This window comes from Drosophila miranda (genome assembly GCF_003369915.1).
Source record: "Drosophila miranda strain MSH22 chromosome Y unlocalized genomic scaffold, D.miranda_PacBio2.1 Contig_Y2_pilon, whole genome shotgun sequence".
NCBI lineage: Eukaryota > Metazoa > Arthropoda > Insecta > Diptera > Drosophilidae > Drosophila > Drosophila miranda.
This window is the reverse complement of record NW_022881614.1, coordinates 36,204,092-36,348,270: the sequence shown is the minus strand read 5'-3', so window position 1 is coordinate 36,348,270 and position 144,179 is coordinate 36,204,092. Positions and strand designations below refer to the sequence as shown.

General features: G+C 49.9%; 2 protein-coding genes across 2 annotated transcripts; both read right to left on the bottom strand.

Annotated features, from left to right (window-relative positions):
- Positions 1 to 56,928: 56,928 nt before the first annotated feature.
- Positions 56,929 to 125,389, bottom strand: LOC117193979. Its single transcript, XM_033398626.1, has 3 exons — positions 125,357 to 125,389; positions 57,327 to 57,533; positions 56,929 to 57,261 (listed from the first exon to the last, which is right to left on the bottom strand). The coding sequence occupies exons 1-3, from the start codon at positions 125,387 to 125,389 to the stop codon at positions 56,944 to 56,946; spliced, it is 558 nt and encodes a 185-aa protein (XP_033254517.1). The 3' UTR covers positions 56,929 to 56,943.
- A 1,604-nt stretch (positions 125,390 to 126,993) lies between these two features.
- LOC117193978 lies at positions 126,994 to 127,728 on the bottom strand. Its single transcript, XM_033398625.1, has one exon. It carries the CDS (start codon positions 127,726 to 127,728, stop codon positions 126,994 to 126,996), a length of 735 nt encoding a protein of 244 aa, XP_033254516.1.
- Between the last annotated feature and the right edge of the window lie 16,451 nt (positions 127,729 to 144,179).

Sequence of the window (144,179 nt, the reverse complement as noted above, 5' to 3'; positions counted from 1 at the left end):
GTGAGTAGTGTTATCAAACAAGCCCATGATTCTCCTAGCGCATCACATGGCGGGATGGGTAAAACCGTTGAAAAACTTAAGAGATACCTGTTCTGGCCCAAGATGTTGGTTCAAATCCGAGAGTATGTGAATAATTGTGTCATTTGTAAACAGACCAAAAGTCCCAATATAGTATTACGACCACCATTGGGAAAGCCAATGCAATCAGAGAGACCGTTTCAACGACTCTACATGGATCTGTTAGGTCCATACCCTCGTTCAAAGGCAGGGAATATCGGATAATTAATAATCGTGGATCATTGTACAAAATTCCATTTCCTCTGTCCATTGAAACGATTCACTTCCGGAAAGATTTGCGAGTACTTAGAAAATTCCATTTTCTTTACGTTTGGAGTGCCGGAATCCGTCTTAACGGACAATGGTTCTCAATTTCGATCAGGATTCTTTGAGGCTTTTCTAACTCGATTTTCAATTAAACATATTTGAACCGCTTTTTATTCGCCTCAAGCGAATGCAAGCGAGCGCTTAAACCGATCGGTTTTGGCGTACGTGGGGAAAGATCACACTACCTGGGATCAACGACTGAATGAGATTAACGGTGCTATTCGATCTAGTCTACATACAACCACCGGATATTCTCCTTACTTCCTTACGTTTGGGCAAAACATGATTTTGAATGGCAAGGATTACGAATTGCTCAGGAAACTTAACTTGCTATCAGATGATTCTAGAGTTAATTACCCCGATGCTCTGCAGCTGGCAAGGTATGCAGCAAAGGTCAACAATGCAAGGGCTCATGCAACCAACGCGAGGGTATACAATTTGAGGAGTAGAAACATACAATTCAACGTCGGAGATCAGGTTTACGTTCGCAATTTCTCCCAAAGCAACGCGTCTAAACAATTCAGCCAATTCAAGCAGATTCAAATCACGCGCCAACTTGATTAGTTCGAACACCAAGGCTTTAAAAACAGCTACTTCGAATATGGAGCTTTAATTGCTCGAATGTTCTTTTTCGTCTCTCGAGACCGAATTCCATGGAAGGGTCCCGTTAAACCTCGTCCAGGCCGCTTAAGCCGACAGCGACGGTGAACACGCGGATCAATTCCATTTTTTCTCCCAAAACACTTCGGTTGTGCCTGTGCCAATAGTGCCAAACTCTAGTGGAAGTTCACGTGTCCCTGTATTACATAATACATACCAAATTACATAACTGCAAGTCGGCGGAGAATCGACTAAAAAGCAAGATCAAGCTATATTGTGTGGTGAAAGTGCAAAGTGCTACGTAGAGAAAAAGAAGGTGATTATAGAGGAAAGCAGGTTTGGTAAATTCACTGAATTCCGAATCTATTACAGAATCTCTTGGTCACTGGAGGTCTGCCGTGCTTTGGCGCTCTCACGCCTAACCCCCCCCCCCCCTCCCCTGAAACCACCAGTGTCTTATTTTTGGCCGCGTCGAATTACCAGCGTTTCCGTTGTACGGACGATCTGTATCGACTTTTGAATGCCCTCTAATCGTATCTTGCGAGATGCAACTCAACATCCGTGATGCGGAATCGACAACGCTTAGGAATTAAAGTGGAAATTTATGTCAGCTAAAATTGTGCAGAAGATGTGAATACAAGATCAGGAATCGGAATCTAGGGTGACCTGTGTCGTGGACAACATGTGATCATCGATTCGTGAGTACGAACATACCCGCGAAATGGCAGGGTATAGCAGCGGTGCAGCGTAATGAAAGGGAGAGCGTGATAGCTCACACGCCAAGAGCGAGCTTTCGTTCGAAGAGAATTCGGACATATGCGTGCGTATGCACACACATATAAACGTGCATTAATTTGATCATCGACATTCTCTTTGCTTTGTCTTGTTCTTTTCTTTTGCTTGCATTCTTGTGTTTGCACTGCAATTAAATTTGACTTTAAATGTAAAATCATATAAACATATACAGTTATATTAAGGAATATCTTTCCTATAGAATTAATTTCTTTATCATATGTCTTAATTCCTTTCCTAATCCACTCAATGTTAAGCCTTGATTCACTCTGGCAATGTCGGCCAAAATGTCATTCTTTAATTCTTTACTATTTTTATATAATTAATATTGTTCCACAGCTACCGAAGCAGTTCATTGGGCCCAACGAGCTCGTCAAGGAAAGTGTTTGAATTTGGTAATGATCAGTAATTTCGTATTGAATGGAAATGTTGACCTTCGTGAGTAAAAAGGCTCAGTTTTGCTATGAATTGTATTTTATATTCTTAAGTTAATGAACCTTTTGTTATATATGAATCTTTTGAATCTTGATTAATAGAACTATTTTGAATTAACATGAATTTGGAATAAATAACAACCATTCTGTCTAAGTACATAATGCCAATGATGCATCGAGTGTAATAATGCAGCGGTAGTTACGTTAGGGGCCATGCCAACATCGTTCCACGCATTGCCGAAGGTAGGGAGGGTATAGAGGAACTAGTGATCTCCTACACCTAGGATCACTAAATTCTTGCCATCTATGCCGACCAGGGATTGATTACATTTGTTTTTTTTTTGTTTTGATCAAAGTAGATTCTGTGTAAGTGCACTTAAATTTTTATAATATGGCGAGAACCAGGAAGTATAGGGATAGGAAAGACCCCGACCCCATCCGGCTAGTTGAGCCCAGAGCGCAGTATAGTGCACTAACCCCGATTCCCTTTCCTGCTGAGGCTGCATTGCCAACAAGATCTAACCAGCCCGTAGCCGTAACATTATACCACGCACCAGGGAGATCTACGAGAAGGCTACGAGACCCAGGGCGGGGCCAAGGGCAAGGAAAATACAGTCGTCAATCCGGATGAGATTGATATTGGCGACAGCGAGGATGACGACGACGATGAGGAGTAGGACCCGCAGCAGCCGAGTGGAGACCAGGCCGAGGCAGGCCAGGCCACAACCAAAACCGTTGACGAGGGCCTCATCATGAAAAAACTGCGCTTCGAACAAAAGGCCATACCGGCCAAGGTTTTTGGCAGCCTCAAGCCGACAAATCAATCCGATTCCGATGAGGGATAAATCTTTTGTTTCTTTTGATTACGCGAAATATGAATGTATGTCTGTGGAATACTTCCCTCGATTTGAGACCTATTCTTCGTTTTGTTCGGAAATTCATAAATTCCTCGCATCTCAGCAGGCAATGTTTCCCTGCCAGAGTTTGAGCCTTGGGATATCTCATTCCTTTCGAATCAGCTGCTGGAAGCACATCTATTCTCTCTATTTTTTAGATTTACATTTTTTTTATTCGGAAAAAAAGCAAAATTTGTCTGGAACTGTCTGAAAAATAAGAGAACTTTCGTAACCTGTCGCGAGGGACTGTCACTATCATTAAGCGATGAAGTCTGTACGCTTGATGCACGCCCTGTGCAGTAGTGTTGGGTTGTTCATGAACGAACGAACAAAAATTAACTATTCATGGAAGTGAACGAACTGAATAGGTTCATCTTATTCGTTCTTTTTCGTTCATCGTTCTTTTTTGTTCATCGTTCTTTTCCGTTCGTTCTTTTTTGTTCATCGTTATTTTTTGTTCATCTGTCGTTCTTTTTTGTTCATCGTTCGTTTTTGTTCGTTTTTGTTCCTCATGTTCGCTATGTTTGAGCTGGTATGGCAGCTCTTTTTGTTTTGCTCATTTCGTTTTGTTCGCTATTTTTGAGTTGGTATGGCAGCTCTTTTCACATTTTGTTGTGGCGGACTCTGGCAAAAAAGTTGAAAAGAAATTTAAACTGTTTTGAAATGTCGCTTAAACGTAAATTTAGTGCTTTATGGAATCACTTCGATGCCATAGATGACAAAAAGGCAAAGTGCATGTACTGCAAGTCGGATTTGAGTATAGCCGGAGGTTCACAGAGCAATTTAACACGGCATTTGAAGTTGAAACACCCAGCTTCTCGATGAAATTGAACGACAAGGAAGTAATGAAGCCAGTTATTCTGCCGCCACAACATCGCAGCAAGAAATAACTGCATTTGTTCAGAAGCCACCGACAGCGCGTAAAAGTGAGCAATTAGACAAACAGTTAGTGCGAATGATTTCCAAAGGCCATCATGCTCTCCGGATCGTGGAGGAGCCGGATTTTAAGAAGCTGATAGAGGACGTTTCAAATTGCCCTGGATATAAGTTGCCCACACGTAAAACGCTGTCTAATGTGCTACTTCCAAATATACACTGTGAGTTAATTGCCAATGTGAAAGAGAAGATAGCATCTGCATCTGGAGTTTGTCTCACAACTGATGGATGGACATCGCTCACCAATGAGAGTTACATAGCTGTAACCGCACACTTCATAGACAAGACGAATATGGAACTATCTTCGCATATGCTAGCTTGTGAAGCGTTCGGTGAGAGGCACACAAGCCTCAATCTTTGCTCTTTTCTTCAGAGCGTTGCAGCTGATTGGAAAATTTTAGATAAAATAACTGCAATTGCATCAGACAATGCTGCCAATATCGTATCAGCGATAAAATTGGGAAATTGGCGCCATATTCCATGCTTTGCCCACACTTTGAACATCATTGTACAGAAAGCACTGGGACCAATTGACCTTGTAAGGGTCAAAGCAAAGGCAATTGTAGAATTTTTCAATCGCAGCTCATCCGGATTCAAGAAGCTCAAAGAAATTAATAGCCAATTAAATCTTCCCGACCTTAAGCTGACACAAGATGTGCCTACACGTTGGAACTCAACATGTTTCAGCGCTTGTCTATTTTAAAAGATGGAGTTATGGTGGTCATTTCCCTTCTACGCCCTTAACTACTACTGACCCAGGCAGAATGGGAAATTATTGCCAGTGCTGAAGCCATTTTCTGAAATAACAACTGAAATTTCAGCAGAGAAAAATGTCACCTTATAAATTGTTATTATAATGGCCACATTGCTGCATCAATCCATAGCCTAAGCTATTCCAAAAGATGATTTTCTACGGGCAGTCGTAGAAAAACTCAAAGAGCAGTTGACCGTACGTTTTGGAAAATAATATTTTGTATGCAGAGAGCACCATACTAGACCCAAGACTTAAAAAACGGGGTTTTAGGTCCGATGAATGCTATGAAAAAACAGTTGCAGCTCTACAATGTAAGATCGCTCAAACGGGATTGGTTGATAATGTTGCTGATGATCTGTCTTCACAAATCGAAACCGTCAAAACGTCGCCAACCAAAAGTGGCATTTGGGACGAGTATGACAAGCAGTATAACCTAATAACAAAGCCAAGCTGTAACACGGCTGCTGCCATTAGAGAGGTAGATAAATACCTAGCAGAAGAGGACAGCAATAGAAAGCAGGACCCTTTGATCTGGTGGACGCAGCGAAAAAATGTATATCCACGACTATACGAATATGCGTTAAAACGTCTTTGTTTGGTGGCCACGTCGGTGCCATAAGAGCGCCTATTTTCTGCAGCAGGAGAAATAGTCCGCAAAAGACGAACGCTTTTGACGCCCAATAAGGTTGAAAGCCTTATGTTTTTACATAATAATATGTGAAATACTTAAAAATGGTGTGTATTTTATAGGTTTTAAAATTATAATGGACAACATAAGTAAAATTGATTATTGTTTTTCAGCCCCGACTTCTAAAACATAAAAAATGGAAAACGAGATACTTAATTGAAACTGTTGGTTGTGTCCTAACGATATCAAGTACTAAGTACGAATTAAAATAAATTTAAGAAGTTAAAACGTCAATGAATTGTAGTGCATTATTTACATATAAGCTTAAAACTAGATATGAGACTTTAAAATTGAACTAAGAACAAAAAGACTGTTCGGGCCAGCCGCTGAAGAATAACCGTAACTTTAACATTATTATTGTATGAGCAGAGAGAGCCGCCTATGTTGTAAAACGTTGACGTTGTGCAGAGCTGCTGCGCTCTCCCGCTAAAGGGGCTCTCTGCCGCCGCCACTTCGGCAACTACTTTGATCTGCTGCCGCCACTTCGGCAATCACTTTGATCTAACGCCGTCGTCTATAGTTTAGTTCTATGCTAACCCCTCTGCGCATTGGTTGCATATCGATCTCGCATAAGGTTTATCTGGCAATAGCAAGCAATCGGCTTCCGCTAAGCCACCAAGATTAAATACGAATTATAAAGTTTAACCCGAAATCTCTTTTTATTTTTGAAACACATAGGTGCCAAAAAAGCTTGGCATCTCAAACATTGGTGACCCCGACGTGATATAAAACCATTGCTTAATCGCGTTCCGTTAAAACACTTATTATTTATACAATATTTTGTTGTTGCGTAGTTTAACTACCAACAAATACATTTGGGTGCACGTTGAAAAAAAGTTTAAAGTGCAAATTCAGTGAGAGTGCGGCTGGAATATTTATAGACAAATTCCGGTACTTTAAGCGTCGAATCTCTCATTCTCTGCGCAGCTGCAGCCGCGGTTCTTGACTTTTCGTGTCTTGCATTCTCGCTCTCGCGTCTATACATCGTCGCTTAAGCGGTATTTCATTTTCCGTTGTTGTGTCGAATTGCACAACGGTTAACATGGACAACGATCCGAATACAGGCGCGGGCGGAAATATTGTGGTGGCTGATTCCAGACTGAGTCAGTCATTATATGATCGATTGCACAGGCTTGGCGAATCCTTCGCGGGGAATAAAATCGATAAGCTGACCGCCGCGGAAGTCGAGGTGCGCCTTGATATGTTGGCAGAAATTCGAGAGGAATTTAATAAGGCCCATAATGAGTTGGAGGCTCTCGATCAAAACGAGATTGGGAGTGAGCTGCGCGAAATCTTCGATACTCTTTTCATATCGTTGAAAGCTGAGTTGCTGGCTGCTGTTGAAGTAAGCCAGTCACACGCCGCTGCCCATTCTACGACTCTGCCAAGCCATTCCGGACATAGCGCCATCATCATGGCTCACAAGCAGCGACTTCCTGAGCTGAAGGTGCCTAAATTTTCTGGTGGATACGTCGAGTTCTCGGATTTTATGGCAATGTTCAAATCGGTGATTGAAGCGGATGCGGATCTCAGTGACATCGAGAAATTCCAGCACCTTCGCTCTTGCCTCGCTGATGCGGCTTTGGATTCGGTTCGATCGTTAGAGCTCTCCAGTGCCAATTATCGTGCGGCTCTGGATATACTTAATAAACGCTTTAATAACAAAAGACTTGTTTTCCAGGCACACATCAAGAAGATTCTTGGGCTAAAGAGGGTAGACTCGCCTTCTGCTAAAAGGCTTCGGGAGTTTTCGGATGCAGTCAATTTACACATGCGAGCGTTGCAGACATTGGGAGCTGCTGAGGAGATTTCAGGATTCATGGTCATCAACATGCTGCTGCAGAAGTTTGATTCGAAGACGCAAACCAAATGGGAGGAGCACACATCGTCGGATGCTATACCTACCGCAGAGGAATTCTTCGAATTCTTGCAGCAACGCTGCCAGAAAATGGAGCGGTTGGAATACGCTACAGCGACACACGCTAGTAGCGATCAGGTGGGAAAAAACCATTCCTATACGCAGGTTAAGAAAACGTTTGTAGCTTCCAACTCTTCCGCCGACCCGTCTGTATGCGTCTTTTGCCACTCAGCGGGCCATGGAATATACTCGTGCAAGATATTCGGAAATCTCTCACCGTTGCTGCGCCACAAAGAAGTGAAGAAGCTTTCCCTATGCTTCAATTGCCTAAAGCCGGGGCACCGGACCCGCGCATGCAATAGTGGAAAATGTCGAGTATGCGGCGGTAGGCATCATAGTTTGTTGCACTTCGATAGTATACAGCCCACAACACAAGGCTGCCCAGGTATTACTCCTCCCGATCTGGCCGTTCAACCGGACACTCTTTCCGTTGCTCAAAATTCTGCTAGCAGCTCGTCTCTACCTTCGTCTACCTCTCTTGCTGCCCAAGGTCTTCACTCTGATGTCGTGCTTCTGGCTACAGCCGTGGTTCTCGTAAAGAATCGGTCTGGCGTTTTAGTTCCTTGTCGTGCCATCTTAGATTCAGGATCGCAGCTGCATCTCGTCACATCCAGGTTCGCCCAGCAGCTTCAGCTTAGGAGAACTCAATCGTCTGAACTTGTGTCTGGGCTAGGCGATACCAGCGTTTCTACTGAGGGATCCACCATAAGCATTTGTATGCATTCTCGCACCTCTGCTTACACAACTACACTTACTGCTCTCATCGCCCCCACGATTACCGATTCTCAACCAAGTATGACAGTAAATGTATCCGATTGGCGTATTCCATCTAACATTCAGCTCGCTGATCCTGCATTTTTCAATCCTCAACGGGTTGATCTTCTCATTGGTGCGAGCGTTTTTTATGATCTCCTCTGCGTAGGGCAAATCAAACTCACCGATGGACTGCCTCTTCTGCAGAAGACCCGGCTTGGGTGGATCGTATCTGGCGGTGGACAGAAGGTATGAGATGGAAGCAAGGTTGGATAAAACTCTTCGTATGTTTTGGGAAGTCGAGAATTGTGTGGAGGCTGGGTTGAATACCAAAGAAGAAGACGATTGTGAAGCACATTTCGTAAGCCACCTTTCACGGTTGCCATCCGGGGAGTATGCAGTTCGTCTGCCGCTAAATAACAATACTGATCGTTTAGGAGAATCTTATGCTCAGGCTTATCGACGGTTCAAGCTACATCAACTGGATATTCTCTAAATGATGTGATGATGACAGGCCCTGTTATTCAGCCTGCATTGTTTAACATATTGATTCGCTTTCGAACATATCCAGTCGCTCTCACTGGGGACATTTGTAAAATGTACCGCTGCGTACGAGTGTCTCCACCCGACAATTTGTATCAGTGCATCCTATGGCGAGATTCCATCGAGTCCGAGGTTCAAGTCTACACATTAGACACCGTCACCTACGGGATGAGGGCTGCATCATTTTTAGCGGTCCGCGCAATGCACCAGCTGGCCATCGACGAGGGTGAGTCCTACCCTCTTGGCTCAGCTGCTCTGCGGCAGGAGTTTTACGTGGATGACCTTATTTCGGGCGGTAATTCGGTCGCACAGGTCATGGACAAGATGCACCAAACATCAGCTTTACTGTCCCGTGGTAATTTTAGACTTAGGAAATGGTGCTCCAGTCACCAGGTAGTACTTGAGGGAACCCCTGAAGATGACATAGAGAAGTTCCTAAAGTTTAATGATGGAAGCGACATTGCCAAAACTCTCGGCTTAGCGTGGGACCCTGCTTCGGATCAGCTGCTTTTTGCCTTGTCCGCACTGGACACAAACTCAAAGCCATCAAAGCGGTCGGTTTTATCTACGATTGCGCGGTTCTACGACCCTCTTGGATTGATAAATCCAGTCATTGTCCGGTGCAAAATCTTTCTTCAGCAGCTTTGGAGAGAAAATTTGGATTGGGATGAAAGCCTACCCTCAGCGTTGCATTCAACTTGGATGGACTTGAGAAATACTTTGGCAAGCATTTCTCGGATCTCATTTCCTCGCTTGGTTCTTCGTTCTAGTGTGGCTACAGAAGTTCACGAATTCTGTGATGCCAGCTTAGAAGCATATGGCGCTTGCGTGTATGTCGTGTCCAGGGAAGCCCAGTCTTCGAGCCACGTTTTGTGCTCAAAGTCGCGAGTGGCGCCGCTAAAGACTATATCGATTCCTAAGCTGGAATTAAGTGGAGCCCATTTGCTTGCGAAAATCATGCAGAATGTAAAGGACATGGGAATCTTTACAGGTCGGTTCTATTGCTGGTCGGATTCGTCAACAGCATTATCTTGGATTAGGGACGAGCCAGCTAAATTTCAAGTTTTCGTGGCAAATCGAGTAGCATCAAGTCAGGAGTTGACGGCAGCCATGGAATGGCGCTATGTTCCCCCATCTTTAAATCCTGCTGATATTCTCTCGAGAGGCTCGCTTCCCAACCATCTTATCCAGTCAGAGCTATGGTTTCACGGCCCATCCTTTTTGCTAGGCTCCAAGGATAAGTGGCCTGTATCTCCATCTAACAACATAGCAACTTTGGAGCTTCGCAAGAGAGGATTGCTAATCACGTCTCCACATGCCGATCTCACATTCGGATGCAAATTTGCGAATTCATTCTTTCGCATGCAGCGCACATTCGCCTACATGCATAAATTTATACATCGTCTTAGGCATCCAGGACTCACCGTTTCTGATATTCGGCAAGGAACGCATCGACACATTCAGCTGGCAAATTTGTGGATGGACATAAAGGAGATTCGGCGCAATGGTCAAGTCATGAAATCCAGTTCTATTAGTTCGCTCAACCCGTTCTTCGATCATTCTGGACTACTTAGAGTTGGAGGTCGTCTTGGCAACTCATCGCTAGGATTTGACGCTCAGCACCCGCTCATTCTGCCAAAGGGACATTCCATTACCTTTGCGCTGATAAGATATTATCATGAAAGAAACATCCATGCCGGACCTCGCGTCTTGCTCTCCAAAATTCGGCTGGAATATTGGCCCATTGGAGGTGTTAAGGCAGTGTCAAGGATCGTCAGCAGATGTGTGAGATGCTTCAGGACTAGGCCGCGCATGGTCGAACACATCATGGGAGACCTACCTAAGGAACGTTTGGAAGGATCTCGAGCTTTTGAAGTCACTGGAGTAGATTACTGTGGACCTTTTATCTACCGATCAGAAATCCGCACGAGGCCTCCGATCAAGTGCTACATTAGCGTATTCATCTGTTTCACTTCTAAGGCTATACACATGGAGCTCGTAAAGGATTTGACCACCGCATCGTTTCTAGGCGCACTAAAGCGTTTTACTTCCACTCGAGGAAGGCCAAGTCAAATTTGGTCGGACAATGCGACAAACTTCGTTGGGGCCAAGAACGAGCTTCTGGAGCTAAAGAAGCTTTGTCTGAGCGAACCGCATATGAAGGAGGTCCACGAATCCTGCTTGGCTGACTCGATCGACTGGCGTTTCATCCCACCTCGCTCTCCGCATTTTGGCGGGTTGTGGGAAGCGGCCGTGAAGACCGCAAAATATCACCTGTACCGCTCAGTTGGTACTGTCCACTCTGATCTGTCAGATCACTGCAATTGTTAACTCTCGCCCTTTGCTCTCGCTTTCAGAAAATCCTGATGATTTAGACGTTTTGACTCCTGCTCATCTGCTTTTAGGCGGCCCCCATGAGCAAATCCTCGAGCCTGACCTAACGAAGCTGAACTACAATCGTCTGGATGGCTGGCAGCGGGTCACCCAACTACAGAAAATATTTTGGAGCCGTTGGCGCGAAGAGTATCTCACTCTTTTGCAAGAGCGCGCGAAGTGGCGTACCCCGCGCAAAACATCTGCAAGATCGACCTCGTTCTGGTGAAGGACGAAAATCTTCCTCCAATGCGTTGGCCACTGGCTAGAGTGGTCGATGTCGTTGTGGGCAAGGACGGAGGGTGTCGCGTCGCTGACCTGGAGACATCCTCAGGAAACATCAGGAGGGCCGTCACTCGGCTATGTTTGCTGCCCCTTAAGGAATCTGTTGAGAGACTAGCTCCCAACGGGGGGAGTATGTTCGGGCCCGCCGCTGAAGAATAACCGTAACTTTAACATTATTATTGTATGAGCAGAGAGAGCCGCCTATGTTGTAAAACGTTGACGTTCTGCAGAGCTGCTGCGCTCTCCCGCTAAAGGGGCTCTCTCCCGCCGCCACTTCGGCAACTACTTTGATCTGCTGCCGCCACTTCGGCAATCACTTTGATCTAACGCCGTCGTCTATAGTTTAGTTCTATGCTAACCCCTCTGCGCATTGGTTGCATATCGATCTCGCATAAGGTTTATCTGGCAATAGCAAGCAATCGGCTTCCGCTAAGCCACCAAGATTAAATACGAATTATAAAGTTTAACCCGAAATCTCTTTTCATTTTTGAAACACATAGGTGCCAAAAAAGCTTGGCATCTCAAACAATTGGCTTAATGTTAGTTTTGGTTTTCTTTTCGTATCGGGTCGTAAAAGTCCACAGATTTTGTGTCACATAAAAATCGCATGCGATGAAAACTGAACTAAAACTGTGCCAGGCCATTCCAGAATCTGTATCTGTATCTGTATCTATAGCCAGCAATTTAACGTTGAGATACAATTTACATTTTTCAAGCGAAAGGAAGCTCCAGCAGGTGGACAGGGTGCAGGGGGCGGGAGGGACAAAACGAAATTGGTTTTCGCTAGTCGCTGGTCCCCTGGCATCCCTTTGGGATATCGGGGAGTAAAAGATACAAGCTGCAGCCTTAGCTTGATTATCCACCAAGATAGTAAATCTCCATGGCTGGTTTTCCCCTACTAATGGGTATCCTTTAGTCGATACACCTGGCTTTCTGTTGTGCTGTCTCGGTACGCCTCTGGGCATATTCAATTTTCTTTAATATACATATTTCTCTTTTCGTTTTCCCCACCATGTTTTTTTTTGTTGTTTTCTGCCCTGCGAAGGGGGAGATATACTCCAGGCGAGCTTTCAATTTTTATGACTTCTGGGGGTTCATTTTTACTGCGTTGTGGGGACCTGCGCGTTCTGTAGCTCTGATAAACGCTTGCCAGCCGGCCCTCCCCCTCTGTTTTGCTGCCCTGTGCCATGCGTTTTTTGTTGCGTCTTCAATGAAATGTTTATTGCCTGTGCTGCTGGGCGACCCGTCCCCGTCATTCATGGATAGGAGCTGCCTTTGCCTTGGCCCTTTCCCCTTCCCAGTTGGCCCTCAACTACTGCCTACTAGGCTCCCGGGTTACCTGGGTTCAGAGGTAATGGCAGCTCTTTTTTTGTGTGAAATTCTCAATACATTTGAGGGGTTTTTCCATAGCTTATTAGAGTGCCAATGGTAATCGCTTGTCCTTGCCCCTTTTTTCCTTTTGGAAAACCTTTAATGCCCTGCTGAAATCCAGGGCCTCTACATATGATTCGTTCTCTCTCTGTTGTCTTAAGAGGGTTTCCCTCCCACTCGATGAGAAACTTATTCTTATCCTCTTTACATTCCGCTCTCCATCTCTAAAGTGGCATCAATATTTTTCCTCTACGGATGATGTATTTTTCTTTTTATTGTTTATTTTTTGTTGTTGCATGAGTAGAGCAATTTCCTGCACAGGAAATTTAATTATATTAACAACACTGTGAAAACCAATCAAAAAGATGGCAGAAAACGGGTCTATTGTCTGGGATGTTCCATTTGGCATCAGAGAACTGACTCCCCCTGAGATCGAGCCTCCCACCATCGAGATCGATGAATGGCCGAAGAGCATGAATATGGAGACAATATGGGGCTTGAAGGATGGTAATTTATCGCTTTTATTTACCCCAGAACGGATCTAACTCTATCCTTTGATGGGTACATAATAAGTCCTGTAATAACACACTGTAAAATGTCCTAGAAGACTTCATTCTTGCATCCGGCTTGCTCGGACCACATCTTCAGTTCTTTTTCTCTGAATTTCCGAATAAATACAGTGCTTTAATATTTTCTCTTAACTAAATTCAAGCTCTCTCAAGCGGAAAATAGAGAAAGAATAAGAGTGTTTTGCCCACTTAATCCAATTTAAGAATGCAGCCACTTGAGAACATACACACACACACACACACACACATGTGTGCCTTGGTATTTGTGTATCTATGATGCACTGCTGCTGCGCTGCTTTTTCCCCCCAAAAGTATGCTCCTTCCTGCCTCTCGCTAAGCCATAAAATAATGTTTTTTTTGTGCCTATTTATGGACCCCACAAAAACCCAAAAAAATGGCTCTTTTAAAATATTAGCAGCTACTGAAAATTGGGCTATCTATTTGCCAGAGAATGTAGGAGCGTGTGTGGGGGATTTACCTCTCATAAATTAGAGGCAATTTCTTTATTTTTGTTGTATTTGTGTCCCTGCGACCCAGATAATGCGCTACGCAATGAGGAAGATATTTTACATGTTCCATGGTTCGCCCGAGCACTCCTACCCATCCGTACCGCCCTCCTCCCCTGAATATCCTTATCAGCAAGGGATGTGCCTGTGCCTGAAATTTATATATTGGGTCATTAGGTCTGTAATAATTTGTTTGGGCCACATGTAAACTGTTCTTGTTCTGGCTGCTGTTTTGCTTATTGGCATCATTATTATGTGGAGGGGGGCCCAAGTGGCCTATTTGTGGGAAATTCCATTATAATTGAGTTTCGAAATCCACAACCGACCGCCAGGGGAGCAGGTGGCATGAATTTTTAATGCTCCTCTTTGGCTCAATTAGCAATTTGGCCTGAAGCACACCGCTTTCGGCCAAGTAGTTCTCAACTAAACAATTTTCTAATTAAATCAAGCCCCGGCGCCTGAAAGTATGCCCAACTATTTCCAGACAAACATTCAATAGTGTAGTAGCCAGCACAAAAATATAGGGAATTGGTTATCTTCTTTCGTCTCGTGAGACCCCCTAGTGATCTTTCAAATGATCAAGCTTTAGCCGCTCTTAAGGTTGGATCAAAGCTTTAGCCGCTCTTAAGTCCGAACGCCCACGCACACATGCAAGCGACGGACAGTGGGAAGCATAGACGGCAATCGTACGATTGCACAGTTAAACTATGCTGTGCATCATACGTAGATCATACGATTGCACAGTTAGTAAAAAGCTCAAAAGCTCTGCTGCACAGGCTACTCAGTCCATCGTCTATTACTGCTTTGAACAAAAGAAGAAAGTTGATCGATCTGTAAAGACGTGATAATTCCCGAGTGCGAGCAACATACACAGTGCACACATATATATATAGTGCTGTCCGGAAAATATATATATTTCCACATATATATGCTGGAAGCATATAATTACAAGTGCCGTACAGTCCAGTGGTCAGTGAATAAGAAGAATTTAGTGCAGATATATTTGGGGAAAAAGGTATGTTTTCATATTAATGCCGTGCACGTGCTGACATAACCTATGTTGCAGGGAAGTGTACCTAAACTGCTCCACCGCGGTATAGTCTCGAGAGGACTACCCTGGGAGCTGGCTTAGGCGTACAGTTGTCGAGGTCTCTCCAACTCCAACCATAATTCATCTTTTCTGGATCTTATATTACCACCGAGTTCGGAATCTCCAAAGATCCAAGTGAACCAGATCAGCCTCAATCGCCAAGAATATTTAGTGCTGCTCAGTCATAAAAAAACTAAATATAGGCTTGGCGGAAGATTCGTCAGTACGGCCAGGAACCATATACATCGCACCTGTTGACCTCTAACCAACTTCAGGCGGGCAAGAGTCTACAAAGCAGCCGCACGGGATCGAGTTTTGTCCAATTTACATTTAATTCATTATCAAGTTCCAACGCATAAACATCAGCAGTTTAACGTAATGTAACTGAAACTTTATTAACACCCCTCTTTGATGTTACGCGCGTACATATCTACATACATATGTGCATATGCACACTAAATTGTCTTTCGTTGTTACTTTTTGGTTCAATTTTCGCGATAGAGCATAACAATTAAATTTCTGTCTGTATTATGAAAACCAAAACAACTGGCTGATGACTATGCGACGGTGTTTGTAGCGTAATTGTATTGTATGCATTATATATTTATGATTTTACATTTTTTTAACAGCTGCGGTCAACATCTACGACATCATTGGGCCCAACGATCAGCGTAAGACAATAACGCCGGAGTGAGTAATTATGTACAGCGAAAAGTAGTTTGGTCAAAAGAGCCATTGGCTTGAAGTGAAGATATGCATACAACGTATAGTGATTCAAACCCGTCTGCTCAGTGTGTATAATGCACCCCAGTCTGATCTAGCTTTTGTTTACGATTTCGATTCTTATTCTCTCGTTTTTTATATATATATATATATCTATACCCTAATAATTTTCATGCTTTAAAATAATGAATTTATAACTAAACTTATATGATAATTAGGATTAAGGGAATATTACCCACAAATTAGAACCTAAGTCAATTGTTGTGTTTCTACAACTGCAACGTAATGAATATTGAAATTGAAGTCTCCCATTATATTAAAATATGAATCGTTTTGAATTGAAATGAATCTTTAAAATCATAAAAATGGTCTGTCGAGTATCCGTGCCAGGATCTTATAAAATGTGGTAAATCTTAGTAAAGGATTCATCAAGGGACAATGCAAGAACTCGAACGCATTGTCATGGTAGGGTGGGTACAGAAGAGAGGGGCAATCAACTCCTAGGTTCTCTCTAAATAGAAATGGTTCAGTAGGGCTTTTATTTGGCGTGTCGGCGCTATCAGTATTTCAGTTTAGTTTGTTTTTGTATAATCACTTATAGTTTCCCGTAAAGTGCACTTTTTGATTTACAATTTTATATTGCCAAATCGCGATAGTTGTCCAATGATTCAGTGCACGAGGTCATTAACCTATAAATAGTCCATATTAACGAAAATAGAAAAGCCTACTGAAACCAAATAGATATTTTGTAAGTATTCTGGCATGTGGGAAAGACAGACCTTATTATTACAATTAATACCTTCTTATATAATTTTTTTTTATTAGTTTTTCTTTAATTCCTTAAATATTGTCTGATATACAATGGCTTTAAGGCGAAGTACAGATGATATAACAACTGCTTTGCAGGAAGCAGAACCATTTTGTGGAATTTGCAACGAAGTATTGGGAACTAGTGAGATTATAGCCAACACCCCGTGTAGACACAAATTCCATAAACTTTGTATTTTGGAACAGATTAGGACAAACCCAAAATGTCCCACCTGTTCATTAGATTGTTCTTCTCTGGCACTAACATTCTCTAACAACACGTTGTTCGCCGAGCTTAACGCCGAAGGAACACGTCCAACTAGTGCTAACGAATCTTTTAGCACAATAGACGGAACGTCTAATCGACCTAAAAAGGGCCAAAAGTTTATTAGAAGGGGTATGAATACGAGATCAACTCAACGATCCCGGTTAGATCGCTCACCAACAGAAACTGAAACCACCAACACAACCCTTCCAATAACCACTCAAGTGGAAATCGCTAACTACGTCCAGTCTGCTGTAAGCATTCAACAGGCTCAGTTAATGGAACAACTAACTTAATTTTTAAGCAAAACAATTGAATCTTCGATTCAAAATCAATTAGCGTCACTCCAGTTGACACAACCAGAACATATCACACCCGATGTTTCCGGTGACAATAACATTAACCAAACAAATAACGTGGGTATCGGTCAAGCACGAGATAGTCACGCAGAAGTTCTTTTAGATTTTTCAAGAGCGAGTGCAAATCGAAGTAATTCGAGCTCACACGTAGCACCAGCAAAAGTTTCCAGTATAATGCAGAATTGGCGCATTAAATTCGATGGTTCAAAAACATGCATGAGGATGGATGAGTTCATTTATCGAGTACGTTCTCTAACGCAACAAAATCTTTATAACAAATATCAATTGCTTTGTGATCACTTGTATCTTTTATTCGCGGGAAAAGCTAGTGATTGGTACTGGAAATTCCATCGAACCTACCCAAACTTTAATTGGGATACGTTTTGTATAGAGTTTAGACGAAGATTTGAAGATGTTGAGACCGACTATAATATCTGGGAAAAGATTAGGAAACGTCGTCAGGGCGAAAACGAATCCTTCGATGACTTTCAATATGCTATCGAAGATCTCGGGGCTAGGCTTCAAAATTCGGTTACAGAAGAAGATGTTGTGAATCTACTTATTAGAAATTCCAAGCCCACTCTTCACCACGAGCTTCTTCACTTAAAGATTGCCAACAGATCGCTATTACGACGAGAGGTACGTAAGCACGAGCAGTTTTATAACGATATAAAATCGGTCAAGCAAAGGCCTCTTCGCTCATACGTATTGGAATTGTCAGGTCCAGACGATAGCGAGCAGCTATTCGATGACTTGGTCGAGCATAATGAAGTGTGTCAAATACAACGTCGTACTTCACAGACAGTTCCAACTTGCTGGAACTGTGACAACAAAGGTCATAAATTTGACGATTGTGTAGGTCCTCGTAAGATCTTTTACTACGGGTGTGGAACAAAAGATACTTACAAGCGGTATGTCCCGAATGTAACCCTCCGGGAAACCTGCAGAAGGATGTGTTAAGCAACAACAAGCAGACACATCCTTAGAAAAAAGTTTGCAAGAATCACCTACTAGTTTAACGAACGACCAAAGTTTAAGGAAGCTTAAGATCAGCTCACAAACAGTAGAGGAAACCTTGCCTACGGCATATCATTATTCATTTACTCCTTTACCTGAAAGGGAAGCAAATTATAGAACAACGCGTAAGAAAATTTTTGATAAGAAAAATAGTTTTAAATTTGTAAGAAAGCCCAAACGTTCAACTAAACGTTTAAGACAATTTTGGAAGATGGTTCGCAAGAATAAGAACAAGTTTGTTTCAGCTATATTTCTTAGTTCGGATAACAGGCTGTATACCAATGTCACCATTGAAGGCAGTGATTACGTAGCTTTGTTGGATTCGGGGGCCACAATCAGTTGTATTGGCGCATTGCAAGATTAAAAAGTGTTCAGGAGCAATACGAACGGCTAACGATACTGAAAGTAAGGTTATAGGCAAGCTGGTAACACAAACTAATTACCGTGGATGCACGGCAGACCTAGAAATGTTTCTTATTCCTGAACTCAAGCAAGACGTCTATTTGGGGATAGACTTCTGGCAAAAATTTGGATTTTTAGATAAAATCACACACACTGCAGAGGTATCTGAATTAGATGTTGGAGGTACGGATGACGTCGAAGAACCACCGAACCTACATAAATTGACAGCAGACGAGAGAATTCGCTTAGATAAAGTGATAGGTTATTTTCCATCTTTCGCTACTGAAAGATTAGGCCGTACCAGTTTAGTCACACACTCTATAGATGTTGGAGCAGCTATTCCCGTAAGGCAACGACATTGGCCGGTATCACCAGCCATTGAGAAATTGATGTTTGCCGAGGTGGACAATATGCTTGCGCTCGATGTTATAGGTGAGTCGACTAGTCCCTGGAGCAGTAATTGCGTTTTTGTAAAGAAAGGCGAAAAATATAGACTGTGTCTCGATTCAAGAGAGGTGAACAAGGTTACAAGACGGGATGCATATCCGTTACCACATATTGATGGTATTCTAAGTCGGTTACCACCCGCTCGTTACATCACTGGATTAGACATGAAACACGCATTTTGGCAAATCCCGTTGGATGAACAATCGCGACAGTACACTGCATTTACAGTGCCTAACCGACCGTTATATCAATATAAAATGATGCCTTTTGGTCTTTGCAATGCCGCTCAAACTCTCTGTAGACTAATGGATCGAGTTATTCCAGCTCATCTTCGTACACGTGTGTTTGTATATTTAGATGATCTACTTGTTTTATCAGAGGACTTCGAGTCGCATTTACTGTTGTTACAGGAGATAGCGTTGTGTCTACGCAAAGCAAATCTAACCATTAACATAGGGAAATCGAACTTTTGCATAAAAGAAATCACGTATTTGGGTTTTATTATTGGTAATGGTCAGATAAAGACAAATCCAGACAAAATCAAGGCCATCTCGAAGTTCCCTGTGCCAGTTACCGTTAAGCAACTGCGCCGATTTTTCGGGGTTATCCGGTTGGTACCGACGTTTCGTTGAAAATTATGCTACCGTTAGTTTTCCCCTAACCGAGTTGCTTAAGAAGAAAAAAGATTTACAGTGGAGTGAGGATGCTCAACAGTCGTTTGAGACCTTAAAGTCCTGTTTAACCGCATCACCCATTTTGATAACTCCTGACTCAAAACCTTTTATTTTGCTCTGTGATGCTAGCACTTACGGAATCGGCTGTGTTTTAGCGCAAGACCGCGACGGCGCTGAATTGCCAATTGCTTACATGTCAGAAAAATTATCCAAGGCACAACGTAATTATTCGGTTACCGAACTAGAGTGCTTAGCAGTCATAAAGGGGATACAAAAATTCCGCTCTTATATTGAGGGACAGGACTTCGTAGTCATAACCGATCACGCAGCACTTAAATGGTTAATGCAACAAAAAGATTTATCGGGTAGATTAGCCAGATGGTCTATGAAATTGCGTAGTTGCACATTTAATATCCTACATACAAAGGGGACACTGAATGTTGTCGCTGACACTCTATCGCGTCAGGATGAACCTGCTATAGAGGAGCTCACGTAAATAAACGCCATGGTTGATCTAGACTCAGATCAATTCAAATCAGCTGAGTATCTGAGTTTAATAGAAAGCATTCAACAGAATCAGAGTAAGTTCCCAGACTTGAAAGTGATAGACGGTCAAGTTTTCAAAAGGACAGTATTCGCTTCGGGAGATGAGTCTCAAGAGAACGCATCATGGAAACTTTGGGTTCCGTCAGGGTTAATTACGAACGTATTATATCAAGCTCATGACGCCCCTAGCTCCGCACATTGTGGGATGAGTAAAACCATAGAGAAGCTTAAAAGATATTTATTCTGGCCTCGCATGGTTAGCCAGACGCGCAAGTACATATCTGAATGCACCGTTTGTCGCACGACCAAGAGTCCGAATATGATTCTTAGACCTCCTATGGGTAAACCATTCACTTCGGATAGGCCGTTTCAGAAATTATACATAGATCTCTTGGGACCATACCCACGCACGAAAAAGGGAAACATAGGATTGCTCATAGTTGTCGATCACAATACCAAGTTCCATTTTCTGTGTCCCCTGAAGAAATTTACAGCCCCAAAGATCTGTGAATATCTGGAAGGGTCTCTCTTTTATACATTTGGGGTGCCAGAAGTCATCTTGTCAGACAATGGATCCCAATTTATATCTAGCTACTTTCAGGCATTTTTAAATAGCTTCGGTATAACCCAAAAATGCACAGCTATTTATTCACCGCAAGCGAATGCCAGCGAGCGACTGAACAGATCCGTGATAGCTGCGATACGAGCTTATATCGGTAACGAACATTCCAATTGGGACTGTAACCTGAATGCCATTAGTGGTTCATTGAGATCTACCTTACATAGGAGTACAGGGTATTCTCCATATTTTCTAGCATTTGGTCAAAACATGATGTTGAATGGGAAGGATTACGCGCTCTTGCGTAAACTAGACCTTTTGAACGACGATACTAGAATAGAGAACCCAGATTCCTTGCAGCTAATCCGGCAACAGGCTAGAAGAATGTCAAAAAGGCACACGAAGAAAATTCGCGTAGATACAATTTACGCTGCCGTGATACACAATTAAAGATTGGAGATTTGGTATATGCTAGAAATTTCACACAAAGTAGTGCTGTAAAAAAGTTTAGCTCTAAACTAGCCCCTATGTTCATTCCCGCTCAGGTAATTAAAAAGCGAAGTCCGTACTATTACGAATTGGTCGATGAGAACAAGAAATATCTCGGCGTGTATCATCTGAAAGACATTCAGATCAGGAAATAATCTCTCCTAATCAGGTTCTTCAGATAATTATTCGTCGAGCAGGTCTTGTATAAATATCTGTGGTGTAGTAGCCAGCACAAAAATATAGGGAATTGGTTATCTTCTTTCGTCTCGTGAGACCCCCTAGTGATCTTTCAAATGATCAAGCTTTAGCCGCTCTTAAGGTTGGATCAAAGCTTTAGCCGCTCTTAAGTCCGAACGCCCACGCACACATGCAAGCGACGGACAGTGGGAAGCATAGACGGCAATCGTACGATTGCACAGTTAAACTATGCTGTGCATTAGACGATCGTCTAATGCTGCTCGAATGTTCTAGATCAGTTAGTAAAAAGCTCAAAAGCTCTGCTGCACAGGCTACTCAGTCCATCGTCTATTACTGCTTTGAACAAAAGAAGAAAGTTGATCGATCTGTAAAGACGTGATAATTCCCGAGTGCGAGCAACATACACAGTGCACACATATATATATAGTGCTGTCCGGAAAATATATATATTTCCACATATATATGCTGGAAGCATATAATTACAAGTGCCGTACAGTCCAGTGGTCAGTGAATAAGAAGAATTTAGTGCAGATATATTTGGGGAAAAAGGTATGTTTTCATATTAATGCCGTGCACGTGCTGACATAACCTATGTTGCAGGGAAGTGTACCTAAGCTGCCCCATCGCGGTATAGTCTCGAGAAGACTACCCTGGGAGCTGGCTTAGGCGTACAGTTGTCGAGGTCTCTCCAACTCCAACCATAATTCATCTTTTCTGGATCTTATATTACCACCGAGTTCGGAATCTCCAAAGATCAAAGTGAACCAGATCAGCCTCAATCGCCAAGAATATTTAGTGCTGCTCAGTCATAAAAAAACTAAATATAGGCTTTGCGGAAGATTCGTCAGTACGGCCAGGAACCATATACATCGCACCTGTTGACCTCTAACCAACTTCAGGCGGACAAGAGTCTACAAAGCAGCCGCACGGAATCGAGTTTTGTCCAATTTACATTTAATTCATTATCAAGTTCCAACGCATAAACATCAGCAGTTTAACGTAATGTAACTGAAACTTTATTAACACCCCTCTTTGATGTTACGCGCGTACATATCTACATACATATTGTGCATATGCACACTAAATTGTCTTTCGTTTGTTACTTTTTGGTTCAATTTTCGCGATAGAGCATAACAATTAAATTTCTGTCTGTATTATGAAAACCAAAACAACTGGCTGATGACTAGGCGACGGTGTTTGTAGCGTAATTGTATTGTATGCATTATATATTTATGATTTTCCATATTTTAAACAGCTGCGGTCAACATCTACGACATCATTGGGCCCAACGATCAGCGTAAGACAATAACGCCGGAGTGAGTAATTATGTACAGCGAAAAGTAGTTTGGTCAAAAGAGCCATTGGCTTGAAAGTGTAGATATGCAAACAACGTTTAATGATTCAAACCCGTCTGCTCAGTGTGTATAATGCACCCCAGTCTGATCTAGCTTTTGTTTACGATTTCCATTCTTATTCTCTCGTTTTTATATATATATATATATCTATACCCTAATAATTTTCATGCTTTAAATAATGAATTTATAACTAAACTTATATGATAATTAGGATTAAGGAAATATTACCCACAAATTAGAACCTGAGTCAATTGTTGTGTTTCTACAACTGCAACGTAATGAATATTGAAATTGAAGTCTCCCATTATATTAAAATATGAATCGTTTTGAATTGAAATGAATCTTTAAAATCATAAAAATGGTCTGTCGAGTATCCGTGCCAGGATCTTATAAAATGTGGTAAATCTTAGTAAAGGATTCATCAAGGGACAATGCAAGAACTCGAACGCATTGTCATGGTAGGGTGGGTACAGAAGAGAGGGGCAATCAACACCTAGGTTCTCTCTAAATAGAAATGGTTCAGTAGGGCTTTTATTTGGCGTGTCGACGCTATCAGTATTTCAGTTTAGTTTGTTTTTGTATAATCACTTATAGTTTCCCGTAAAGTGCACTATTTAAATGTAGTGGAGTACGATAGTACAATTAGGTGAGGAAGAACCCCGACCATCCGGCGAGCTAGACCCGAGCTTAGCAAGAGTGCACACGACCAACCCTATTTGTACGCCGTCCTTAAGTTCAGTCATAGTCATCTGCTGATATCAAGGGCCTATATATCTGTTTACATATATATATATTTAATCTCTGGTACACTACAATAGTTTTCCGTTCCTTTCGCCGAACTTTTGCTGCGGAATTTTCAACTCTTGACTCTTGAGGCCCCCGGAAAAGTGGGCCCAATCTCTCTACGATCCGTTCCGATCCGGATTCCCATGCGGTACGGTTTCGGTTCTGTTTAGCTCTATTCTGTTTTCAATCTTTCGACATTTCTCTGTTTCGTGTCCTTCTTCATGTCTCTGTGTTCTCTGTTGTGCTTTTCGCTCTTTATTTGTGGGTTCTTCGTATACCCTGCCATAAAAAGAAAGTCTTCTTTTCTCCCTCAAAACTATGCCGCGCTTTCCAACACTTTATTTCTTGCTGCCGCACTTTCCAACACTGTTTTATTACATGTCTTTAATCAACGCAAGATAATACCCTAGAGATATTCCCTCTCCTTCGATTTGTACTCTTTTTTTCTTAGTACTGCTTCTTTTCCAACACAGTGCCTGATTGTCCAACACTACCTTCTCTTTTGGGGGATGAAAAGAGCATTCAAGGAGCATCCATACCTTTTGGCATTTCTGTGCTCTCCTTTCAACCCCGGGCCTTGCCTCCTGCGTCCTTTTTTGCTGCTTTCCTTTTGCTTTTAGCCAAACAAATGATAACAATAAATTACACTCTCGAGATTTGGACGAGCTTAAGCATGAAGTGCAGCCCCAGTCGATGTCGATGCGCCTGGTCCGCAAATAATGAAGGCAGAATGGGGACCAGCAGGGTGGACGGGGGAGTAGGGAGGAGCAGCCTCGGGTTTCGCTAGATGCCACATCAAGTGGCAAACGCACTTGGGGGAATTTTTTCTATTTTCTGCCTTCGGTAGGGTGTCTTTTTCCTCCTCTCTTTCTTCCAGGGCCAAGAATAAATGTTCTAATTTAGCGACTCAATTTGTGTAGTAAATTTATCAAAGGGCGTCGTCCAGCCACGCCCCTCACTTAAGTATATATATGTACGTGTCTGGTGTGTTTTTTTTTTTTTTTTTTATTCATATACTTATTTATTTGTTCTATAATATATACTGTACAATTTATATTTAACTTAATTTAACGGACAAGAGTATGTTGGGACTAGGGGCCCCGCGGACTGCGGTACTGCCGCAAAGCATTGCTTCGCAGTGGCGTGGACACCTACTCCGTCTGCTCCTTCCGCCTTCTCTCCAAGGACCTAAGCGTTCGCATCACGCTAGAGGCGAACTCCGCGGCCGCTTCCCACACCTTCGGGTCTGCCAGCATCAGCGGCACCAGAGTCTCGGTGCTGACCCTAGACCCTGCTGCTGTCTCCAATGTCTGACGCTCGAGGTCAAACCTGTGGCAGTCGAAGAGGACGTGGCGAGCGTCCTCCTCTATGCCTGTGCCACACTCGGGGCACCAGTCCTCTGTCTCGTGGCCGAAGCGCTTGAGGTAGCCGCGGAAGCAGCCATGTCCGCTCAGTGCCTGGGTAAGGTTGAAATCCACCTGGCCGTGCTTCCTTTCAACCCAGCATGCTATGCTTGGGATGAGGGTGTGGCTCCATCGGCCTTTGGGTGAGTGGTTCCATCGAGTCTGCCATCTGTCTATGCTGGTCCTTCTGGCGGCGTCCTTAATTTCTGCTTTGGAGCGTACCTCGGCTGCACTGTCCATCATGGCATCATGGATCTCCTTCCTCTCCCTTATCAGCTCCCTGAGCGGAACTTGCCCGGCAATAACTAACGCAGCTTCGTCTGAGATAGTCCGGAACGAGCACGCGATCCTAATGGCGCACAGTCTGTACGTTGCCTCCACTCCTCGCATGTAGCTCCTCACCTTCGCGGCTTCTGCCCACACCGGTGCGGCGTAGAGCATCTGCGACGTCACGACGCTCGTCAGCAGTTTCCTCGTTGCCTGCTTTGGCCCTCTGGTGTTTAGCAGCATCCTGAATAGCGCTCCGCGGTCCCACCGGCCTTCGTGTGGACGTATTCCAGATGCTCTTTGAAGGACAGGCGCGTGTCGATGAGGACTCCAAGGTACTTGATGGACCTCTGCGATTCGATCGCGGTCCCACCGACCTGCACTCTGGCGGACTCGACCACTTTACGGCTGGACAGCAGGACCGCCTCCGTTTTTTGGGCGACGTTGGCAAGCTCCTCCACTGCGGCAAGTTCCTTCGCTACCGCCACTATTGCGACGTCGTCAGCGAAACCCACCAGGTTAGTGTTGGCTGGCATCGGGAGCCGTAGGACCCCGTCGTACATGGCGTTCCAGAGCAGAGGTCCCAAAACGGAGCCCTGCGGGACTCCGGCTGAGACTTCGTATGCCCTAGAGCCCTGACATGTGTCCATTGTCAGCACCCTATTGCTGAAATAGCTGCGCGCTATATTCAGTAGGTAGCCCGAGATGTTGAAGGACCTCAGTGCCTCCAGGGTCCGGGTCCAGTCGGCCGAGTTGAAGGCGTTCCTAATGTCCAGTGTCACCACCAGACAGAAGGACTTGGTTCCGCTTGGAACAAAAAAAAAACAGACCACGAAAAAAACGCGACCAGACGCTGTAGTGATAGCGAGCGTAGGAAACATCACTTACGCGGAATTATTAAAATCGGTGAAAGGAGATGCAACGCTGAGCCATGTGAGCGGTGATGTGGAAAGCATCAGGAAGACAGCTAAGGGAGATCTGCTGCTGCGCCTCATAAAAGCCCCGAGTCACAGCGCGGAGGAGGTCAAATCGGCGGTCGGAAATGCACTGGGGGCCAAGGCAGTGGTACGGGCCCTGACCGAACAAACAAGGCTCGAGTTAATGGATCTAGACGAGATAACAACGAAGGCAGAGATATTGGAAGCATTGAAGCGTGCCACAGGGGAAACCGAAATCCCCGAGGAAGCGGTAAGGTCCTTAAGAGCCACCAGAAGCGGGATGCAGATAGCCACCCTATCCCTCCATGCAGTCGCCGCCAACAAACTCGCTGCAATGGGGAAGATAAGGGTCGGCTGGGTAAACTGCCGTATCAAACAAATGGTGTCGCCAAAACGATGCTACAAGTGTTTGGAGTTCGGGCACATCTCGGTAAACTGCACCGAAAAAAAAGGACCACAGAGGAGCGTGCTTTAGATGTGGAGGCAGAGACCATGAGGCCAGAAATTGCAGCAAGGACCAACACTGCATACTCTGCGCTCAAAAAACGGGTAGCCCCACGTACAATGCCTCAGGAAGTTTTAAGTGTCCAGCGTACCGCGAGGCAGTTAGAAAACTCAAATGTTAAGGATCATCCAACTGAACCTTAACCATTGCAGGGTGGCCCAAGACCTTCTCACCCAATCCGTTACAGAGCTCAACACGGACCTGGCACTGCTGAGCGAGCCCTACAAGACCGTGAGATCCAACACGTGGGTCATGGATCAATCGGGGAAAGCGGCAATCTGGATGTGCGGCAAACCGGCACAGCATCTAGACGAAGTAAAAAGATCCAAAGGATACGTACGAGGGAGGCTGAAAGACCAATGGGTATACAGCTGTTACCTACCACCCAGCTGGTCACTCGAAGAGTTCAGCGGCACTATCGACAACTTGGCAGATGACATCAGAGCACACTCGCCGTCGCTAGTAGCTGGGGACTTCAACGCCTGGGCAACGGAATGGGAGTCAGCAACAACGAATGCTAGGGGCCGTGTCCTAGTGGAGGCTTTTGCCTCCCTGGACATAGTCCTAAAAAACGCTGGTTCCAACTCAACATTCAGCAGAGCAGGTACCACATCCATCATTGACCTCACCTACATAAGTACTCGACTTGCAGCGAGCACGTTATGGCAGATCAGCGAACAGTACACCGCGAGCGACCACAACGCTATCCTCTGCAGTATCCAGACCAAAAGAGCCACCCAGAGTATCGCTACGAGGGGGCACTACAAAGAAGACACGCTGAACACACCAGCCTTCAGGGCAGCCCTAGCAGGACTAGCCGACGTGGAAGGCGAAGACGATCTAGTGGCACAAGTCATGGGACAACTCGAAAGGGCGTGCAAAGCTAGCATGAAGCGCAGCAAACCATTTAAAGGCCATAGGCCGGTATACTGGTGAAACCGGGCAATTGAGGAGGCCCGCCACGCATGCATAGGCGCCAGAAGAGCATACCACAGATCCCGCGGATCAGCAGACTTTCAGGCTCTCAAGGAAATCTACACCCGAAGAAGGAAGGCACTGAAGAAGGAAATCAAAAAAATAGTAAAAAACGAAGTTTCCTAGATCTCTGTGACGAAGCCGAAAACGATCTCTGGGGTAAAGCCTACAAGGTGGTCATGAAGAAGACCGGCGCATTCAAGCACGCGGCACCAACGGGAGCGGAAAAAATGGAGGCAATCGTCAAGCACCTATTCCCAGCGCAGGACACGCAGGTAGACAGGATCACGAGTACGGGACACCAAGTACCCCCAGTGACCCCGCATGAGTTGGCAGAACTAGTAAAGAGAGTGCCAAACTGCAAGGCACCAGGACCAGACGGCATCCCAAATCGGGCCCTCAAGCTGGCTATTAGCCTGCACCCGACGATCTTTGCGCAGACCTATACCAAATGCCTCACCGATGGGTGCTTTCCTGGAAGATGGAAGAAGCAAAAGCTGGTGCTGATACCAAAACCTGGGAAAGACACGGAGAACCCATCGGCATAAAGGCCTATCTGCCTCCTGGACGGCGCAGGTAAGATGCTGGAAAGCGTAATCAGCGCAAGGTTAACGGAGGCAATCGAGGCCGCTGGTGGACTCTCCGACAGCCAGTACGGCTTTAGGAAGGCTCGCTCTACCTTGGATGCGCTAGACAAGGTGTGCGGCACTGCCAGAAAGGCCTTGGAAGGCACACGTTGGCTCGGCGGGGCCAAAAAATACTGTCTGGTGGCAACACTGGACGTGAAAAATGCATTTAACTCGGCATCCTGGAGCAGGATAATGTCCTCCCTGCGCACACTCGAAATCCCCGGATATCTACAGGCGATGGTCAGTGACTACCTGGATAACAGATGGATGATTTACGACACGGAAGATGGCCCTCGGTCATACTCCATCACGGGAGGGGTCCCACAAGGATCTGTACTGGGACCTCTACTGTGGAATACCATGTATGATGGAATTCTTCGCCTCAGCTTCCAACAAGGAGTCGAAATCGTGGGATTCGCTGACGATGTCGCGGTGACGGTCACGAAGAAAACCCTGGCGGAGACCGAGAGCTGTATGAACGAGGCAATCGGAACCATAAGCGACTGGCTAGACCTGGCAGGGCTCAAGCTAGCCGAGCACAAGACGGAAGCGGTTCTCATCAGCAGCAGGAAACAGGTGGAGACGGCGAGGATAACCGTAGGAGGAGCCTCAATTACCTCAAAACGAGCGATTAGATACCTGGGAGTTATGCTGGACACCAGGCTGTCGTTTAGAGAGCACCTGCAGCAGACACATTAGAAGGCACGCGGCCTAGTCATAGCGGTTTCACGCATGATGCTGAACCACAGAGGCCCAAAGTCAACGAGTAGGAGACTGTTATTTAACGTGGCCAAATCATCCATACTATACGCAGCGCCAATATGGGCCCAGGCCACGAAGACCAGGAGCTACACTAAGGGCATTGAGTCGGACTTCAGACTCGGAGCCCTGCGGGTGAGCTCGGCGTTCCGTACTGTCTCCACAGAGGCAATAATGGTAATAAGCGGCATACCACCAGTAGAGCTCGCAGCGAGGGAAGCCAGCGAAATCCACAAGGGAAGAAAGGCCGCCAACACACAGGCAGACGCTAGAACGGTTAAGACCAGGGCGAGGGCTGAATGTCTTGAGAGCTGGCAACTCAGATGGGATAATGCTGAAACCGGCCGTTGGACCCACCGACTAATCCCCAACATTGCAGCATGGATGAATCGGCGGCATGGAGAACTTACGTTCTCGCTGACACAAGTTCTCAGCGGCCACGGGTGCTTTAAAGAGTACCTCCACCGCTTTGGCCACGAGGAAGATGGGCTGTGCAGCTGCTGCGGAATAATAGAAAACGCTGAGCATGTCCTGACCGCATGCGCCAGATTCTCAGAGGCCCGCAGGCGAGCAGAAGGCACCCTAGGGGTGCCCATTACAGTGGAAAGTTTGGTACCTAGGATGCTGGAAAACTAAGCAAATTGGACGGCGATATGCAGTCTTGCATCAGAAATCGCTTCGGAATTGAGGCGGCTTGAACGCACACGAAACGAGCGGCCGTAATAGGCTAGCCAGCCTTGCGAAGCAATGCTTCACGGCAGTCCCTCAAGTCTGGTCCATATATATGTATATGCTATATATTTTTATTTTTAACTTTTATATTCTTATATTTTATATATATATATCCTATTTTTACTATGAATAAAAAAAAAACAAAAAAAAAACACTCACACACACAGACATTCGCCCCTTATCAGCTTAATATTGTGAGGAACCGCGGTGCCCACAGGCTGAATTCGACCAAAGCACAGCCGGATAAAGGCGGTGGGACGGTCGGATAAAGGCTGATGGCTGGCCGGATAAGGCGCAGGTCAGTCCAGATCCGGCGATCCGACGCATGACCAAATAAGGGCATGGGATCACGCCACCGGAAAACTACCGACGCCGAGCCGGGGCCCGTCAAGGGGCTATAAAAGGAGGCTGCGGCGACGAAGCGGAGCTCTTTTTCCGTGGATAAGTGATTGCGCGCGCACGTTGAAACCCCGCCGAAACGTAAGAGTGATACCCGGTACGGTTCGAAGAAGTGCAGTGAAGTGAATAGCAACAGGAAGACAGGCCCCGCCTGCCCCCAGAGTGAGTCTAAGTTAAGAGGTGATCTACATTTGCCGGCGGAAGCTAGGAGGGGAGTGCGAGACGTAGAGTGGCGGATTTGAGTGGCGGGCAAAAGCAATAGCGGAGGTCAAATTGCCCCAATCATTAGCCTCAACGCTGCCACACCCGACGAGAGCCCACGCGTGGTGGAGATCCGTAGATAAGTGAAATTGTAACATCTAGCCCTAAGTCCTAATATAATTACGAATAAAGCGAAATTCGATTAAAGAAAAGGAAGGTCTTATCATTTGTCGTTGGGGGAAACAATAAAAATACGTTGCGACGAATCGGCCGACCGCTGAGCGTTCGTTACAACTGGCGCCCAACGTGGGGCCTACAACGACAAATAGTAGGACAAAGGGAGGAGAAATATAGACGAGAGAATGGGGAATGGACAATGGATCCACCGGTTGAGAAAGGAGGAGCTTGTCCAATGCGGCCACGCCTTCGGCGTGCGGCTGGAGGGCACAGTGGACGAAATGAGAAGAACATTTAAGGAGTGGATGAGGGAACACGAGGATGAGTCAGAGTGGGCCGATCTGATTGAGGTATGGGAGTGTCGGGCGGACAGGTCCTCGCCGACACCCCGGGCGGACGACAAACAAGCCGCGTACTAGCACCTGGCACCCCCACCCGGCGCAGCCGCGGCGGCGCTGTGGAGGTCCCCAGTCGACATACAACGAGAATTGATCGCGGGTCTCTCAGTGCCAATACCGGAACGCTCGCACACAGGGACGCCTAGCAGGTCCCGCCACCAAGGAAGGGATCGAAGCCGAGAGACCGAAAGGGGGAGAACCGAACCAGCCACCATACGGCCAGCACACCTGGACTACGCTAGAGTGGCGAAACAGGTGAGAGAGTGGTCGTTCCGGTTCGACGGGACGACGAAGCCTCTCGAGCTCTTGGAGCAGGTCGAGTGGTCCGCCGAGACGTACGGTCTGGATCCGGATCTGATCCCAAGGGCGATGCCGGAGCTGCTAAAAGGGCGGGCGCTGATGTTGTTCGTGGCGAACAATCGACAGTGGAGAACGTGGAAAGAGTTCTCGTCCAGCTTCCAGGCTTACTTTCTGCCGCGGGGATATTTTGAGAAGTTGCTGCAGGAAGTGAGGATGCGGAAACAGAAATGGGGCGAGCCATTCAAAGAGTATATGGTAGAGATGCAGACACTTATGCGGCCCCCAAGAGGAGCAAACGGAGTTGATTCGTGAGAATAGCATGCCCGATCTCAGAGCGTATATGAGGCCGCACCGGTGCAAGGATCTCGACACCATGATGGAACTGGCAGACGAGTTCGAGGCGTTGGAGAGGGACCGCCTAGAGTTCCAACGGGAGAATCCAACCGTGAAAGCCCGGGCAGCGAATCCCTTCCACAAGCCAGCCGAGACAACGGCATGTCGGCGATGCAAAGACGGCCCGCTGGACGGAGCAGCACGGGAGGAAAGAGGAGCGCGTGTCCTTATGCCGACACCAACCAAAGGCAATATCGAGAACGGATATGTCAAGAATCCGGCCCAGGCGTACCGAAGGTGTGGGAGCGCGGATCATTGGAGCCGGGAGTGCAACGGCCGACCTCTCACCTACTGCTGGAGATGCGGAAAAGTGGGCATCTCGGCATGGCAGTGCTGCAGGAAGACGGGAATCGCCCCGCGACCCACACCGCGGAGGGCCGTGCCAGGGTCGCAAGAAACGGTCCCTCAAGCCTAGTCGGCAGGCTGACCAGCGAGGAGGAGCAGTTATCCGCAGTAGTGGAGGTCGCGGGCATGGAGCTGCAAGCCACGGTGGATACAGGAGCTACCAGCAGTTTCGTGAGCCGCGAGCTGGCGGACCGACTAAAGGCCGGGAGGCGGCGGCAAGGAAAGGGGTGAGGTTGGCGGATGGCCATAGCCAGGAGGTCACGTGCCAGATTGAAACGAAGGTATGCTTTGGGAACAAGGAGATCCCAATGGTGCTACTCGTATTGCCGGGTGTGATTGATGAGTTAGTGTTGGGATGGGATTTTCTCCGTGCGGTCGGGGCAGTGGTGACCTGTGCAGGGCACAGGGTGGTGATCCCTGCCCAAGATCGGGAACGAGGAGACCAGGCGGAAAGACTGTCCGTGGCGAAGGCTGGAGACACGGCTCCGGAGTCCGACAACAAAACGGACACGACCCTAAGAGTGGCCGCCAGAGAGGTGTCAGCGGGCTTGAGGCAGAATGAGGGGGCGAGGGAAGAGCCAGTGGAGACTTCTTAGCCCGAGAGTTGGAGGCGTTTTCCAAAATCGAGGGGGTGTCTAATGTGGCGGTGCACACAATCACCATGAGTGACCCGCAACCGATTAAGCAAAGATATTACCCGAAGAACCCCAAAATGCAGGCCGAGATTAACCAGAAAGTGGACGAACTAGTAGAAATGGGATGCATAGAGCCGTCAAAGAGCCCCTACAGTTCGCCTATAGTGATGGTAAAGAAGAACGAGGTGGAACGTTGTGAGTTGCTGCGGACACCGCAACTCTACAGTTATACCCGATACTAAGTCAGTATGGCTCTCTCCGGCAGACGCCGCTAATATTGAACGACACGACAAAGAGTGCGTGCGAGAGAGACAGAAAATCAGTCTGAGCGTGACGTCGGGGGCTGCGTAGCCACTGCAAATTGATTTGTTTCTTTTGGCTACAAAAATTAACCGATCTGATCCAGATTCAGCAATCTGATAGATATGGTCATTATCTATGATTATCGTATCTTTAAAACTGTAGATGCCACAGATTTTCGTCCTTTGTGGGGGCGAAAGTGGGCGGGGCAAAGTTTTGAAATATTTTTGTAGCAGTGACATATCACAGATGTCTGGATCCAAAACATCGTTGCTCTAGCTCTTATAGTCTTTGAGCACTAGGCGCTGAAGGGGACGGACGGACGGACGGACAGACGGACAGACAGACAGGGCTCAATCGACTCGGCTATTGATGCTGATCAAGAATATATATACTTTATGGGGTCGGAAACGATTCCTTCTGGACGTTACACACATCCATTTTTACCACAAATCTAATATACCCCAATACTCATTTTGAGTATCGGGTATAAAAATGGCAAGTGGAGATTGTGCGTGGACTTTCGTCAAGTAAACGCGATATCAGTAACGGACGCATACCCAATGCCCAGGATCGATTACATACTCGATCAACTGCGGGAAGCGAAATTCATAAGTAGCCTGGATCTGAAGGATGGATATTGGCAGATCCCCCTGGCCGAGAGCAGCCGGCCGATCACGGCGTTCACGGTGCCCGGAAAGGGGTTATTCCTATGGAAGGTGATGCCGTTTGGGTTACACTCCGCGTCGGCCACCTTTCAACGGGCGTTAGACCAAGTGATTGGGCCAGAAATGATGCCGCACGCGTTCGCGTACCAGGATGACATAGTGGTCATCGGGCGAACAGATGAAGAACACCGAAGAAACCTGAAAGAGGTGTTTCGACGCAGACAAGTGCGAGTTCTTTGGGAAAGAGTTCCGGTATCTGGGCCACAAGGTGTCCGGCGAGGGGATATGTACAGACCCCGAGAAAGTCGCAGCCATAGCCGAACTGAAACCGCCGACAAATGTCAATGAGCTGAGACAGTACTTGGGAGTGGCCTCATGATACCGGAGGTTCGTGCCCGACTTCGCCACCCTCGTGCAGCCCCTGACCGGGCTCCTCAAGAAGAAGACGGAATGGGTCTGGACACAAGAACGGCAGGAAGCGTTCGAGGAGGTGAAAAGACTACTAGTGGCGCACCCCATGCTGGCGTGCCCCGACTTCTCGAAGAAGTTCATCCTGCAGACAGACGCCAATGATTACGGGCTGGGTGCGATTCTCACGCAGGAGACGGAAAGGGGCGAACGGGTAATATCATATGCTAGCAGGACGCTAAATGGACCCGAAAGGAACTATTCGGCGACCGAGAAAGAATGTCTGGCCATTGTATGGGCCATCCGCCGGTTGAGGCCATACTTGGAAGGATATCGCTTCAAGGTGGTCACGGACCACATGGCTCTGAAATGGCTAAATAGCATAGAAAGTCCGTCGGGGAGAGTGGCGAGATGGGCATTAGAGCTACAGCAGTACAACTTTGAAGTCGCGTACAGGAAAGGACAGCTCAACGTGGTAGCCGACGCACTCTCCCGACAACCGGGGGAGGAGCGAGGCCGGCGGATAAGAAATGAGGAGGGAACACAACCAGTAGGCGAGCCGACCTGCAAGTGGTTAGAGGGCATGGTAGAAAAGATCAGAAAAGAATCCCCGAAGTACCCCGACTATGTGGAGAAGGGGGGGAAACTTGTACCGGCACATTCCTCACCGGGCAGGGAGCGAAGAAGTCGCGTCGTGGAAATTATGTGTGAAAGAAAGGGTTTTAAAGGAAAGCCACGATAACCCGGAAGCAGGCCACGCCGGCGGAAGGAGAACCATGGGTCCTCTGCCGAGGTCGAAGCATGGGAACTCGATGCTGTTGGTGCTAGTGGATCGATTCTCAAAGTGGTGCCGAGTGGTGCCGCTGAGGAAGGCCACAGCCGAGGCACTAATAAAGGCCTGTCGAGAGCGCATAATAGCCCGTTTTGGGGCGCCCAAAGTCTTCATTACGGACAATGGGGTGCAGTTTGCAAGCAGGGCATTTAAAAGATTCCTGGAGCAGCTAGGAGTTCGCCACCAGTTTACGGCGCCATACACGCCGCAAGAGAATCCGACAGAGCGAACGAACAGAACGGTAAAGACCATGATAGCTCAGTTCACCGACGGTAATCAAAGGTGTTGGGACGAAAAATGGCCGGAGCTAATGCTGGCCATGAATTCGGGAGTGTCGGATACAACGGGATATTCACCGCCCTTCGTGGTGCAAGGAAGGGAACCCCGGCTGCCAAAGGCCCTATATGACGAGGAGACGGTAGGCACGGGACAAGGCACAGAGACGCCGGATAAAAATGCGAAGAAATTAAAGGAGCTGTTTCAGTTGGTTCGACGCAACTTGGAAAGGGCAGCCCAGGATAAGGCCAGGCATTACAACCTGAGAAGAAGACCGTGGAGACCCAAAGTGGAAGAGGTCGTGTGGGCCAAACAGCACCACCTTTCCAATGCAGCGGAGGGATTCGCCGGAGGGATGGGCCATACCAGATATAGGACTTTGTATCCCCAGTTATCTGCAACCTAAGAAAGGAGGGCGACAGGAAGAAGAGAACGGCACACATTCGAGATCTGAAACCCCAACCCGAGGAGCGAGAGACACAGGGGTGAAGGGGAATGGCTGTAATGGGTCGCCCTAAAGGGTCACGCAGGACCAGGAACGGTAGAGTGCCACGCAGGACACTGGGGAAGGGTGCCGCGCAGGACACGCACGAGACTCGTCAGCACGCAGGGTGATGGACTTGTGCACTTGGATTAAAAAAAAAAAGGGGAACAGGAAGACCGTGGTTGGAGAAATCTGAAAAAAAAGAGAAAATTAGTAGGAATAAAGAAAAATAAAACGAGAAGAGGAAAAGCTCAGCAAACCAGAACAGGAAACGCGTCACCCAAAGCTGGGAGGCGAATCCGGGGTCGGGGAGGGTAATCTCAGACAGCGGATGACCAGGAAAAAAACCAGGGGCCAGGCTCACGCCTCAACGCGGACTCACAGGGCAACTACGAGCGTCGGGCCGGAACGACGGGTGCCGCTCATGCGTGGACTACCGGGCGAGGAGTCGGATGATCCTCGGGTCCGAGCCACTGTGTGAGGGAGACACCTGTCAAAAGAGTCCGGCCGGTGGCGCAAGCGGCCCGCATTGAGGGCAGAGGGCGAGCTGGAAAGGGAGAAAGGGTTGAGTAAAAGTCATCCGGGTCGGGAGAACTCACCCAGGCCAAGGAGGGTCCAAGCAGCACGGTGTAAAGTAGTGATCCTAGGCTGGGGTCAGTCTCAGTCTGCCCAGGGTCACCTACAGTTTATTTGTAAGTTGCTGAGACGTTGAGACTGGGGGGGGAGGCGGGTCGTTGGCGCAGGGATCGCCGAGCCGCCGTCAACGACGGGGCCTTCGGGAGAAATTAGGGAGGGGGGGGGGAAAGCGGCGTTGGGCCGGGCGGCGCGAAACTCACCCGAGACGCTGCACTCCCCGACTTCAGCAGGGTAAAACCCCTGTTGCCAAGGTCGAAGTGGGCCGCGGGTCCGGGGAGGTGAAGGAAAAGGATGGGGGGGGCGCCTCTGTCGAAACGCGTACCACTTCTCACTCCAGCAGGGTAAAACCCTGTTGCCAGAGTCAGAGCGGGAGCGTAGTGACCGAGAACAGTCAGGAAAACGGGTGGGGAGGGGGTGGAGAGATGACCGCAGTCGGTGGTCCGACCAGAGAAAATAAATGGAAGCCAACGCGTTCTTAATTCTATGATCGAAGTTTTATTGGATTGGTTCCCCTCGCACTCCCTCCTACTCCTACTACTACCTTGGCCAGCGGCCAGCTCACCCGCGGATCCGGCGCCTGTGTTCCCGCAGCTCCTCCATGCTCTTCTCTCCTCTCTGGCGCGCGGCCGTTCAACACTTTTTTTTTACTCTTCACTTCGATGTCCGCGACGTTCCGTCTTCGCTCACTTCCCAGAATCGACTCCCTCTCTCGCTACGGTCGCTCGACGTTCTCGCCACGCCTCGCGCTCGTTTTCGGGCCAACGGGACTTTTCCGAAAGAGCTCCGCTCTGCTGCCGGCTGAGCATGGCTCCCTCTCCTCGCCGTCTTCTTTGCGGTTGTTCCGTGTGAGCTGGCCGTTTGGCGGGATTTCGGCTATGCAAAACATAACTAGCTTATTTACTACTATAGCATATGGTTGTGAGTAATCCAATTATTAATATTATTATTATTATTCTTGTTACTATGTGAGGGTCCCAGTATGGGTCCTCACACCCTCTCCTTACTTCGGGGGCCCGTGAGCGAATAGTCACTTTGCTCGTCTTGCTGATGTGGACCTGGAAGAAGGTGTTGTCCGCCTCTGCCAAGAATCGGACATCTTTACGCCGCGGGTTGACGAGTTGTGCCAGGAGCCGGGCTTTCAGGGTGTCTGGCAGCCGGCCGTCGGGCGTACGTACTCTCCAATCCGCCTCCCCAGTCACCCAACGAACGGCTGGGTTGGGGGTCGACGTTTCTGGTATCTCCGGACGGCCGCCCTCGGGATGTAGGATGGCGTCCAGATCGCAGGCGTCCGGTAGCTCTGCGTCTTCGGTGGCGATGTCTTCGGGACGCAGGATGGCGTCAAAGTTGCTGACGGCCGGTAGTCCTGCATCTTCGGTGGCGATGTCTTCGGGACGCAGGATGGCGTCAAAGTTGCTGACGGCCGGTAGTCCTGCATCTTCGGGGGCGATGTCCAACCCGTCTATCCGTTCGAGAAGGTTGAGCGTATCAAGGGCCCCGAAGAGTGCCGGAAGCGGTGGCTCTTCCCAGCGGAGCACCTCTTTTTCGAACTCCGTCGGCTCGAATTGCTGGCGGTATCCGCGTGCGGTGGCACCTGGCAGCCCGTCAGGGATAGTGATGGCCTCTGCCCCCTCGTCGGGGCTCGGACCCGGAGCGGTGTAGTCGGCTGCTTCTCCTACGGTGGCGTGTCCAGGGCCCTGCGCGTGGTCTTCGGCGACCTGGTCGGGGTTGACCTGGCTGGGGCCCTGAGCATGGGTGAACGTGGCTCTGGCGGCGTTGCCAGGGCTTGGGTCCCTGTACGTCTGGGCCACGTCTCCTGTAATATTGACGTGATCGGGGTCTGAATCGTGCCCCTCGATGATCTGGTCGATGCGGGGCCAGCTTACGACGTCGCCGCATAAATTTTCCCAGCTGAGGACCTCTGGGTGGACTTGGAATTCTCGTGGAGTGGGGCGAAGAATCAGTTCCTCGATGATCTCCCAGTCGACTGGGGGCTCCGGCCTGGCTTTTGTCGTAGTTCTCCGACGGCGGGGGTCTCTCGCATTCGATGAGCTGTGAATAGGCATGGACTTGTTGACTACAGGCAAGAAATACTTTGATACTCTATGAGTGCGGCGGAGCGGTTATAGACTTAATGAGAATCTCCAAAATGTCGGCCTTGGTTGGTCCCTTCGGTACAATCACGGTTGCGGTTTGCCCTTGAAGGAACAGCCACGCCCGCTTCGTTTGGTGCGTCGTTCTTCGAAGGATGTCCGGGTCCCGGAAGCGGATGTGTCCAGGAGAAGCGGCCACGCACGCCTCGTTCGGTGCGTCGTTCCTCGCAGGATATCCGGGTTCCTGAAGCGGATGTGTCCAGGAGGAGCAGCCACGCACGCCTCGTTCGGTGCGTCGTTCCTCGCAAGATATCCGGGTTCCCGAAGCGGATGTGTCCAGGAGGAGCAGCCACGCACGCCTCGTTCGGTGCGTCGTTCCTCGCAAGATATCCGGGTTCCCGAAGCGGATGTGTCCAGGAGGAGCAGCCACGCACGCCTCGTTCGGTGCGTCGTTCCTCGCAAGATATCCGGGTTCCTGATTGGTTTCGTCTCTGTGTATCCGGGGTGTCAGCATCGTCGTGGCGGTTTGAGTAGATCTGCGTTGTAATCAAGATTGTTGTATATTGGTTCGGTCAGGGTCGTCTTCACTGTCCGTCCTGATCTGGTCGGTCTTTTCGTCATCTTCGTCGATGGTCGGGTAGAACGCCTTCAGGTCGTTCAAACTGGCTGATCGCTGCTTACGTCCGTTTAGAACCTGTAATCGGACGAGATTCGGAGAGAGAAACTTGGTCACCCGGTATGGTCCCTCGAATTTCGTGGCCAACTTGGAGGCGAAGCCTTCGGCTGCTTTGGACAGAGTGTGGCGACGTAACATCACTTGGGATCCAATAGCCGGTTTCCATTCCCTACGGCGGAGGTTGTAATGTCGTTTTTGCTCTTCTGATGCTTTGTCGCAGTTTGTTTTTGCGATTTCGAACACCTCTCTCATCTGTCGTGCCCTGGTCTCCGGGTCGGCGATGCTAGTTCCCGTTCCTGGCGTAACCTCGTCGTACAAGGCGCCTGGCAGTCTTGGCTCGCGACCTTGGATCAAAAACGCGGGGCTGAATCGCGTCGAATCGGACACGCTTGAGTTGATCGCGAGCGTGATTTCTGGCAAGAGCTCGTCCCAAGTGTTCTGTTTTCCGTCGATGTATTGCGCCACCATCGTTTTAATTGTTCTGTTCGCGCGTTCTGTTGGATTTTGTTGGGGAGTGTACGGGGCAGTATGCTGAAGTTCCATTCCTAGCCTTTTGCAGAATCCTTTGAACGATCGGCTGGTAAACTGTGCCCCATTGTCGCAAACGAAGGTACGAGGGGTACCAAAGCGGCTTAGGATTCTTTCTCGGAATGATCTTTCCAGGTGTGGCGTAGTTGCCTTGCGTAGAGGCACCAGTTCGACCCACTTACTAAATGCGTCGAAGAAAACCAGGAGGACGGTGTTTCCATGTTTGGAGCGGGGCAACGGCCCAACAAAGTCGGCGCATAACACGCTGAAGGGTTCGTCAACTTGTCTGGTGAACATTTTCCCCGCCGGTTTGAACTGGCTCACCTTGTATTTTTGGCACACTACGCATTGGCGAACGTATCTGGCGACTTCTCGGAACAGGCCTGGCCAGTAGTACTTTTGGGCGACTCGTGTGCTTGTTTTTCGGATTCCTAGATGTCCGGCCGTCGGGTGGTCATGGCATTCTTTTAGTACGCGTCGTCTATGTTCTGCAGCGACGCAGAGTTTCCATGGGGTGGAGTCTTCTTCTTCGGGCACGGTGTGCAGGCGCCGATACAGTTGTCCACTCTCGCTTCGGTAGTCTTCATATTTGCCCGGCTGCTGCCTGATTCTCGCCAACATTTTCCTGATCCACTTGCACTGTGACTCCTCCTCCAGAGCTTGATGTAGTAACTCCAATGGTTGGCGGGAAAGTGCATCTGCTACCACGTTCTGCTTCCCTCGGCGATAGCGAATATCGAATTGATATTGCTGCAGCTCCAAAGCCCAACGTGCTATCCGTCCAGTGGGGTTGTCGATCGAGTTGATCCATTTGAGGGCGAGATGGTCCGTGATCACGTCAAATCGGTATCCTTCCAAGTAACAGCGCAGCTTGCGGATTGACCACACTATTGCCAAGCATTCCTTCTCAGTAACGGAGTAGTTCTCCTCGGCTTTGGACAAGCGTCGACTCGCGTAGGCTATTACTCGTTCCTCGTCCCTTATCTTTTGTGTAAGGACGGCTCCTAATCCTTGTTCGCTAGCGTCGGTTTGCAATGAGAATTTTTCAGAAAAATCAGGGCAGGCGAGGACCGGCGCTTCGGTTAACCTGATCTTCAACTCCTCGAAGGCTTTCTCCTGTTCTTCCGACCATTTCCATTGCCGATCTTTCCTTAACAACGCCGTCATGGGTTCTACTATTTCGGAAAAGTTGGGTACAAACCGCCGGTACCAGGAGGCCATACCGATGCATCGGCGAAGTTCCTTGACACCTGCCGGAGGTTTCAGGTTGCGCACTGCGGCGATCTTGTCAGGATCCGTGTGTATGCCGTTCCCGCTGATGACGTGTCCTAAATACTTCAGTCTGCGTTTGAAGAAGCTGCATTTGTCCTTGTTGAGTCGAAGATTAGCCTTGCGCAGCCGCTGTAGAACTGTCCCAAGATGCCGCATGTGGTCCTCCACGGTGTGCCCGATGACGATAATGTCATCAAGATAGGCGAATGCGTGTGGTTCCATGTCGGGGCCAATCACGCTATCCAGTGCTCGCTGGAAGGTCGCGCCGGCGGAGTGAAGGCCAAAAGGCATCACTTTCCAGTGAAACAACCCGCGGCCCGGCACGGTGAACGCCGTGCACTCGCGGCTGGTTGGGGCAAGCGGAATTTGCCAGTAGCCGCTCTTCAGGTCCAGGGTCGATATGTACCTGGCATCTCTCAGCTGTTCGAATATGTGGTGAATCCTGGGGAGGGGATACGCGACGGGGATTGATCGCGCGTTCAACTGTCGGAAGTCTATGCACATCCTGATGTCACCTGTTTTCTTGCCCACGAGGACAATTGGGGCGCTATGTGGACTCTTCGAAGGTTCAATCTGCCCTTCCTTAAGCAGTTCGTCGACCTGCTTATTAATGACGGCTTGCATAGCGGGGTTTTTTGGATAATAACGTTGTTTTATAGGCTTGTTGTCGCGCATCACGATGGTGTGTTCTGCAATGGGGGACACTCCGCTGAGGCCGTCGAATTGTTTCAGTTCCTGTTGCAACCATTCGGTGATCCGGGGTTCCGGGGGTTCGTCGTCTTCGGGCTCGAATCCAGGGGCCAAAACGTCGGGCAATTGGGATATACTCACGGTGGCCACTGTTGCTCCCTGTGTCCGTTCCCTGGTGCGCCTACGGCGGGGCCCGTTGTCGCCGATGCCGGGCTCGAATCGCACTCGTTTCTTGGATCGCTGCTGTACCTCGTGTACCCGGAAGGGGTTTTTCAGCATGGCTCTGTGGTCGAGGCCGGGGAGCGCCGATGTCCATCCGGGTTGGTATCCTGCCGGGGTCGAGACCTCGCCCGAATTCCTAGAATTCCTTGAAGAAACGGCCACGCACGTCTCGTTTGGTGCGTCGTCCCTCGCAAATTTTCCCCACCTCACCATCATGGATCCCAGGGGATCGGCCACGCGCTCCTCGTTCGGCACGTCGTTCCTCGTCGGTTCTTGATGCTGGGCGACCCGGTCTCGGCTGAGATTCGTAGGTTGATCCAGGCGGGCTGGGGATCCTATGTCTTGAGTCCTGGTATCATGGCTGTGTTTAAATTGCAGGCGCAAGGGGACTCCTCCACACTGCAGGGTCGCGTCTATTCCGCATAGGAAATCCATCCCGAGGAGGACGTCATCCAGCACGTCTTTCATTACTAGCACCGGCATCTTTACTTGTTGATCTCCTAGTCGTATGTCTGCCATCAGCGCCTGAGTCAATTCCCGGAGGGACCCATCCGCCAATCTGATCGTCGTTCGCACCATCGCTATACTCTGTCCGTTGTCCAGCTCCAGGGCTTTGCGTTCGCTAACGAAGCTCCGTGTGGCGCCTGTGTCCAGAGTAGCGAGTAGGTCCTCTCCTTCCATGGTTACTTGCGCGCGAATTCGTCCTCTCTCCAGCCGCAGGGTTCCCTTTACTGCCTCGGGGTGGGATTGGCGGTCTTCGCCCGGTCCCCTGCCGAGTGAAGCGCCTGTCCGTTTCCCGACGAATTCCTGCGACAGCATTCGATGGTGCGTAGCCCGCGACGGCCGCAGTCCCAGCAGTACAAGACTTGGGGCTGTTTACACTCCCTGGAAAAGTGTCCGGACCCGCCGCAGTTCCTACAAGCATGCTGCACGTCGATTATGGGGTCGGCGTCTTGGAGGATGGTTCCATTCCTGACATCCGGCTGCTGCGAGTCCGTCGACCAATCCCTCACCTGGGTTCTATCGTGCCGGAGATCCTGTGTCCTCGCGGCCGCGTGATTCCTTGGTCCTCGTTGACCAGCCGTTGGCCCTAAAGTTTCCCGCGGATGGGTGTCTCGTGCTTGGTTCGCGTAGCCCGTGAGCTCCGACGGTCCCTTGTTACGCGTCACCTCGAAGTTCACAACCAGTTGCGTTAATTCGGAGAGAGAATCAAAATCTTTTCGTCTCGTAAACAACTGGTATTCCGGGAGCATGTTATCGTATATCCTTTCCAATTCCTGAGCCTCGGTGTATCCCGCGCGCTGCATCATTAGTCGAATGTCCACGAGGTACGTTTTAAACGCTTCTTTTGGTCGTTGAAAATGGGTTCGGATCTCGTCTTCTAGCCGTTGAAAGTACCGGGGAGGCAAAAAAAACTCTGAAAACTCTTTGCGAAAGGTCTCCCATGGTTCTCCACTAAGGCGGCTCGTTCGAAACCAACTCTCGGCCCGACCGGTCAACAACACGAGGATTCCTTGTGATAAGTGGCGTAGATCTATCTTATAAGTGGCTGCCCTCTCTTGCACGTGCTCCAGGAAACTTAACGGATCGCCGGACCCATCAAACACGATTCCCCAGCGGACCATTTTCTCGGTGATCGCAGCGTTAAAATGCTCTTCGTTCCAGGTGGACCCCTTCGTTGGTGGGTCCTTGCTACCGTGCAGGTTTCTCTGCGCGGCACCGACGTCGATGCCATGGAGTAGGCTCTCTGCCGGCACAGCGGATCCCGACGCCACGATACTACGGCTACTGGCGGGTACGACATCATACGCAGCCGGGGGATGGGGTTGTAGGTTAAGAGGCGCGAGTGTAGAAGGGCGGGGAGAAAGTGGTTTAACCTCTGGAGTCACGGCGACTCCGTACTGGGCCTCCAATTCCTCCAACCGAGAACGCGCCGTACTTGGTAAATCGGCCGAGTTTGCGAAGGTCGCGAGTCGACGTCTCAACTCTTCGACAGTTCCAGCGCTGTCTAACCCAAGCTCCGCGGTAATCATCTCCAACTCGTTCTTGCGCCTGACCGAAATCCACTTGACTCCCATGTTGAGTTGGTCCGGGTCACTGTTGCTGCACGTGGTCTACGATCAAATGTCTGGAGCGTCGCCCGAGGAGGCGAAAAACGTAGCTAAGGACGCGGCGAAAGACGGGGCTCTGAATCCTTAAACGGCGAGGACGCGTGCGAGGCTATTCGGTAGTGAATTACCGGTGGGCCGTCTTGGTCGTGGGCCTGGACACGGGGGCTGGCAATTAACACGCGCTTGTTCAGGGGTACTTCAGTCGTTGGTTTCTGCAGGATTGTTCCGGTTAGAATCCGTTGGTTCGTGTTCAGTTTCGGGGGGAGCGCGAGGTGGACAGAAGACGCGGGGATCGCTGTCTTTCGCACGTTGTATGCTGCGGGATAGGGACCACTGTATGCTGCGGGATAAGGACCACTGTATTTTGCGCGTTGTGTACTGATCGAAGGCAGGGGATCACTCTGTTTCACACGTTGTATGTTTGACCGAATGCTGAGGATGACTGTCTCTTGCGTTGTATACAACCCGGCTTATATTGGGTCTGGCTGAACGGCCGAGCCTCTGCCGACGTCGACGTCTCGGAGTCGGCCGAGAACACCACGCGAGAGAGCCGCGGGCGAATGGTTAGGTAAATAGTCGAAGATCGGGGGGTGCGGGTAGTATGAGAAAGGGATAATTTCATGTATTATACTCGTGGGTCGTTCGGCTCATGCCCGCCGCCGACGCCCAGAACTGTTCTCCGGTCTTCACCCCCTCTCTCACCACTGAGAAGTAACAGAGGTCTGGCTGCCCTTGGCTCTTTCCCCACTGTACCGGGCGCTATGATCCCGCATGGTTTTGCCTGAGGATAACGGGGACCACAGAATTTTCGTTCTGCTTTGCGTGCTGCTTCGTCGCTGGTGTTTCGCTTGGATTTTTTTTTTTCTCTTTCTGCTGGACATGGGAAGGGCATCACTATGCTTTGCTTGGCTGCGGGCTGTACTTTCATTCTGTCGTTTTCCTCTCTCATTTCCTCTTTCCCGTTCTCTCCTCTTCATTTGCCGACGGCTAACGGGGATTGTACAGCTTTTCAGCCACGCTTTGCTCGCTGCTGGCCTGTACCTTCGTATCGTATTTTCTTATTGATACCCTATAAATTTCTCCTCGGTTTGATGCGGCGCTACCTACGCGATCTACTTGTGGGTCTTTAGGCCACGAAGGGTGAAATCCCCCCAGAAAACTATCGTTTGAATTGTCTCAACAGTCCCTGCTCGGGCGCCATCTGTAAAGTAGTGATCCTAGGCTGGGGTCAGTCTCAGTCTGCCCAGGGTCACCTACAGTTTATTTGTAAGTTGCTGAGACGTTGAGACTGGGGGGGGAGGCGGGTCGTTGGCGCAGGGATCGCCGAGCCGCCGTCAACGACGGGGCCTTCGGGAGAAATTAGGGAGGGGGGGGGGAAAGCGGCGTTGGGCCGGGCGGCGCGAAACTCACCCGAGACGCTGCACTCCCCGACTTCAGCAGGGTAAAACCCCTGTTGCCAAGGTCGAAGTGGGCCGCGGGTCCGGGGAGGTGAAGGAAAAGGATGGGGGGGCGCCTCTGTCGAAACGCGTACCACTTCTCACTCCAGCAGGGTAAAACCCTGTTGCCAGAGTCAGAGCGGGAGCGTAGTGACCGAGAACAGTCAGGAAAACGGGTGGGGAGGGGGTGGAGAGATGACCGCAGTCGGTGGTCCGACCAGAGAAAATAAATGGAAGCCAACGCGTTCTTAATTCTATGATCGAAGTTTTATTGGATTGGTTCCCCTCGCACTCCCTCCTACTCCTACTACTACCTTGGCCAGCGGCCAGCTCACCCGCGGATCCGGCGCCTGTGTTCCCGCAGCTCCTCCATGCTCTTCTCTCCTCTCTGGCGCGCGGCCGTTCAACACTTTTTTTTTACTCTTCACTTCGATGTCCGCGACGTTCCGTCTTCGCTCACTTCCCAGAATCGACTCCCTCTCTCGCTACGGTCGCTCGACGTTCTCGCCACGCCTCGCGCTCGTTTTCGGGCCAACGGGACTTTTCCGAAAGAGCTCCGCTCTGCTGCCGGCTGAGCATGGCTCCCTCTCCTCGCCGTCTTCTTTGCGGTTGTTCCGTGTGAGCTGGCCGTTTGGCGGGATTTCGGCTATGCAAAACATAACTAGCTTATTTACTACTATAGCATATGGTTAAGTGTAATCCAATTATTAATATTATTATTATTATTCTTGTTACTATGTGAGGGTCCCAGTATGGGTCCTCACAACGGGATGAAGAAGACAGGTCGACGGTAGCATGTAAGAATTAAATAGCAATTAAAATAAACAGATACTAAGTCAGTATGGCTCTCCTCCGGCAGACGCCGCTAATATTAAACGACACGACAAAGAGTGCGTGCGAGAGAGACAGAAAATCAGTCTGAGCGTGACGTCGGGGGCTGCGTAGCCACTGCAAATTGATTTGTTCCTGTTGGCTATAAAAATTATCTGATCTGATCCAGATTCAGCAATCTGATAGATATGGTCATTATCTATGATTCAACGTTTTTAGTTTTCTCGAATGTGCAATATTGTGGATGCAACAGATTTTCGTCCTTTGTGTGGGCGGAAGGGGGTGATGCGAAATTTTGAGATACACGTTTTATAGTGAGATCTAACAGGAGTGCGGATACCAAATTTGGTTACTCTAGCCTTAATAGTCTCTGAGATTTTTGAATATCCCCAGATTTTCGTCCTTTGCGGGGGCGGAAGGTGGTGTGGCGAAATTTTGAAACAAACTCGTCTCGGTCCGATATATTAGGAGTGTGCTCTAGCTTTTGTTGTCTCTGAGATCTAGGCGCTAAAGTTTTACTCTAAGCAAAGCCGCCTATGCTACGTGTGTGTTAGAGAGAGACAGGGCGAGAAAAAATGAAATTGTTTTCTTGATGCTGGCTATAATAACAATACGATCCAATTCAGATTCCGCAGTCTTAAAGATATGGTCATTCTCTACAATTCTACGTTTCTGGTTTTCTCATATCTTTAAAATTGTGGATGCCACAGATTTTCGTCCTTTGTGGGGGCAAAGTGGGCGGGGCGAAGTTTTGAAATATTTTTGTAGCAGTGACATATCACAGATGTCTGGATCCAAAACATCGTTGCTCTAGCTTTTATAGTTTTTGGGCACTAGGCGCTGAAGGGGACGGACGGACGGACAGACGGACGGACAGACGGACAGACGGACGGACGGACGGACGGACGGACGGACAGACAGACATGGCTCAATCGACTCGGCTATTGATGCTGATCAAGCATATATATACTTAATGGGGTCGGAAACGATTCCTTCTGGACGTTACACACATCAACTTTTACCACAAATCTAATATACCCCAATAATCATTTTGAGTATCGGGTATAAAAAGTGATAAGGCGAAATCGGATAGAGAGCGGAGTGCGCGACGGCACTCACACAACCAGAGGAAAAATGCCGTTAGGGAGCGCGGCCGGCAGAGAGACGAGGCTGAGGGCCATGAGTACAAACGCAACAACCGTTAGAACCAGGAAAGAGAGACCGAAACACGGAGCACCGGCACCGTTAGAGGGAACGATTGGCAATGCAACGCGTGTATATAGGCGGGTGGAAAACGGAACAACGAACACTTGAAGGTAACTATCACCAGAGAGAAGCAAGGAAAAAACGAGGGGGAACGTTGTGAGTTGCTGCGGACACCGCAACTCTACGGTTATACCCGATAGTAAGTCAGTATGGCTCTTCTCCGGCAGACGCCGCTAATATTAAACGACACGACAAAGAGTGCGTGCGAGAGAGACAGAAAATCAGTCTGAGCGTGACGTCGGGCGCTGCGTAGCCACTGCAAATTGAATTGTTCCTATTGGCTACTAAAATCTGATCTGATCTGATCCAGATTCAGCAATCTGATAGATATGGTCATTATCTATGATTCTGCGTTTTTAGTTTTCTCGAATGTGCAATATTGTGGATGCAACAGATTTTCGTCCTTTGTGTGGGCGGAAGGGGGTGGGGCGAAATTTTGAGACACACGTTTTATAGTAAGATCTAACAGGAGTGCGGATACCAAATTTGGTTACTCTAGCCCTAATAGTCTCTGAGATTTTTGAATATCCCCAGATTTTCGTCCTTTGCGGGGCGGAAGGGGGTGTGTCGAAATTTTGAAACAAACTCGTCTCGGTCCGATATATTAGGAGTGTGGATACCAAATTTGGTTGCTCTAGCTTTTGTAGTCTCTGAGATCTAGGCGCTAATGTTTTACTCTAAGCAAAGCCGCATATGCTACGTGTGTGTTAGAGAGAGACAGGGCGAGAAAAAATGAAATTGTTTTCTTGATGCTGGCTATAATAATAATACGATCCAGTTCAGATTCCGCAGTCTTAAAGATATGGTCATTCTCTACAATTCTACGTTTTTGGTTTTCTGATGTCTTTAAAATTGTGGATGCCACAGATTTTCGTCCTTTGTGGGGGCGGAAGTGGGCGGGGCAAAGTTTTGAAATATTTTTGTAGCAGTGACATATCACAGAAGTCTGGATCCAAAACATCGTTGCTCTAGCTTTTATAGTCTTTGAGCACTAGGCGCTGAAGGGGACGGACATACGGACAGACGGACAGACGGACGGACGGACAGACAGACAGGGCTCAATCGACTCGGCTATTGATGCTGATCAAGAATATATATACTTTATGGGGTCGGAAACGATTCCTTCTGGACGTTACACACATCCACTTTTACCACAAATCTAATATACCCCAATACTCATTTTGAGTATCGGGTATAAAAAGATGGAGATGAAACGCGGGCTCAACCACGAGGATGGCAGGAAGAAGATGGAGGATCTTAGGGCCTTCCTGGAGGAGCAACAGGCGATCGTAGGAGAAGGGGGCTATCGCGCCGATACTTCTCGTCAGCGACGGGCGTCTTTGCTCTCGCGTAGCGACCAGGAGGATTGGTGTAATGGTTCCCAGTTCCTCCAGCTGCTGGCCTCGCCGTTGGTGTCACCGGCGCCATCGGGGCACGACTCGGTGTCGACGACGGTGTCATCGGATGAGGGCGCCGAGGAGAGCGACGACGAGGTCCTATGCACCGACGGCCCGCGCGCACCAACCGCTCAAGAGAAGGCCAGGTGGAGACGGCAGCAAAGGGCGGAGCCGGAGACGAGGAATAGAAGGCCGCTGACCCTGCGCGACAAAATCGAGGCGGTGAGGCGGAGATTTCAGGAGGCGACGCCGGAGGAAAAGCGCCGGATCCACCGAGTGCTGGGGGCGGCGCGGGCGATCAGGCGGCGGAGGGACGAGCGGATGGAGGCGCGGCGGCGACAGGCGGAAAGAGCCGCCAGTACGGAGGAGCCCGGCCAAGAGAGCGACGAGGCGCCGCCACCCCCACCATTCCGGGTGGTGCTGCCGCCGATGCAGCCCCGGACCGACGAGGCGGAGACCGAGGGGTGTGCAGCCCCAGGCCACGGGCAAGCGGGCTACGAACCCCGAGGCCGAGTGGCAGCGGCGGCTGCAGCAGGCCGAGGAGGAGGAAGGCGAGCTGTGGCAGCCTACGCCACCGGCCGAGAAAGACGAGGGCCCCGAGAGGCGGCAACCGCAGGCCGAGGAGGAGCAGCAGCAGCAGCAGCACCAGCAGCAGCAGCACCAGCAGCACCAGCAGCAGCAGCACCAGCAGCAGCAGCACCAGCAGCACCAGCAGCAGCAGCACCAGCAGCAGCAGCACCAGCAGCCGCATCACCAGCAGCAGGGGCAGGGCAGTGGCAGCAGCAACCACAGTGGAGGGGACCGGATGCGGCCGTAATGGGACCGTACGTATCGCAGGAGGTGCGGACCGCCGTGCGCCAGGGGATGGTGTGGCACCACCAGACCCTGCACATCACGTGGGCCTCGGGGCCCGCCCCGTGCGAAGCCCAGCCAGAGGCCGGCGCCCGGGAGTGGGAGGAGAGTCCACGCGGCAGCAACAACAGGGACCCGCGGAGGAGGGACGCCGGACCCGCCCCCACGACCTCAGCGGCAGACACGGCGACGGCGGAGGCGGCGACGCGGACGGCAGAGGCGGTGACGGCGGCAGCAGAGACGCAGACCGCGGAAACGGCGACGGCGGTCCAGACATCGACGGCCGAGGCAGCGGCAGCAGAGACGCAGACCGCGGAAACGGCGACGGCGGTCCAGACAGCGACGGCCGAGGCAGCGGCAGACACGGCGACGGCGGAAGCGGCGACGCGGACGGCAGAGACGCGGACCGCGGAAACGGCGACGGCGACGGCGGCCCAGACAGCAACGGCCGAGGCAGCAGCGACGGCGGCGACAGCACCGACGGAGGTGGAACTCGCGGAAGTCGAGGCGTGGGAGCGCGGACCGTGGGTGTGGCCCGCACCGGAGAGGTCGACGGCGGCCGAGCGCCCGGCTCCGAAGCGGCCGGCCCTGCAACGGCAGAGCTCGGCACCGGCAGCCACGGTCCACTGGACGGCGATCCCGCGGGAGGAGTGGCCGGCGGCGGTGATCCGCGCGCAGACCTAGATTCGCCTCGTGGGTAGGAGGGTGAAAAAGCTGGTGAGCGAGCGGGGTACCCGGTACCGCATTGCGATGTCGGCCACGCGCACAGAGGTGTTCCGTGAACAAAAGTAGAAAAAAAGGAAAAGGGAAAAAAGAGCAAAAGGGAACGAAAAACGAGGGGAACGTTGTGAGTTGCTGCGGACACCGCAACTCTACAGTTATACCCGATACTTAGTCAGTATGGCTCTCCTCCGGCAGACGCCGCTAATATTAAACGACACGACAAAGAGTGCGTGCGAGAGAGACAGAAAATTAGTCTGAGCGTGACGTCGGGCGCTGCGTAGCCAGTGCAAATTGATTTGTTCCTTTTGGGTATAAAAATGATCCGATCTGATCCAGATTCAGCAGTCTAATAGATATGGTCATTATCTATGATTCTGCGTTTTTAGTTTTCTCGAATCTGCAATATTGTGGATGCAACAGATTTTCGTCCTTTGTGGGGCGGAAGGGGGTGGGGCGAAATTCTGAGATATACGTTTTATAGTGAGATCTAACAGAAGTGCGGATACCAAATTTGGTTACTCTAGCCTTAATAGTCTCTGAGATTTGTGGATGCCCCAGATTTTCGTCCTTTGCGGGGGCGGGAGGGGGTGTGGCGAAATTTGGACACGAAACGGTCAAGGTCCGATATCACAGGAGTGTAGATACCAAATTTGGTTGCTCTTGCTTTTATAGGTTCTGAGATCCTTGAACTCATATTTTGCAATTGGCAAAGCCGACCATGAAACCTGTGTGTTAGAGAGAGACAGAACTAGATAGAATAAAATTGTTTTCTTGATTCTGGCTATAATAATTATACGATCTGGTTGAGAATTAACACTCTAAAATATATTGTCATCCGCTACGATTCTGCGTTTTTGGTTTTATCGTATCTTTAAAAATGTGGATGCCACAGATTTTCGTCCTTTGTGGGGGCGGAAGTGGGCGGGGCGAAGTTTTGAAATATTTTTGTAGCAGTGACATATCACAGAAGTCTGGATCCAAAACATCGTTGCTCTAGCTCTTATAGTTTTTGGGCACTAGGCGCTGAAGGGACGGACGGACGGACGGACGGACGGACGGACAGACGGACAGACAGACAGGGCTCAATCGACTCGGCTATTGATGCTGATCAAGAATATATATACTTTATGGGGTCGGAAACGATTCCTTCTGGACGTTACACGCATCCACTTTTACCACAAATCTAATATACCCCAATACTCAATTTGAGTATCGGGTATAAAAAGGGGGGAAAAAAAGGGTAAAACACGCGGGAAGAAAGTGTTTAAAGAGAAGACGATAAAGAAAGAAGTGGAATAGTTACTGGGGAAAAATATCGAGTGGATCGCATAAACGCCCCTACACCTTATCGATAGGCGGGGATTCGGCCCCAGCCAGAAAATTGCAAGGGCTGGCAGAGCCGCCCGAGCAAAGGCGCCAGAGGGCGACAGGGCGCCCGTGATCCCAGATGCAATAAGAAGCGCGCGTAAAATAGGGCCGTTTGAATGGGGAAGGCACACTCCGTCGCAAGGTCGGGGAAAACGGGAGTATTCCGCTTCAGGAAGAAAGAGGGGGGTGTGAGGAGCCGCGGCTCGCACAGGCCGAATTCGACCAAAGCACAGCCGGATAAAGGCGGTGGGACGGTCGGATAAAGGCTGATGGCTGGCCGGATAAGGCGAAGGTCAGTCCAGATACCCACGGATATCCGGATGCGGCGAAGAGGCCAAGGGCCCCGAGAGGAGAAATGTCCCGCTCTCGGAGAGAGAGAAACCGGCCAGGCCCCGTTACGAAGGCCGTGGAAACCAGGAGACGGCGATGGAAAACTACCGACGCCGAGCCGGGCCCGTCAAGGGGCTATAAAAGGTGGCTGCGGCGACGAAGCGGGGCTCTTTTTCCGTGGATAAGTGATTGCGCGCGCACGTTGAAACCCCGCCGAAACGTAAGAGTGATACCTGGTACGGTTCGAAGAAGTGCAGTGAAGTGAATAGCAACAGGAAGACAGGCCCCGCCTGCCCAGAGTGAGTCTAAGTTAAGAGGTGATCCACATTTGCCGGCGGAAGCTAAGAGGGGAGTGCGAGACGTAGAGTGCGGATTTGAGTGGCGGGCCAAAGCAATAGCGGAGGTCAAATTGCCCCAATCATTAGCCTCAACGCTGCCACACCCGACGAGAGCCCACGCGTGGTGGAGATCCGTAGATAAGTGAAATTCTAACATCTAGCTCTAAGTCCTAATATAATTACGAATAAAGCGAAATTCGATTAAAGAAAAGGAAGGTCTTATCATTTGTCAATGGGGGCAACAATAAAAATACGTTGCGACGAACCGGCCGACCGTTGAGCGAGCCCAGCAAACTCAAGCGAACCAAAAAGCAGGTTCGTTACAATATATTCTATGCCACATGCAGCAAACAAAGGCATTTCTTTTTGGCCAAAAACAGGGTCCGCATATCAATGGCAAAAGTCTGTAAATAAGCAAAAAGACGATGGAGAAGGACCCGCACCCGTACATGTACTGTACAGTACCATGGTACATGCGCATGGTACAGTCCCTACTCGGGCGCCATCTGTAAGGAAGCGATCCTGGGCTGGGGTACATATCTCAGTCTACTCCAGGGTCGAAATTACAGTAATATTTATAATTTGCCGGGACTCCGTATTTCGGACCGACGATGGGGACGGGGCAGCAGTCCCGCGGACGGGAGCGATCGTATCGTGGGATGTGGCAGTTGGTTCCACAGAGAGCACTCCGGCTTTCGCCGAATACTACGACGCGGAAGGGGGAACTTTGCTGTGCGGGAATACCGACAAGTATCGCCGAGAGTACCTAGGCTATCGCCGGACGGTACTTACGGGACCCTGTCGGCCTAAGAATTACTACGACGCGGAAAGGGGAACTTTGCTATGCGGAAATACCGACAAGTATCGCCGAGAGTACCTAGGCTATCGCCGGACGGTACTTGCGGGACCCTGTCGGCCTAAGAATTACTACGACGCGGAAAGGGGGTTTTTGCTATGCGGAAATACCGACAAGTATCGCCGAGGGTACCTAGGCTATCGCCGGACGGTACATACGGGACCCTGTCGGCCTAAGAATTACTACGGGGGTCATGGATATCGACAGGCATCGCCGAGAATGCCTAGGCAATCGCCGGATAGCACTTGCGGGACGCTGTCGAACTAAGAATTACTACGAGGGTCGGGGATACCGGCAAGCATCGCCGAGAGTGCCTAGGCAATCGCCGGATAGCACTTACGGGACACCGCCGAACTAAGAATTACTACGAGTACGAGAATACCGACGCGTATCGCCGAGAGCGCTTAGGCAATAGCCGGATAGCACTCACGGGACACTATCGGGCTAAACATTACTGCGAAAATCTTTATCCTACAGGGCAGGTATCGCCGAGAGGGCTTAGGCAATCGCCGGACAGCCCCTTCGGGACCCAGGGAACTACGGGGATCAGGCGAGACACCAACAGGTGTCACCGGGGGCGCTTAGACGATCGTCGGATAGCGGTCTCGGGACCCTGCGGGGTCACAAACTACGGAAGGGAATCATGCGGAGGGAACGCCGACAGGTGTCACCGAGAACGCCTAGGCAATCGCCGGACAGCGGCCTCAGGATCCTGTCGGGCTACGAACTACTGGATGGAAGCACGCAGGCTCGGGCAAGAGGCGGGAGGAAGGGCAGAGAAGATGAAGCCCCGGGCCTCCAGGTTCCCTAGTGTATAGATTGTTGGTGGTCGGGCTATGTTTCTGTTATATTCGTTACATTTCACTTTATTCTCTCTTGGTTCCCTTCCTATCGCACCGCTCAGCAGCCCGTATACACGTCTAGAGACTAGCTTACCCCTGAACTCCCACGCTTGTACTCGTCGAAAGCCTCCTCTTCCCCGTGGGTGCAGCGTAGATGCAGGATCTCCTCTCCGTAAGGGTAGTATCGATGCAGGGTCTTCTCCCCGCAAGCGCAGCGTCGATGCCGGATCTTTCCCGTGTCACTGATAGCGTTGGAGTGGATCCGGGCCGCCACGTGTTTTTACTTTTCCCAAGCCACTTGAATTTTTTCGCGAACACGTCCGACTCCTACGACTGCTCCCAATCGACTTTTTTCTATATCCACGTTTTTCTTCTTCAGCCTCAGAACTCTCCCGATCCAGCGCCAGCGTGGGCGGCCAGCGTCGTCATTCTGGCGCGTCGTTACTTCGCTTTACTTTTCCGCGTTTCTCTTCTGCCGTTGCTGCTGTGGGCTTTCTGTTTCGGCGCTTCGTTGCTGCGTCGACGCTGGCGGCTTATCTTTTCGGCGCTTCTCGTCTTCGGCCGTCGCTGAATTGATGCTGTTGGCTACCGTTTCGGCTCTTGGTGTATTCCTCTCCCTCTTTGGCTGCTACTGCGTCGTTGTCGTTGGGTTTCTGTTTTCTTGGTGTATTCCTCAACGTCTTTGGCTGCTGCCTTGTCGTTGTCGTTGGGTTTCTGCTTTCTCGGTGTATTCCTCGCCGTTGCTGCGTCGATGCCGTTGGTTTTCGGTCCTTGGTGTGTTCCTCTCTCTCTTTGGCTGCTGCTGCGTCGTTGTTGTTGGGTTTTGTTCTGAAAAGCCAGTGGCGTCCGCCGTGTACCATGTACCATGCGCAAAGAGGATCAAAGGAATTTGACGACCCCTATAAAACAAAGACTCTCTATACCTCGCTTGTTCGTCCGATCTTAGAATACGGCTCCTGTGTATGGTGCCCTCAGTACAAAGTACACCAGGACCGTATAGAATCAGTACAGAAAAACTTTTTACTCTTTGCTCTGCGGGGCCTTAACTGGGATGCGGGTGTAAGACTCCCATCTTACTCTAGTAGACTACTATTAGTAAACCTCCCATCCTTAGTTAACCGTAGAAAAATGCTTGGTGTGATATTAATGCACAACTTGATCAGGGGTGACATAGACAGCCCTGATCTGTTGAGCCGCATAAACTTCACGATTCCTATTAGACTGACTAGAAATTTTATACCGTTGTTCCTTCCACTTTGTAGATCGAATTATTCCTTGCATGAACCGTTTAGGGTCTTATGCTCGGATTATAATTCCCTCTACCATATTATATCCACCACTAATTCTCTTCCTCTTATTAAATTATTAATCCTTACACACCTTTCTATTAATTAGTAACTGTAGTGGTATTTGTATTTTGATTGCATGCTTAGTTTCTTAGTAATTTTAGTACTAATTTTCCTCGAATGTTAGTCTAATAGCTATCTTTCTTGCATGTTCGCGTTTGGTTCGGCTACGCGTCATGCGGCAGCGCCCCTCGGTCGGTTGGGCGGGAGGAGGGCTGCGTTTTGCCTGGGATCCGCGCGTAACAGCCTTCTGCTGGTGTCACACGGGCCACTTGACGGTGCAGTAACTGCATCGCCTCTTGAAAGATGCAGTCATTGCATGTCAACGTCCACATCTCTTATCCTATGGTTATACATATCGGTAAATATATGTATTGTAGATATATTTGTAGGCATATATAGTTTGCGCATAGAATAATGAATGCTCTGGGGGCTTAGATCGTCTATGAAATAAATTACAAAAGCCTTGGCCCCAATCCGGGCTAGAATGAGGCTCAACTGAAATATTTTACAATAGCGGATAATTGAAATGTGTCTTCCTATTTTCTCTTATAATACATCCATGTTTTGTTTCTGCGGATATCTATGGGGGCTCTATGGCTACTTGCAGAATCCGTTTTGGCTTTAAAGGCGCTCAAACGACATTCCATTCAACACTATATATTTCTTAGGCTATTCCCCTATTCGGTTGAGCAAACGCTACTTTAACATTTATGTACAACTATCGCTTATGTGGAGGGTCTCTTATTACACAAATGGTTTTTGGTTTTTGGGTTTTTGTTACAAAAAATATCCCTGGCTTAAGAAACGAAGAGGTTTTTGGTCCTTTCAAACTATTTTCGGCATCAAATGAATGGAGTATTGAGACAGACAAATTAGTGTTGGGGAATCGTAACGTGTGTGTTGCTCCTTAATTTTTTTTTTAAAATATAATAACTCGTTTTTGATCGTTCGCTTAAATTTCTTTCTCAAAGTATTTTACAGTTTCGTTGCGCTGGGGCAAACAGTTCAAATGAAAGGAATTTGTTCGTGCATGGTATATTCTCCAACTTTCGTCATTTACAATTTTAAACTATAGGTTTATCCGTACTCACACATGCACATACACATACACATACACATACACATACGCATGCAATGTATGGGCTCTAAACATTTTCAAAATATTTAACAAAATCAGTCGCTTTGCAAGAGCACTTCGATGATCTCTCCCTCCAAAAAGGAACTAAAAGTATTCGTAACAATGGCTTGATTTATCGTTCATTTTTTAGCATTTACTTTTACGCACACGCATACACATTGACACATACACCGATACAGTTACAGCTGCTACAGTTAGAGGACCCTGGGGAAATTTTGATGCTTGGCTAGATCGGCTACAGATACAGTTACAGATACAGTTACAGATAAAGATACTGATACACGTACATATAGTATAGCTATAGTATAGAGTAGAGAGTAGTAGTTGCGTGGCCTAGTCCACGTGGCAATATCGAGTAACATACGAGTACAGGCCTACGCTTAGTGGTAGTGGGTTAGATTACATAGAGCATTTGGTTGAACGAACGAGTCAGGGCCCACCACTTAAAGTTAATGGCAACAGATCAGAGACAGAGCCAGAGCCAGAGCCACAGCTAGGGCTTGTCCTACGCCTCGGCCTGTGGCGGGGGTGGCGGTGTTGCTGTTGAACACGGGAAAGTGGATCTGCTCGGGTCGGTTGAGCTCCTCCTCCTCGTCGTCGTCGATGGCATTGGACATCGTGCGGTGGCGCTTGGTGAAGTTCACATTGAAGACGGCCTCGGCCACGCCACCCGGCGACGAGACAATGAAGTAGAAGGTGCGGGGCACCCGCTCGTGCATGCTGACGTAGGTGAGGCGCGCCTCCTTGCAGTAGGGCGTGGGCAGATCCTGCGGCAGAGGAGAGAGCGGGTTAGTTCCGTCGGGCACTCTCTCGCGGAGAGACTCGGACTCACCTTCACGGAGTAGGCCAGAACGGTGCTGCCGTACTGGTTGCCGGGCGTGAAGACGCGATCGCCGTGCAGCCAGCGGGCGGCATGGGCCGGCGGATTGGCACAGAACTCCACGTTGAGGTGCAAGGGGGAGCCCGGATAGGCGACGGGCGCGGCGTTCAGGGCCGGAGATTCACGGAGATTCGTTAAGTAAACTTCCCTAAGCCCCGGCTCCGTCGCACTTCACACATGCTAAGCCAATTCGAGCACAACTGTACCCAAACCGAGACACCCGAACCGTGCTGCCCTCCCCTCCTGCACAACTGTACTTTTATCTCAAGTTTGTTTCGGCTCGCATCAGCTGCAATTAAAGCTTTGGCGAAAAGTTTCCTGCCACCGCCATCTCCATAGCTCCATAGCTCCACAGCTCTACAGCTCTACAGCTCCACAGCTCTATAGCTCTTTAGCCATTGCCTTCGCCACTAACTAAAAGCGTATCGCCCGACAAATGTGCCACTTACTGCCGTGGCTTCCCTTCCCTGCCACCACCACCTTACCAAACGGCTGGCAGTGCTGGAAAAATGAAAATAAATAGAGAACAACATGTCGTGGTGGCCAGGGGAAAACTTTTTAAGAACGCCGAAACTTCATTAAAAAGTTTACGACAAAGCGAATTCTCGGGATCTTTTGCGGATGGGATGGGCCGTGTCTGCTGAGAGAGCGCTGGGGATTATCGTATCCGAGATGCAGTGCAGCCGCCTGACGACGTTAGCCAACACTAGCCTAGCACTGGCAATCCAATTAGTCCCATGTGCCGGCACTCTCTCTCTGGCTGTCTCTTTCTATACTCTATACTTTATCTCCGTCTTTATCTATTCTCTGTGGGTGAGAATATTTAATTATCGAGAGGCTCGAAAATTTGCAATTTTCCTCATCATTGCCTTGAGACAAAGATGGAAATACGCATAGCGAGAGAGAGGGGGAGATAAACTTGGGCCGCAATGGCGACCCAGACAAACAAAATGTGAAAAGTGTTAAGTGCAAATGAGTGTTGGGTGGTGGCAGGGGTGGCAGCGGTGCAGGGGGACAGACTCCGGCACAGACACAAACAAAACGAGTGGGAACGTTGTGAGTTGCTGCGGACACCGCAACTCTACGGTTATACCCGATACTAAGTCAGTATGGCTCTCCTCCGGCAGACGCCGCTAATATTAAACGACACGACAAAGAGTGCGTGCGAGAGAGACCGAAAATCAGTCTGAGCGTGACGTCGGGCGCTGCGTAGCCACTGCAAATTGATTTGTTCCTATTGGCTATAAAAATGATCTGATCTGATTCAGATTCAGCAATCTGATAGATATAGTCATTATCTATGATTCTGCGTTTTTAGTTTTCTCGAATGTCCAATATTGTGGATGCAACAGATTTTCGTCCTTTGTGTGGGCGGAAGTTGGTGGGGCGAAATTTTGAGATACACGTTTTATAGAAAGATCTAACAGGAGTGCGGATACCAAATTTGGTTACTCTAGCCTTAATAGTCTCTCATATTTTTGAATATCCCCAGATTTTCGTCCTTTGCGGGGGCGGAAGGGGGTGTGGCGAAATTTTGAAACAAACTCGTCTCGGTCCGATATATTAGGAGTGTGGATACCAAATTTGGTTGCTCTAGCTTTTGTAGTCTCTGAGATCTAGGCGCTAATGTTTTACTCTAAGCAAAGCCGCCCATTCTACGTGTGTGTTAGAGAGAGACAGGGCGAGAAAAAATGAAATTGTTTTCTTGATGCTGGCTATAATAATAATACGATCCAATTCAGATTCCGCAGTCTAAAAGATATGGTCATTCTCTAAAATTCTAAGTTTTTGGTTTTCTCATATCTTTAAAATTGCGGATGCCACAGATTTTCGTCCTTTGTGGGGGCGGAAGTGGGCGGGGCGAAGTTTTGAAATATTTTTGTAGCAGTGACATATCACAGAAGTCTGGATCCAAAACATCGTTGCTCTAGCTCTTATAGTCTTTGAGCACTAGGCGCTGAAGGGGACGGACAGACGGACAGACGGACGGGAGGACGGACGGACGGACGGACAGACAGAAAGGGCTCAATCGACTCGGCTATTGATGCTGATCAAGAATATATATACTTTATGGGGTCGGAAACGATTCCTTCTGGACGTTACACACATCCACTTTTACCACAAATCTAATATACCCCAATACTCATTTTGAGTATCGGGTATACAAAATAATGATATCGCTTAACTCAACTTTACACATGGCACACATACAGCTCTCTAGGCATATGGGCATATATATATTCATATATATATTCATATTCATATTAATATTCATGTTTTATCCAATTACACTTTGCTGGAATTCTTGGAACTCTGCAAAGTTCTGGCTTAAATTGGCGTTAGGTTCTTTTAAGTATTTCTTTTGTCTTTACATTGATCTCTTAGCCTATGGTTATACATATCGGTAAATATATGTATTGTAGATATATTTGTAGGCATATATGTAGTAGTTTAAGTTGCTTGATGGCAACGAGTAACATTTATTTGATAAGTATGTTGGACTTAAAATTATAACAGCTCCAAGTTTTACAAGTATGTTTGTGAATAATCATATGCGTGTACGTCTGATGCGTGGCTGAACTGACAACTGACTATCTCTCTCTCTTGCTATCGGCTCTCTCAGAGCCGATTACTGCTCTATCCCGACGACACGACGAAAACACGACCGCTTCGTGTCTCTCTCTTTCCTTCGTTTCCTACATTCGGCTGTCCTGACGGACCATTCGCCTCGGATGGGTCTAGCCAAGGTTTCATATATTCTGAAACTGTAGAGGTCTTATAGGGACCCTCAGTATCCCTAATCTTCTCGACTTCGTACCTTCCATGATTCTTTACCCTAACCACCTTATACGGCCCTAGATACTTTCCTTTTAGCTTTAATCCAGTACCATACTGAGTACGCTTGATAGCTACTAGCTCATTAACCTCATACTGTCTATCTAGTTTCCTTTTTAAGTCAAAACTCTTCTTGTTTTCCTGCTGTAACCGTGCAATGTTTTCAACTACTTCCTTTCTAATTTTTTCGCGGTCCTTGTTCAACTCTTCGATAAGTGATTCTTCCAATATTTCTTTTATTTTTGGATCCATTCCTATACGCATGTCTAGCCCAGTCAATATCTTGAAAGGTGTTACCTTGGTACTTCGCGGCTCAACACTGTTGATCATTTGCTGTACTTTTCCTAGATGCTTATACCAACTACCGGAATTACCCTGACACAATTTCGACAACATAGGCACCACTATCTTGTGCATCCTTTCGACTTGACCATTCCCACGTGGAACGCCTGTGGCAATCAATAAATGCTGTATTTTCTCTCTCTCACAATATTCACGAAACAAATTGGACATAAACGCTGCACCCCTATCCGTCACTATTCTGTTCGGATTACCAAAACTAGTCCCCTGAATTTCCAAACACTTAACGACCTCTTCAACGCCTGTACTACGTGTAAAATATAACCAAACAAAGTTAGAATATCCATCAACGACAACCAGTATATAATTGTACTGTTTTTTAGTCATTTCCATTGGTCCAACGTGATCAATGTGATACGTTTGTAACGGCCTATCACCCTTGTCTATTGGTTGCAAATAACCCTCACGTTTTCCTGTCTTTTCATTGACAATGATACACTCGACACAACTATTTATTACGCGCCATACTTTGTCTTTTAACTTCGGAATATAATACGACTTTTCAATGATATCTTGTGTCTTTTTAACTGAAAAATGTCCTTGCTTATGTGCTATTGATATAATCTCATTTTCCAACTGAGCTGGTACTACGATAAGCTCCTTATCCGGATCCTTAAACAAAATCTGATTCTGAATATAATAATCCTCATATTCCTTGTCCTCCACAATACTTTTAACGGCCTTAACCCAATTGTCGGTTAGCTGAGCTTCTTTCAAACGATGAGCTATACTTTCGGTCACCATAAAACAAGATACACGACTCAACGCGTCAACGTGCCTCATCTTCGTTCCTGAGCGATGTTCTATAACATAATTAAAATCTTGTAGGTACATGGCCCAACGTGCTACTCTCAAAGGAACGTCTTTCTTTTTGATCGTCATTGTAAATGCATTACAATCTGTGACAATTTTGAACTTTATACCCAAAACGTATACACGCCATTTCGCTAAAGCTTCGATAATTGCCAGAACCTCAAGGTCATAAGCAGGATATTTCTCTTCACATGGCTTAGTCCTACGGCTCATATATTGAACTGGATGGAATTGGCTGTCTTCCAAACTCTTTTGCAGTAACACGGCTCCATACCCCCATTTTGATGCATCAGTATGGATTTCTGTCTCCAACTTCGGGTTGTACATTTCTAAAACAGGTCTACTAATCAATGCTACCTTTAGTTGTTCAAACGCAACCTGATGTATCTCCTTAAATTCAAATTTAACATCCTTCCGCAGCAGATCTGTCAATGGTTTTGCAATAACAGCATAACCCTCAATAAACTTTCGGAAATAAGAAGTCAATCCTATGAAACGCTGCACTGTTTTTTTATCAACTGGCACTGGGAACTTTTCGACTGCCCTCGTCTTCTCATCACTTGGGCTTATCGTGTTCTTTTCTATTATATACCCCAGAAAATTAACCTTTTGTCGTAACAGCTGACACTTTCTCCAATTTATACGTAGCCCATTCATTTCCGCTATCTTCAGTACTTTTCTCAACTTTAACAAACTCTCTTCTATATCTTGACTACAAATAATAACGTCATCCATATAGACTGCTGCTTCATTATTCTTTACCAAATCTCTCAACACAGCCATTATAAATCTGGTAAACACCGCTGGAGAATTTGAAATTCCAAATGGTACATATAAAAATTCGAACTGACCATTCTGAGTCACAAAAGACGTATATTTTTGAGACTCGACTTCTACAGGCACATGGAAAAAACCATTCGTTAAATCCAACGTGGTGAAATACTTTGCACCCTGCAGTTTCTCCAACACTGTATCCATATGTGACATTGGAAAGTTATCGCGAACTATTTTCTCATTCAGCTTTCGGTAATCACAGCATAGTCTCTTGCTACCGTTCTTTTTCGGTACCAACACTACTGGTGATGCATACTCCGATGTACTTGGCTTTATAATCTTCTGAGCCAGCCACTCTTCCACTTGCTTGTCCACGATTTCCTGTTCACACAACGGTAATCGTCTCGGATGCTGGAAAACTGGTATCTCATCCACTAACACAATTTTCATTTTTATCGGCGCATCTACATTTCTCTGAGGTTGGTACTTTCCTACCATACCCCTAACTTCTCTAGCATGTGCTTCACTGAGATAACCAACATCAATTGAAAACTCCTTCTCAACTTCGTCAATACTTGACATGCAAATGCCTTTATATTCATTAAACAATTCCACGCAATTTATCCTCGCCACAAACTCTACGAACAAATCTTGTTCCTGTCTTAGAAACTTGCATGTCCACATGATCCAGAATAGTCCTTCCTAAAATGGCTTCAAAACCAATATCCTCGTCTGGAATGACATGAAATTCTACCTCCATTCCAATCTCATCGATTTTCACTGGTATCGAAAAGCTACCAAAAGTTACAACTTGACTATCTCCAATACCTGTTAAACATTTCTCCTGGCCGATCAGTTCAAGATTTCCAAATTTCAAAAATACCCTCCTGCGAATTAAACACAAATCTGCTCCAGTATCAATCAAACCTTGGAATACCAAATTCGCGTACTTAATATCCTTTAATTCCAAACCTGATGGAGTGAAAATACCTGACGGCTTATTGACGACTTTCTTATCTCGAATAATGTTCGTATTCGATCTCTTTTCTTGTCTGGTTTCGACCTTGACATTACAGCTTGCAGCACGGTGTCCTGGTTGGCCACATTTGAAACAACAAAAATCATTTTTGGGACAATCTTTCCTCAAATGCGATTTGTCTCCACACTTAAAACATTTCCTAAAATTCTCTGTCATCGACCCTTTCACCGAACTCTCACTTTTATTACTCAGCGGCCAATTCTTACTCATCGGCTTGGATCCGCCTCTAGCTTTCTGGTAAACATCGATCTGAAATTTAAGCTCCTTTAAGTTTCTAGCTTGGTACAGCATTGCCTTACTTGCCCTAGCGTCTGGTATACCATCCACAAAATATTCGATTAAACTCTCATCATCTAGTTTAATTGGCTTGGCTATCTCCATTAACGCATACAAAAACTCATGCAACGACTCTCCTTTTTTCTGCTGGCGCTTTTGCAACATTCTATGTACTTCTACGGACGACAGTTTAACACTAAACTCATCCAACAGAGCTGCCTTCAACGAATTCCAGTTACGAATATCACGCAAACTACGAACGAAAGATTTTGCTGCACCAACTAACAACTGCTTGGCATAAATGAATAATTGTAATTGACTCCATTGAACAGTAGCTGCGCATTCTTCTAATTCCTCTATCCATTGATTGATGTCGGGGTTATTAGAACCAGAAAATTGTGACACACTACCTTCCACGTCTTTTAGCGTAAGCCAAGATTTATACTCTGCCTGTCGCGTACCTGGTTGAACTGCTACGGTATCATCCTCTGCTGTTACTACGGACTCATCCTCTGACTCTTCTTCATCCTCAACTGGAAAGCCGTGATGTATTAATAGTCTATCTTGCAAATCGCGCTTTCGTCCCGTCGTCTGCAACGCAAGCTCTCTTAACTTCTCTCGCAAATCTGCGACTCTCAGTGTCATTATCTCTTCAACTTGCATCGTGACGATTTAAATACAAAATAATTGATATTAGCTTATATCTAAGAAAATGTAATTAAATCAACTTAAACAACCTTATTACTGCTGGCCTTTTAACAATTTTCCAGTTAACATCGATTTCGAAAACGCCTTTAAAGTCGTCACTGTTAACGATCGCTTCTCTGTTAACGCTCACCTTACTATGGGTTTACCCTTGTTAACTCTCGCTTCTGCGCAGAACTTTCCAGACTCCAAATTTGACGCACACACACCACCACATCCAGATCTCGCTTGCCTGTCGATGTCGCTGTTGCCGTCCTCTCTTTGTTGCCTTGCCTTGCTCTCGCTGTTCGCCGTTAACTCGTTGTCGCTTCCCGAATCGTCGCTGCTTCTGCTGTTACAAAATGGTCGTCTCCTTGCTGCTTGTCTCTTCTTGTAGTTGTAGTCTCCGTCCGACGCAGTGCAGCACAACAACAATCAATGTTCTTTGATTCTTGCTGTTTGCTGCTGTCGTTTTGTCGCTTCTGCTTCCTTTGGAACGAACGCACTCAGATTGTCGTCTCTGTGCCGCTTGTCTCCTTGTAGCTCTAGCCTCTCAGACGCAATGCACAACAACAACAACGAAGGTTTTGATTCTTGCTGTGTTTGCTGCCGTCTGCCGTAGTTTTGTCGCTTCTGCTCTCTTTGGAACGAACGCGCTCAGATTGTCGTCTCTGTGTCGCTTGTCTCCTTGTAGCTCTAGCCTCGTGTTCGCCAAAATTTCCAAATACACGCACAAATCTCACTTGCAAATGTTGTTGTCTTGGGCTTATTTTCGGACGAGCCCCCAATTTGTAGTAGTTTAAGTTGCTTGATGGCAACGAGTAACATTTATTTGATAAGTATGTTGGACTTAAAATTATAACAGCTCCAAGTTTTACAAGTATGTTTGTGAATAATTATATGCGTGTACGTCTGATGCGTGGCTGAACTGACAACTGACTATCTCTCTCTCTTGCTATCGGCTCTCTCAGAGCCGATTACTGCTCTATCCCGACGACACGACGAAAACACGACCGCTTCGTGTCTCTCTCTTTCCTTCGTTTCCTACATATATAGTTTGCGCATAGAATAATGAATGCTCTGGGGGCTTAGATCGTCTATGAAATAAATTACAAAAGCCTTGGCCCCAATCCGGGCTGGAATGAGGCTCAACTGAAATATTTTACAATAGCGGATAATTGAAATGTGTCTTCCTAATTTCTCTTATAATACATCCATGTTTTGTTTCTGCGGATATCTATGGGGGCTCTATGGCTACTTGCAGAATCCGTTTTGGCTTTAAAGGCGCTCAAACGACATTCCATTCAACACTATATATTTCTTAGGCTATTCCCCTATTCGGTTGAGCAATCGCTACTTTAACATTTATGTACAACAACAAAAAAAAAAAAAAAAAAAGGACGGCCAGTCGGAATCATTAGGACAAGAATAGCTGTATATCTCTGTAAAAAAACCGCACGTGAGGTCGACCATTATTCACGTACAGCCGAGGCTGGCTTCCCTAACCTCCCTAGCAATAGCGTCATCACGTGGCCGCTGCGCCCACACGAGGAGGAGAGCGCCGCGGCGAGGCGGCGCAGAAAGAGAACCGAGCCGAAGCTGGGCAGAAATCGCTTGAGAGAGAGCGACACGTACGCGGCGAGCAGCGAGTCGTGAGCGGTAGAGGCCGAGCGAGCGTCGGAATCCTCCCGAAGACCAACCAGCCCGGCTATATATTTCGTACTCACACCCAGAAGAGGATAGTCAACGCCCGGCCCTCAGCGAGAATAGTCAACGCCCGGCCCTCAGCGAGAAAAGTAAACGCCCGGCCCTCAGCGAGAAGAGTCAACGCCCGGCCCTCAGCGAGAGCAGTCAACGCCCGGTCTTCAGAGCAGTCATTCAATGCCCGGTCTTCAGCGCGATCATTCAATGCCCGGCCTACAAAACAATAGCCGATAGTCAATGCCCTCAACGGCCGGCCCTCAGCGCGAGCAGTCATTCAATGCCCGGTCTTCAGCGTGATCATTCAAAGCCCGGCCTACAAAACGATAGCCGAGAGTAAACGCCCAGCCTTCAAAGTGATCAGTCAGCGTTCAGCCATCAACACGGGACGAGATCCAACGCTTAAATCAACGAACCCAGCACGACCAGGACCACAAGGACAATTCCAAGGATAACGATAGCAAGGACTATCGACCAGTACCCCAAGCAGCAAGGACGCCAAGGACGCCTCCACTGGACAACCGTGTTAAAAGAAAAGATGTGTAGAAAAGATTCTACCGGAGGCTCAATACGTGATACTACCGTCGGAAACGCGAAAGACCTCGAAGTGCCAGTTCGACCACCGTGCTTCGACATGGGGGTACAGTGGATTTCGTATCGGCGCAAGGACGAATTGCAGGCCATCGCCGCCGAATTCGGCCTCGGTGAAACCGAGACAGTGGACGAACTGCGCAGCCGGATCTCGGCCTTTATCTCGCGCGGTGAGCATCCGACTGGGATCGAAAAACGGATCAAAGGGCTCGGAATGGTCTTCGACAGCGCGCCCAGCCCGAGAAGCCCGAGGAGCACGTCTCCGTCGCCGGGACCGAGTCAGCGAGAGCGGAAGGAAGGAATCTGTGCGGAGCAGCCTCTATCTATCATAATTCCCGAGTTCCCGCGCGCAGCTCACGGCGACTCTGGCCGGCTTGAAACCACGACTGACCGGCGACATGGTGACAATCACCACCAGCACCGCTTCCCCGAGGAAGCCGGAACTTCGCGACCCGGAAGGGAAGAAATCTCCTTCGCCGCCCTGGCCGATAAGCTGCGTAATTGGGGTCTGAAGTTCATCGGTTGGAAGAAAGGGTCGACTCATATGGCGGAAGCCCAGCACAACTGCCGCGAGGCATCTCCGGGCTACTAACTGGCAAGGCAGAAGGATGGTTTAGGACGTTCCAGAGGCAAGGCAAGCCATGGACCGAGCTCCGGAAGGAGTTCTTGGAGTTCTTCCTACCCCCGCGATACTTTTTGCGCTTGGAAGATACGATCCGCTCCCGTCACCAACGACCCCGAGAAGCCTTTCAGGACTACTTGATCGACCTCCGACTCATGATGCAACGAGCTCAGTATACTCCAGACAGGGAGCTGGACAGGATCTACGAGAACCTTCGGCCGGAATACCAACTGTTCACCCGTAGACATCAGTTCGAGACGTTGCGAGAACTGACCCAATTGATAGTAGCGTACGAGACAACGCGGGACCGCGAACAAACCCACCCAGCTAACGACCGCCCAAATACGAAAGCCAGAACGCCAAGGACCCGGATTATCCACCCCACAGCTTGCTCCTCCAGACGACACCGGGCCTTCCCGGAGCGCCGAGACGGCAAGCCGCGTAGTGACCCAGGATGGAGACCGGCCGGTGAACACATGCCGGGCCTGCCGTAATTGCGGGGAGGAAGGTCATTTCAGCAGTTCATGCAGGAATCGGCGAGTGCTATTCTGTTGGGAGTGTGGCCGCCGCGGCCACCGGACGATCGACTGCTGTAGGCTATCCGAGTCGGGAAGCGGGCCAAGTCTCCGCTCGTCAGGGAACCGATCGGAGACATACCTCCAGGGCCCCCAGGAGTAACTCATCCCTTAAGTTTGGAAGGAGGCAGGATCGCCGCGCTAGTAACCATCGAAGGAGTACCGCTCACAGCTACCCTCGACACGGAAGCAACGCGGTCGTTCGTCAGTCAACGCATCGCTCATGAAGTAAGTACCGGAGGGAACGCACGGAATATAAGGACTACCGTCCGCCTGGCGGACGGTACAGCAAAGGAGGTGACGCAAGCAGTTTCGGTCAAGGTACGTCTGGATCAACAGGAAACGCGGTTGATTCTATTAGTCCTACCCATGGTAGTGGACGACATCATACTGGGGCTCGATTTCCTTTACGGCGTCCAGGCCATAATACAATGCGGACGAGCGTACTTGCAGTTGACCCAGCGGGCGATCCGGGAAACCAACCCGATCCCCACATCATCCTCGACTCGGCCCCGCATGGTTACTTTTAGTAACGAAAGTCCCGCGACTGCATCCGATGCTCCTACCCACTCGACCAATCCAACGGCGACCCACCGGACGAAGACAACGCACCAGAATCCCAACCACGCCAGACCCAGCAATGTACCAGTGACAACGCACCCGAATCCCAACCACGCCAGACCCAGCAATGGACCCACGACAACGCATCAGGATCTCGAACACGCCAGACCCAGCAACGCCACCCGAACCCAACCCACGATTCGATACGACCGCGCCAGAACCATCAACGAAGATTCGACGGAGACCACTGTGACACCGCTGGACACACCCAGGGCCAGTCCGTCCGCCTCGAAGAACACCCAAAGCAACGAAGATTCGACGGAGACGACTGCGACACCGCTGGACACACCCAGGGCCAGTCCTTCCGCCTCGAAGAACACCCAAAGCAACGAAGATTCGACGGAGACGACTGCGACACCGCTGGACACACCCAGGGCCAGTCCGTCCGCCTCGAGGAACACCCAAAGCAACGAAGATTCGACAGAGACGACTGCGACACCGCTGGACACACCCAGGGCCAGTTCGTCCGCCTCGAAGAACACCAAGAGCAACGAGGATTCGACGGAGACGACTGCGACACCGCTGGACACACCCAGGGCCAGTCCGTCTGCCTCGAAAACCACCCAGAGTATCCCTACCAAGACAACGGAGCTAAGCCACGACCACGCCAGAACCAGCAGTAGCCTCAGGACAACGTTTCTAAGTTTCGACCACGCCAGACTCAGCAGCAATACAAGGACAACGCATCGAAGCCTCGACCACGCCAGACCCAGCAGCAATACAAGGACAACGCATCTAAGCCCCGACCGAGACGGACCCGGCGGCGCTAAAAATATAACACGATCGACGCGAGCCAAATCAGAAATGCCCAGCAGTGCGGCTAAATCAGAGCGAACGACCCCACGGGAAACCAGCATCGCTCTACACCACGACCCGCTACGCCTGGAAGACCACGGCCCCGAAGGACATGAGCGGGTCAAGGTAGACCAACTAGCACCTCACCCCCCAACGAATTATCAACTCGCCCCGTTAGCCGATGCCGCGGCCGGTCGACAACGCAACCCTTTTCGAAGATCAGACTCGACTGACCCTATCACCGTGAACCTCGCCATCATAACATGTGCCCTGCTCGAAGAAATCTCGCCACCGACAGCCCCCATCACAGAACCGCCCCTTCCGCCGTGGGTAGCCGAGTTTTTGAAACAAGAATTGGCCAAGTTCGAGGGATTGGAGGGCGTGTCTCACATAGCTGAGCATACCATCACTCTGAAGGACGACAAGCCGATAAAGCAGAGGTACTTCCCCAAAAATCCGGCCATGCAGAAAATCATCAATGCTCAGGTCGACGAGTTGCTGCAAGACGGGCGAATCGAAGCTTCAAAAAGCCCACACAGCGCTCCCAAAGTACTGGTGGGAAAGAAGACAGGCGAGATGCTGATGTGCGTAGACTACCGACAACTCAACGCGCAATCAATACCCGACGCCTACCCACTGCCCAGGATCAACCACATCGTCGAGAGGTTCCGTAACGCACGTTACATCTCGACTTTGGACCTCAAGAACGGGTATTGGTAGATCCCGATGACCGAGGGGAGCCGAGAATATACCGCCTTCACCGTTCCGGGCAGAGGACTCTTCCATTGGAAGGTGATGCCGTTCGGACTGCACTCAGCATCGGCCACGTTCCAGCGAGCCTTGGACAGCGTCATCGGAACACAGATGGAACCCAACGCATTCGCTTACCTTGATGACATTATTGTCATCGGAGCGGCGTTGGAGGAACACGTCGACCATCTGCGAGAGGTGTTCCGGAGACTACGGTAGCAAATCTAAGATTGAACCAAAAGAAATGCAGCTTCTTCCAGAAAAGCATCGTATACCTGGGACATGTCATTAGTGAGCAGGGTATACACACCGACCCAGATAAGATCGTCGCCGTCCGGAAGTTGGCCCCACCCAGTTCAATAAAGGAGCTTCGACGCTGCCTAGGAATGGCATCGTGGTACCGGAGGTTTGTCCCAAACTTCGCGACGATTGTACAACCAATGACTAGCCTCCTGAAGAAGGAGAAAAGGTGGATCTGGAGTGACGAACAGCAGGCGGCTTTCGAGGAGTTGAAGGAGAAGTTAACCCAAGCACCCGTCTTAGCCTGCCCGGATTTCGCGGAGAGGTTCGCTCTACAAACTGACGCAAGCGCCTACGGTCTAGGGGCGGTCCTGACGCAACAGATCAGCGGAGAGGAGAGGGTCATAGCCTACGCCAGTCGAAGGCTCTTGAAAGCAGAAGAGAACTACTCAGCCACGGAAAAGGAGTGCTTAGCCATCGTCTGGGCCATCAGGAAATTACGATGCTACCTGGAGGGCTACCACTTCGACGTCATCACCGACCATCTCGCCTTGAAGTGTTTAAGCTCGATCAATAATCCAACCGGTCGCATCGCCCGTTGGGCTCTGGAACTCCAACAGTATCGCTTTGACGTGCTTTACCGACGCGGAAGCCAAAACATCGTAGCAGACGCTCTTTCCCGGCAACCTATCGACACCATACAGCGAACCCTAGAAGACCTGCCTCCCTGCCCCTGGATACAGAGGTTGCTCAAACGTATCCAGTCACGACCTGAGGAATGCAGAGAATTTATAATCGAGAACGGACAGATCTACCGGCAGCCTGGACACCGACCAATCGAGGAAGAATCTCACCAGTGGAAGTTATGCGTCACCAGTGGCCATCGTGGACGAGTGTTAGAAGAATGCCACGATCACCCAACCGCCGGACACCTAGGAATACGGAAGACTACCACTCGGGTAACCCAACGATATTACTGGCCAGGACTCTACAGAGACGTGGCCCGATACGTGAAACATTGCGAAAGCTGACAAAAATTTAAGCCAGAACAAACTCGCAGGTCACATGTATACGCGACAGGCGAAGGGCCCGTTCGACATCCTTTGCGCGGACTTCGTAGGCCCACTGCCCCGCTCAACGCACGGCAACACGATGCTCCTCGTGTTCTTCGACTCATTCTGCAAATGGGTAGAACTTGTGCCACTCTGCCGATTCGGGGTCCCGTGGAAGTTTGTGTGCGACAACGGAACACAATTCACCAGTCGGTCCTTCCGGAAATTTTGCGAGGTGGCGGGAATGGAACTCGAGCACACCGCGCCGTATACCCCTCAGCAAAACCCGACGGAGAGGGCAAACCGGACCATCAAGACAATTATTGCACAATACGTCGACGGGGACCAAGGGACCTGGGACGATCTCCTCCCCGAGTTGAGCTTGGCCATAAACAGCAGCACGTCGGATACCACGGGCTTCAGCCCTGCCTTTTTGGTACTCGGACGAGAACCAAGGCTACCAGGAGCCCTGTACGACGAAGTGACCCCAGGATTAGGAAATGAACCAGAGCCTGCACACGAGAAGGCGACACGACTGCAGGAAGTGTTCAAGGTCGTACAGGAGAACACCCAACGGGCATCCCAAGAGCAGAAGAGAACATTCGACCTCCGACGGCGCGAGTGGCGACCCGAACTAGGAACCCTAGTCCTCCTTCGGCAGCATCACTTATCTAAAGCCACCGACGGTTTCGCGGCAAAGTTGGCCCCCAAGTACGACGGGCCGTACAAGGTAACCCGATTCTTATCTCCCAACGTAGTTCCACTACAGAGTCAACAAGGCAAACGAAGGAAAACAGCGAGTTTAGCCGACTTAAAGGCGTTCCACGGAGTGGACCACCCCGAGGAGAACCCGACGACACTGGAGAGACCCGAATGACCTGCCGACTTCGCAAGGGCCACTCGCGGTAGCGCGCTACCGTAACGTCCTCGCCCCGTAAGGGGCGCGACCCACGAAACCGTACGCTACGTATACATCCCCTTATGGGATTAGATAAGTACTACACCCAATGTAAACATCTTCTTACTCGCACCGCTCAAGCAGGAGGTGTATTAGGGTATTAATACTTCTAGTTAAGACAGGCAGGTTCTAACCGACACGCATTTTCTCCCTAGAATCGACTGAAGACATGAAGCGTCTAAGAGACGGAAGGCAAGCTCGGCCCCTAGGGGCAAATGGTGATACGACGGGATACCCTAGCGGAGACCAGCAGCCTGAAGTCCCGGCACCTGCCGACGAACCAACGACACACCGACACATCGCGGCTGGATCGTCGACCCCAATGGGCCATCCGCCTCCCGTCAAGCCCAGCTGAGGCGGGTCGGAGAGGTCGACAACAGCACAGGATGCCATGGTGCCGGCGCGCGGCAGCCATCCAAGGGTGGATCGACCAACAAACCCAGGGCCCGGGGACCGACGCCGAAGAGGAAGTAGAGCCCGATGGCCGCTTCGCAACCGCAGGTGTCCGCTCGGCGCCCAATCAAGACGTCGCCGCCCTGAATCGCCGTTGGTTCGGGAGTTATGGGGCTGCCATCGACGATGACAACGTGACCACGGACACCGACGAGCACGAGACGATAATACGCGACGCTCAAAGCCTGGCGTCCACGCTGCAGGACGAAGGGAACAGACACCCACTGGCTCGCGGGAACGAATGGGACTCGCCCCTTTGGGCCGAGTGGAACCTGGCCGGTCAAGGTCGGGCAGCCACCCCTCTAGCAGTACACGACGAGGACGAATCCGGGGACGGTGCTGGACCACACTACTCCGACGTGCCCCACGCAAGCGATGCAGGGGAAGGAGTAGGACCCCAACGCGACGACGGAGGGTCCGATTCCAGGTCCCTTATGAGCCTGGGCTTCGCGCCCCAGGCGAACCAGCAGTGGGCACCAGCCAACCCATCGGTGTCAGATGACGTCCCGCCTCCCCTCGTAGCCGCCCACGCCGGACTACCCCCACAACGTCCCGATGAGGGAGTAGTTGACTTCGACTCCGAAGAGAGCCTCCCGCTGGAGTATGGCGAGATGGCCGACCTTCTGCAGATCCTCCGACTCCACCCTACGGTAGCCGCGGTGCAGGACGACCCGGATTGGGCAGAGGCACGTCGGTCCGAATGGCGGACCAACGCGCCAGGTCGGCGGTTGCCCCGGGACCTCATATCCAACATCACCGTATTCTTACGCGATCGCGCCTACCGACTGGGAGTCCGGCGACTGGAGGTCCATGACGGCACTTGCTTTCCCATAAAAATTACCCGCAGCCGGGCCGTCACCGTCACTCTTCGGCACCCCCGAAGTATGGAGGGGGTGTGAGGGAGCGTACGCTCCACCCACATTTTTCCGCCCATCAACTCGCCGGCATTTTCCCATTGGAGGGACCCGGACCGACGTTATTTGAATTAAGATTTTGACTTTTCTTCGTTTTCTAGGTTTAAGCATTGACTTTTCAGTTTTAGGTTAAGGGGGGAAGGGGGAAGGCCACGAAGGCTACATGGTATTAATTTTATATATTCTTCGGCCCGAGGGGTCTCTAAGCCCGACGTAGCTTATTATCTTCTTTAAAGGGGGGCAAGTCACGATCACGGCGGACGCCACTGGCATTTCAGAACAAAACCCAACAACAACGACGCAGCAGCAGCCAAAGAGAGAGAGGAACACACCAATGACCGAAAACCAACGGCATCGACGCAGCAACGGCGAGGAATACACCGAGAAAGCAGAAACCCAACGACAACGACGCAGCAGCAGCCAAAGATGGTGAGGAATACACCAAGAAAACAGAAACCCAACGACAACTACTACAGTAGCAGCCAAAGAGGGAGAGGAATACACAAAAAATCGAAATCCAACGGCACCGACACAGCAACGGGGAGGAATACACCAAGAAACAAAACCCAACAACAACAACGCAGCGGAAGCCAAAGAGAGAGAGGAATACACCAAGAGCCGAAACGGTAGCCAACAGCATCAATTCAGCGACGGCCGAAGACGAGAAGCGCCGAAAAGATAAGCCGCCAGCGTCGACGCAACAACGAAGCGCCGAAACAGTAAGCCCACAGCAGCAACGGCAGAAGAGAAACGCGGAAAACTAAAGCGAAGTAACGACGAGCCAGCAGCGAAAAAGAGAGATAAAAGTCACCGGCGCAGCGTAGACGCCGAACGATGGCGCCAGCCCTCTAACGCCGCGAGAATGACGACGCTGGCCGCCCACGCTGGCGCGGGGTCGGGAGAGTTCTGAGGCTGGAGAAGAAAAACGTGGATCGAAAAAAAGGTCGATTGGGAGCAGTCGTAGGAGTCGGACGTGTTCGCGGAAAAATTCGAGTGGCTTGGGAAATGTAAAAACACGTGGCGGCCCGGATCCACTCCAACGCTATCAGGGTCACGGGGAAGATCCAGCATCGACGCTGCGCTTACGGGGAGAAGACCCTGCATCGATACTACACTTACGGAGAGGAGATCCTGCATCTACGCTGCACCCACGGGGAAGAGGAGGCTTTCGACGAGTACAAGCGTGGGAGTTCAGGGGTAAGCTAGTCTCTAGACGTGTATACGGGCTGCTGAGCGGTGCGATAGGTAGGGAACCAAGAGAGAATAAAGTGAAATGTAACGAATATAACAGAAACATAGCCCGACCACCAACAATCTATACACTAGGGAACCTGGAGGCCCGGGGCTTCATCTTCTCTGCCCTTCCTCCCGCCTCTTGCCCGAGCCTGCGTACTTCCATCCAGTAGTTCGTAGCCCGACAGGATCCTGAGGCCGCTGTCCGACGATTGCCTAGGCGTCCTCGGTGACACCTGTCGGCGTTCCCTCCGCATGATTCCCCCCCGTAGTTTGTGACCCCGCAGGGTCCCGAGGCCGCTATCCGACGAACGTCTAAGCGCCCCCGGTGACGCCTGTTGGTGTCTCGCCTGATCCCCGTAGTTCCCTGGGTCCCGAAGGGGCTGTCCGGCGATTGCCTAATAAGCCCTCTCGGCGATACCTGCCCTGTATGATAAAGATTTTCGCAGTAATGTTTAGCCCGATAGTGTCCCGTGAGTGCTATCCGGCGATTGCCTAGGCATTCTCGGCGATGCCTGTCGATATCCCCGACCCCCGTAGTAATTCTTAGGCCGACAGGGTCCCGTAAGTACCGTCCGGCGATAGCCTAGGGACCCTCGGCGATACTTGTCGGTATTTCCGCATAGCAAAAACCCCCTTTCCGCGTCGTAGTAATTCTTAGGCCGACAGGGTCCCGCAAGTACCGTCCGGCGATAGCCTAGGTACTCTCGGCGATACTTGTCGGTATTTCCGCATAGCAAAGTTCCCCTTTCCGCGTCGTAGTAATTCTTAGGCCGACAGGGTCCCGTAAGTACCGTCCGGCGATAGCCTAGGTACTCTCGGCGATACTTGTCGGTATTCCCGCACAGCAAAGTTCCCCTTCCGCGTCGTAGTAATTCTTAGGCCGACAGGGTCCCGTAAGTACCGTCCGGCGATAGCCTAGGTACTCTCGGCGATACTTGTCGGTATTTCCGCACAGCAAAGTTCCCCCTTCCGCGTCGTAGTAATTCTTAGGCCGACAGGGTCCCGTAAGTACCGTCCGGCGATAGCCTAGGTACTCTCGGCGATACTTGTCGGTATTTCCGCATAGCAAAGTCCCCCTTCCGCGTCGTAGTAATTCTTAGGCCGACCGGGTCCCGTAAGTACCGTCCGGCGATAGCCAAGGTACTCTCGGCGATACTTGTCGGTATTCCCGCATAGCAAAGTTCCCCCTTCCGCGTCGTAGTAATTCTTAGGCCGACAGGGTCCCGTAAGTACCGTCCGGCGATAGCCTAGGTACTCTCGGCGATACTTGTCGGTATTCCCGCACAGCAAAGTTCCCCCTTCCGCGTCGTAGTAATTCTTAGGCCGACCGGGTCCCGTAAGTACCGTCCGGCGATAGCCAAGGTACTCTCGGCGATACTTGTCGGTATTCCCGCATAGCAAAGTCCCCTTTCCCGCTTCGTAGTAACTCTCAGGCCGGCAGAGTCCCGTAAGTACTTTCCGGCGGTAGCCTAGGTACTCTCGGCGACGCCTGTCGGTATTATCGCATAGTAAAGACCTCCGTATTGATTCTGAGTTCGGTGGGGTTCTGAAGGCGCTATTCGGCGATAACCGGAGTGCTCTTGGTGGAACCAACTGCCACGTCCCACGATACGATCGCTCCCGTCCGCGGGACTGCTGCCCCGTCCCCCCGGTCCGAAATACGGAGTCCCGGCAAATTATAAATATTACTGTAATTTCGACCCTGGAGTAGACTGAGATATGAACCCCAAACCAGGATCGCTTCCTTACACTAGTCCTTGAGTAATATGCGATTGTCAATGTCTATTAGGTCCATGCGGCGTATGAGTAATATGCGAGAGAGAGAGAGAGGAGGGACACATATGTGCCGGATGTTGCGCCCTTCCGAGGGACTGACGGAGGGTCACTTGAAGGTTGCACTCGCAACAAACCCACGATGCGATGCGTGCAACGAGTGCCGGGCAAAGTCGGAAGGAAAATGCCACAGAATGTAGGGAAAACTGAAACGGAAACGGAAATGCGCGTTCAAGAATTTTAATCTGAATGCGCAATTTCGCGTGTGAGCTGTATGCCAAAAAATGGGGGCGCACACACACACACACGACTCCTCTGACGTGCTCGCCCGCGGGTCATGCCCCGCTGCGGTGCTCCTTGGAATTTCACGCGTTTATTTGCAACTGTGCCAACTTCGTGCGCTCCGGTCCCAACTCGCTCTCGCGCGCTCGGAGGGGCGCTCGGGAGATTTTACGACCCACGATCCACCCGGTGCTCAAGCCATCATGGAGCGTAGATCGTAAGGCCTAGCTTAGTGACGTTTCAACCCCCGTTTCAAACGCACGATCTACCGCGCGACCCCCGAAAAAAATACTACACATTTACCACAAAGCACCACGGCATTTCTTTTCTTGCGACGGCTACAGGAGGTTTCACTTCATCATCCATATCGTCGTTGGAGACTTGAGCTTCGTCCGCCCCACTACAAACAACTTGCATGTGTCAAAAATTGAAATGCTTTAAAAATTTAACAATTTCCCTTTTTGTTGGCTCCCTCCCCTGGGGGCGGCATACAGATAGATGCAGCTGCCAGAATGTGGCAGGGGCACAAACATTTTTATGCAAAAATATTTTGCATGTCACTTCCATCTGCGGGAAACGTGGCTGAAGGAAGCATGAAGGAAGAAGCCCATGGCTCGGCTTGTGTATTTGCCACAGACTTTTGCATGCATAACAAGTCAGCGGACGGACAAACAAACAGGGGCACCAAAAAACACACAGAGAGAGGAGGGGTGGAGGTGTAGCCGGAAAAAGGCAGCGCCGCCAGTGCCGGCAGCTCTCAGGAAACGCATACAAAAAACTTTAGCAAGCGAGCGGCAGCCCCGGTCGTAATCTTTGCAAATAAACGCGTGAAATTCCAAGGAGCACCGCAGCGGGGCATAACCCGCGGGCGATCACGTCAGAAGAGTCGCCACCGCCATCTGTGTGTGTGTGTGTGTGTGTGCGCCCCCATTTTTTGGCATACAGCTCACACGCGAAATTGCGCATTCAGATTAAAATTCTTGAACGCGCATTTCCGTTTCCGTTTCAGTTTTCCCTACATTCTGTGGCATTTTCCTTCCGACTTTGCCCGGCACTCGTTGCACGCATCGCATCGTGGGTTTGTTGCGAGTGCAACCTTCAAGTGACCCTCCGTCAGTCCCTCGGAAGGGCGCAACATCCGGCACATATGTGTCCCTCCTCTCTCTCTCTCTCTCGCATATTACTCATACGCCGCATGGACCTTATAGACATTGACAATCGCATATTACTCAAGGACTAGTGTAAGGAAGCGATCCTGGGTTGGGGTTCATATCTCAGTCTACTCCAGGGTCGAAATTACAGTAATATTTATAATTTGCCGGGACTCCGTATTTCGGACCGACGATGGGGGACGGGGCAGCAGTCCCGCGGACGGAAGCGATCGTATCGTGGGACGTGGCAGTTGGTTCCACCGAGAGCACTCCGGTTATCGCCGAATAGCGCCTTCAGAACCCCACCGAACTCAGAATCAATACGGAGGTCTTTACTATGCGATAATACCAACAGGCTTCGCCGAGAGTACCTAGGCTATCGCCGGACGGTACTTACGGGACCCGGTCGGCCCAAGAATTACTACGACGCGGAAGGGGGACTTGGCTATGCGGAAATACCGACAAGTATCGCCGAGAGTACCTAGGCTATCGCCGGACGGTACTTACGGGACCCTGTCGGCCTAAGAATTACTACGACGCGGAAGGGGGAACTTTGCTGTGCGGGAATACCGACAAGTATCGCCGAGAGTACCTAGGCTATCGCCGGACGGTACTTACGGGACCCTGTCGGCCTAAGAATTACTACGACGCGGAAAGGGGAACTTTGCTATGCGGAAATACCGACAAGTATCGCCGAGAGTACCTAGGCTATCGCCGGACGGTACTTGCGGGACCCTGTCGGCCTAAGAATTACTACGACGCGGAAAGGGGGTTTTTGCTATGTGGAAATACCGACAAGTATCGCCGAGGGTACCTAGGCTATCGCCGGACGGTACTTACGGGACCCTGTCGGCCTAAGAATTACTACGGGGGTCGGGGATATCGACAGGCATCGCCGAGAATGCCTAGGCAATCGCCGGATAGCACTTGCGGGACGCTGTCGAACTAAGAATTACTACGAGGGTCGGGGATACCGGCAAGCATCGCCGAGAGTGCCTAGGCAATCGCCGGATAGCACTTACGGGACACCGCCGAACTAAGAATTACTACGAGTACGAGAATACCGACGCGTAACGCCGAGAGCGCTTAGACAATCGCCGGATAGCACTCACGGGATACTATCGGGCTAAACATTACTGCGAAAATCTTTATCATACAGGGCAGGTATCGCCGAGAGGGCTTAGGCAATCGCCGGACAGCCCCTTCGGGACCCAGGGAACTACGGGGATCAGGCGAGACACCAACAGGCGTCACCGGGGGCGCTTAGACGATCGTCGGATAGCGGCCTCGGGACCCTGCGGGGTCACAAACTACGGGAGGGAATCATGCGGAGGGAACGCCGACAGGTGTCACCGAGAACGCCTAGGCAATCGCCGGACAGCGGCCTCAGGATCCTGTCGGGCTACGAACTACTGGATGGAAGCACGCAGGTTCGGGCAAGAGGCGGGAGGAAGGGCAGAGAAGATGAAGCCCCGGGCCTCCAGGTTCCCTAGTGTATAGATTGTTGGTGGTCGGGCTATGTTTCTGTTATATTCGTTACATTTCACTTTATTCTCTCTTGGTTCCCTTCCTATCGCACCGCTCAGCAGCCCGTATACACGTCTAGAGACTAGGGGTAAGCCCTGAACTCCCACGCTTGTACTCGTCGAAAGCCTCCTCTTCCCCGTGGGTGCAGCGTAGATGCAGGATCTCCTCTCCGTAAGTGTAGTATCGATGCAGGGTCTTCTCCCCGTAAGCGCAGCGTCGATGCTGGATCTTCCCCGTGTCACTGATAGCGTTGGAGTGGATCCGGGCCGCCACGTGTTTTTACTTTTCCCAAGCCACTTGAATTTTTCCGCGAACACGTCCGACTCCTACGACTGCTCCCAATCGACCTTTTTTTCGATCCACGTTTTTCTTCTCCAACCTCAGAACTCTCCCGATCCAGCGCCAGCGTGGGCGGCCAGCGCCGTCATTCTCGCGGCGGCAGAGGGCTGGCGCCGTCGTTCGGCGTCTACGCTGCGCCGGTGACTTTTACCTCTCTTTTTCGCTGCTGTCGCGTCGTTACTTCGCTTTAGTTTTCCGCGTTTCTCTTCTGCCGTTGCTGCTGTGGGCTTACTGTTTCGGCGCTTCGTTGTTGCGTCGACGCTGGCGGCTTATCTTTTCGGCGCTTCTCGTCTTCGGCCGTCGCTGAATTGATGCTGTTGGCTACCGTTTCGGCTCTTGGTGTATTCCTCTCTCTCTTTGGCTTCCGCTGCGTTGTTGTTGTTGGGTTTTGTTTCTTGGTGTATTCCTCCCCGTTGCTGTGTCGGTGCCGTTGGATTTCGATTTTTTGTGTATTCCTCTCCCTCTTTGGCTGCTACTGTAGTAGTTGTCGTTGGGTTTCTGTTTTCTTGGTGTATTCCTCACCATCTTTGGCTGCTGCTGCGTCGTTGTCGTTGGGTTTCTGCTTTCTCGGTGTATTCCTCGCCGTTGCTGCGTCGATGCCGTTGGTTTTCGGTCATTGGTGTGTTCCTCTCTCTCTTTGGCTGCTGCTGCGTCGTTGTTGTTGGGTTTTGTTCTGAAATGCCAGTGGCGTCCGCCGTGATCGTGACTTGCCCCCCTTTAAAGAAGATAATAAGCTACGTCGGGCTTAGAGACCCCTCGGGCCGAAGAATATATAAAATTAATACCATGTAGCCTTCGTGGCCTTCCCCCTTCCCCCCTTAACCTAAAACTGAAAAGTCAATGCTTAAACCTATAAAACGAAGAAAAGTCAAAATCTTAATTCAAATAACGTCGGTCCGGGTCCCTCCAATGGGAAAATGCCGGCGAGTTGATGGGCGGAAAAATGTGGGTGGAGCGTACGCTCCCTCACACCCCCTCCATACTTCGGGGGTGCCGAAGAGTGACGGTGACGGCCCGGCTGCGGGTAATTTTTATGGGAAAGCAAGTGCCGTCATGGACCTCCAGTCGCCGGACTCCCAGTCGGTAGGCGCGATCGCGTAAGAATACGGTGATGTTGGATATGAGGTCCCGGGGCAACCGCCGACCTGGCGCGTTGGTCCGCCATTCGGGGGGAGCCTCTGCCCAATCCGGGTCGTCCTGCACCGCGGCTACCGTAGGGTGGAGTCGGAGGATCTGCAGAAGGTCGGCCATCTCGCCATACTCCAGCGGGAGGCTCTCTTCGGAGTCGAAGTCAACTACTCCCTCATCGGGACGTTGTGGGGGTAGTCCGGCGTGGGCGGCTACGAGGGGAGGCGGGACGTCATCTGACACCGATGGGTTGGCTGGTGCCCACTGCTGGTTCGCCTGGGGCGCGAAGCCCAGGCTCATGAGGGACCTGGAATCGGACCCTCCGTCGTCGCGTTGGGGTCCTTCTCCTTCCCCTGCATCGCTTGCGTGGGACACGTCGGAGTAGTGTGGTCCAGCACCGTCCCCGGATTCGTCCTCGTCGTGTACTGCTAGAGGGGTGGCTGCCCGACCTTGACCGGCCAGGTTCCACTCGGCCCAAAGGGGCGAGTCCCATTCGTTCCCGCGAGCCAGTGGGTGTCTGTTCCCTTCGTCCTGCAGCGTGGACGCCAGGCTTTGAGCGTCGCGTATTATCGTCTCGTGCTCGTCGGTGTCCGTGGTCACGTTGTCATCGTCGATGGCAGCCCCATAACTCCCGAACCAACGGCGATTCAGGGCGGCGACGTCTTGATTGGGCGCCGAGCGGACACCTGCGGTTGCGAAGCGGCCATCGGGCTCTACTTTCTCTTCGGCGTCGGTCCCCGGGCCCTGGGTTTGTTGGTCGATCCACCCTTGGATGGCTGCCGCGCGCCGGCACCATGGCATCCTGTGCTGTTGTCGACCTCTCCGACCCGCCTCAGCTGGGCTTGACGGGAGGCGGATGGCCCATTGGGGTCGACGATCCAGCCGCGAGTCCGGTGTGTCGTTGGTTCGTCGGCAGGTGCCGGGACTTCAGGCTGCTGGTCTCCGCTAGGGTATCCGCTAGGGTCTCCGCTAGGCCCCTAGGGGCCGAGCTTGCCTTCCGTCTCTTAGACGCTTCATGTCTTCAGTCGATTTTAGGGAGAAAATGCCTGTCGGTTAGAACCTGCCTGTCTTAACTAGAAGTATTAATACCCTCCCCCTATCCTGCTTGAGCGGTGCGAGTAAGAAGATGTTTACATTGGGTGTAGTACTTATCTAATTCCATAAGGGGATGTATACGTAGCTTACGGTTTCGTGGGTCGCGCCCCTTACGGGGCGAGGACGTTACGGTAGCGCGCTACCGCGAGTGGCCCTTGCGAAGTCGGCAGGTCATTCGGGTCTCTCCAGTGTCGTCGGGTTCTCCTCGGGGTGGTCCACTCCGTGGAACGCCTTTAAGTCGGCTAAACTCGCTGTTTTCCTTCGTTTGCCTTGTTGACTCTGTAGTGGAACTACGTTGGGAGATAAGAATCGGGTTACCTTGTACGGCCCGTCGTACTTGGGGGCCAACTTTGCCGCGAAACCGTCGGTGGCTTTGGATAAGTGATGCTGCCGAAGGAGGACTAGGGTTCCTAGTTCGGGTCGCCACTCGCGCCGTCGGAGGTCGAATGTTCTCTTCTGCTCTTGGGATGCCCGTTGGGTGTTCTCCTGTACGACCTTGAACACTTCCTGCAGTCGTGTCGCCTTCTCGTGTGCAGGCTCTGGTTCATTTCCTAATCCTGGGGTCACTTCGTCGTACAGGGCTCCTGGTAGCCTTGGTTCTCGTCCGAGTACCAAAAAGGCAGGGCTGAAGCCCGTGGTATCCGACGTGCTGCTGTTTATGGCCAAGCTCAACTCGGGGAGGAGATCGTCCCAGGTCCCTTGGTGCAATAATTGTCTTGATGGTCCGGTTTGCCCTCTCCGTCGGGTTTTGCTGAGGGGTATACGGCGCGGTGTGCTCGAGTTCCATTCCCGCCACCTCGCAAAATTTCCGGAAGGACCGACTGGTGAATTGTGTTCCGTTGTCGCACACAAACTTCCACGGGACCCCGAATCGGCAGAGTATCCTCTCTCGGAACGCCTTCTCCAAGTGGGCGGTTGTGGCTTTCCGGAGTGGCACAAGTTCTACCCATTTGCAGAATGAGTCGAAGAACACGAGGACCATCGTGTTGCCGTGCGTTGAGCGGGGCAGTGGGCCTACGAAGTCCGCGCAAAGGATGTCGAACGGGCCCTTCGCCTGTCGCGTATACATGTGACCTGCGAGTTTGTTCTGGCTTAAATTATTGTCAGCTTTCGCAATGTTTCACGTATCGGGCCACGTCTCTGTAGAGTCCTGGCCAGTAATATCGTTGGGTTACCCGAGTGGTAGTCTTCCGTATTCCTAGGTGTCCGGCGGTTGGGTGATCGTGGCATTCTTCTAACACTCGTCCACGATGGCCACTGGTGACGCATAACTTCCACTGGTGAGATTCTTCCTCGATTGGTCGGTGTCCAGGCTGCCGGTAAATCTGTCCGTTCTCGATTATAAATTCTCTGCATTCCTCAGGTCGTGACTGGATACGTTTGAGCAACCTCTGTATCCAGGGGCAGGGAGGCAGGTCTTCTAGGGTTCGCTGTATGGTGTCGATAGGTTGCCGGGAAAGAGCGTCTGCTACGATGTTTTGGCTTCCGCGTCGGTAAAGCACGTCAAAGCGATACTGTTGGAGTTCCAGAGCCCAACGGGCGATGCGACCGGTTGGATTATTGATCGAGTTTAAACACTTCAAGGCGAGATGGTCGGTGATGACGTCGAAGTGGTAGCCCTCCAGGTAGCATCGTAATTTCCTGATGGCCCAGACGATGGCTAAGCACTCCTTTTCCGTGGCTGAGTAGTTCTCTTCTGCTTTCAAGAGCCTTCGACTGGCGTAGGCTATGACCCTCTCCTCTCCGCTGATCTGTTGCGTCAGGACCGCCCCTAGACCGTAGTCGCTTGCGTCAGTTTGTAGAGCGAACCTCTCCGCGAAATCCGGGCAGGCTAAGACGGGTGCTTGGGTTAACTTCTCCTTCAACTCCTCGAAAGCCGCCTGCTGTTCGTCACTCCAGATCCACCTTTTCTTCTTCTTCAGGAGGCTAGTCATTGGTTGTACAATCGTCGCGAAGTTTGGGACAAACCTCCGGTACCACGATGCCATTCCTAGGCAGCGTCGAAGCTCCTTTATTGAACTGGGTGGGGCCAACTTCCGGACGGCGACGATCTTATCTGGGTCGGTGTGTATACCCTGCTCACTAATGACATGTCCCAGGTATACGATGCTTTTCTGGAAGAAGCTGCATTTCTTTTGGTTCAATCTTAGATTTGCTTCCCGTAGTCTCCGGAACACCTCTCGCATATGGTCGACGTGTTCCTCCAACGCCGCTCCGATGACAATAATGTCATCAAGGTAAGCGAATGCGTTTGGTTCCATCTGTGTTCCGATGACGCTGTCCAAGGCTCGGAGGTCTTTACTATGCGATAATACCGACAGGCGTCGCCGAGAGTACCTAGGCTACCGCCGGAAAGTACTTACGGGACCCTGCCGGCCTGAGAGTTACTACGAAGCGGGAAAGGGGACTTTGCTATGCGGGAATACCGACAAGTATCGCCGAGAGTACCTTGGCTATCGCCGGACGGTACTTACGGGACCCGGTCGGCCTAAGAATTACAACGACGCGGAAGGGGGAACTTTGCTGTGCGGGAATACCGACAAGTATCGCCGAGAGTACCTAGGCTATCGCCGGACGGTACTTACGGGACCCTGTCGGCCTAAGAATTACTACGACGCGGAAGGGGGACCTTTGCTATGCGGGAATACCGACAAGTATCGCCGAGAGTACCTTGGCTATCGCCGGACGGTACTTACGGGACCCGGTCGGCCTAAGAATTACTACGACGCGGAAGGGGGACTTTGCTATGCGGAAATACCGACAAATATCGCCGAGAGTACCTAGGCTATCGCCGGACGGTACTTACGGGACCCTGTCGGCCTAAGAATTACTACGACGCGGAAGGGGGAACTTTGCTGTGCGGAAATACCGACAAGTATCGCCGAGAGTACCTAGGCTATCGCCGGACGGTACTTACGGGACCCTGTCGGCCTAAGAATTACTACGACGCGGAAGGGGGAACTTTGCTGTGCGGGAATACCGACAAGTATCGCCGAGAGTACCTAGGCTATCGCCGGACGGTACTTACGGGACCCTGTCGGCCTAAGAATTACTACGACGCGGAAAGGGGAACTTTGCTATGCGGAAATACCGACAAGTATCGCCGAGAGTACCTAGGCTATCGCCGGACGGTACTTGCGGGACCCTGTCGGCCTAAGAATTACTACGACGCGGAAAGGGGGTTTTTGCTATGCGGAAATACCGACAAGTATCGCCGAGGGTCCCTAGGCTATCGCCGGACGGTACTTACGGGACCCTGTCGGCCTAAGAATTACTACGGGGGTCGGGGATATCGACAGGCATCGCCGAGAATGCCTAGGCAATCGCCGGATAGCACTCACGGGACACTATCGGGCTAAACATTACTGCGAAAATCTTTATCATACAGGGCAGGTATCGCCGAGAGGGCTTATTAGGCAATCGCCGGACAGCCCCTTCGGGACCCAGGGAACTACGGGGATCAGGCGAGACACCAACAGGCGTCACCGGGGGCGCTTAGACGTTCGTCGGATAGCGGCCTCGGGACCCTGCGGGGTCACAAACTACGGGGGGAATCATGCGGAGGGAACGCCGACAGGTGTCACCGAGGACGCCTAGGCAATCGTCGGACAGCGGCCTCAGGATCCTGTCGGGCAACGAACTACTGGATGGAAGTACGCAGGCTCGGGCAAGAGGCGGGAGGAAGGGCAGAGAAGATGAAGCCCCGGGCCTCCAGGTTCCCTAGTGTATAGATTGTTGGTGGTCGGGCTATGTTTCTGTTATATTCGTTACATTTCACTTTATTCTCTCTTGGTTCCCTACCTATCGCACCGCTCAGCAGCCCGTATACACGTCTAGAGACTAGCTTACCCCTGAACTCCCACGCTTGTACTCGTCGAAAGCCTCCTCTTCCCCGTGGGTGCAGCGTAGATGCAGGATCTCCTCTCCGTAAGTGTAGTATCGATGCAGGGTCTTCTCCCCGTAAGCGCAGCGTCGATGCTGGATCTTCCCCGTGACCCTGATAGCGTTGGAGTGGATCCGGGCCGCCACGTGTTTTTACATTTCCCAAGCCACTCGAATTTTTCCGCGAACACGTCCGACTCCTACGACTGCTCCCAATCGACCTTTTTTTCGATCCACGTTTTTCTTCTCCAGCCTCAGAACTCTCCCGATCCCGCGCCAGCGTGGGCGGCCAGCGTCGTCATTCTCGCGGCGTTAGAGGGCTGGCGCCATCGTTCGGCGTCTACGCTGCGCCGGTGACTTTTATCTCTCTTTTTCGCTGCTGGCTCGTCGTTACTTCGCTTTAGTTTTCCGCGTTTCTCTTCTGCCGTTGCTGCTGTGGGCTTACTGTTTCGGCGCTTCGTTGTTGCGTCGACGCTGGCGGCTTATCTTTTCGGCGCTTCTCGTCTTCGGCCGTCGCTGAATTGATGCTGTTGGCTACCGTTTCGGCTCTTGGTGTATTCCTCTCTCTCTTTGGCTTCCGCTGCGTTGTTGTTGTTGGGTTTTGTTTCTTGGTGTATTCCTCCCCGTTGCTGTGTCGGTGCCGTTGGATTTCGATTTTTTGTGTATTCCTCTCCCTCTTTGGCTGCTACTGTAGTAGTTGTCGTTGGGTTTCTGTTTTCTTGGTGTATTCCTCACCATCTTTGGCTGCTGCTGCGTCGTTGTCGTTGGGTTTCTGCTTTCTCGGTGTATTCCTCGCCGTTGCTGCGTCGATGCCGTTGGTTTTCGGTCATTGGTGTGTTCCTCTCTCTCTTTGGCTGCTGCTGCGTCGTTGTTGTTGGGTTTTGTTCTGAAATGCCAGTGGCGTCCGCCGTGATCGTGACTTGCCCCCCCTTTAAAGAAGATAATAAGCTACGTCGGGCTTAGAGACCCCTCGGGCCGAAGAATATATAAAATTAATACCATGTAGCCTTCGTGGCCTTCCCCCTTCCCCCTTAACCTAAAACTGAAAAGTCAATGCTTAAACCTAGAAAACGAAGAAAAGTCAAAATCTTAATTCAAATAACGTCGGTCCGGGTCCCTCCAATGGGAAAATGCCGGCGAGTTGATGGGCGGAAAAATGTGGGTGGAGCGTACGCTCCCTCACACCCCCTCCATACTTCGGGGGTGCCGAAGAGTGACGGTGACGGCCCGGCTGCGGGTAATTTTTATGGGAAAGCAAGTGCCGTCATGGACCTCCAGTCGCCGGACTCCCAGTCGGTAGGCGCGATCGCGTAAGAATACGGTGATGTTGGATATGAGGTCCCGGGGCAACCGCCGACCTGGCGCGTTGGTCCGCCATTCGGACCGACGTGCCTCTGCCCAATCCGGGTCGTCCTGCACCGCGGCTACCGTAGGGTGGAGTCGGAGGATCTGCAGAAGGTCGGCCATCTCGCCATACTCCAGCGGGAGGCTCTCTTCGGAGTCGAAGTCAACTACTCCCTCATCGGGACGTTGTGGGGGTAGTCCGGCGTGGGCGGCTACGAGGGGAGGCGGGACGTCATCTGACACCGATGGGTTGGCTGGTGCCCACTGCTGGTTCGCCTGGGGCGCGAAGCCCAGGCTCATGAGGGACCTGGAATCGGACCCTCCGTCGTCGCGTTGGGGTCCTACTCCTTCCCCTGCATCGCTTGCGTGGGACACGTCGGAGTAGTGTGGTCCAGCACCGTCCCCGGATTCGTCCTCGTCGTGTACTGCTAGAGGGGTGGCTGCCCGACCTTGACCGGCCAGGTTCCACTCGGCCCAAAGGGGCGAGTCCCATTCGTTCCCGCGAGCCAGTGGGTGTCTGTTCCCTTCGTCCTGCAGCGTGGACGCCAGGCTTTGAGCGTCGCGTATTATCGTCTCGTGCTCGTCGGTGTCCGTGGTCACGTTGTCATCGTCGATGGCAGCCCCATAACTCCCGAACCAACGGCGATTCAGGGCGGCGACGTCTTGATTGGGCGCCGAGCGGACACCTGCGGTTGCGAAGCGGCCATCGGGCTCTACTTCCTCTTCGGCGTCGGTCCCCGGGCCCTGGGTTTGTTGGTCGATCCACCCTTGGATGGCTGCCGCGCGCCGGCACCATGGCATCCTGTGCTGTTGTCGACCTCTCCGACCCGCCTCAGCTGGGCTTGACGGGAGGCGGATGGCCCATTGGGGTCGACGATCCAGCCGCGAGTCCGGTGTGTCGTTGGTTCGTCGGCAGGTGCCGGGACTTCAGGCTGCTGGTCTCCGCTAGGGTATCCGCTAGGGTCTCCGCTAGGCCCCTAGGGGCCGAGCTTGCCTTCCGTCTCTTAGACGCTTCATGTCTTCAGTCGATTTTAGGGAGAAAATGCCTGTCGGTTAGAACCTGCCTGTCTTAACTAGAAGTATTAATACCCTCCCCCTATCCTGCTTGAGCGGTGCGAGTAAGAAGATGTTTACATTGGGTGTAGTACTTATCTAATTCCATAAGGGGATGTATACGTAGCTTACGGTTTCGTGGGTCGCGCCCCTTACGGGGCGAGGACGTTACGGTAGCGCGCTACCGCGAGTGGCCCTTGCGAAGTCGGCAGGTCATTCGGGTCTCTCCAGTGTCGTCGGGTTCTCCTCGGGGTGGTCCACTCCGTGGAACGCCTTTAAGTCGGCTAAACTCGCTGTTTTCCTTCGTTTGCCTTGTTGACTCTGTAGTGGAACTACGTTGGGAGATAAGAATCGGGTTACCTTGTACGGCCCGTCGTACTTGGGGGCCAACTTTGCCGCGAAACCGTCGGTGGCTTTGGATAAGTGATGCTGCCGAAGGAGGACTAGGGTTCCTAGTTCGGGTCGCCACTCGCGCCGTCGGAGGTCGAATGTTCTCTTCTGCTCTTGGGATGCCCGTTGGGTGTTCTCCTGTACGACCTTGAACACTTCCTGCAGTCGTGTCGCCTTCTCGTGTGCAGGCTCTGGTTCATTTCCTAATCCTGGGGTCACTTCGTCGTACAGGGCTCCTGGTAGCCTTGGTTCTCGTCCGAGTACCAAAAAGGCAGGGCTGAAGCCCGTGGTATCCGACGTGCTGCTGTTTATGGCCAAGCTCAACTCGGGGAGGAGATCGTCCCAGGTCCCTTGGTGCAATAATTGTCTTGATGGTCCGGTTTGCCCTCTCCGTCGGGTTTTGCTGAGGGGTATACGGCGCGGTGTGCTCGAGTTCCATTCCCGCCACCTCGCAAAATTTCCGGAAGGACCGACTGGTGAATTGTGTTCCGTTGTCGCACACAAACTTCCACGGGACCCCGAATCGGCAGAGTATCCTCTCTCGGAACGCCTTCTCCAAGTGGGCGGTTGTGGCTTTCCGGAGTGGCACAAGTTCTACCCATTTGCAGAATGAGTCGAAGAACACGAGGACCATCGTGTTGCCGTGCGTTGAGCGGGGCAGTGGGCCTACGAAGTCCGCGCAAAGGATGTCGAACGGGCCCTTCGCCTGTCGCGTATACATGTGACCTGCGAGTTTGTTCTGGCTTAAATTATTGTCAGCTTTCGCAATGTTTCACGTATCGGGCCACGTCTCTGTAGAGTCCTGGCCAGTAATATCGTTGGGTTACCCGAGTGGTAGTCTTCCGTATTCCTAGGTGTCCGGCGGTTGGGTGATCGTGGCATTCTTCTAACACTCGTCCACGATGGCCACTGGTGACGCATAACTTCCACTGGTGAGATTCTTCCTCGATTGGTCGGTGTCCAGGCTGCCGGTAGATCTGTCCGTTCTCGATTATAAATTCTCTGCATTCCTCAGGTCGTGACTGGATACGTTTGAGCAACCTCTGTATCCAGGGGCAGGGAGGCAGGTCTTCTAGGGTTCGCTGTATGGTGTCGATAGGTTGCCGGGAAAGAGCGTCTGCTACGATGTTTTGGCTTCCGCTTCGGTAAAGCACGTCAAAGCGATACTGTTGGAGTTCCAGAGCCCAACGGGCGATGCGACCGGTTGGATTATTGATCGAGTTTAAACACTTCAAGGCGAGATGGTCGGTGATGACGTCGAAGTGGTAGCCCTCCAGGTAGCATCGTAAGTTCCTGATGGCCCAGACGATGGCTAAGCACTCCTTTTCCGTGGCTGAGTAGTTCTCTTCTGCTTTCAAGAGCTGAGTAAATCAAATGAATCTGTTGATGTAGATTCACTTGATTCTGGTGAGTGTCAATATGACAATCGTATGCTGAAAATGTTATGTATGTATGCCACCGGTTCATGTACCAGTAACAAATGGTCGCCGCAATCGGTACTTGAACAAATTGGGCTTCGGAGATGTGAATACGTCAGAGTTTTCTTTCGTACTGATTTTATTTGGTAAAATGCAAGGTTTATATACAATTTCTATGAGTATGATTGATTATTTAGGATCTTAGGTATGTTTAATTAGCTCTGAGTATCATATTGCTAGGGAAATGTGTTATCTCTATTTAGGACTAAGCAATTACTACAAATCCAACAGTGGAATATTCCAAGGGTCATATTTATGACGGTCACAATGGTTATCATGCAGATGGTGTGTGATTTGACCACATGCAGGTCATCCAGAATGTGTTTTATGATAGTGCCGTAAATATCTTAACAGTGTATGTACACAAATGCATGCAGCTGTCCGTTGTATATTTATTTAGGTCAGTAGTGCATGTCACATATTTATATTTAGAGCATATTATCGTTTATTTCTTTAGGTGGCTGGGAAATCTTAACCTATTTATGGTTAGCTATTTGTCTAGGTCTAATCGTACAATTTTGTACTTTCGTTGAAATCGTACATCCTCCCGGCCGTTGAACATAGTATGCTCAACCATCATCAATATTGATTGTGAACGGATGCCTTGGTGCGTTTTCTTCACTAGCTGATGAGCTAAGTGTATGTCTCTGCTGAGAAGGGAGTCTTGTTGTGTACCACCTTTTAACCAGATGAATCATTACAATGATCATGATGAAGAGCAGTGCAATGTAGATGGCAATATGATGATGATCAATGGTTTCAAGATTGTGGGGTAACTTGAAACCTTTAGGTGGTAGCAGATTCGTTTCCATTTGATACAGCTCCTCGTAGTTCAGTTTTTCATTGTTCCTTGAAACCTTCTTTGTAGAACGTTCAGTTGATGTTTCGTTGAGATCACTATCTCCAAACCGAGCGTATGATAACTGCAGAGTAGTTTCCAATGTGCTCTGACTTGTGACAGTCATTAGCGAATTCCGAATGATGCATCCAGGTTCGGCGATCAATATTCCTGAGTGTTGTAGCTTAATATCCGAAATGCCATCTGCACATACCGCTGATAGCTTTAATGATGACTTTGTTGCAAAAATCCATCGATTTCTTTTATGCATGCTCAACCATAAAAATGATTTTTTTGTGTTGACTAGGTGACATGAAGAGTCCGTTTTGTTGTGAAACATTTGTAATTCACAACTTGTTTCGGCTGAGAACATTGTTTGTTTATTATAGCAAACAAAGTCATTGTTTGCTCTTTGATGACAGTTTTTGAATTCAGTCTCTGATAGTTCAACGAATTCGTCTCGGTGACTATTGATTGCCATATATGGTGTTTTTATTTCAAACATGCTTATCCCATTTTTATTTGGCACCGGAATCGCTGTCAATTTGTATATTTCCAGTTCGTTTATTGAGACTAATGGAAATGTAACCTTGATAATTGCATGATCCTCTATTATAGTGCCTTCTGCTTTCATCATCTGGTACACCATGAGCATATTGTCGGGAGTTACTGGAAGTGCTTGTCCTGGCCTTAAATGATCCCGTATCTGCTCCAGTTGTTCCTTAAGTTGTCGGGGGATATTAGCATAGGGCTAATTGTATTGTGTCGGATATCTGTCAGGACATTGATGATCTCTGCTTGCATTCGTTGAAGATTTGCAGATAATAGAGTCAACTGAGTAGACAACGTAGTGTACCATTGAAAGGCGCTAAAATGATCAGCCCTTCCCTTTGACTCGGTGATGAAATCCTCAATTCGACTTAATCGTTTGGAATTTGAGATTTCATCCCGTTTTATCACATTGATTGTAGAGTCAATCAATGATGTTTGATTTTTAAGCAAGGTTAATAGGTGATCTTCGTTATCCTTAACCTTTGCTATAGTTTCCGACATTTCTCGGGCATATGTTGAATCTAATACGCCAAATAGACTGCTTGCGATGTTTCCAATGATGTCCAGCGGTGCCCTTTGCCTCCGTGTTCTTGCTATTAGTGTATTTTCAGCTTGCAGGTCCTCTTCTATATGTTTGAAGTGCTGATACATACTGGTGCATGCGTCTACTAGTTGAAGTTGTGTGCATAGATGTCCAATTTTTGTAGTCCCCATGGTGAATGTGTTCATGTCTTTCCAATAGGGCTTTAAATTGTAATAGACAATGATGGTCCAATCAGTTGTCGCAAGTTGGCTGGTTCCTACTCTTTCAAAGTATATACCCGGTTTTGATCCAAACTGGGTTATGTTGATTGACTGTGCCATCGCTAACGGTACCAGCAACAACATTACAAACATTGTCATGGTTAACGACAATTTATTCGGCTGTGTCCTTTTCCTAGGCTGTCTGTCCTCGGATGATTCTTCGTTTTCTGATGGATCATCTATCGGATGTTTATGTGTGGGTTCCTCTTCGTTGAATAGTGGAGCTACATGTTGGATCTCTCGTTTGAAAATCCCCTTTGCCGTTTTTACTTCCACCACTCGTACAAAATTGTCCTTGCCATGAAACAATCGAATGATTCTTCCTAGTGGCCATTGTAATACTGGTGTATTGTCTTCCTTTAGTATTACTAATGTTCCTTCCTTAATGTTAGCCGAAGACTTCCTCCACTTTTGACGCTGTTGCAACTGCTGAAGATATTCATTGGACCATTGTGTCCAGAATGAGTGCTTCAACTTTGACACTGCTTGCCATCGATTTCCTAGCGTCTTTGGCTGCTGGGATGGCTCACTGTCAGCTTGTGCGGTTAACGGCTCTCCTATCAGGAAATGCCCTGGCGTTAGTGCTGTTACGTCGTTTGGGTTGTCAGATATCGGTGTTAATGGTCGAGAGTTTAGTATGGCCTCTATTTCGACTATAACCGTTTCTAACTCCTCATAAGTTAAATTTGCCGTCGTCACATTTTTTAAGAGGAGATGTTTGGCAGATTTTACTGCAGCTTCCCATAAGCCGCCGAAGTGTGGTGCGCGAGGAGGTATAAATTTAAACTGTACCCCTTTGTTGTTGCACTCTTGTACAATATGTTCTTTTGCCTTTTCCGAGAATATGGCTTCTTCTAATTCTTGAAGTTTGTTCCTGGCTCCTACGAAATTCGTAGCATTGTCGCAATGGAGCACTTGACATTTTCCTCGACGAGAGATGAACCGCCGAAGTGCCGCTAAAAATGCTTCTGTGGTGAGATCACTGACAAGCTCCAGATGTACTGCTTTAGTCGCGAAACAACAAAATATAGCTATGTACGCTGTATTAGGCTTCTTTCCTCGAATTTTATAGTGGATTTTGAATGGTCCACAGTAGTCAACACCAGAATTGAGGAATGGCCGTGCTTGGGTGACTCGAAGAGGTGGCAGATTTCCCATGATTTGTTCTAGTAGCTTAGGCTTGGCTCTAGTGCATTTCACGCAGTTCTGCACAGTACTTCTGGCCATGTTTTTTCCTTTGAGTATCCAGTACTGTTGTCGTGATGCTGTCAGCAATGCCTGGGGCCGCAATGCATGTTTTCCTTGTGTATCTTACCAAGGATCAACTTCACAATTGGATCGTTGTAGGGCAGGAGCATTGGGTGTTTGGCGTCAAATGAAATGTTTGCCGCTTCCAGTCGACCACCTACTCGTAAGATTCCCTCCTGATCCATGAATGGTGTTAGAGAGTTAATCGAACTTCCCTTTTGTGTTTCCTTATGTTTTGTTAAATGACGTATGTCTTCTTTGAAGTCATTCTGTTGTATGTAACGAATGACAATTTTCTGAGCTTCTTTCATCTCATTGACTTGGACAGTCTTGCTTGTGTGCGTTTTCTTTCCTCGAAAACGCATCATGTAAGCTACTATTCTCAATAGCTTGTTGTATGAGTTGTTGTGCTTTATTTTGTAGATTAGGTCATCCTCCTGAGTGATAGTCATAATTGATGACTGACCAATCTTTTGGGGATTTGCACTGATCAACTCCTCTTTTGTAGCCACAAATGGTGGTGGCCATGTAGATGTTGGGCCGTGTAAAAATAGTGGTCCATAAAACCACATGCTATGTTTTATGAACTTCGTCGCCGTCATTCCTCTGGAGAGTACATCTGCTGCATTATTTTCGGATGAGACATGCCTCCACTGTCTTTGTATCGTCAATTCTTGAATCGTAGCTATTCTTGTAGCTACGAATTTGTCTCGGATGGATGACGAGCAGTTAATCCATGATAATACGATCCTTGAGTCAGACCAAAAGAAGGTTGATGCATCTTCCATTGATAACTCTTCCTTTACTTTTGCTGTCAATTGAGCACCTAACACCGCCGCTTTTAGTTCCAAACGGGGTAATGTTAATGCATTGATGGGCGCTAAATGTGATTTGGCACATAGCAATTGAATCGTTGCCCGCTTATCCTTATGTATTGCTCGGATATATACTGCAGCTCCAAATGCTTTCTCCGATGCGTCAACAAAGGTATGTATCTCTGATGATATCGGACTTTGTCCTTGGAATATATGACGTGGTACTTGTATGGAGTTTAATAATTTTAACTCCTCCCTGTACCTTTTCCATTCCTCCTGGAGATGAAGTGGAAGCGCTTCTTTGTAGTCAAAACCTTCCTTTGTGAGATGCTGCATAAAGATTTTTGCTTTCATCACAACAGGTGAAAACAATCCAAGCGGATCGAAGATCCTAAAAATTTCGGATACGACATCTCTTCTGGATATTGTTTCCTTAGTGGCAATCTCCGTTTTTCCACAGAAATGGTCGGATTTAGGCATCCACGTTATTCCCAGGGTCTTCACGCTGCAGTCTTCATAAGTGGTATCCTCCAGTTGTACATTTGGAATCATGTCTTCCTTCGGAATGTTCTGTAGTATGTGCACGTTGTTTGTGCACCATTTTCTCAGCTTAAATCCAGAATTTTGTAGGAGTTGGTTAAGTTCCTTCTGTTTCTGGAGGGCCTCTGGTATGGAATCTGCTCCTGTTAAGCAATCATCCACATAGAAATCCTTTTCTAGTGCATCAGCTCCAGCCGGGTATTCTCTCTTGCCCTTTTGAGCAAGATATTGTAGGCATTTTGTGGCTAAATATGGAGCTGCCTTAGTTCCGTATGTTACAGTTTTGAGTCTGTAATATCTCACATCTTCTGATGGATCATTTCGCCATACAATTGTTTGATAGTACTGGTCCTCAGGATTGACCCAGATCTGACGATACATTTTTTCGATGTCTGCCGTAAATACATATTTGTGCATCCGGAATCGAAGCAATATTGAAAATATCGAACTTTGCACAGTCGGACCTTTATGCATCAAATCGTTGAGTGATTTGCCGGACGACGTAACAGCAGAAGCATCAAAGACAACTCTCAATTTTGTTGTAGAGCTGTCAGGTTTCATCACACAGTGATGTGGAATAAAATAACGTGATCGTGCTATTTCCTTAGTGTGCATTTCCTTCATATGCCCAAGTGCCTCATATTCTTTCATGAATTGCACATAGCTTGCCTTGGTTTCCGGATCTCGTGACAGTCGTTTTTCCAGGCAAAAAAGTCGACGTGTAGCCAAATCACGGCTCTCCCCTAGGGAAGAAGCATCTTCCAAAAATGGAAGTCTGACAATGAATTTCTTGTCACATGCCATTTGAATATTTTGAGAAAAATATTGCTCACATCGCTTCTCTAGAGGGATAAGCATGGTGTGTTGCTCGGGAATGAATCCAATTCCCAAAACTTGGAGATTTGCTGATCCACCTTGTCCTCCTCAGTCAAAACTGCACACGTGCTTTGGCTCTTTGACTCCTGTCTTAGCTTGCCAGCCACTATCCAGCCTAGTTTCGTTTCCTGTAGCCTGGGTAATCCTTTTCCAATTGATACATGCTTGTCTTGCATGATTTCGAAGTAATGTTCTGCTCCCAATAGTATGTCTATTCTTCCAGTCTTGTCAAAGTTGGGATCCGCCAAAGTGATATTTTTCGGACGCTTCCAACGAGACGTATCAATTGACTGTGCTGGTTGATCTGCCACTATGTGTGTCAATACTATTGCTTCTAGTCTTGTATTAAACTTGTTATCTTGTGAAGTAAGCATAACATTGACTCTTGCTTTTGACGTTTGTGTTCGTCCGCCAATTCCATTTATTTGTAGTTCTGATTTTGTGACTTTCAGATCTAATATTTTCAATGCTCTTTCAGAAATCACATTGACTTGAGAGCCTGAATCAAGTAGGGCTCTAAATTCACCCATTTGTCCATTGTTGCCTTTTATTGTAACAAGAGCAGTAGCTAGTAATACATAAGTGTTTTGACTACTATTTGCTGATGCTGCAGTTTTGGCTTCAGACTTGATTTCCAAATGTAGTAGAGTGTTGTGTCCTTTATTGCACTTAACACAATCTCTTCTTTGGCAATTCTTTGCAGTGTGATCGCGTTTGAAACATTTGACGCAAAGTTGGTTCTTTTGAACCCAATTTAACCTCTCTGCGACAGTTTTTTTTAAAAACTGCGTGCATTTGTAAATAGCGTGATTTGGCTTTTCACAAAAATAGCAGACATACTGACTTTCAGTTCCTGCTGAGGCACATGTGATGGGTTTCTTTGTTTTTTCCCATCCAATGGCTTCCAAGGTAAGGAACCTTTGTTCGAGAAATTTCATTAATTCGCTCAAAGGCTGTAATTTCTTTGTACTTTGTATGGATTGTTCATACAAAGTGTGAGTCTGACGATCTAACTTTTTTGTCAAAATACATAGAAGAATCGGATCCCATCCAGCTGTCTCTATATTTATGTTATTGAGTGCTAATAATGTTTCCTTTACATTATCGTGCAAAGCCTTAATGGACTTTGCATCATTGGAAGTGCTTGGTTGATCCAATAATTTTTGAATTAATGCGTTACTAAGCACTCTTTTGTTGCTGAAACGCTCTTGAAGCATGTTCCATGCCGTTGTGTAATTATTTTCTGTTAGCGAAAGATGGCGTATTAAATTTTCCGCTTCTCCCGTAACATTGGTTTTTAAATACCACATCTTCTGAATGACATTTGCTTAAAAATGTCATGAAATTGTTGCCATTTTAAGTAGTCACCATCAAATTTAGGGATAGCAACCTTAGGCAGGGGTAATGTATTATGCATATGTGGAGCAGCGATAATTTGTTGAACAGCGTCTGCTTCAGTCATTGTTTGGACTGTTAATACTGCATCTTCAGCTGCAATGTAATTGTTAATGTTATATCCCATTTTCACAGGATCAATGCATTTTTTATAAATTTGAATATGGATCGCTCTAATCTCATCCCAATATTTGATTATTATTGGTTTGAAGTCCTTTCGCGTCTCATTCGTCATTCTGTTCATGATGCGCTCTAGACTTTCAAGCAGCACCTTTTGTTCTCGGATCATGGGCTCTATTTCAGGCTCACTCTCCATAGATGTAATGGATCCTGTATCTATATCCATTTCTAGTGCAGCTAACTGCTTTGTAAATTCGTCTTTATATCTGACGACCAACTCTTTTGTGTGTTTGAAATATTCGTTAGAGAAATAACTGTGCTCAATTTTTGAGTTTTGAGTTATTTTTTTGATATTACATTCCTCCATTGAAAATGCGTCCCAGAGCTTTGATATGTTCTCAATGCGGGATTTAAAATATTCTGGTTTCTGCTTCCTTTCAGCAGAATCCTTTTTATAATTTCGTACCAGGCTCTGAATCTCTTCGCCTGTGGCAAGCTGCCTGTCTAGCATAACATTAATGCTTGATGATGCCATTTTATTTTATTTATTTTAATACTTTGACCCGATGGAGGTAATTTGTTTGTCACTATGACTGGTTGTGCCTCTACTCACAACCACGAAGATGGTCAAAGTATCTCAATAAATATTTATGACACTGGAATTCTTATTTCCAATTCAACCTTAGTCGCCAAGTTGACTGTGATGGTTGAGTTAGATCCAAATAACTCCAATTAAGTTTTCCTTCACCGAAGGTTTTAAATCACAACTGTGAGTGTTGTTGTATGTATGTAAATTGGCCGCCAAGTTGACCAATTATGTAGGATTTTCCAACTAAATCCAAGTTCCAAATCGGGAACAAAATCCAGATGAACGGTTAAGTGTCCAAAAGTCGGGGGTCACCAAATGAGTAAATCAAATGAATCTGTTGATGTAGATTCACTTGATTCTGGTGATTGTCAATATGACAATCGTATGCTGAAAATGTTATGTATGTATGCCACCGGTTCATGTACCAGTAACAAATGGTCGCCGCAATCGGTACTTGAACAAATTGGGCTTCGGAGATGTGAATACGTCAGAGTTTTCTTTCGTACTGATTTTATTTGGTAAAATGCAAGGTTTATATACAATTTCTATGAGTATGATTGTTTACTTAGGATCTTAGGTATGTTTAATTAGCTCTGAGTATCATATTGCTAGGGAAATGTGTTATCTCTATTTAGGACTAAGCAATTACTACAAATCCAACAGTGGAATATTCCAAGGGTCATATTTATGACGGTCACAATGGTTATCATGCAGATGGTGTGTGATTTGACCACATGCAGGTCATCCAGAATGTGTTTTATGATAGTGCCGTAAATATCTTAACAGTGTATGTACACAAATGCATGCAGCTGTCCGTTGTATATTTATTTAGGTCAGTAGTGCATGTCACATATTTATATTTAGAGCATATTATCGTTTATTTCTTTAGGTGGCTGGGAAATCTTAACCTATTTATGGTTAGCTATTTGTCTAGGTCTAATCGTACAATTTTGTACTTTCGTTGAAATCGTACAAGAGCCTTCGACTGGCGTAGGCTATGACCCTCTCCTCTCCGCTGATCTGTTGCGTCAGGACCGCCCCTAGACCGTAGTCGCTTGCGTCAGTTTGTAGAGCGAACCTCTCCGCGAAATCCGGGCAGGCTAAGACGGGTGCTTGGGTTAACTTCTCCTTCAACTCCTCGAAAGCCGCCTGCTGTTCGTCACTCCAGATCCACCTTTTCTTCTTCTTCAGAAGGCTAGTCATTGGTTGTACAATCGTCGCGAAGTTTGGGACAAACCTCCGGTACCACGATGCCATTCCTAGGCAGCGTCGAAGCTCCTTTATTGAACTGGGTGGGGCCAACTTCCGGACGGCGACGATCTTATCTGGGTCGGTGTGTATACCCTGCTCACTAATGACATGTCCCAGGTATACGATGCTTTTCTGGAAGAAGCTGCATTTCTTTTGGTTCAATCTTAGATTTGCTTCCCGTAGTCTCCGGAACACCTCTCGCATATGGTCGACGTGTTCCTCCAACGCCGCTCCGATGACAATAATGTCATCAAGGTAAGCGAATGCGTTTGGTTCCATCTGTGTTCCGATGACGCTGTCCAAGGCTCGCTGGAACGTGGCCGATGCTGAGTGCAGTCCGAACGGCATCACCTTCCAATGGAAGAGTCCTCTGCCCGGAACGGTGAAGGCTCCCCTCGGACATCGGGATCTGCCAATACCCGTTCTTGAGGTCCAAAGTCGAGATGTAACGTGCGTTACGGAGCCTCTCGATGATGTGGCTGATCCTGGGCAGTGGGTAGGTGTCGGATATTGATTGCGCGTTGAGTTGTCGGTAGTCTACGCACATCCGCATCTCGCCTGTCTTCTTTCCCACCAGTACGTTGGGAGCGCTGTGTGGGCTTTTTGAAGCTTCGATTCGCCCGTCTTGCAGCAACTCGTCGACCTGAGCATTGATGATTTTCTGCATGGCCGGATTTTTGGGGAAGTACCTCTGCTTTATCGGCTTGTCGTCCTTCATATGCTCAGCTATGTGAGACACGCCCTCCAATCCCTTGAACTTGGCCAATTCTTGTTTCAAAAACTCGGCTACCCACGGCGGAAGGGCGGTTCTGTGATGGGGGCTGTCGGTGGCGAGATTTCTTCGAGCAGGGCACATGTTATGATGGCGAGGTTCACGGTGATAGGGTCAGTCGAGTCTGATCTTCGAAAAGGGTTGCGTTGTCGACCGGCCGCGGCATCGGCTAACGGGGCGAGTTGATAATTCGTTGGGGGGTGAGGTGCTAGTTGGTCTACCTTGACCCGCTCATGTCCTTCGGGGCCGTGGTCTTCCAGGCGTAGCGGGTCGTGGGGTAGAGCGATGCTGGTTTCCCGTGGGGTCGTTCGCTCTGATTGAGCCGCACTGCTGGGCATTTCTGATTTGGCTCGCGTCGATCGTGTTATATTTTTAGCGCCGCCGGGTCCGTCTCGGTCGGGGCTTAGATGCGTTGTCCTTGTATTGCTGCTGGGTCTGGCGTGGTCGAGGCTTCGATGCGTTGTCCTTGTATTGCTGCTGAGTCTGGCGTGGTCGAAACTTAGAAACGTTGTCCTGAGGTTACTGCTGGTTCTGGCGTGGTCGTGCCTTAGCTCCGTTGTCTTGGTAGGGATACTCTGGGTGGTTTTCGAGGCAGACGGACTGGCCCTGGGTGTGTCCAGCGGTGTCGCAGTCGTCTCCGTCGAATCCTCGTTGCTCTGGGTGTTCTTCGAGGCGGACGGACTGGCCCTGGGTGTGTCCAGCGGTGTCGCAGTCGTCTCCGTCGAATCTTCGTTGCTTTGGGTGTTCCTCGAGGCGGACGGACTGGCCCTGGGTGTGTCCAGCGGTGTCGCAGTCGTTTCCGTCGAATCTTCGTTGCTTTGGGTGTTCTTCGAGGCGGACGGACTGGCCCTGGGTGTGTCCAGCGGTGTCGCAGTCGTCTCCGTCGAATCTTCGTTGCTTTGGGTGTTCTTCGAGGCGGACGGACTGGCCCTCGGTGTGTCCAGCGGTGTCGCAGTGGTCTCCGTCGAATCTTCGTTGATGGTTCTGGCGCGGTCGTATCGAATCGTGGGTTGGGTTCGGGTGGCGTTGCTGGGTCTGGCGTGTTCGAGATCCTGATGCGTTGTCGTGGGTCCATTGCTGGGTCTGGCGTGGTTGGGATTCGGGTGCGTTGTCACTGGTACATTGCTGGGTCTGGCGTGGTTGGGATTCTGGTGCGTTGTCTTCGTCCGGTGGGTCGCCGTTGGATTGGTCGAGTGGGTAGGAGCAGCGGATGCAGTCGCGGGACTTTCGTCACTAAAAGTAACCATGCGAGGCCGAGTCGAGGATGATGTGGGGATCGGGTTGGTTTCCCGGATCGCCCGCTGGGTCAACTGCAAGTACGCTCGTCCGCATTGACGCCGCAAAGGAAATCGAGCCCCAGTATGATGTCGTCCACTACTAGAATAGACTAATAGACTATAGAATCAACCGCGTTTCCTGTTGATCCAGACGTACCTTGACCGAAACTGCTTGCGTCACCTCCTTTGCTGTACCGTTCGCCAGGCGGACGGTAGTCCTTATATTCCGTGCGTTCCCTCCGGTACTTACTTCATGAGCGATGCGTTGACTGACGAACGACCGCGTTGCTCCCGTGTCGAGGGTAGCTGTGAGCGGTACTCCTTCGATGGTTACTAGCGCGGCGATCCTGCCTCCTTCCAAACTTAAGGGATGAGTTACTCCTGGGGGCCCTGGAGGTATGTCTCCGATCGGTTCCCTGACGAGCGGAGACTTGGCCCGTTTCCCGACTCGGATAGCCTACAGCAGTCGATCGTCCGGTGGCCGCGGCGGCCACACTCCCAACAGAATAGCACTCGCCGATTCCTGCATGAACTGCTGAAATGACCTTCCTCCCCGCAATTACGGCAGGCCCGGCGTGTGTTCACCGGCCGGTCTCCATTCTGGGTCACTACGCGGCTTGCCGTCTCGGCGCTCCTGGAGGGCCCGGTGTCGTCTGGAGGAGCATGCTGTGGGGTGGATAATCCAGGTCCTTGGCGTTCTGGCTTTCGTATTTGGGCGGTCGTTAGCTGGGTGGGTTTGTTCGCGGTCCCGCGTTGTCTCGTACGCTACTTTCAATTGGGTCAGTTCTCGCAACGTCTCGAACTGATGTCTACGGGTGAACAGTTGGTATTCCGGCCGAAGGTTCTCGTAGATCCTGTCCAGCTCCCTGTCTGGAGTATACTGAGCTCGTTGCATCATGAGTCGGAGGTCGATCAAGTAGTCCTGAAAGGCTTCTCGGGGTCGTTGGTGACGGGAGCGGATCGTATCTTCCAAGCGCAAAAAGTATCGCGGGGGTAGGAAGAACTCCAAGAACTCCTTCCGGAACTCGGTCCATGGCTTGCCTTGCCTCTGGAACGTCCTAAACCATCCTTCTGCCTTGCCAGTTAGTAGCCCGGAGATTGCTCGCGGCAGTTGTGCTGGGCTTCCGCCATATGAGTCGACCCTTTCTTCCAACCGAAGAACTTCAGACCCCAATTACGCAGCTTATCGGCCAGGGCGGCGAAGGAGATTTCTTCCCTTCCGGGTCGCGAAGTTCCGGCTTCCTCGGGGAAGCGGTGCTGGTGGTGATTGTCACCATGTCGCCGGTCAGTCGTGGTTTCAAGCCGGCCAGAGTCGCCGTGAGCTGCGCGCGGGAACTCGGGAATTATGATAGATAGAGGCTGCTCCGCACAGATTCCTTCCTTCCGCTCTCGCTGACTCGGTCCCGGCGACGGAGACGTGCTCCTCGGGCTTCTCGGGCTGGGCGCGCTGTCGAAGACCATTCCGAGCTCTTTGATCCGTTTTTCTATCCCAGTCGGATGCTCACCGCGCGAGATAAAGGCCGAGATCCGGCTGCGCAGTTCGTCCACTGTCCCGGTTTCACCGAGGCCGAATTCGGCGGCGATGGCCTGCAATTCGTCCTTGCGCCGATACGAAATCCACTGTACCCCCATGTCGAAGCACGGTGGTCGAACTGGCACTTCGAGGTCTTTCGCGTTTCCGACGGTAGTATCACGTATTGAGCCTCCGGTAGAATCTTTTCTTAGGTCACGCACTGAATACCGGAGTCCTTGGGGCGAGTCACGGACGCACGGCGTATGTACGGTTAACACGGTTGTCCAGTGGAGGCGTCCTTGGCGTCCTTGCTGCTTGGGGTACTGGTCGATAGTCCTTGCTATCCTTGGAATTGTCCTTGTGGTCCTGGTCGTGCTGGGTTCGTTGATTTAAGCGTTGGATCTCGTCCCGTGTTGATGGCTGAACGCTGACTGATCACTTTGAAGGCTGGGCGTTTACTCTCGGCTATCGTTTTGTAGGCCGGGCTTTGAATGATCACGCTGAAGACCGGGCATTGCATGACTGCTCTGAAGACCGGGCGTTGACTGCTCTCGCTTAGGGCCGGGCGTTGACTCTTCTCGCTGAGGGCCGGGCGTTGACTATCCTCTTCTGGGTCTGAGTACGAAATATATAGCCGGGCTGGTTGGTCTTCGGGAGGATTCCGACGCTCGCTCGGCCTCTACCGCTCACGACTCGCTGCTCGCCGCGTACGTGTCGCTCTCTCTCTAGCGAATTCTGCCCAGCTTCGGCTCGGTTCTCTTTCTCTGCCGCCTCGCCGCGGCGCTCTCCTCCTCGTGTGGGCGCAGCGGCCACGTGCTGACGCTATTGCTAGGGAGGTTAGGGAAGCCAGCCTCGGCTGTACGTGAATAATGGTCGACCTCACGTGCGGTTTTTTTACAGAGATATACAGCTATTCTTGTCCTAATGATTCCGACTGGCCGTGCTTGCGCATGGTACATGGTACACGGCGGACGCCACTGGCTTTTCAGAACAAAACCCAACAACAACGACGCAGCAGCAGCCAAAGAGAGAGAGGAACACACCAAGGACCGAAAACCAACGGCATCGACGCAGCAACGGCGAGGAATACACCGAGAAAGCAGAAACCCAACGACAACGACGCAGCAGCAGCCAAAGACGGTGAGGAATACACCAAGAAAACAGAAACCCAACGACAACGATGCAGTAGCAGCCAAAGCCAACAGCATCAATTCAGCGACGGCCGAAGACGAGAAGCGCCGAAAAGATAAGCCGCCAGCGTCGACGCAGCAACGAAGCGCCGAAACAGTAAGCCCACAGCAGCAACGGCAGAAGAGAAACGCGGAAAACTAAAGCGAAGTAACGACGCGCCAGCAGCGAAAAAGAGAGATAAAAGTCACCGGCGCAGCGTAGACGCCGAACGACGGCGCCAGCCCTCTGCCGCCGCGAGAATGACGGCGCTGGCCGCCCACGCTGGCGCTGGATCGGGAGAGTTCTGAGGCTGGAGAAGAAAAACGTGGATATAGAAAAAAGTCGATTGGGAGCAGTCGAAGGAGTCGGACGTGTTCGCGGAAAAATTCGAGTGGCTTGGGAAAAGTAAAAACACGTGGCGGCCCGGATCACGCTATCAGTGACACGGGGAAGATCCGGCATCGACGCTGCGCTTACGGGGAGAAGACCCTGCATCGATACTACACTTACGGAGAGGAGATCCTGCATCTACGCTGCACCCACGGGGAAGAGGAGGCTTTCGACGAGTACAAGCGTGGGAGTTCAGGGGTAAGCTAGTCTCTAGACGTGTATACGGGCTGCTGAGCGGTGCGATAGGAAGGGAACCAAGAGAGAATAAAGTGAAATGTAACGAATATAACAGAAACATAGCCCGACCACCAACAATCTATACACTTCATCTTCTCTGCCCTTCCTCCCGCCTCTTGCCCGAGCCTGCGTGCTTCCATCCAGTAGTTCGTAGCCCGACAGGATCCTGAGGCCGCTGTCCGGCGATTGCCTAGGCGTTCTCGGTGACACCTGTCGGCGTTCCCTCCGCATGATTCCCTCCCGTAGTTTGTGACCCCGCAGGGTCCCGAGGCCGCTATCCGACGATCGTCTAAGCGCCCCCGGTGACGCCTGTTGGTGTCTCGCCTGATCCCCGTAGTTCCCTGGGTCCCGAAGGGGCTGTCCGGCGATTGCCTGAGCCCTCTCGGCGATACCTGCCCTGTATGATAAAGATTTTCGCAGTAATGTTTAGCCCGATAGTGTCCCGTGAGTGCTATCCGGCGATTGCCTAAGCGCTCTCGGCGATACGTGTCGGTATTCTCGTACTCGTAGTAATTCTTAGTTCGGCGGTGTCCCGTAAGTGCTATCCGGCGATTGCCTAGGCACTCTCGGCGATGCTTGCCGGTATCCCCGACCCTCGTAGTAATTCTTAGTTCGACAGCGTCCCGCAAGTGCTAGGCATTCTCGGCGATGCCTGTCGATATCCCCGACCTCCGTAGTAATTCTTAGGCCGACAGGGTCCCGTAAGTACCGTCCGGCGATAGCCTAGGTACCCTCGGCGATACTTGTCGGTATTTCCGCATAGCAAAAACCCCCTTTCCGCGTCGTAGTAATTCTTAGGCCGACAGGGTCCCGCAAGTACCGTCCGGCGATAGCCTAGGTACTCTCGGCGATACTTGTCGGTATTTCCGCATAGCAAAGTTCCCCTTTCCGCGTCGTAGTAATTCTTAGGCCGACAGGGTCCCGTAAGTACCGTCCGGCGATAGCCTAGGTACTCTCGGCGATACTTGTCGGTATTCCCGCACAGCAAAGTTCCCCCTTCCGCGTCGTAGTAATTCTTAGGCCGACAGGGTCCCGTAAGTGCCGTCCGGCGATAGCCTAGGTACTCTCGGCGATACTTGTCGGTATTCCCGCATAGCCAAGTCCCCCTTCCGCGTCGTAGTAATTCTTAGGCCGACCGGGTCCCGTAAGTACCGTCCGGCGATAGCCAAGATACTCTCGGCGATACTTGTCGGTATTCCCGCATAGCAAAGTCCCCTTTCCCGCTTCGTAGTAACTCTCAGGCCGGCAGGGTCCCGTAAGTACTGTCCGGCGGTAGCCTAGGTACTCTCGGCGACGCCTGTCGGTATTTCCGCATAGTAAAGACCTCCGTATTGATTCTGAGTTCGGTGGGGTTCTGAAGGCGCTATTTGGCGAAAACCGGAGTGCTCTCGGTGGAACAAACTGCCACGTCCCACGATACGATCGCTCCCGTCCGCGGACTGCTGCCCCGTCCCCCATCGTCGGTCCGAAATACGGAGTCCCGGCAAATTATAAATATTACTGTAATTTCGACCCTGGAGTAGACTGAGATATGTACCCCAGCCCAGGATCGCTTCCTTACAGATGGCGCCCGAGTAGGGACTGTACCATGCGCATGTACCATGGTACTGTACAGTACATGTACGGGTGCGGGTCCTTCTCCATCGTCCTTTTGCTTATTTACAGACTATTGCCATTGATATGCGGACCCTGTTTTTGGCCAAAAAGAAATGCCTTTGTTTGCTGCATGTGGCATAGAATATATTGTAACGAACCTGCTTTTTGGTTCGCTTGAGTTTGCTGGGCTCGCTCAACGGTCGGCCGGTTCGTCGCAACGTATTTTTATTGTTGCTCCCAACGACAAATGATAAGACCTTCCTTTTCTTTAATCGAATTTCGCTTTATTCGTAATTATATTAGGACTTAGAGCTAGATGTTAGAATTTCACTTATCTACGGATCTCCACCACGCGTGGGCTCTCGTCGGGTGTGGCAGCGTTGAGGCTAATGATTGGGGCAATTTGACCTCCGCTATTGCTTTGGCCCGCCACTCAAATCCGCACTCTACGTCTCGCACTCCCCTCTTAGCTTCCGCCGGCAAATGTGGATCACCTCTTAACTTAGACTCACTCTGGGGCAGGCGGGGCCTGTCTTCCTGTTGCTATTCACTTCACTGCACTTCTTCGAACCGTACCAGGTATCACTCTTACGTTTCGGCGGGGTTTCAACGTGCGCGCGCAATCACTTATCCACGGAAAAAGAGCCCCGCTTCGTCGCCGCAGCCTCCTTTTATAGCCCTTTGACGGGCCCCGGCTCGGCGTCGGTAGTTTTCCATCGCCGTCTCCTGGTTTCCACGGCCTTCGTAACGGGGCCTGGCAGGTTTCTCTCTCTCCGAGAGCGGGACACTTCTCCTCTCGGGGCCCTTGGCCTCTTCGCCGCATCCGGATATCCGTGGGTATCTGGACTGACCTTTTCCTTATCCGGCCAGCCATCAGCCTTTATCCGACCGTCCCACCGCCTTTATCCGGCTGTGCTTTGGTCGAATTCGGCCTGTGGGAGCCGAGGCTCCTCACACCCACCTCTTTCTTCCCGAAGCGGAATACTCCCGTTTTCTGCGACCTTGCGACGGAGTGTGCCTTCCCCATTCAAACGGCCCTATTTTACGCGCGCTTCTTATTGCATCTGGGATCACGGGCGCCCTGGCGCCCTCTGGCGCCTTTGCTCGGGCGGCTCTGCCAGCCCTTGCAATTTTCTGGCTGGGGCCGAATCCCCGCCTATCGATAAGGTGTAGGGGCGTTTATGCGATCCACTCGATATTTCTCCCCAGTAACTATTCCACTTCTTTCTTTTTCGTCTTCTCTTTATTCACTTTCTTCCCACGTGTTTTGCCCTTTTTTTCCCCCCTTTTTATACCCGATACTCAAATTGAGTATTGGGGTATATTAGATTTGTGGTAAAAGTGGATGCGTGTAACGTCCAGAAGGAATCGTTTCCGACCCCATAAAGTATATATATTCTTGATCAGCATTAATAGCCGAGTCGATTGAGCCCTGTCTGTCAGTCCGTCCGTCCGTCCCCTTCAGCGCCTAGTGCCCAAAAACTATAAGAGCTAGAGCAACGATGTTTTGGATCCAGACTTCTGTGATATGTCACTGCTACAAAAATATTTCAAAACTTCGCCCCGCCCACTTCCGCCCCCACAAAGGACGAAAATCTGTGGCATCTACATTTTTATACCCGATACTCAAAATGAGTATTGGGGTATATTAGATTTGTGGTAAAAGTGGATGTGTGTAACATCCAGAAGGAATCGTTTCCGACCCCATAAAGTATATATATTCTTGATCAGCATCAATAGCCGAGTCGATTGAGCCCTGTCTGTCTGTCCGTCCGTCCGTCTGTCCGTCTGTCCATCTGTCCGTCCCCTTCAGCGCCTAGTGCTCAAAGACTATAAGAGCTAGAGCAACGTTGTTTTGGATCCAGACTTCTGTGATATGTCACTGCTACAAGAATATTTCAAAACTTCGCCCCGACGACTTCCGCCCCCACAAAGGACGAAAATCTGTGGCATCCACATTTTTAAAGATACGATAAAACCAAAACCAAAACCAAAACCTCCGGGCAGGAGGCCTGCCGCTTCAGAGCCGGGCGCTCGGCCGCCGTCGACCTCTCCGGTGCGGGCCACACCCACGGTCCGCGCTCCCACGCCTCGACTTCTGCGAGTTCCACCTCCGTCGGTGCTGTCGCCGCCGTCGCTGCTGCCTCGGCCGTTGCTGTCTGGGCCGCCGTCGCCGTTTCCGCGGTCCGCGTCTCTGCCGTCCGCGTCGCCGCTTCCGCCGTCGCCGTGTCTGCCGCTGCCTCGGCCGTCGCTGTCTGGACCGCCGTCGCCGTTTCCGCGGTCTGCGTCTCTGCTGCCGCCGTCGCCGCCACTGCCGTCCGCGTCGCCGCCGTCGCCATTGCTGCCGCTGCCTCGGCCGTCGATGTCTGGACCGCCGTCGCCGTTTCCGCGGTCTGCGTCTCTGCTGCCGCCGTCACCGCCTCTGCCGTCCGCGTCGCCGCCTCCGCACCGGAGAGGTCGACGGCGGCCGAGCGCCCGGCTCTGAAGCGGCAGGCCTCCTGCCCGGAGCCCCGTGCAGGACCGAAGCGGCCGGCCCTGCAACGGCAGAGCTCGGCACCGGCAGCCACGGTCCACTGGACGGCGATCCCGCGGGAGGAGTGGCCGGCGGCGGTGATCCGCGCGCGCAGACCTAGATTCGCCTCGTGGGTAGGTGGGTGAAAAAGCTGGTGAGCGAGCGGGGTACCCGGTACCGCATTGCGATGTCGGCCACGCGCACAGAGGTGTTCCGTGAACAAAAGTAGAAAAAAAGGAAAAGGGAAAAAAAGAGCAAAAGGGAACGAAAAACGAGGGGGAACGTTGTGAGTTGCTGCGGACACCGCAACTCTAAAGTTATACCCGATACTTAGTCAGTATGGCTCTCCTCCGGCAGACGCCGCTAATATTAAACGACACGACAAAGAGTGCGTGCGAGAGAGACAGAAAATCAGTCTGAGCGTGACGTCGGGCGCTGCGTAGCCAGTGCAAATTGATTTGTTCCTTTTGGGTATAAAAATGATCTGATCTGATCCAGATTCAGCAGTCTGATAGATATGGTCATTATCTATGATTCTGCGTTTTTATTTTTCTCGAATCTGCAATATTGTGGATGCAACAGATTTTCGTCCTTTGTGGGTCGGAAGGGGGTGGGGCGAAATTCTGAGATATACGTTTTATAGTGAGATCTAACAGAAGTGCGGATACCAAATTTGGTTTCTCTAGCCTTAATAGTCTCTGAGATTTGTGGATGCCCCAGATTTTCGTCCTTTGCGGGGGCGGAAGGGGGTGTGGCGAAATTTGGAAACGAAACGGTCAAGGTCCGATATCACAGGAGTGTGGATACCAAATTTGGTTGCTCTGGCTCTTATAGGTTCTGAGATCCTTGAACTCATATTTTGCAATTGGCAAAGCCGACCATGAAACCTGTGTGTTAGAGAGAGACAGAGCGAGAAAGAATGAAATTGTTTTCTTGATTCTGGCTATAATAATTATACGATCTGGTTGAGATTTTACACTCTAGAACATATAGTCATCTTCTACGATTCTGCGTTTTTGGTTTTATCGTATATTTCAAAATGTGGATGCCACAGATTTTCGTCCTTTGTGGGGGCGGAAGTGGGCGGGGCGAAGTTTTGAAATATTTTTGTAGCAGTGACATATCACAGAAGTCTGGATCCAAAACAACGTTGCTCTAGCTCTTATAGTCTTTGAGCACTAGGCGCTGAAGGGGACGGACAGATGGACAGACGGACAGACGGACGGACGGACAGACAGACAGGGCTCAATCGACTCGGCTATTGATGCTGATCAAGAATATATATACTTTATGGGGTCGGAAACGATTCCTTCTGGATGTTACACACATCCACTTTTACCACAAATCTAATATACCCCAATACTCATTTTGAGTATCGGGTATAAAAATGTAGATGCCACAGATTTTCGTCCTTTGTGGGGGCGGAAGTGGGCGGGGCGAAGTTTTGAAATATTTTTGTAGCAGTGACATATCACAGAAGTCTGGATCCAAAACATCGTTACTCTAGCTCTTATAGTCTTTGAGCACTAGGCGCTGAAGGGGACGGACGGACGGACTGACAGACAGGGCTCAATCGACTCGGCTATTAATGCTGATCAAGAATATATATACTTTATGGGGTCGGAAACGATTCCTTCTGGACGTTACACGCATCCACTTTTACCACAAATCTAATATACCCCAATACTCAATTTGAGTATCGGGTATAAAAAGGGGGGAAAAAAGGGCAAAACACGCGGGAAGAAAGTGAATAAAGAGAAGACGAAAAAGAAAGAAGTGGAATAGTTACTGGGGAGAAATATTGAGTGGATCGCATAAACGCCCCTACACCTTATCGATAGGCGGGGATTCGGCCCCAGCCAGAAAATTGCAAGGGCTGGCAGAGCCGCCCGAGCAAAGGCGCCAGAGGGCGCCAGGGCGCCCGTGATCCCAGATGCAATAAGGAGCGCGCGTAAAATAGGGCCGTTTGAATGGGGAAGTCACACTCCGTCGCAAGGTCGCAGAAAACGGGAGTATTCCGCTTCGGGAAGAAAGAGGTGGGTGTGAGGAGCCTCGGCTCCCACAGGCCGAATTCGACCAAAGCACAGCCGGATAAAGGCGGTGGGACGGTCGGATAAAGGCTGATGGCTGGCCGGATAAGGAAAAGGCCAGTCCAGATACCCACGGATATCCGGATGCGGCGAAGAGGCCAAGGGCCCCGAGAGGAGAAGTGTCCCGCTCTCGGAGAGAGAGAAACCTGCCAGGCCCCGTTACGAAGGCCGTGGAAACCAGGAGACGGCGATGGAAAACTACCGACGCCGAGCCGGGGCCCGTCAAAGGGCTATAAAAGGAGGCTGCGGCGACGAAGCGGGGCTCTTTTTCCGTGGATAAGTGATTGCGCGCGCACGTTGAAACCCCGCCGAAACGTAAGAGTGATACCTGGTACGGTTCGAAGAAGTGCAGTGAAGGGAATAGCAACAGGAAGACAGGCCCCGCCTGCCCCCAGAGTGAGTCTAAGTTAAGAGGTGCTCCACATTTGCCGGCGGAAGCTAAGAGGGGAGTGCGAGACGTAGAGTGCGGATTTGAGTGGCGGGCCAAAGCAATAGCGGAGGTCAAATTGCCCCAATCATTAGCCTCAACGCTGCCACACCCGACGAGAGCCCACGCGTGGTGGAGATCCGTAGATAAGTGAAATTCTAACATCTAGCTCTAAGTCCTAATATAATTACGAATAAAGCGAAATTCGATTAAAGAAAAGGAAGGTCTTATCATTTGTCGTTGGGAGCAACAATAAAAATACGTTGCGACGAACCGGCCGACCGTTGAGCGAGCCCAGCAAACTCAAGCGAACCAAAAAGCAGGTTCGTTACAATATATTCTATGCCACATGCAGCAAACAAAGGCATTTCTTTTTGGCCAAAAACAGGGTCCGCATATCAATGGCAATAGTCTGTAAATAAGCAAAAGGACGATGGAGAAGGACCCGCACCCGTACATGTACTGTACAGTACCATGGTACATGCGCATGGTACAGTCCCTACTCGGGCGCCATCTGTAAGGAAGCGATCCTGGGCTGGGGTACATATCTCAGTCTACTCCAGGGTCGAAATTACAGTAATATTTATAATTTGCCGGGACTCCGTATTTCGGACCGACAATGGGGGACGGGGCAGCAGTCCCGCGGACGGGAGCGATCGTATCGTGGGACGTGGCAGTTTGTTCCACCGAGAGCACTCCGGTTTTCGCCAAATAGCGCCTTCAGAACCCCACCGAACTCAGAATCAATACGGAGGTCTTTACTATGCGATAATACCGACAGGCGTCGCCGAGAGTACCTAGGCTACCGCCGGACAGTACTTACGGGACCCTGCCGGCCTGAGAGTTACTACGAAGCGGGAAAGGGGACTTTGCTATGCGGGAATACCGACAAGTATCGCCGAGAGTATCTTGGCTATCGCCGGACGGTACTTACGGGACCCGGTCGGCCTAAGAATTACTACGACGCGGAAGGGGGACTTTGCTATGCGGGAATACCGACAAGTATCGCCGAGAGTACCTAGGCTATCGCCGGACGGTACTGACGGGACCCTGTCGGCCTAAGAATTACTACGACGCGGAAGGGGGAACTTTGCTGTGCGGGAATACCGACAAGTATCGCCGAGAGTACCTAGGCTATCGCCGGACGGTACTTACGGGACCCTGTCGGCAAAGGGGAACTTTGCTATGCGGAAATACCGACAGGCGTCGCCGAGAGTACCTAGGCTACCGCCGGACAGTACTTACGGGACCCTGCCGGCCTGAGAGTTACTACGAAGCGGGAAAGGGGACTTTGCTATGCGGGAATACCGACAAGTATCGCCGAGAGTACCTTGGCTATCGCCGGACGGTACTTACGGGACCCTGCCGGCCTGAGAGTTACTACGAAGCGGGAAAGGGGACTTTGCTATGCGGGAATACCGACAAGTATCGCCGAGAGTATCTTGGCTATCGCCGGACGGTACTTACGGGACCCGGTCGGCCTAAGAATTACTACGACGCGGAAGGGGGACTTTGCTATGCGGGAATACCGACAAGTATCGCCGAGAGTACCTAGGCTATCGCCGGACGGTACTGACGGGACCCTGTCGGCCTAAGAATTACTACGACGCGGAAGGGGGAACTTTGCTGTGCGGGAATACCGACAAGTATCGCCGAGGGTACCTAGGCTATCGCCGGACGGTACTTACGGGACCCTGTCGGCCTAAGAATTACTACGGGGGTCGGGGATATCGACAGGCATCGCCGAGAATGCCTAGGCAATCGCCGGATAGCACTTGCGGGACGCTGTCGAACTAAGAATTACTACGAGGGTCAGGGATACCTGCAAGCATCGCCGAGAGTGCCTAGGCAATCGCCGGATAGCACTTACGGGACACCGCCGAACTAAGAATTACTACGAGTACGAGAATACCGACGCGTATCGCCGAGAGCGCTTAGGCAATCGCCGGATAGCACTCACGGGACACTGTCGGGCTAAACATTACTGCGAAAATCTTTATCATACAGGGCAGGTATCGCCGAGAGGGCTTAGGCAATCGCCGGACAGCCCCTTCGGGACCCAGGGAACTACGGGGATCAGGCGAGACACCAACAGGCGTCACCGGGGGCGCTTAGACGATCGTCGGATAGCGGCCTCGGGACCCTGCGGGGTCACAAACTACGGGAGGGAATCATGCGGAGGGAACGCCGACAGGTGTCACCGAGAACGCCTAGGCAATCGCCGGACAGCGGCCTCAGGATCCTGTCGGGCTACGAACTACTGGATGGAAGCACGCAGGTTCGGGCAAGAGGCGGGAGGAAGGGCAGAGAAGATGAAGCCCCGGGCCTCCAGGTTCCCTAGTGTATAGATTGTTGGTGGTCGGGCTATGTTTCTGTTATATTCGTTACATTTCACTTTATTCTCTATGGTTCCCTTCCTATCGCACCGCTCAGCAGCACCAGCAGCAGCAGCACCAGCAGCAGCAGCACCAGCAGCCGCATCACCAGCAGCAGGGGCAGGGGCAGTGGCAGCAGCAACCACAGTGGAGGGGACCGGATGCGGCCGTAATGGGACCGTACGTATCGCAGGAGGTGCGGACCGCCGTGCGCCAGGGGATGGTGTGGCACCACCAGACCCTGCACATCACGTGGGCCTCGGGGCCCGCCCCGTGCGAAGCCCAGCCAGAGGCCGGCGCCCGGGAGTGGGAGGAGAGTCCACGCGGCAGCAACAACAGGGACCCGCGGAGGAGGGACCCCGGACCCGCCCCCACGACCTCAGCGGCAGACACGGCGACGGCGGAGGCGGCGACGCGGACGGCAGAGGCGGCGACGGCGGCAGCAGAGACGCAGACCGCGGAAACGGCGACGGCGGTCCAGACATCGACGGCCGAGGCAGCGGCAGCAATGGCGACGGCGGAGGCGGCGACGCGGACGGCAGGGGCGGCGACGGCGGCAGCAGAGACGCAGACCGCGGAAACGGCGACGGCGGTCCAGACAGCGACGGTCCAGCGGCGACGCGGACGGCAGAGACGCGGACCGCGGAAACGGCGACGGCGGCCCAGACAGCAACGGCCGAGGCAGCAGCGACGGCGGCGACAGCACCGACGGAGGTGGAACTCGCGGATGTCGAGGCGTGGGAGCGCGGACCGTGGGTGTGGCCCGCACCGGAGAGGTGGACGGCGGCCGAGCGCCCGGCTCTGAAGCGGCAGGCCTCCTGCCCGGAGCCCCGTGCAGGACCGAAGCGGCCGGCCCTGCAACGGCAGAGCTCGGCACCGGCAGCCACGGTCCACTGGACGGCGATCCCACGGGAGGAGTGGCCGGCGGCGGTGATCCGCGCGCAGACCTAGATTCTCCTCGTGGGTAGGAGGGTGAAAAAGCTGGTGAGCGACGGCGGCAGCAGAGACGCAGACCGCGGAAACGGCGACGGCGGTCCGCATTGCGATGTCGGCCACGCGCACAGAGGTGTTCCGTGAACAAAAGTAGAAAAAAAGGAAAAGGGAAAAAAAGAGCAAAAAGGAACGAAAAACGAGGGGGAACGTTGTGAGTTGCTGCGGACACCGCAACTCTACAGTTACACCCGATACTAAGTCAGTATGGCTCTCCTTCGGCAGACGCCGCTAATCTTAAACGACACGACAAAGAGTGCGTGCGAGAGAGACAGAAAATCAGTCTGAGCGTGACGTCGGGCGCTGTGTAGCCACTGCAAATTGATTTCTTGCTTTTGGCTACAAAAATGATCCGATCTGATCCAGATTCAGCAATTGTGAGGGAAATTGTGAGATATACGTTTTATAGTGAGATCTAACAGAAGTGCGGATACCAAATTTGTTTACTTTAGCCTTAATAGTCTCTGAGATTTGTGGATGCCCCAGATTTTCGTCCTTTGGGGGGGCGGAAGGGGGTGTGGCGAAATTTGGAAACGAAACGGTCAAGATCCGGTATCACAGGAGTGTGGATACCAAATTTGGTTGCTCTGGCTCTTATAGGTTCTGAGATCCTTGAACTCATATTTAGCAATTGGCAAAACCGACCATGAAACCTGTGTGTTAGAGAGAGACAGAGCGAGAAAGAATGAAATTGTTTTCTTGATTCTGGCTATAATAATTATACGATCTGATTGGGATTTTACGATCTAGAACATATATCGTATCTTTAAAAATGTAGATGCCACAGATTTTCGTCCTTTGTGGGGGCGGAAGTGGGCGGGGCAAAGTTTTGAAATATTTTTGTAGCAGTGACATATCACAGAAGTCTGGATCCAAAACATCGTTGCTCTAGCTCTTATAGTCTTTGAGCACTAGGCGCTGAAGGGGACGGACAGACGGACGGACGGACAGACGGAACGACGGACAGACGGACAGACGGACAGACGGACAGACAGACAGACAGACAGGGCCCAATCGAATCGGCTATTGATGCTGATCAAGAATATATATACTTTATGGGGTCGGAAACGATTCCTTCTGGACGTTACACACATCCACTTTTACCACAAATCTAATATACCCCAATACTCATTTTGAGTATCGGGTATAAAAATTACACTCCAACATGGCAAACAGTGGGCTTGTGAAGTTTGTGCACTGCTCTAGCGGCAGTTATCTTTGGGCCACAAAGGATTCTCCATAGAGATGGCACCTTTTTGTTTGGTTTTTCAAATGCAGCGCTTCACAATATTTGCCTGGCCTTTGGTCCCACATCAAACAAACAAATGCATAGTTAAGGCCATTAAATGGCCATTAATCGGATGACGATGCATGCCACAAACACTCGCATTTAAAATGCAATGCAATTATTATCATCTTTCACTCGATTTGATGCCTCGAAGGCAGTGCATCAACCGACACTTTCTCCCTCCCTCTCTCTTTCTGTCTCTTATTACATAATTTCGACTGCCTGCCCAAGACGTTCTCGGGCTACAGCAATATAGAGGAGGAATCCCTTCACTTGATTGATTGATTGTTTAATGGTGTTGTTCGGAGCAGAACCCAGCCGATTAGCTGCTTGCCAAATAGCACCTAATTCTTGGCCCTCAGCCGCTTATTTTGTTTGTTAATTATGTCTATGTCACTCATTTGTTTGTTAAAGCTCTGCGCTTGCTTGCCCTGCTAAACGCTCTCTGCCAGCTCGCTCTTCGCTATCTCCGCTTTGCGTCTGCCTACCGACGTCGGCCGAGCGAAGCTGCGCTTAGCGATCGGAGCGGCAATGTAAAGGGCAGGCAAGCCACACTTGCAATTTGGATGTCACGCATTAAAGAACATATCGTAATTTTATTTCTGCGCCGAGTTTTACTTAATTCGAAATAATTAGTCGGCCGATTGGGGATAAAAAACATTACCTCCACATAAAATTTGGTGACCCCGACTTGATCTCTGAGTTGCAGTGTCAATTAATAATCATTCGCGATCGACATTCGTTAGCCCTAGCAAATTTTCGGCGGTTAAGCACAATTCGGTGCTAAAACACACTTACATACACCTACATACACGCATTGCTGGCTATTAATTTCTCTGTCGCGACAATTCGGTCAGTGCAGTGCGGTAGGCAGTGCAGCGAACTCACTAATACACACAAGCGGAGTACAAAGCGGAATCGGACAGCTCGCACAGCTAAAGGCATTAGCTGTAATCCCTTTGCTTTCGGTTCCCACGTTTATACGTATACAGTGTGTCTTTTTCGGTCGTGCTGAGTGACTCTTTTAAAACCTCAACATGGCAGCACCTGAGCCTACCAATGTCGCGAACGCAGCAATGCCGAGTGATGTAGATTTCTACAAGCACAAGCCGAGTCCATCGCGCGCCAACTAAAGGCCATGGATCGCTTTCTCACCAAGGAAGAGCTTGGCGAGTTAGATGAGGCAGAACTTCAAGCTCGCTTAGAGCAGATCGAGCGAATGAATGCGGATTTCGATGCCGCTAAAACGAGCCTTGAAAGGCTGGATTTCCTGCAGTTAGCCCATGATGCCCGGCTGGACTTTTCGAATGTTTATGTCAAGGTTAGGTCCAGGCTGTCGCGGGAGTTGATGGCTGCTCAAACCGTAAATGTTGCCAATTCAACGGCTCGGCATACTCTCGAGGGGAATTCGTCGTTGTTCGCCTATAATAGTATAGGCCGTTCTCGAATGCCCGATTTGCAGCTTCCGCGATTCGGTGGGAGCTACATGGATTGTCCAGAATTCCACGCGATGTTTTCGACAATGGTGCACAAAGACCATCGTATACCAATCATCGAAAAATTCCAATATCTTCGTGGATGTCTATATGGTGCTGCGCTGGATACGATTCGTTCCTTGGAACTTTCTGAGGAGAATTACGACAAGGCGTTGAATTTACTAATGTTGCGATTCGATAATAAACTGTTACATTTTCAGGCACACGTCAAGGCTATTTTCGGGCTGCAAGGGGTGGAGAAGGGCTCGGCTATCGGCTTGCGCGCGCTCAGCGATAAAATCAATTCGCACTTGCCTGCACTTCAGACCTGGGCGACCCCGCAGGAGATTTCCGATGGGTTGCTGATCTTCATCATAGGCACGAAATTGGACCACAAGACCAAGGAGAAATGGGAAGAGAACTTGCCGACGTCAGGATTGCCTCGGTGGTCAAGCATGGCCTCATTCTTGGAAGCAAGATGTCGGATGCTGGAAAGTTTGGGATCGGCTATGGTAACAATTCCTAGCCAGCAGGTGGGAGAAAGTAAACCTAGCACCCTAATCACCTCCATTAACGATCATAATAGCTCAACATGCAAGTATTGCAAATCCTCCGATCACTACATATCCCGATGCCAGGCATTTATAGATCTCCCTGTTTTTTCTCGATACAAGGAGGTGAAGAAGCGCCATTTATGTCTAAACTGCCTCAACAAAGGCCATTCATTGCAACGCTGAAAGTCAGGGGCATGTAGAAATTGCCAAGCCAAGCATCACACACTGCTCCACATGCAGTCGGGCGCTGACGCTGAGTTGCCGTCGCCGAGCACGGAATCGACCCAGCATGATCCTGCAAGTGCCCTAGTAGCAAGCAAATATATTAGCCCTCCCCCCTCGAGTCAAAAATCTCTGCATAGCCAAAACGTGCTGCTAGCTACTGCAATCGTATATGTCAGGGGCAGTTTTGGATGGCTTATTCCATGTCGTGCCATTTTAGATTCCGCTTCTCAGGTTAACTTTATAACATCGAGACTCGCCAATCAGCTGCAGTTAGATCCTCACCCGTCTCACGTTCAAATCGCCGTTCAATTCTACCATCCAGCAAGGCTGTGGACATCGTCCTGCAATCTCAAGACGAAAGCTATCGCGGTTTCCTCTCTGCAATTATCACTGCCTCAATCACAGGAATGCAGCCTAACTTCGGCCTAGACGCAAAGGATTGGCCAATGCCAAATAATCTAAAACTGGCTGATCCTAATTTCGCCAAGCCCCAGCGTGTCGATCTGTTGATAGGTGCTGGTTTGTTTTTCGAATTAATGTGCGTTGGACAGATTCGACTGTCAGACCAATTGCCAACATTGCAGAAGACGAAACTTGGCTGGATAGTGTCAGGAAGTATTAAAAACTCTGAGAAAGCCCGTGCGGCGCTAGCAGCCGTTGAAGATCCCCCTGTCATCTCCGCTTGCGAGACTAATTTGTGCGATATTGTAAGGCGGTTTTGGGAAGTCGATGGAGATTATTCGCCCTCATCAATTTCGGAGGAAGATGTTCATTGCGAACAGCATTTCGTCACAAACTGCATTCGCCTAGAGTCCGGAGCTTACTCCGTGCGTTTGCCAACCAAATTCAGTCTAGAGGAATAAGGAGAATCGTATCAGCAGGCGCTACGTAGATTTCTCAATTTGGAGAGGAAGCTAGCAAAAAATGCACAGCTTAAGGCAAAATATATGGAGTTTCTCCAGGAGTATCGTGATTTAGGACACATGTCGCCAGCTTCGCGGCAGTCAGACCTCCCGCAGTACTTCTTGCCTCATCATTGCGTCCACAAGCAGGATAGTACAACCACCAAATTACGCGTAGTGTTCGATGGATCTGCCAAAACAGCGTCTGGAGTGTCACTGAATGATGCGCTAATGGCTGGACCCACCATCCAACCTAAAATTCTGATAACTCTGCTTCGTTTCCGCTTTTTTAAAGTCGCCTTGTGTGGCGATATCTGCAAAATGTACCACTGTGTACGCGTTTCCCATCCCGATACGCACGTGCAGTGCATCCTATGGCGCAATGACCCGAAGGAGGAGATTCAGGTGTTCAAGTTGGAGACTGTTACTTACGGAACCAAACCTGCCGCTTTCTAAGCAATTCGTGCTATGCATCAATTGGCAAATGATGAAGAGTTGCATTTTCCGCTTGGCGCTGATGTTGTTCGAAGAGATTTCTATGTCGATGATCTCATATCTGGAGGGGACAGCATTGATTCTGTCATCAAGATTCGTCAGCAGGTAAAGGAGCTACTTTCGAAAGGATGTTTTCCCATACGTAAATGGTGTTCCAATGAACCCGCTGCTTTGGAAGGCTTATCGGAGGCGGATCGCGAAAAGTTCCTTACCTTTCATGACGGGACTGAAGTAACCAAGGCGCTTGGTCTAGTTTGGGATCCCACCACGGACAATCTTCTGTTTAGCTTCGCTCACGTCGGAACCGCTGCAGGCCCAATATCGAAGCGTTCGGTCCTGTCTACACTAGCTAGGTTCTACGATCCTCTAGGGCTCATCTCTCCCAACATCACAAAAGCTAAAATATTTATGCAGTCGCTATGGAACGAAAGCCTAAAGTTGAATTGGGACGAAAGCCTGCCCCAGGATCTACATACGACTTGAATTGAGCTGACTTCGCAGTTGTCGATGGTTAAAAACTTTAAGTTTCCACGTTACGTGCTTCGGCAGCAAGCCAGATTAGAAATGCACGCGTTTTGTGATGCGAGCCAAGCAGCATATGGCGCCTGTGTATACATGCGTTCGGAAGCTCTTGGCATTGTGCAAAGTCATCTCTTATGCTCTAAATCCAGAGTCGCGCCCTTGAAAAGTATGACTTTCCCCAAGCTTGAGCTGTCCGCTGCCCTCGTATTAGCCGAACTAGTGTCCACCATAGTTAAGGGATTATCAGCTCCATGCCAAATACATTGCTGGTCGGATTCGTCCATAGCCCTTGCCTGGATTCGAGAATCACCATTGAATTTTAATATATTTGTTTCTAATCGAGTTCAGCGGATTCAGGAGCTCACCGCTGGAATGACTTGGCATCACGTGCCCACAAAGTTGAATCCTGCCGACATCATATCACGTGGATCCACGCCCGCTGAACTAATGGATAGCAGCCTTTGGATCTCTGGACCACCATTCTTGCGTCTTGAGAGCTCAGAGTGGCCTGCAGGCTTGCAATTGCCGACCGATGTACCAGAACGTCGTCATGCAGCATTGGTTGTTTCAAACGAAAGGGATGTATCGTAAGATTGCAAATTTCAAAACTCATTCGGATCCATGCAGCGCGTCTTTGCTTACATATATCGATTCTACATTCTCAAGGACAAAGGCATAGCGCGGTCGAAGGGTCAACTTACCGTAATCGACATCAAAAATGGTACGCATTTGCTCATAAGGGCAATACAGCAGCAACAATTTTCGGAAGAGATAAGGGCCCTCGCCAGCAAACAGGCCCTACCCCCAAAAAGCACGATGGCCTCACTGAATCCCTTTCTGGATAGCTTTGGATTGCTGCGTGTTGGAGGCCGCCTCCAAAATGCCGAATTGGACTACGACGCGAAGCACCCGATCCTGCTTCCTAAGGGACATCCTGTCACTGTCTCTATTATTATCTTCTTTCACGAAAGGTTTCTCCACGCAGGAGCGCAAGGATTGCTCGGACTGCTTCGGCAAAAATTCTGGCCTATTGGTGGACGCAAATATGTTGCGGGAATCATTCGCAAATGTGTTAGATGCTTTCGTTTGAAGCCAGTGCTGAGGGAACATATCATGGGAAACTTGGCTGCGGATCGCGTAAGGACTAATCCAGCATTCCACACAACGGGCGTTGATTTTTGCGGACCCTTTTATCACAAGTCGGAAGTCAGAAGCAGGCCTCCTATCAAATGTTACATCGCTGTCTTCGTATGCTTTAGCACCAAAGCAACTCATTTGGAAGTCGTTCGGGATCTATCTACAGAACCCTTTCTGGCAGCATTAAGGCGTTTTATAAGTCTACGTCCCAAACCTCGAATCATCTGGTCAGACAACGCTACAAATTTTGTAGGAGCAAAAAATGAGCTTTTGGAGCTTCGGCAAATGTTCCTCAGCGATCCTCATACGTCGGCTGTGTCACATCTCTGCGTTTCTAGTGGAATCGACTCACCTCATTTTGGGGGTTTGTGGGAGGCGGCTGTTAAAGCAGCTAAATATCATTTTCATCGCATCGTCTGGACCTACACTTTTACTCTTGATGAAATTCAGACCTTGGCTTGTGAAATCTCTGCTTTGTTAAATTCCCGTCCGCTTTATGCAATTACAGAAAGTCCCGATGATCTAGATGTGCTCACGCCAAACCACTTTCTCAATGGAGCCCCGAAAGCTGCATTCGACGAGCCAGATGTGGCGCATCTCCGGGTCAATTTACTTAGTCGATGGCAGCGGCTGTGTCAAATGAAGCAGGCGTTTTGGAGAAAATGGAGCACGGCGTATCTTTCGATTCTTCAGGAGCGGACCAAGTGGCGGTCATCGTCTCCAAACATCAAGCTAGGAGCGCTCGTCATGATCAAGGAGGAAACGCTGCCACCATTAAGGTGGCCGCTTGGCCGCATTGAGAGCGTCATCCCAGGAAAAAATGGAACCATCAGAGTAGCCGTCATCCGCACTCAAAAAGGCCTTTTCAAGAGGGCCGTTGGAAAAATAGCGGTTCTGCCCCTTCAGGATGGATCTGTTGAAAGCCTTTGCCTTCCAACGGGGGGTGAATGTTCGGAGCAGATCCCAGCCGATTAGCTGCTTGCCAAATAGCACCTAATTCTTGGCCCTCAGCCGCTTATTTTGTTTGTTACTTATGTCTATGTCACTCATTTGATTTTTAAAGCTCTGCGCTTGCTTGCCCTGCTAAACGCTCTCTGCCAGCTCGCTCTTCGCTATCTCCGCTTTGCGTCTGCCTACCGACGTCGGCCGAGCGAAGCTGCGCTTAGCGATCGGAGCGGCAATGTAAAGGGCAGGCAAGCCACACTTGCAATTTGGATGTCACGCATTAAAAAACATATCGTAATTTTATTTCTGCGCCGAGTTTTATTTAATTCGAAATAATTAGTCGGCCGATTGGGGATAAAAAACATTATCTCCACAGGTGTTTTGTTGAAATTATTGAGAGTATCGGAATCCGAGAGATAATCAATAGAGCGAGAGAAGTCCCAATAAATATCGCGTACAAGCGGATATCCCCCTTTTCCCATTAATTCCTTTACTAGTGTTGGGTCGTTCATCAAAGAACTGCATTCACTGGACTAAATAAAATGAATAAGTTTATCTTAATCGTTCATTTGTATCCATCTTTCGGTGTTTTTTCGGTATTTGAACAAAAACGAAGGATCTAAAAGAACGAATGAACGCTCACGAACATTGGTATTGTAGGCCGTCCAAACCCGGGGATTGTGCTCACTAATATCGCTGTGTGGGTGAACTGTATCTATATGCAAACACAAACCCGTTGATTTATGATAACTCTTCTGTAACGTCTCTCGTGATCGCCATTTAGAATGTGGCCTGCATCTCTCTCGTATCGATGATTCTTATGCGATAAATGACCATTGGTATTTCCACTAGCCATACAGTACATATATACTGTATCTTTGTTATTTAAATACTAATCGACTGTCGTAATAAGTATTTCCTTGATACAGTATCGAACATCACAACGAACATAGCAAAATGCTAGCGGAAAGTCATAATGTTCCGTCTTAAAAATTTGTTTAAACTATCGAACATATTTGCAGGAGCATTCTAAACTGTCAAACAAAGAATTTGTTTCGAACAGGGCCGTCCAGAGGCGAATTTTCGTCGAACACAACAAATTCGACGAAGTAGTTCGTACAAGTTGGTACAAGTTCGATGAAATGAAAGGTGAATGTTGTTTTTTCTGTTGTTATACGACAGAAATCAGAGAGAGAGATAACGTGTCTGAACATTTCTGAACGTGTCGTCGGGCGCTGCGTTTCGGCTATAAAAATGATCCGATCTGATCCAGATTCAGCAATCTGGTAGAAGCCTTTTCCTTGTGGAAGCCACAGATCTTCGTCCTTTGTGGGGGCGGAAGAGGGTCGTTCGAAATTTGGAAGTACACGGGCAATAGTGAGATCTAACAGGAGCGTGAAGACCAAATTTGGTTGCTCTAGCCTTAATAGTCTCTGAGCACTAGGCGCTCATAGGGACGGACGGACAGTCAGGGCTCAATCGACTTGGCTAGTGATGCTGATCAAGAATATATATGTATACACACTATGGGGTCGGAAACGCTTCCTTCTGGACGTCACCACAAATCGAATATACCCCTATGCTCATTTGTATTCCTCTGTTTGCTGTGCGCCGACTTTATTGACTAACTGTGGGGCACACACACACACACACAAACAGTATTTGCGATTCATTCTTTTGGCCCATTTGTCGGCTCTTGGCCTTGGCTTGTTGTCGTTCTTTGGGCTTTTGTAAAAGCAACCGAAAATAAATTAAGTGGAAGTAAGTCGCAACGAAGTGATACATTATTCTTTTTGGTGTGCTTTTCGCGTGTCCTCCTTGGTGGAAAACATTCTCATCGTTGAGTGCAACGCTCTCTTCGGTTTTTATCTGGGGATGGGATGGCCTTTTGGGGTTGGGGCTGCTAATTAGTCGCCGCGTCGCCCGCTCTGAGATCCCGATTATTGGCTGGAGGCCGCAAACTCGGACATAAATCAATGCGAAACTTTAATGAACTTTCATTCTTTGTGCGGGGTCGTTGGGGACCTTTGAAACTGTATACCCCCCAAAAAAAGACAGCGAGCGACAGAGGGAGACAGGGACAAGGAAATTTTCAGCCCCAACTAAAAGGTAACTTAATATACCGTAATTTGGCTTTAATGACCAGACCAAGGGGAAGGTGGCCTTGGCGCCTAAATAGCCTAAATAACTTAATATCAACCTGAAACGCCGTGATTGAGGGGACTACTCCTGGAGGCGGCGTTTTTCCAGTTTATTGCTACTTAACTAAGCCAACGATATCATTTTATTACAACCAACGAGGCCAGAACACGGGAGCTGCCAACTTGCCAAGGCCCGGACGGGAATTTCACTTTCAACGCGAGCTTTAACAGCGGCGCTCCTTGGAGCTTACTCTGGTTTCTCTCCCTCTCTCTCTCTCTCTCTCTCCAGCCAGCCAGACTCTCAGAGGCGATTAACGTGTTTCGTTTCACTTAACTTTTACGCTCTGCTTCCCCACTGTGCCCCGGGAATCCCCCTGGTCCCTGGGTCCATGCCGAGCTCTGCTATTAAGCACCGGGACGGTGGTGTCTCCCCCACTCGTATCTGTGGCACACGAAACTTTTACCTGCTGCACGCTTGACCCAACAAAGGACAGCGACAGCGACAGGGGAATGGGGAATGGGAGAGTGCCAGTGGCAGCGTGTGGGTTGGGAGTGGGAGTGGGAGTGACCTTCGTCGCTGACAGCAGCCGTCTTTAACCTTTCATGATGAGGGAGCCCGTGGCCGGGTAAGGTGGCAAGGTGGGGCTTTCTACTTCTCGGGAAATCAGCAGCCATCGGAAGTGAAGCCAAAACTTTCTCAAGTGCTTCAAGACGATGTAACATTCCACGGCAGGGATCTCTGCTTGTTGTTTTCCCGAACTTTGACTGCTGTTTGGGGGCTTCCGTCGGAGGAGGGAGGCCTCACCCCAGCGCTGTAAACTGTATTTTAGGTAAGTTGGCTTTAATTCGTCTGCTGGCACTGTGACAGTTTTCCGTGCACTGAACCAGTTTTCCCTCGGTGTGGCTCCCACAGCCACAGCCACAGCCACACGATTTTCGTTTAACAAACCGCCGGCCGCAGCGGCATATAATTTTTTGGCAACCACAGCTGTGTCTGTGTCCTGGTCCTCGCTGTGGATGCGGTTCCGCTTATTGTGTAGAATTTTTGCCATTAGCAAAAACGAAAGCAGAGCAAATCGTGGCCAGAAATTCCACCTTACAGCCGAGCACACAACCTTGAGGCCGCTCTTTAATGTGGCACATAGTCCCCGCCCCCCTACCGCACTGCTGCTGAGGGCCCAAGGCCATACCTTGCTGCACTTAGGATCCGCATTCGAAGGCATTTCTTAGCGCAAAATCAATAGCCAACGCGGCGGTCGAGGGGGAAAAGGCAGCCATGATGACAATATATTGTGGGTGGCGGGGGGAGGGGGTGGCGGAGAGTAAAGAAACGAGAAACAACTGTCGCTACATACTCATAAACGTAATCATGATGAAGCAACGACTGGGATGACGGCGACGACTACAATGTCGACTGACTGCCCTCGAGTATTTTATCCTTGACAAATCCTTGTGCCACAGCAGCAAATGGAAAAAGCGACAGACGGAGAAAGGGAGAGGCAATGCCAAGTGCGCAGCAGAATGTCTAAATGAGTGCAGGACCACGGATTCTGGATAGGGGATCCAGTGAATGAGCAAACTCTCTGGCTTTCCCGACTCCCCGACTGCTTGCTAGGTGCCACTGACAATGGCGATCACAAATCGGTCGGGTGGGTGCTTCAAGACAAACCATGCCCCCCCACCCCCACTGTCGGGGCACCGGAGCCCTTGGCTTGTCCCACCCTCGTGATGGATGACAATAAACCCGACAAGCGGTGACGACAATTGTTTGTTGCCAGTCGCTCTCTCTCTCTCTCTCTCTCTCTCTCTCTCTCTCCCTCTCTCTCTCTCTCTCTCTCTCACTCCCCATCATTATCCCGCTTGTGCTCCAGCTCTACTTAGCGGAGCATTTGTTAGCCCCAAACAATAGTAGTGGTAGAAGGAGCCAGATGGCCCCCTGACTTTTCCCAGCATTAAAGTTTTGCTTAAAATGTCCAAAACAATGAGTTATTGGAGACGGGCAATCGATTATCCATTCCAATGGGAGTCGGATAGTGCCCATATATTTAGATATTGATTATCTCCCAGCCACCAGGGCATCGAAGGAAACGAAGCGGCGGACGTACTAGCTAAGGAAGGCGTCGGGCTGGAGAATAGGAGAACCGAGAACGTGCCTGTCTCCCTCAGAACGCTGCAAGGCGATCTAGAGAAGCAGGCTAGATCACAGACTGATAGCAGGTGGAGGAGTACCACCACCTGCAGAACCTCGAAGAAAATGTGCAAGGAGCGCAACGAGAAACTTAGCCACTACCTACTGCACCTACCACGAAAGGACTGTAGATTGCTAGTGGGAATACTAACAGGTCAGTGTCTGGCTGCTGCACATGCAGCAAAGCTAGGCATCACCAACAGAGACAGTTGTAGGAAATGTGAGGAACCTGGGGCTATCGAAACCCTGGAACATCTCACCTGCAACTGTCCGGCTCTCTCAAGGGCAAGGAGGAGATACCTGGCCGCCCCAGTGTTGGCATCAGTGGAAGATGCCTCCAAAAGGACGCCACAGGAACTGCTGGCCTATGCTAAAAACACCTCGATTCTCGGGGACTTTTAAAACCACATTAACACTACCGCGACGGTTCATACACCCCCCCATCCGGATAACTAAGGGCCATATTGGCCTATGCGTGGCCCCGCTGAGGGCCGTCCGGGTTAACCTAACCTAACCTATCTCCTATAAAATGTACACTGCTTTCGATTTCGACGGGGCTTTTTGTTGTTTTCTCTGTTGCTGTGCACTGCTTTGCCTGTTAATGCTCTTTGGACTGCTTATTTGCTCAATCTTCTGTTGTTATTTGAATATACGCTGCTTTGTGCTTGCATGAACTTTGAACTGCTTTCTATGCACTCTAAACTGGGCGGCACCGGCTGCGCATATCATGTTTTGTGCTGCTTCTTCATGGTCCAGCCTTCTGTCGCGTGCCGCCGCCAATTTATCGAAGATTTTCCGCTTCTTGTAGGTGACGCATGCCACCTTCACGCCGGTTACCATGCAGCTCAAGAGGCTTTCCATTTCATTCCAGTCCACTGGCTGTCTTATTTCGTTGGCTGACGGCGCCCCTTTGGCGATCTGGCTCTCGGGTTGTTGTTGTTGTTGCAACGTCGCCATTTTGTCCGCCGCCGTCTCACAGGTTGGCGCTGGAGATTTGTTGGCCACCGATTTCCCGCTGGTTGGTTCTTGAGTTTGTTTGCTCTTTTTCCCCTTGCCATCGCCCAAGAAGTTTTGGTATACGGCACAGGGGTCCTTCTTTGAAGATTTGTTCTCCTTCCCCTGGCCGCAGGAGTCATTCTTCGAAGCCTTAGGTTCTGCCTTGCCGCAGGCACTCTCCTTAGAAGCTTTCGGTTCCGGCTTGCTGCAGGAGTCCTTCTTCGAAGCCTTAGACTCTGTCTGGCCGCAGCCACTCTCCTTCGAAGCCTTAGGCTTCGCCTGGCCGCACGCACTCTCCTTCGAAGCCTTCTCCTCCTTCGGCTTGGCACAATGATTCGGCTCCTTCGGCGGCTCTTTCTTCGCCTTCTTTTTCTCCATCTCCGCCAAATACTTGCGCCTCCCATCGAGCCTCGTATTAGATGGCTTCGCCTGGCAAACACCTGCCCGACCTCTTGCTTAAAAATTAACAGCGACAACAGCGAAGACAAGTTGCACAAATTTAAATATAAAATGTAACTCGTGCTCCACCATCCTCCAGAGGGGGAGGGGAACAGGTACACACACTCGTAATTGCGGCGCAAGTTTCGCCAGGTGGGTGGACTGGTGCGCGGGCCGGGGGGGGGGGGGGGGGGGGGCGGGGGCCCAACTCTTCTGCCTGTCTGCTGTTGTCTGCTTGGCGGCGCATGAAGTGAAAATTAATTTCTAAATGCGGGAAATTAACAAATTACAAACAACGGAATGACGATGGGCGGCTGGCAGGCGGAAGCAGACATGCCATAATTTACAACACACTCCCCCCCCTCCCCACCAACACACACACACACTCGTGCCTCCTTGTGGCAGTCTGAAGACGGGGGCGCATTCATGACGTGGCAAAGTTCGTACAGAAACTTCCTCGAGGGGGGGGGGGGACTGGTGGCGGCTGGGTGTTGAGCGGCAAGGTGTTGAAGCCCAGGCGAGAGACGACGCATTGTCTTGTGCCGGGGAATGGCCGAAAACAAGAAGCTACAGGCTACAGGCCGCCAAAGGAATCCCTGAATCCTGAGGTGGAAAAGTGCGTGCAGGCGAAACTGCAGAGTGTTGAGGGTTTTATAAGGTCCTTGAGCGATGATGAAGACACGGCTCGCGAGAATATATCCGAATGTGCCAGGATCAAGCTGAGGGAACAGTGCGAGGCAGAGATTCAGCAAAGAAAACTCGAAGAAGAGATTCAGCGAAAGAAATGCTTGGAAAAGAGGGACCGAAAGGAGGCAGAGGTTCAGCAAAGAAAACTCGCGGAAAAGAGAGCCCGCAAGGAAGCAGAGGCTCTGCGAAGAAAGTGCCAGGAGAAGAGAGCCCGAAAGGAAGCAGAGGCCAAGGCAAAGGACGACAAATGCCTGCAAGGAGGGCCGAGAGGCGGAGCCGAAGCTGTTGTCAATCAGGAACTGCTGAAGCACTTCCGGGAGTGTTTGTTCAAAAAGCTCGGCGGACCGCACAACACCCAGCCGGGCCGAAAGGTGACCATTGCGGGCGCCGGCGCCGTGGGCATGGCCTGTGCCATGGCCCTCCTCTGCAAGGGCGTCACCAACCACGTGGCCCTCTTCGATGATCAGAAGGATTGGGTGGCGGCAGAGCGGCTGGACATGCTGCACGGCTCGATGTTCATCAACAATCCGCTGATCGAGCAGTGCAACGGCGTGGCGGCCACGAAGGACTCGCGGCTGGTGGTGCTGACGGCTGGGAACCGGCCCAAGCCGAACGAGACCCGCCTGGATGTGGCCCAGAAGACGGAGGACATTGTCAAGGCGGTGATGCCGGCACTGCTGGAGCAGAGTCCCAGGGCCACCTTCATAGTGGTGTCCAATCACGCGGACGTGATGGCCTGGGTGGCCCGCAAGGTGACCAATCTGCCGTACGAGCGCTGCTTCAGCACTGGCTGTCACCTGGACACGGCCCGCTTCCTCCTGTTCATCGGCCAGCTGTTGGGGATCGCGGCCCGCTCCGTCCACGGCTACGTGATCGGGGAGCACGGCGGCAGCTCGGTGCCTCTGTGGTCGACGGTGAGCGTCGGGGGCGTGCGCCTGCAGGAGATCCTTCTGTACTGGTCAGCGGTCCACAAGGATGTGGTGGAGGCGGCCTTCAGGGTGATCGTTGTCAAGGGCTACACCAACTGGGCCATCGGCCTCACCGTCGCCGACGTCGTCTCGGCGATATTCGAGGACAGCCATCGGGTGCTGACGCTGTCCACCAACGTCCAGGGCTTCTGCGGTGTGAAGCACGAGGTGTTCATGTCCGTTCCCTGCGTCGTCTCAGCCCACGGGATCTCGGCGATTTGCCGGCCGAAGCTAAGCGACTGGGAGAAGAAGCGGTTCTTGAAGTCCGCACAGATACTGCTGGAGGCCCAATGCTCCATCAAAGTGTAATCATTTGTACTCCCCCCAACTCCCCTCACCCAGGATCCAGTCGGCCCTGAGATCTCAATCACCGTGTGACTTCACTCTCAGTTTTTATTATTATTTTATTAAAATTCCCCGTTACATGCCGCACGTTCATTAGGTGGTAGTTTTTATTTGATCACATACGAAAATTGGCCTCAAATGTTGCACCCGGGATGTGCCACAATCGCCTAAACTTGCAGGTACAGCGGTTTCTAGGAAGATTCAGACGTTGGCCCAGCATCGGCAAGGAGCCCGAACCCGCCGCCGCCGCCCCCACTGTCCGCCGGATGAACATGGAGCTGCGATCCAGGATGCCGTCGATCATCGAATGCGAACTGGACCCGCCCATGGCCTGTGACATACCCAACAGCGAAATAAACAAGCCGGACAGGCGCCACTGGTCCACCCCTGGCCTCTCCTCGTCCGTCTGGAGTGCGTTTGTGGGAGGGCCACCAGCCGAGGTACACGAGGAGACCCAGCCCAAGGCGATTGGTGGCAGACTTCGCCGCTTCGCCAAGGAGCCGGAGGCCAGGAGCTGCCTGCGAAGGCGCAACGAGTTGCTCAACCTCAAGATGAGGGGCCTGGACAAGACCCCCCTCTGGTTGCAGGAGCCGCCCGCTTCTAAGGGAGGCGTCTGCACGAAGGAGGGGGGCGCGAAGCCGGTGCCCAAGTACAGTTTTCCGAACTTCATCTGCAATTCCGAGGAGACCAGGACGACAGAGCTGACACCGAAACCATTGACCGAACAGAAGGACGAGCCGCCAGCTCTAGCTGCATGTCTGTCCTTTAGCAACGTGGCGATGAGGAACCGCGAGGAGAAGTTGTTCGAGATTACCAAGAGCCACTGGAGCCAGCTGAAGGAGCCAAGGCCCAGCAAGCAGTTCGAGGATGATTTCGACAATCTGCGGCAGTGGCAGAAGAGCCAGAGCACCTCCAAGCTGCAGCAGGGATACGTGCAGAAGCAGCAGCAGAAGCAGGAGCAGGACCTTAGCAGGAAGTGCGAGGCCAAGCGAAGGGATCACCTCGCCGCCGAAAGCCGAGCCACCGCCCGACGGCCCGAGCTGTTGGGGGAAGTGAGAGACGACCCTCAGCAGGCGCAGGATGTTTGCTGGCCAGAAAAGAGCTGCCCGCACCTGAAGGACAACCACATGTGCACGGTAAAGGCCAAGCAGGCGGTAGAGCGCCATCAGAAAGCAAATAAAAACCTACGAGAATCCTGCCCGATCGCAGCGGAGAAGAAGGCGGCTCGCAGGCAGCAGAAGCATCAGGAGGACATGTGCAAGGACACTGCAAAGCAGAGAGAACAACAAATCTTCATGCTGGAGAGAAAGTGCAAGGATATCCTAGGGGAGCAGGCGCCACAGCGAGGCCTCGGCGAGGAGCTGCAGCTTCGAGAGGTGGAACGGCTGTCCAAGTGCCTGAATCTTCTCGAGCTGAAGATGCTGCTGCAAATGAAGAGCAAATTCAAAAGGACGCAGAGTGGCAGGACAGAGAATGGGCAGAAGCAGCTGCCGCAGGTGAAAAAGTGCCTGGAGATCTGGGAGAAACAGGAGCTGGCGGAGAAAGGTGAAGAGCGAGGGATCGACAGCGACTGCGATGGCTTTGTGCTGCATCAGATCGAGGAAATCTCCAAGCAGTGCGCCGCCACGAAGGAAAAGTACGAGAGGCGGAGGAGGCGTTTGGAAAGCGAGGCCCGAAAGAAGGAAGAGGAGGAGCGCATCCGGAAAGAGGAAGCAGAGGCCGCTCTGAGAAAGAAGACAGCCGAGGCACTCCACAGGATATCGCTGATCTCCGATCTGAAGCAAAAGCGCAGGGATATCGCCACCAAACAGCAGCTCTTGCAGCTCAAACACTTGGAGAGGTCCATGGAGGAGAAGCTGAATGAAGAGAAGCAACGCAGGCGGGCGGAGCGTGACCAGACGAGGGCTGAGCACAAGCAGAGACTCAGGCAAATGAAGCGAATGGTGAGGCTGGGTCGCCTGAGCATTACACAGGACTCGAGCACCCAGAGCCTCGTCATCACTCCCGCCATCTCCAAGTGGCGGCACATGCTGGCGGAACCGCGTGGCCTGGAGGACGCGTTCAGTGATCCTTACCCAGAACGTTTAGATGATAGCGCTAAACTTCGGGGTAAGGATGACTGCCGGACGCAGGCCCACCCACAGAGGCATTCTCCTCCGACACCACGAGCCTCCGCCTTCGGATCCACCATCATATCACGCAAGCGCCTGTCCAACCTGAAGCGATATGGCATCAATGACGCTCTGGTGGTCTACTGGCTGCGGGAGGCAGCGTTCCCGCTGGTGCAGCCAGCCGCTCGTTGTGGCACAAAGAACCAGAGCACAACCCTGAACCTTGGCACCTGCCCCTGCCCCTGCCCCAAAGGCGACAAGACCAGCAACGACGATGCGTCTCATTGAGCGTTCTACATATGTAGTTCCTACTTTCAAATGTGATGCGATATCAAAATTAATGTTAAACAAATTAAATCAATTCAGATTTTATTCGATACTTTTTTGTGGGTTTCTGTTTCAAAGTAAAAGTATCCACATCACAGCAATAATGCGTTCGATCTATATGATTCCTGAAAACCGAATGACGCTCACACACGGTCATACAAAGGCACACAAAGGACTCGTCCGTTCCATCGGAAAATCAAGCGCAGAGGGAGTGCTTTCGGATCTGGCACAGTAAAAGTAACGAGATCTGCTTCGCTTAGTCCATTTTGGGCGAGCGATTCAAAGTAACGAGAAAGCGGAATCGCTGATTCCAATGAACCGAACGAAGCGGAGCCCGAAGCGCGAATTGCAACGAATCGATTCGGCTGCCCGTTCACGTAGGTCTCTATTATGCTTAGACGTTGACGTCTACGATATGAAAATGTATCACTTGTGCTCGCACTTGTGCTGCAATGATGGGTGCTGACTATTGAGGGACTATGCTCAAACTTTATGGGGCTATTCGTTGCTGCCTTCGCCTTTTTGGAGCTAATGATTCAGGATTAGATAACCTTCCAAACTTACAGACAAACATCAAATGTACTGGACGAGGGAACGCCTGATTATTCTCTGCAAAAGAGATCCAATTTGATGGGATATCAAAGGACATCATAGTACACCTTCTGCGTGTGGAATGAAAAGACCGGGCACCGAGTGCCACGGCGAAAACTGTTAATAAATACAATTCTTTGTCCGAAAGCAAGGTCTTCCAAAGGCCAGTGCCTATCAAAGCACTGCTCGGCGAAGGGATAACAGAGCCAAAGCAAACAAAAAGGACATGCATACATATATGTACATACATCTCTCCGATTGTATTATTGAAGTAATGAAATTGCCACCAAACACACACACACACACACACACACACACACACACGCTGCCACAAATATCGTACGAGAGAAAGATTCATGGGGCAGGCAGCACTCAATGTCTTTCAGGGACTTGGTTATGAATTTTATGCCTTGATAACAAGAGAAATGCCATTGGACAGCAGAGGCAGAAGCAGCAAACAGGCTGGAGGTGCCGCCCGGCTGTCCTTACCTCCTTGTGTTTGATCAGGGCGGTATTTGGTTTTTATTTCGTATTGATTCCGAGTTAGTCTTTGCCCCCCCCTCCAAAGTACACATTTGCAGATGCCTCGTGTGTCCTGCTGTCCTGTTGTCTGCCTCGGGCCGGCCAAATAAACCATATAAACAAAAGTCCTGTGTTGGTGCCACGGCTGACTGGGTCCTGCAGCAGGAGCTCCCCCCTGCTCCTCGTGCTGCTGCTGCTCCTGTTTGAGCTTTTTCTGTGTGCCATGTGTCGTCGTCTCTGGTTGCTGTCTGTCTCGTTTTTGGGTTTCCTATTTCAAGACACGGACAAACAGCAGGACGCGGCCAGGGCAAGGCAGGACGTGTCCTTGGGGAGGGGTTTTTGGGCGACAAATGAGTTGTGTGTGTAATTAAGTCCAGGCCAGGCCAATCCAATCCGATATTTGTCAGCACAACACGAACCGCAAATTGATTTCCACTTTATTATTCCTTAATATTCCCCCATCTAAATGCAGATTTTAATTAACACTTTCCTCTCTCTCTCTCTCTTTCTCTCTCTTTGCAGGTAAGAAAACCTACTTGAAGAACAAAAACTCTGAAAAATTAGAAGAGTTTTTCTAATCAATTACCGAAAACTTTGGGTGGCTGTAATTTAAATTATTTATTTGGCGGGGCGAAAAACTTGATACGCTCGATCTAATTCAAGGTTGGCGAACAACTATATTTTCTTCACAACTCAAATCTCTTACTCTAGCTAACCTACGGTGGCAAAGCGGGGCGAATTCGCCAAGAGCGAGAGAGCAAGCTTTTATTGCGCTCCCGCTTTGCCCTAGCCTAACTTACACTAGACTTCATAATTCAGATCAATAACTAATAATTGTGGCCATGGCTGGAAGGTCACGCAACACCGGCCCCGTTGAATGCCTGCATCGGCTTCAACACATTGGGAGCGGCGCTAATTTGTGTATGGGCCGCCGAAAAACCGCTCCAGTGCTAGTCCTTATTTCGACGACCCTGACCATGCCGTCCTCTCCTGCGTGCGTGGCGATGACCCTCCCCACGAGCCACTCCTGAGGCGGCAGATTGTCCTCGGCCACGATGACGAGGTCTCCTTCCTCGAGGTTCGGTTGCTGCTGGTGCCATTTGCCCCGAATTTGCAGCCCCAGGACATATTCGCGGGACCATCGCTGCCAAAACGCTTGCCTGACTGACGAGACAAGTCGCCATCGCCGCAAGCAACTGAGACTCTCCTGGTCCGGAGTCCGCAGTGCTGGGGGGGCGATGAGCGACCCGCCTGTCAGCAGGTGCCCGGCTGTTAGGGCCTCGCCGTCGCTTGGATCTTGGCTGATGGCTCCCAGCGGCCTCGAGTTCATTATGGCCTCGATGCCGACGAGGACTGTGGCGGTTAGGAGCGCGCTGCCTACCGCCCGTAGGAGTAGGCTCTTGGCAGTTTTTACACCTGCCTCCCATAGCCCTCCCATGTGAGGAGCTCGCGGCGGTATGAACGAAATTTGCATCCGTTCTTTGACGCGAAGTCGCGAATTGCGTCTCTTTGCTCCTTGAGCCTGATCCGCAGAGCGCTGAGATGGCGGCTCGCTCCGACGAAGTTCGTCCCGTTGTCGCAATGAACGACTTGGGGATATCCTCGGCGCCCGACGAACCTTTGAAAACCAACAAAAAACAATCAGTGGTTAGATCGGAAACTATTTCTAGGTGAACCGCCTTGGACGCAAAACAAACAAAAAGCGCAATGTATGACTTGTATGGGGGCCTTCCGCGAATTTTCAATGTCGTGTGCACTGGTCCACAAAAATCAACGCCGCAAATTGAAAATGGGCGGAGAGCACGGAGTCGATCCGCGGGTAAATTCCCCATGAGTTGCGTCAGCAATCGAGGCTTGCATTTAAAACAGCGCATACACGATCGAACTGTCTGACGGCAGACCTCCTGAGCGTTCACTATCCACACGCTCTGTCGAAGGATGCTCACAAGTGCTCGTGGGCCGACATGAAAGTTCGAATGGTGCAGATGATGAATATAGCTTCGCACGAATTGCGAGCGCTTAGTCAAAAGCAGAGGAAACTTGGCATCGTATGATATAGGAGCTTTGGCTAGTCGCCCCCCCACTCGCAACAACGAAAAGTTGCACCAAGTCCCTGTGTCTTCATGGATGAATGGGTTCAACCGCTGAAGACTAGGACCAATTGTAGATCCTTTCCTAACCTTTTCAATATCTCCTTGATACTCGTGATGCTGGATGATTTCGACAATTTTATAAAAAGCTTCATTGTATTCGGTCGGTGAGATAGTTTTTTCGAAATTTAGGCTTGGGTCTTTACATTTTCTTATAAAGCGGAACACATACACGAACACTCTAAGCAGTTTGAGGTGTGACGAGAATCCCTCGATGACATCTAACAGCTCCGAACTTCGCACAGCCGCGGTCAACCCGACCGCAGTCTTCCTCTTTTCCAGCTGAAGATCATCGGAGTGTTCGAAATGAGCGTTCTTGGGCCAGTTTTCTTCTTCCTCTTTCAGAAATGATGGTCCTTCGAACCAAATTGACTGAACGATTTCGTCGACGTCCCAACCTCTTGAGACAATATCTGCTGGGTTCTGTTTCGTGTGTACATGCCGCCACGTAGCATCATCTGACCACTCTTGAATCTCAGCCACTCTATTTGAAACGAAAGTCGACAACGACGATGGATGAGACCGGATCCAATGGAGAGTTACCTCTGAATCCGACCAATAAACGACTCGTTCAATGGGCACGTTTAATAGGGGCTTGATTCTGTGACAGAGATCTGCGAGAAGGTGAGCGGCACATAACTCAAGCCTTGGGAGCGTTTTGGTCTTGAGCGGCGCTACTTTGGATTTCGAAGTCAACAATGATATTTTTAAACCATCTGCAGTTCTGCTACGTATATAGACGCACGCTCCATACGCTCTCATGGAGGCGTCAGCAAAGGCATGTATTTGAACCGGTGACATCGGATCGGAATACACAAATCGAGATATGGATATGTCTTCCAATTGAGATAGTGTATTTTTCAACTTATTCCACGCTGTTTCCAAATGCAGCGGGATCGACTCATCCCAATCTAGTTTGTTAAGCCAAAGCTCCTGCAATAGGATCTTGCCTTTTATAACGATAGGACTTAATAAACCAAGGGGGTCAAACAACTTTGATGTCACCGATAGTATGTTCCGTTTTGTCGCTCGGAGACCCATAACTGAATTGTCAATTTTGAACTTAAAGGCATCGTCAGTAGGTAACCATGAGATTCCTAACGCCTTTGTCGACTCTGAATCCGAGATTGTTATGGGTTTGGCTGTGCTCTCAGATGCGGTGATCTCGGGTGAGTGCGAAAACCACTTAGTCAACTCAAACCCTGCGGTTTGAAGAACCTGAGACACTTCGGACTTAATTGCCCTTAGTTCCTCTACGCATGCAGCACCAGTCAACAAGTCATCGACGTAAAAGTCGGACCCAATAACGTTAGCAGCTCTAGGGAATGAGAGCTTCGCAGACTCACTCAACCTTTTCAAACACCGGATAGCTAAGAATGGGGCTGGTGCAGTCCCATAGGTTACAGTGTTGAGATTGTATAATCTCAAGGATTCAGAAGGGTCTCTTCTCCACACTATGAGCTGAAACTGCCGATCCGCTTCGTTCACCATCACTTGGCGATACATCTTTTTAACATCAGCAGTCAGGGCAAACCTGTGCAGACGGAAACGGAGCAGTGTCGAGTATAATTCCTCTTGAATGGTAGGTCCCACCATCAGAATGTCATTTAAGGCCACCTGTAAGGACGTCTTGGACGAAGCATCGAGCACGACTCGGAGCTTGGTAGACGTACTTTGGGGCCTCAGAACACACTGATGAGGGATTACGTAGTGTGGAGTAGAAGGAATCGTATTGTCAGTAGGAGACATATGACCTAAGGAGAGGTACTCTTCCATGAATTCCAAGTACATTTTCTTCAACTCAGGGTCACGATGCAATCGTCTTTCAAGCGACAACCTCAAAGGAGTTGCCTAAACAATTTGGATCTGATTTAAACGGGAGCCTTACTTCAAACCGACCTGTGATAGTACCTGAGTCGTCTTACGATAGTGTTCTTCACATGGCTTTTGCTCAGGTGTGGCAATTTTCTTGGTAGATGGCATTTCTTCCAGTGACCAAAACTTTTTCAAGGTCCTATCGATGGATAATAGCAACTCTTCACTGCAACTCAAACTGTTTGTAATTTGAGGAGCAGAACTCCTGGAAACATATTTTCCCGACACAACCCAACCAAAAAGGGTTTTCTGAAGAGTTGGAAAGTCAGGACCTAGTTTAATTTGACCAACAGCTAATAATTCAAAGAACGATTCTGCTCCAATTAACATATCTATTCTTTGTGGCTTGTAGAAATAAGGGGCTGCCAGGGGTAGGTTCTCTGGGATTCGCCAGTCAGTCACATTCACTGACTGGTCAGGGTGATAACCTGAAATTGATTTCAGGATCCAAAAATCAAAGGAGAACTCACTACCATTTATTCGCGACATCACCACTGTGTGTATTTTATCCTTTACTTGAGAATTAGATTCACCAATTCCAAGCAAGTTAATACAGGACTCCTCTCTACGAATCTGTAAGCGATTAGCGAGGTCCTCGGTAATAAAATTTGTTTGTGATCCAGATTCGAGCAGAGCTCTGGCCAGAATGTGTTCACCGCTCTTAGTTCGGACGCTTACGATCAACGTAGCCAGAATTACCCTGTCCAACGCTGTCGCATGCAAAACATGTGACGTGGAAGGTTGATTCTGATTTGATGGAGGAGAAGGACTCTCTTGGGGTGGTGGCAACGCGAGACTATTAGCCGACACTGTGTATCGATGCAATAATGTATGATGTGAGCGGCTGCACACTCGACATTTATTGGCTTTGCATTTTACAACAGCGTGGCCTTTTCGCAGACAATTAATGCATAGGGATGCCGACTTAGCCAACTCAAACCTTTGCATCACCGAGAGACGAGAAAATGAAGGGCAATTTGACAATGCTCCTGAATTGCAGTAGCTACAAGTTTGCTGAGTTCTACTGTTGGTGGAAGTGAAAGAACAAGCAAATGAACTGCGATTATGTTGCTTGCTTGGCATGACTTTGTCTTGCCTTGGCTTAGATTGGCTTGGATTCTTCAGCAGACAGATGCTGGTATCGACGATTCAAGACTTTCTCAAAGTCGGACCAAAGCGGCAACTTCTCATAAGTTAGCTGTTCATCCCACTTTTGTTTCGTCACTGGGTCGACTCTGTTTAAAACGAGATGAATGAGCATTGCATTCGAAATTTTTGTATCATCTCCGATCGACAGTAACGATCCGTAAATCGACGAAACAGTATCGATTAGAGTTCCTAGAGATGATGCAGATTGATGCGACATTCTCGGCAGATTGAACAAAGTGGAAATATTATTCGTGAAAATCAAATAATCGTTGTCATATACTCGTTTTAGGCCAGCCATGGCCTTTTCATAATTTGCCTCGGTGACTTGGAACGCCTTTATTGTTCCTAATGCTTCATCAGAGAGGCACGAAATCAAATGATTAAATTTTTCGATCACCGGTATGCTGTTGTCGCTATGGACTAGTCTCTCAAAAAGGCTAATGAAATTTTTGAATTCCGAGTGTTTACCACTAAATTTGGGTAATGCCAATTTCGGAAGTCTAGCATGAGTTTGGACTGAAGAAGACACTGGCTTCGTCTCGCTTGCTGCATCAAAGGCGGCGATAAGCGACATTATCTTTCCTTTGGTGACAATTATCAGCTCTTCCAACTAGGCTGCATATGCATCATCACCTGTTATGTCCTCGATTTGCTCCTGCAAATGGTTAGCATTTTCAGTTGAAGCATTCAAACAATCTAATCTACATTGTAATTCCGGTAATTGCAAAGGAATCGACCCTTGATCTAATCGATCCTCTAAGCGGCGAATGCTTTTTAATCGACTTTTGAACTTTATCTTTAAGTCTTCAAGAGTGGATTTACTTTTTTCTGCCGTAATGTTTGTGTATGAAGATTTTACACAACAAACCACTATTATTTCTATTTATTTATTTATTATTATTATTATTATTATTTTTTTTTTTATATGTTTGAACGAGAACGATAATCGAAAACGAATTTGAATTGAATGTCGTTGCAAGTGACGGCCGAAAACAATATACCCGTTAGATACAGGGTAGCGCGTCACTTGGCGCACCGTTAAGCTCAAGAGCGGCAACGAAAATTCTCCCAACAAATACAACGCAAGCAGCAGTGGAGAAGCGAAAGCGAAAACTAAATAATGCACCGGTGCTGCTGCTTGTATGTATGTGTGGGTACTTTCTATACGCCGTAGCTTGGGTGAACGAACGAACAAACTTTGTGAGGTTCTAACGACAAGAAAGGTAGAACAAAATAAAAAGGGGTGGGGGGGGGGGGGGGGCGACAGTGATTGCAGTAAACGAAAGATGTATGTATGTACATACATATAACTGTTGCGTCCAAATAGCGGTTCACATATGTCTGTATGTGTCGATATGTATGTATTTATGTGTTTTTAGTTATATTTATGCAATTACTAATAAAATGCATGCAATCAAGCTCTACTATATGTATATCATACGTCTGTGCCTAGAATTGAAGGCGATGTGCAATGTTTTCAGCACAAGACACCTCAAAGAGAGATCTGAATGTCTTTTGCTCAGCCTTCAATTTTCTGCACAAATACCTCTGATTCCTCTTTTGGATCTTTGAATCCAACTTCTATTTTCCTGTCTTTATCGCAGGGCATCCCTCGGCGGTAGCAGAATTTGCACAAAAATTATTGTTGGCGCGACCGACGAGATGATATTTTACAAATTGATTGCAGATTGCACACACACACGACGCGGGCAACGAATATGTTTGCATATGTATACTGCAATTTCTTGTGTCACTGTCACTTATTGTTGTTGCCTATAATTCACTTTACAGTCCACCCGGGGGCGCCATGAAAAATTAGAAGAGTTTTTCTAATCAATTACCGAAAACTTTGGGTGGCTGTAATTTAAATTATTTATTTGGCGGGACGAAAAACTTGATACGCTCGATCTAATTTAAGGTTGGCGAACAACTATATTTCCTTCACAATTCAAATCTCTTACTCTAGCTAACCTACGGTGGCAAAGCGGGGCGAATTCGCCAAGAGCGAGAGAGCGAGCTTTTATTGCGCTCCCGCTTTGCCCTAGCCTAACTTACACTAGACTTCATAATTCAGATCAATAACTAATAATTGTGGCCATGGATGGAAGGTCACGCAACAAACTCAATCACTAATAGTTGTGCCGGAACGGACCGCAGAACTTTCCGCAGGCCAGTCGAGTCCGGTGCCTTTAATTTAAAAACTTTTTGGGGGAATATCCAAAAGCCTGAAATATATGTACATATATGTAGATCAGGCAAAAAAAGGAGGCATGGTGGCATGGGGGCATGGGGGGCACAAACAAATCGAACAGTGCATTCCACGCAACGCAACGGTCAAGCGCCGGAGCCGAAAATCAAAGTATATTTCCAGCAACCGCTAAGCTATCCGGAGAGAGAGTCCGTCCGTCCGTCCGTCCGTCCTTCCCCCTTCCTGGCCGCATAGTTTAAAAAAACTTTCCTCCGTTTCAAAAGCATAAAAACAGTTCTTTCCATACATTCGTCGAAGACGGACGTGTCGCGCATTGAAGTTTATAAATAATCGCAAAGAGCATTCTGTGTGCTTATCTCGCACGAGAATCTATTTTAAGACACTGCGTAGCGGTGTCGGTAACACGAGAACAACAAAGAACAGTAAGCGAAGTAAGCTGTCGTACAGCGGGCAAGCTTTTGCCCTCGCCCTGCGCGCAGCCGCAAACGAAGGGCAACAAAAGCTCAACTTTTCTTAGTAGCAAGAATTCTTGATGCTAGGCAATCACAAATTTGTAACAAGCAAATTTCGTGAAGTGCCAAAAAATGGACGTAGACTCACCTGATCATTCCCAGCTTAGTGATAAGCTTTCGGCGACTGATAAGATGAGGAAAATAGCTGGTGCACCTGCAGAATTCCGTGCCAGCTTGGCTAAAGACCTATATAAGGCAATTGGAACGCCTAACTACAATAGTAGCTTGATCGCAACGACTACAAGCACTATTACCACGAGCACACTATCTTTTTCAACAGGGAAATGTCCAGCGAATTACTCAATGGCAAATACCGTAACTGGCAGCATATGTTCAGTACCGAGCACCTCGAGAGCTGAGGCGTCTACTTCAAGCTTAGCCAAAAAAGTATCCCAAGGAAAAGATTGTAGCTTTCAGATGCCGATGGTCTCTATTAGTAAAAAGCAAAAAAGAGCTGATAAAGTCTCAAAAGCAATTAAAAAAACTACACACCCAGCTATTCCAAAAAATCACCCATTCAAGGGCCGCCAAAATTTTACACCTGTTACTACCCCTTCAGTAGCACTTCTAAATAATCGCTATGCAGCGCTATCTGAAGAAGCTGAATCTGTCATGGAACTGGACGAAGAAGAGCAACATGGGCTAGTAGCAAACGAAGCTAGCAATGAGCAGCAGCCAAGCATAGTGCCTAAGCCTCCAGCTATTTGCGTGCCGCAAGTGAATAAAATGGACAAACTCGAAGACGCCCTCAATTCTGTAATTCCAGCTGATGAGTATGACATTCGCACATCCAGATTTGGAGTTTCGCGTATATATGCAAAAAATTCCCAAGCTTTTCGAACAGTTATTGATATGCTGACGAAGCAAAACTGTGAATTCTGGCACCATCAGTTGAGAGAGGATACGCCGTACAGATTGATTATTCGAGATATCCATCCAAATGTACCAAAACACTTAATTGAGCACACTTTCACCGACAAGGGTTTCACAGTCATGAACATCTACTGCCCCAGGAAGCCAAACTGGAGTAATATTGAAATAAATGAAGAGGATGATCATGAAATAAATAACTTAAAAACAAGACAGAGTATGTTCTACGTGAACCTAAAGAAAACACCAAATATTGCAGAGGCACTTAAGATTACTCAAATTGGAAGGCACAGAGTAACAGTAATTAAGGCAAAGCACAGTAAAGAATTGGTGCAGTGCTTTAGATGCCAAGATTTTGGACATACGCGAAACTACTGCCTTAAAAAGCCAGTCTGTGGAAAATGCTCTGGCGACCACTATACTGGATCAAAATCGTGCGAACTAAGTCTTACTAACAAATCCATTTGTGCAAACTGCGGCGAAGATCACCTATCTAGCTATAAAAGTTGTTCAGTCCGAATTGAACTCAGCAAGAAGCTTAAGCCGACAGCCAGACTACCAGAAGATGGAATGCCTGCCAGTAGCAAAAATAAAAATCACCCAGACGGATCGCAAGTCATCTCAAATGCCAATGTGAGGAGTGGGTTCTCCTATGCAGACATGACAAGACCGCGTGCAGAGAAAAATATTAACGTGAACACATTACATGACAGCTCCCGGTTGTTTAATGGTGCTGAAGATCAACATTTTAGTAGCAAATTCAAAATATTAGAAAAAGCTATAAACGACCTTAATAGTAGAATGGATCAAATGTTCAAACTAATACAGGATACGATGGAGGCAAACAAAGCCTTCCGCGACCTGGTACAGAAGCTTATTTCAAAATGAACAAGCTTCAATTAAAAATCGGATTATGGAATGCACGAGGGCTAGTCAAGAACATTGAAGAACTTAGACTTTTCCTTAATGCTAATAAAATCGATGTAATGTTGATAACAGAGACACATATGCGCCCTGGTCGGAGAGCATTCGTACCAGGATACGATCAATATTACGCTGATCATCCCAGCGGAACATCGAAAAGTGGCTCTGCTCTGTTCATACGATCGTCCATTGCCCATACTCAGAACGAACCTATGTCCAGGATAAACATACAAGTTGCCAGCGTGAGTGTGCCGACTAATGTTGGATGCATCAAGATCTCCTCAATATACCTGCCACCCAACCAACCTTGGAGTACAACTGATTTTGAGCAACTTTTTCTTAGCCTGGGGAACAGATTCATCGCAGGCGGTGACTTTAACGCAAAGCACCCATGGTGGGGTAACGTCAGATCATGCTGTCGAGGGAAGCGATTGCAAGAGGCCATCGTCAGTAGCACATGCGAAATCCTTGCCACTGGCGAGGCAACTTTCTTCTCATACAACACTCGCCTTACACCTTCTGCTCTCGACTTTTTCATTGTCAACGGGATTGCGCAAAACAAGCTGTCAGTCGAAACTAAATATGAACTCTCCTCGGATCACCTGCCAATTGTAGCATCAGTGCATCATTCTCCTCAAATCAAAACTATGAAGCAACAAATTCTCCCTCGAGGCTCTTGCGTTGAAGTATTTCAAGCCGAACTAGATAGTAGAATCAACCTCAACACGGAAATAAAAAGTCCCGATGATATAGAAGATGCAATCTCGATATTTATGAGAAACGTAAAAGTGGCTGCATCTTCTGCTGCGCCTGTAAACCAATGTTCACCAAGCCAACGACGACAAGATACTCTTCCCCAAGTGCCGTAGCTCTCCTGCGCCTGAAAAGAAGAGTAAGAAGAGAGTATGCGAGAACGGGTGATACTCGAGTTCATCAAATCTACTTGAGACTATCAAACCGTTTGCAAAAGGTTCTTGCAAAAGTCAAGCAGACGAGCATTGATAACATTTTAGAAAAAGCTGGCCCCGATGCATCTTTCAACTATACTCTCTGGAAGCTTACAAGCCGATTTAAAAGAGTAGTCATGCCTAAATCGCCAATTAAAAATCCAGCAGGCGGTTGGTGCTACTCCAGTCAGCAAAAGGCTGATA

What these genes read in the sequence shown, in the direction of transcription:
- LOC117193979 (XM_033398626.1), bottom strand. Translation starts at nt 125,389, where the DNA reads ATGCCTTCGAATGCGGATCCTAAGTGCAGCAAG. An exon ending in CGGATCCTAAGTGCAGCAAG is followed by an intron (nt 57,534 to 125,356) that starts GTATGGCCTTGG and finishes AGTGCGACGGAG; the next exon opens with CCGGGGCTTAGGGAAGTTTA. An exon ending in TTCTGGCCTACTCCGTGAAG is followed by an intron (nt 57,262 to 57,326) that starts GTGAGTCCGAGT and finishes CCTCTGCCGCAG; the next exon opens with GATCTGCCCACGCCCTACTG.
- LOC117193978 (XM_033398625.1), bottom strand. Translation starts at nt 127,728, where the DNA reads ATGGAGAAAAAGAAGGCGAAGAAAGAGCCGCCGAAGGAGCCGAATCAT.